The sequence below is a fragment of the Triturus cristatus genome, chromosome 6 (genome assembly GCF_964204655.1).
Source record: "Triturus cristatus chromosome 6, aTriCri1.1, whole genome shotgun sequence".
Taxonomy (NCBI): domain Eukaryota; kingdom Metazoa; phylum Chordata; class Amphibia; order Caudata; family Salamandridae; genus Triturus; species Triturus cristatus.
The window spans coordinates 1,441,415,953-1,441,560,131 of NC_140589.1; positions in this window are offsets into that span (position 1 = coordinate 1,441,415,953).

The window sequence follows — 144,179 nt, forward strand, 5'->3', positions numbered from 1 at the left end:
AGCCACGATCTCCTCCTCAACCTGCAAAACCTCGCCATCTCTCCGCCGCTTGGCCGCCACTACAAGGGAGAGGGCTTCCCCTCGCAGCACGGTCTTAAATGCTTCCCACAGCGACACTGCCGAGTCCACGGATCCCTGATTGTCCTTGAAAAAATTATCAACTGTCTTCACCAGTGCGCTGCGCATCTTGGGGTCTCGAAAGTACCAAGGGTTAATAGGGGCCACCCTTCCCCCTCCCTCCCGGCCGACATCCAGCCTGGCCCACACTGGCGAATGGTCCGATATACCACGCGCCATGTGCCTGGCCTCGGACACCAATGAGGCATGCGCAGCCAGAGTGAGTAGGTAATCAATCCTAGAGAGGCTACCATTTGCCCCGGAGTGGAAGGTGTATTGGCTCTGTGTGGGGTGCCGGAGCCTCCAGCAGTCTATCAGGCCAAGTGTGTCTAGAAAGTCTGGAAGCCACTTCTGAGCCCCCCCTGTGTCTCTGGGCGGGTATCTATCCAGCAGCCCGGAGCCGACAGCATTGAAATCACCTCCCACCACAAGCATACCCCCCGGGAGATCCAGCAAGGCCCTACCCAGATCTGTGAACGTGGAGGCCTGCAGGGCCGGCAGGACATAAACCGAAACTAAAACCAAAGTTCTTCCTTCCCACCGCCCCGCCACCGCCACGAACCTCCCCCTATCGTCAACAATGGTGGAGTCCACCTCAAATGGTAGCGAGGCTCTGACTAGGATGCCCACACCCCTGGACCCAGAGGAGAATCCCGAATGAGCTATGAATTTATAACCCTTCCTATTAAGAGCATAGCACGTGTTACCTATAAGGTGCGTCTCCTGCAGCAGGGCGACATCCGGCAATGACCGTTTCAAGAATTGCAAAACAATCCCGCGCTTAATGCAATCCCCCAAACCATTAACATTCCAGCTAATAACACTTAAACCCCTACCCCCCATCCCCAAACGTAAAGAGGCCCACCCCACACCCGAAGAGCCACCATGGAACAGTCCTGGAAATACTCACTATGCCTTGCAGAAACGAACCCCCCAACAACAAACCCAAAATCCCAAATATCCCCCCCACCCTGCACCCCTGCTGCAGCTTACAAAGCCCCCCCAACTTGCAGTGTGCCTGTCGCCCTACCAAACCCAAAGTCTACAAAAAGTACCCTAAGGGAGGAAAGAGCTCCCCTCGTCCTCCCACAACCTCCGTATTTACTGCATTCAGTGCAAGTCATTAGCTAGAGTCAAATAGAGTCAGTCCGGTTCCGAAGACATCAACCTTGTTCATCCCGGCCACTGTCCCCGTCTGCGGCAGTGTCATCTCCCGTCCGTCGTCGGGGCAGAGCGTCCAGCCATTCATCGGCCATGGCAGGCGACTCAAAGAAGAATATTCGGTCTTCGTACACCACACGTAGTCTGGCAGGGAAGAGCATGGCGTATTTCAGTTCCCTCTCCCGAAGCCGCCTCTTCACCCCCAGGAAGCCCTGCCTCTGCCTCTGCACCTGCTGGGTGAAGTCAGGATAGAAATTCACCGACGCGTTCTGGAAGGGGACCGGGCCCGTCACCCTCGAGGCTTGCAGGATAGCGTCCCGATCTCGAAAATTAAAGAGCCGGGCGACAATCGGCCTCGGTGGGGCTCCCACCTTGGGCCTCCCACCCGGCACTCTATGGGCCCTCTCAACTGCGAAAAACTTCCCAAGACCCCTAGGCTGCAGATGGTTGAGCACCAAGTCCTCCACGAGCAGGTCCACAGAAGTCTCGTCCGAGGACTCCGGGACCCCGATAACGCGCACGTTGTTGCGCCTGGCCCGGCTCTCAAAGTCCTCCAGCCGACGGGCGGCAAGATCACTCTCGGTCCGCAACTTACGGACCTCGGTCTGTAGTTCCGAGACATCATCAGCGAGGCCCGTGGTCTTGAGGTCCAGGGTTTTAACCCGTTCATTTGTTTTGCCCAAATCCGCGTGGATCAGATTAACGTCCACCAAGATGGTATCCACTTTGTGCGCCAGGGCATCAAACTGTCTCCCAATTGAAGTCTGCAGCCCTTCGAGCGCGCCCATGACATCCTGCAGCGAGAGCTCCGGGGCCAAGGGTGAGGCAGTCTTCTGTGTATCCGGCGACTGGCTCGGTCCACCCGGTGACCCCTTCTGCTGGGCATAGCGGTCCATGTTATTGGCTTGAGTATAGGCTCCCCGCCTGGTGGCCTTAGGCTTCAACCGATCCACCTCTGCTTTGCCCGACATGGTTGGCTCAAGCAAGTCGGTTCAAACAGGACGGCCCTCTCTCAGCGAGAGGAATCAGGAGTGCTCAGTCCTGCGATGGGCCGCCAGAGTAGCGTGCAGAGCGTCCAAATGATAATAAAGCAGCCGAGAGCACTCCCTGGGCTGGGCAAACAAAGGGCGAGAAAGTGAAAGTGAAAGGATGGGGACCTCCGTCCGGCAGTTCACAACTCGCCTGGCCGCTGTTGTTCAATTAGAGGTCGGGCATCCTGCCAACTCTAGCCCCTGGCATCCCTCGGAGATAGGCCTCAATCTTCCGCCATGCTTAACTCCGATTCCCGGTGGGCGATCCGATCTCGGGTAGCATCAATCGCCTCCCTGACAAGTCATCTACACGATGCCATGCATACAAACAGGATTAGAGACAGGATAGTCGACGGAGGGCACGAGGGTCTCGGGAGCTCAAAGCTCACGCGGCCATCTTGGTCAAGCGCTAGGCTCCTCCTCTCGGTCAATGGTTTCTTGATCAGAATATTGTCCACGTCGAATCTAGGGGCCTACAGCCAAGTAAGCCCTTTTGTACCCACGGATAGGGTTGGACAAATTCAGGGGACTCTCCCAGGTGAGGGTCAGGACAGTGGGGAGGATACTCCCATGTCCTTTGTCCAGTTTCGCACCAGAGCAGGAGCCAACGGCTCCCAGGACTGGTTTGAACTGGACTATGCACAGGGACACCAAGTGTGCCCCAGATGCAGACTTTCAGGCAATTTGGAAGTGCACCCATCCAATACACTAAATCCTGTCTGGGAGGTGGTCACACCTCCCTGTGACAGGATGCCTATTTTCCGGCCTTCCCCTGCTCGAGCTTGGCTAAGCAGCAGGAGGGCAGAAATGTGTCTCTGGTTGGCAGCAACCAGTTTGTGCTGCCCGGATCGAGAAGGCTGGTGCCGGGAAGACCAGTGACCCCTCGAAGCTTGCTACAGAAGGGTGGAATCATACCTACCACACCAGTTACCGGTGTGGAGGTATGATTCCAAGTTGTTTGATACCAAACATGACATGTTTTGTTGCAGCCGTTTTTTAGATACATTTTACGCGAGCATATAATGTACCTCTATCTATATGTCTGGCTGCTTCACCGACAACCTGGGAGAATGGTCTCCGAAGACTGCAGAGGGGCTCTGCTCATGCAGGGGCACCCTCTCACGTAAAACCCAGCACCCTGCCTTCAGGATTGTTAAGGCCTGCTAGAGGGGTGACTGATAGGTTTTAAGTGTAGTGACCTATAGATATAGTAAACCTATATCTAAAGTAAGTGGTGCATGCAACCTCTTACACAGGCTACGATTGCAGGCCTGTAGTTCCATATTGCATGGCCTCTCATGGGTGGCATAATACATGCTTTAGCCCATGGGAGGCCTCTGGTGGACCTATGTCCTGGGTACATGTGTACCATATACTAGGGACTGACAAGGGTACCCCAGTACCCAATCTGGAGTGTACCTAAGTACATACATAACATTTTAAGGAGAAAGCAGATATACTGAGGTCTTGATTAGCAGGATCCCAGTCAGACTAGTCAAAAACAATGTAACATCAAGCAAAAAGTGGGGGTAACCATAAGAAGCAGATCCTACTTTCCTACAACTACTCATCCCTAAACCCTAAATTTAAACATACCTCCCTTTACAACTACCAAACCCTAAAACCTAAATTTACGCTTACATCCCTTTACCACTTCCCACCCCAAACGCAGCAATTACCCTTACCTCTCTTTACCACTATCTGCATTTAAACCCTTTTTTATAAAACAAAAACATAACTGTGTCATAAAGGCACAAACACTTATCTGCCTAGTAGTTACCTGTGTGGTAAAGTCTGCCTTTGTACAGGCATTGCATGGTGAAGATTTTGTTTCCCCCTATCCCCTATATCCCCCAACCCTCGTCTTACCCTTTCTGTTCAGGATGATTTTATAACCCAGAGGGAGAAGATCACAGATAGAGGCAACAGAGGTACCTCGGAGGCCCACAATTTGGTATTTCAGATAGAGATGGCTGGTGAACAGCTTTTGCTTCAATGCTGAGCAGAAGTTAATAGCACGAAGGTTTATGGATTGGCTCTGTGCAGCTGGTGGGCATTCTGAACTCTGGATGAATTGAAGTTGCTGATTTTGTGGGTAGCTGTGTTGTGAAAGAGTTGTCGCTAGGGCTCAGGTATGGGCAGGGGTAGAAGGTGTGCCAGTGATGTACTGGGAGGTATGGTTTCGAAGAGGTGTAGGGGTTAAAGAGATTGCTGGTTTCTTTTGATGCGTGGCAGAGGCATGGAAGAGAGTGAGAGGCAGATAATGTTGTTGAGGGCGTTGCACTGAATTGTGACTTTGAGTGTATCGGTTTTGGAACTTCACTAATATACTGTTTAAGTTTTGAGGTGCTGATAAATATCCCAACAGGCCGCAAGCTTCTTTCATTGGCCCCTGTTGGACCTGGCCCTTTTTGCAGGTTTACCCCCTAACTATTTGCCTTTTGCCTTCTATTTTTTCTGACCTGCTTTTGTTGGCTTTAAGACTCTGGTCACTGTACCACTGCTGATCAGTGCTAAAGTGCATATGCTCTTTGTTTAAATTGCATTGGTGGTTGGTTATCTATTATTGGCATATTTTATTTACTGGCGAGTCCCTAATAAAGTGCACTATATGTGCTCAGGGTCTGTAAATCAAATGCTACTGGTGGGCCTGCAGCACTGGTTGGGCCACCCACATGAGTAGCCCTGTAAACGTGTCTCAAGCCTGCCATTGCAGTGTCTGTGAGTGCAGTTTTTAAACTGACCTGGCAAGTGCACCCACTTGCCAGGCCCAAACCTTCCCTTTCATTATATTTAAGGCACCCCTAAAGTAGGCCCATGGTAGACCCCTTGGCAGGGTGCAGTGTAGGTGAAAGGTAGGACTTGTACTGGTGTGTTTTATAAGTCATGATAGTGAAATACTCCCAATTTAGTTTTTTCATTATTGCAAGACTAGCCTTCCCATAGTTTATCACTTGAGCAGCCTTGTAACATCTTACAAATATAACTTTAAATTGGGAAGAGCTAGAGATTTGGAGTTTGGGCTTCCTGATTCCAAATTTAATTACACATCTTTTAGTAAAGGTGGTATTAAAATTATGTGGTTGAAAATGCCACTTTTAGAAAGAAGCTGGGTTGTTTGTGCATTCACTCTAGATAGTCACACAAAGGTCAGTTGAGGTGTGCCCTGCATATCTGGATAGCCCATCACCAGCCTGATGGGCCTTCCTGACGGGACCGGCTTTAGTGTTGATGGTGCCCTGTGCGACAATGTCTGTTAGTGCCCCCCAAATGACCACCTCTGCCACGGATTCCCTCACTAACACCCTTTAACAGTGCCTCTCAAGTCTCCATAACCAGGCTCTCAGATTTATTTAGTTTTATAGCACCACTCATACCAGAGTAATGTGTCAGAGCACTTTACATCACACACACATTGCACAGAGACAATCATATGTGTGAAAATCAGTGTATAGGAAATGTTACATCAGACTGGACTACAAGGTATAGTGTAGGAGTGACGTTGTCGATACTGGTAGGCAATATAGTTTAAGTACTTATTCTGGGAAAGCACAAATTCAGAATTTAAAACGTAACATAATTGTTAAGGGTTCTCTTTCATAATAAGAATTGTTTTCTACCCAAACGAAACCCTTTTCACAAGATTAGAATGATGAAAGACTCGGCAAAAAAACATATAGCGCTAACATATACCTTGCAGTTTGCATGCAGCTCTAGGATGACAGTTAATAGCTCAATGTTCTATATTAGGATTTTGACTTATAAACGACAAGTAACAAAAGGAGCTCTCTTACAGAAGCAGTAACCCACTGACCTATTTACATTATGTGCACTTCCTCATCAGCATGGTACACGTTCTTAGCAGCAGGCATTTTAACCTTCTGCGCTACCTTAGGATGAGTCAAAACGTCCACTAGACAAACCTCCAGTCTCTTTCCAGTAAGCCGATTAATCACCGGACTTCTCTTGACATTTAGTTGATGTCTGAAAGTTTCTGGAGGCCAGGAACACGGCAGCAGGTGCTTTTAAAATGATAATATACATTTTCAAAAATGACGCCTCCATTCCAAGTCAATGCCTGGTGCGGTCGCACCGATCGCACCTCCCTATTGTCAAATAATCAACTTTTTTCTCTGCTGACCGAATGTAGCAACTAAACTCATCAGTGAACCTGTACTTCGATTCAGAAATCCATTTACATATGATAATCAATAACCCACACAAGGCAATAACATGCTTCCTGAGTTACTGTGGTGGGAGGAGCTGTCACTTGCACCTGAATAGGGCTGTGCCTGGCCTTTCACAATGCTGTCTCCACACCCCTGGAGTGTGTCTGGAGACAAGACCAGGCAGGACAAGAGCTTTTGCACTACAAAGACAATCCTTTGAAGAATGCCTACTTCAAAGGCCACAAGGGGCATAAGTATTCGACATGAAACCCCAGACTTTTGGGACACTTCTGGATCAAGAGGAACCTTTGCCAAGGAGAAGAGCTGAAGAGCTGTGAGGAGGAGTACTGCCTCTTTGCTGTGTGTTGCTTGCTGAGTTGACCTGCAGTTGCTGCTTTTGCTTTGGAGAGGAAAAAGGCTGGACTTTGCTTTGTATCCTGCTTGTGTATTTTCTCCAAGGGATTGTGTGTGCTTGCCTCCTGTTGGAAGTCTCAGGGCCATCAAAGTCTTCATCTGTATGATCCCTGACCTCCACTGCTGGGAGTTCTGACCTGCCTTGTGGTGCCAAATCCAGTTCTGGGCAATTGGAGGTGGTTCTGCTGCTTCTGGACTTGAAAATCCATGCATCGCCCTTCCAGCGAATGTTTTCCTGATGCAGCACTGCAGTGCGGGAGAAATTTCCATGCACTGCAGCCATGCGGCCAAAGAAATCGAAGCAGCACCTACCCACGGCAGAAGACACTGCCGCAGTCCAAGATCAGCGCACTGTGTCTCTGAAGTCCAAGACTACCGCACTGAGTCTGTCGCAGGACCTGCTGTGCAGCTAAGAAGATCGGCGCATCATTGGACCATGACTGATGAAATCGACGCAGTGCCTGTTTGCCGTTGCTGCATCGACCTCCAGCGCATCCAGATTTCAATGCTTCGTACCTGTGCGCGAAGTCTACATTGACACTGGACTTCTGTCAGGAACCGAGGCCTCATGCATAGAAATTCAACGCATCACCTCCCCATGCAGTTAGAAACCAATGGATCAGCTCCCCTCTCAGTAAGGAACCAACACATCACCAGCCCTGCGTAGCAATAAGGAACTGATGCATCACATCCCCTGGGAGCAAGGAACCGACTCATCACCTTCCCTGCATGCAAGGAACTGATGCATCGCTTTGCTTTCCGTGCCTCACCTCCCCTGCACCTATTTTTGTCTTGTGATTTACGCATCTCACGCACTTTGCACAAAATTGACGCAACCATAGGTTTATATGGACTGAACTGTTTTGAAGCTTTTTAAAGTGATATATTGATATATGTATGGTGTATTTTTGTTGTTTTGGCCTTTGGTTTAGCTAAAGATACTGATTTTTTCTAAACTGGTGTGGTGTCCATTTGTAGTGTCTTCACTGTGTTACAGTGTGTTATTTACAAATAATTTACACATTGCCTCTGAGATAAGCCTGACTGCTCATGCCTAGCTAACAAGGGAGTGAGCAGGGCTTATCTTGGGTGTCTAACTCCCTTCCCTGACTAGAAGGAAGGATCCCTACTTGAACAGGGTGCAAGCCACTGCCAACTAGAGACCCCCATTTCTAACAGCCCCAATCTTGATGGTAATTTTAACTTCAGGAGATAGCAACATCTAAGTGGTCCATCTTGGGATTCGAAGATCTTCCTTATGGCAAGTGTTCTCTGGAATGTATTCTGCCATGCTTAAAGAAAGGTAGGTCAGTCTTTGTGTTTTCCATTTTCAGGCCAGCATAGACATGTGATAGTAGGGTGTCGGGGTCTGATTTTAAGATTGTGTTTTTAGTCGTTTCTTGCATTTTTAATTTTGTAATTGAAGGGTGCAGTGCAGAAAAGCTCTGAGGACATGCGTTTTTGATGTGGGGTCTTGGACCGCAGATACTTCTGCTAAGAGCTATCATGGTGGTAGAACATCTCTGCACTGTGGAGGAGACGGGTACTTGCTAAATACTAATAGGCCACTGGTTGTATAGAGATATTATTCTGTGCGGGATTGCTGGTGAGTAGTGGAGAAAACTGTATTTGGTGAAAAAAGAGGCATGAATATTCTCAGGTACATCTGACAAACACTACACTCGTTCAGGAGAATACTTAACAGTCATGAATTTTGAGATTTCGTCCTCCATGCATGAATGAACCCAACTATGATTTTATTTAGTTACCATGGTGCATAACTGATACAGTCAGGCTATGATGTTAAAGTGCTCTGCAGCTACATGTAAGTGGGTCTGCGCTGCATCAAGCACCCATAAATATCATGTTTAAAATTGTTCAGTAAAAAATGACAAATTTAGAAAATATGAAAAAAAAACTCAAACAAAAGTAAATCACTTTTAGATGATGTGAAGTGAAAATAGAAGGAGCTAGGATTTAAAAGCAATAAGGTTGGCAGTGATACTGCTATATGAGTTTTGTAGTGTTTTAGGTTTACTATTTGACATTCGCTTGCTTTTAGGGTCCCATTATGAGTTATTCTTTAATTCTGATGGGACTGGTAACCAGAGTTACCGGCACTGTTAGTATTACACTGTCTGCGGTCACTCTGTGGGCCTGCGGTTTTTCACTTGGAGATTATGGTTGTGAAACCCCATGACAATGAGGAATAACGAGTGGAATCTGATCCTGGGTTTCTGAATCTTATTGTTATTTCTCATTTCTGAGGGAATCCCCAGTGTCTTCCTTGTAATCCCTCATAAATCTACCCCTCCGCCAGCAGTTTCTTGTACCCCATCTTTGGGAGAGAAGTGGTAGAGGGAAGTTCCTACATCACAATTCAGGGATTTTCAAAGGTAAGCCCTTAAAATGATCTACCAGGAATGGATAAATGGTAGGTATGGGTGCCAGGGCCCACCAATCCCTGCTAAACGAGATGCTGTAGTAGCACCAAATACTGTCTGACAATGTTATTATTTTTAAATACCTACTCAGTCTTGTTTAAAACCAACCAAAAGGCAACGTGGTTTGCAATACACATTTATCAACTGGTAACACCGTTTTATACTTTTTTTCTACATCTCTCAGCCCAAACATTATTTTCAGGTTTTTTTTCGTCTCTCTGTTTCATAATGCAGATTAAATCTAGTACTTTGCAAGAGTTTGTACCCTGGGTTGTGTACAGAGTACGCGGTGTTCCGCAGGAACCTTTAACTATTGCAGGCTGGCATGTTCCTGCCGCGTCCCTTTTGTCCTCTATAAAATACAGGCATTTAGATATTCAAGCACCAGGTAATGCTATAAAAGAAGCATTTAAACATGATGTGTGTAATTAACATGCCCAATCAACTTCACGTCGAAGCACTCTTTTGTTCCATCTCTCCGCGATCTTAATCTTTAAACAAATTAAAAGTCTTGTTCTTAGGCTGGTAATGCTGAACATAAATGAAAATGTGTCCAAACATTCCTGGCTTTTAGCTCCGGGTCATTAGGGGAAGGTGGCTCATGCTAAGATCATCTCTCATTCCTTTCTTGGATATGATTGTCGACCTGGGGCTTTCCATGACCCAACATGGCCGCGATCCACCTGCGATGAAAAGGAGCGCTTGTCACTGTGAAAGGCAATAGCTGTCTGCCTCGGCCGCTGAAGTCTTGCTGAGGCATGGTTGCTTGTTTTGAGTATGTGAAATCTTGCTGAGACATGGCCTTGGTTGCTTGCTTTGAGTTTGTGAAATCTTGCTGAGACACGGCCTTGGTTGCTTGCTTTGAGTTTGTGAAATTTTGCGGAGACATGGCCTTGGTCGCTTGCTTTTAGTTTGTGAAGTCTTGCTGAGACATGACCTTGGTTGCTTGCTTTGAGTTTCTGATGTCATGCCGAAGCATGGCCATGGTTGCTTGCTTTGAGTTTGTGAAATCTTGCTGAGACATGGCCTTGGTCGCTTGCTTTTAGTTTGTGAAGTCTTGCTGAGACATGGCCTTGGTTGCTTGCTTTGAGTTTCTGATGTCATGCCGAAGCATGGCCATGGTTGCTTGCTTTGAGTTTGTGAAATTTTGCTGAGACATGGCCTTGGTCGCTTGCTTTTAGTTTGTGAAGTCTTGCTGAGACATGGCCTTGGTTGCTTGCTTTGAGTTTCTGATGTCATGCCGAAGCATGGCCATGGTTGCTTGCTTTGAGTTTGTGAAATCTTGCTGAGACATGGCCTTGGTCGCTTGCTTTGAGTTTGTGAAGTCTTGCTGAGACATGGCCTTGGTTGCTTGCTTTGAGTTTGTGAAGTCTTGCTGAGAAATAGCCTTGGTTGCTTGCTATGAGTTTCTAATGTCATGCAGAGGCATGGCCATGGTTGCTTGCTTTGAGTTTCTGATGTCATGCCGAAGCATGGCCATGGTTGCTTGCTTTGAGTTTGTGAAATCTTGCTGAGACATGGCCTTGGTCGCTTGCTTTGAGTTTGTGAAGTCTTGCTGAGACATGGCCTTGGTTGGTTGCTTTGAGTTTCTGAAGTCTTGCTGAGAAATAGCCTTGGTTGCTTCCTATGAGTTTCTAATGTCATGCAGAGGCATGGCCATGGTTGTTTGGTTTGAGTTTCTGATGTCTTGCCGAAGCATGGCCTTGGTTGCTTGCTGTGAGTTTGTAAAGTATTGCAAGGCATGACCTTGGTTGCATGCTTTGAGTTTGTGATGTCTTACTGAGGCATGACCTTGGTTGCTTGCTTTGAGTTTGTAAAGTCTTGCCGAAGCATGGCCATGGTTGTTTGCTTTGAGTTTCTGATGTCATGCCGAGGCATGGCCATGGTTGTTTGGTTTGAGTTTCTGATGTCTTGCCGAAGCATGGCCTTGGTTGCTTGCTGTGAGTTTGTAAAGTATTGCAAGGCATGACCTTGGTTGCATGCTTTGAGTTTGTGATGTCTTACTGAGGCATGACCTTGGTTGCTTGCTTTGAGTTTGTAAAGTCTTGCCGAAGCATGGCCATGGTTGTTTGCTTTGAGTTTCTGATGTCATGCCGAGGCATGGCCATGGTTGTTTGCTTTGAGTTTCTGATGTCCTGCCGAGGCATGGCCTTGTTTGCTTGCTTTGAGTTTCTGATATCTTGCCGAGGCATGGCCTTGGTTGCTTGCTTTGAGTATCTGAAGTCTTGCCGAAGCATGGCCTTGGTTGGTTGCTTTGAGTTTGTAAAGTATTGCGAGGCATGACCTTGGTTGCTTGCTTTGAGTTTGTGATGTCTTACTGAGGCATGACCTTGGTTGCTTGCTTTGAGTTTGTAAAGTCCTGCCGAGGCAGGGCCTTGGTTGCTTGCTTTGAGTTTGCGATGTCTTGCCGAGGCATGGCCTCGGTTGCTTGCTTTGAGTTGTGATGTCTTGCCGAGGCATGGCCTCGGCTGCTTGCTTTGAGTTTGTGATTTCTTGTTGAGGCATGGCCTTGGTTGCTTGCTAAGGGTTTGTACCTAGATTGTGCAAAAGAGTGGCAAAACGTTGGAATGTGAAGAAAGAAAGGTGGAACTTGTGCAATATATTTAGGATTTAAAAAAAACACAAATGCAACAAGTCAGTTCATAATAGTATATGTATCAAACTAGACTCCTAACCTACTAAGAGTTAGTGGCAGAAGAAGGAAAAACACAAGTTATTCTGAGGCTACTATCGAAACCAGCAACACGAAAATAAAGTTTGTGAATCGCAAAATTACACTGTGTTACATCAAAATCTTAATGCATGCAATCAGGGTGACACTGAGCGTGTAGAACATAAAGCACCATTTGCAATACCATAAACTGGAATTTGCCAATTCCATGCAACATAGTGCATGCACAAATAGCACGAACACGTATCTAAGCAAGCAAGTGCCAACAGTGGTAAAAAACCATAGACATAGAAAAGGAACTTAGCTCTCCCTGTCCCCCATGAACTACACAGAAGGTCATAATACACCAACACAGACTGCTGGAATATGCATGATATGAACCTAGTAGACAACCACGTAGGGAACACATATTTAGAGTGAGGATGACACACTTTGGGTTGTCAGAGGTCATGCTAACTTAAAGCTACAGGCTGAGCAGTTGAATTACACTAGACCTCCTTGAACAAATCACACAGTACCTTGAGCAAACAACAGGTAGGTCCTGTGCGATACCGGCACAGGCGGAATTACTTGCAGTACTACAGCATCTATCCTCAGTGTTCTGCACATACGTGGCAGTATCTGAGGTCTCACAAATTGCTTGTACCTGCATCTGCCACACGTTTTGGAGACAACCTTAGCCATTTCACCACAGCACCAGAGTTTCCCAAACTGCGCTACAAAAATAAAAATACAGCCTAGCTACATGAATAGCAAACCTGCATTTTTATTCAATGTTCATGCAAACTACAGCTCCACAAATGTAGTAGGGAGGATCCCAGAGAAAGACACAGTGCTATATTAATCAACATTTGGAAGTGGTATCTAGAGACAAATCATACTAGTGGGTATGTACTACACACACAGGCACAGGTGGCCGTTGACCTGAAACATGTGTATCATATTCCAAATTCCACCACGCTTGGGGCCAGGGCTGATAGTCCTAAAATAAAGATTCAGATGCTTATACTACTTCAAAGGTGGACTGTTGCACTGACCTAAAATCGAATGGAACATGCTAATGTAGGTACTTTACAAAAGGTAGGGCTCTCATGGTTTGTGCATAGAAATTTCATTTGCAATGCAATCTACACACCATTAGGTCACATTGCAAACTGTCTACTTGCAGGGCAGTGCAAAATAACCTGTCTAATGAATATTAATTAGGCGGCTCACAAACTTGAAACCCCCTGCGACTGGTTGGAATGCAGGTACAGGGGCCTGTAAGAAACAGCAGACCACCATCCTTGCATGCTTCCTTTACCTAACTCTGGGCCAGATGTACGATCATTAAGTTTAGCGAGTCGCAAATTGCGCAAAATTGCGACTCACAATTTGCGACTTGCTAAACTTATTGTACAACAGTGTCTCAGACACTGTTTCCGATTCCCAATGGGGTTGCAAATTGCATGCCTCATGAATATTAATGAGGCTGTCGCAATTTGCGACCCCATTGGGAATGTCTAACACTTCCAGGGATGGTGGCCTGCTGGGGTCAGCAGACCACCATGTCCGGGACTACTTTTAAATAAAGCAGTCTTTTTTAGGTCTCGCCTGACCCAGCCATGCGCTGGTCTGGTGAGACTTATTGAGAGGGCTCCAAAAAGTGCTACCAGGCCAGCCTAGAGCTACAGTGCATGTGCGCGGGCACGCGCGCCGCGCTTTACCGCGATTACTTTCACTTTCCGCTTTGATGTTTGATCGCGATTGCTATCACTTTTGCGGCCGCACGGCCGCTTGGCATAGCCAATAGTTTTCGCTTTTGGGACCTTATAAGTATTTAGTTATGCAACTGGTGCATGGCTAAATACTTATAAGGTCCCAAAGGCGAGACCTATTGGCTATGCCAATGCTTGTTTAAAATGCAGCCTGTTTTCCTTAAAGGAAAAAGGGATGCATTCAAAAAAGAAAAATGAAACTTCCAGTTTCATTTTTTAAGGGCAGGCAGTGGTCCCTGGGACCACTGCCTGCTCTTAAAAAATATTTACGCACTCATTCACAAAGGGGGGAAGAGGTCCCCTGGGGACCCCTTCCCGCTTGCGAGTGGTTTACCACCTACTTAAGTAGGAGGTAAACTGCGAGTGTTTTGCGGCCGCAAATGCAGTTGCAAAATAACAGTATATGGTGGCTCGCTATTAGGAAGGGAAGCCCCTTCCTAATAGTGAGAGTCGCAAATGCTATTTTGCGAGTCAGTGTCTTGTAAAATAGCATTTGTACATGCCTGGAACCTTTTTTGTGGTCGTAAATTGGCCGATCTCCTGTTTGCAGCCGCAAAAAAGGTTTGTACATCTGGCACTCTGTCCATTAGTCAGTAAAATCTTGTAGGAAGCCCGTGGCATTATCTGGAGACTGTACTCTAGCATGCAGTAGAAAGTGAGGAAGCAATGCTGTGAGATTCTAAGCGCTAGGACCTTAGTTCCCTTGTGGAATGAAGGAGAGATAACTGAGGTGACTAGGTTATTTTTTACAACTGTGGAAAAACCATCCCTTTATTTGTGTCCCATGGTCAGCCGGAAAAAGTGATTAATGAGCTTGCTTGCTTTAAATCAGCTTCAGACCAATCTTTTAGCTAAGTTTCTGTGACAAAGAAAATATCCATATCTTTCTCTAGGATAACTTCTTGCATTCCCAGTGCATTATTGGCAATAAGCTAAGCCGCTTTTAAAAGATGGTGGTTGTTGTGCCTTGTGGACGAGTGTTCTGAGTTAAGGCTCTTTCTCAAACTATCCTTCATTAGTCACCTCATGTGGCAGTGTTTTATAGCTCATTTTGAACCAAGACATCCTTCTATTCCATCCTCTGCCTTTATCTCACTGCCTTTCCTGCTATTTGTATTGATTGTCTCCTATCTTTAGGAATTCATTTCCTGCAAATCTCCTCTTTGTCTCTTCCACCAGCTTCTTCTCTCTTTTTGGAGTCCCAACAGGCCATTCCTTTTTACTATCTTGGCCCGTTGGATGAAGCTGAGTCTGTCTGTCACAGACATCAATATTTCTACCTTCACAGCCCATTTCAGTGTGGCTTCAAAGGTGACCTTTGCTGGCTCAAGACTGCAAGACATTGCAAGAGCTGATGATTGGTCTCAGCTGGCAGTGTTTAATTTGTAAAAACAATAAGTGCCAGAGCCCTCGGCAGGAGGACACTGCAGCTTGCACCTTCAATTGCCCCTACCAGCATTGTAAATGACAGTACCAACACAACTACTAACCATAACATTCTTAAAAGCGTGACAATGTATACTATTCCAGGCCCCCAAGTTATAAGAATGTCTTGGGTGGCACACATTAGTCATTGTTAATATATATTGTATTAATAAACTGCTGTTGTTGTGCTCTTATCCAAATTAGTACAAAAGGGGGTGGTGATGGACGGAGCATCAGAACCAATCAAACACTCACACCCAGTCAACAGATCTGGGTTTGATCCATCACCGTTCTTTAGCTCACTCTGCCACCCCAGTTCAGACATGGCCATATGAAAATCAGTTTGACCCTGTGCCTCATGGGAACAGTCCAGCCCGAACTACCACTGGATTCAAGCAAGCCTGGCTGAAGACGGCTGAAATGCCAGAAACCGGTCCTAGGAAGCTTGTTTCCGGTCCAGGGAAGACATGGCTTGGCAGTTCGGGCTGGACTGTTCCCATGAGGCACAGGGTCAGACTGATTTGCATATGGCCATGTCTGAACTGGGGTGGCAGAGTGGGCTAAAGAAAGGTGATGGATTAAACCCAGATCAGTTGACTGGGGGTGAGTGCTTGCAATGTTCAACACTCCGTCCATCATTTCCTTTGGTTTTTGCCTTATCCAAATTAGGCAGACAGCACCACCATGTGGCTGACTATCAAAAGCGCCAGTGCTGACAATTAGGTGCTGGTGCCATGCACCGGAAACCCCTTTCTTAAATTAAGCTCTAGCAGCCCTTAGAACCCTCTACCTTGAGCCAGCTGAACATATATACAGCCAAGTCCTCTACAGGGTTTGAACTTGCATATTGAACTGCCTCATTGCTTTGTGATAAAATAAAATTGAGATTTTCCTGGTTTCAGTGAATACGAAATCTAACATTTAATAAAGACAATGAGGCATGTATAAAATTCCTCCTACCCTTCCTGGAGGTGTATCTCCTGTCTTTGGTTATTGTTAATTGTTTTATATGTCACCCACTTTGTCTCATGTGTATTCATTTAGCATATTCCTCAGAATTTCTACTGTGTCACAAGCATCATTGTGCTTCTTATATTGTTTCCAACGTCTCCCTTTGTAGAGTTTGCTGTTTGAACCAAGCCTATTCTTCTTCTCTATTTAAGACTTGGGGAGAGGATATGGCATAACGGTTAGAGTGTTTGATCCCAAATCTGGGGAACTGATTCGAGTCTCGGAAATGAGGCTCAACATCCTGTGATTCTGGGCAAATCACTTAATATACCTGTGCCTAACAAAAATGAATGTGTTCTTGTGTAACACAACTGGTGCTCATGTAAAGCGCTCTGATACCTTCAGGTCAAGTTCGCGCTATATAAAACTCAGGAAAAAAAGACTTCCTGGCTACTTTATGCTTCTCCCCAATTTGGCAATAAAAGAGGGTGTTTGCTGCTGGGTCTACTGTTTATACTGTCAGTGACATCATATTACCTTTGTTTGTCATCCCATATTGCTGCCGCCAGGATCACTTTAGAGATATTGCAAATTGGATTGTCTTTTTGCCTTGTGATTAAATGGTAGGCCTTGTGAAATGGCACATTGAGATCTATTTTAACTGCACACATCTCTGTAGCCTCTTCTGGCAATTTATGCTCCAAAACTCACTGTTTTACATGCATTTTTGAAAGTTTTCTTTGTGGGGAGGGTTGACACCTAATGCTTCTGGGGAGAGTGTGGCAAGACTGCCAAGCAATGATGGCACTGGAGTATTTTATTAGTGCCTCTAAAGCACCTTTAGATTTTAGATGATGTGCAATGTGTGCCCAGTATCCCTGTTTTATTTTCAAAATTTGAATGATTGGGAGAATCCACCAACCACCAAAACCTGCTGGAGCAGCGGTCCTCAACCTTTTTGACTTCTGTGGACTGGAGTCCAGGGACCCCCCACTGAGTGATTATTGGAAGCCGGGGACCTCCAGCCTAAGCAATTTATATAATTTGAACCTAAAAACAAAACACAAAAATACAAACACAAGTATGCATTAATCATATATAGAAAAAGTTTTCACATTTTCAATTTTGATTCTTTATTTGTATGTACTTTATTAATTTTTATATTATTTAAATTTGTAAAACTGTTGCGGACCCTCTGAGTAGGCATTGTTGGACCTCCAGGGGACCTCGGACCACAGGTTAAGAACCACTGACAAAGAAGAAGAAGCCAGGGTCGCACTCTTCTCGTGCTTGCTTATGCTTTTCAAGGCATTTACCTAGATACTATATTTTTCAAAGCTTGTCAGCCATCATTGCCTTTTTAAGATGAGAGCAATGCTAGTAAAATTCTTTCAAAAACTAGAAAGTTTTACTAAGCAAACTGTAGGCAAACACTGGGTTGTGCACAGCAGGGGCTATTAATATGGAAGGATTTGGGGGCATATCAGCAAGGGCCGGCGATATTAATCGCTCAGCGCGCTTAGCGCGAGGATAATTATCGCTGGCTAACGCTGAATTTTATCGCTGAGATAGCGTGCTATCAGCAACGCTTATCTCAACAGCGATAAAATTCCAGGCGCAAGCTGCCAAATGTGCGATTATGGCTGGAAATCCAGCAATAATTGCACAACGTTTGGCGATAGCTTGCTGATAGGGCAGGGCAGACTCAACCATGATATCCACCTTCTATTGGATATCATGGCTAAGTCAGACTGAGAGCAGGCGTAAGGAAAGTAGCGATAACCGCGGTTAGCGCTACTTTTCTTATCGCTCTGCATGTTAGCGTGCAGCTTGTTAATTGGAGAAATGTCGGTTAGTGACATTTCTCCAATTATTTTGGGAAGGAACGCCCACTTTGCATCTCATTAGAGATGCAAAGCTGGGCGTTAAGGGAAAGGGCGTTGAGGCATGGAAACACGCGTTAGCGTGTCCATGCTGATAGGGCGATAAAATTATCACCGCTTTTCGTCTGAAAACGGACGCTAAAGCGGCGATAATTTTATCGCCGGCCCTTGCTGATATGCCCCTTGGAATTATAAACACAAATACCACAGAGACATGAAAAATAGGGGAATGTGGATCTGTTAATCCTTGAATTAAAAGATTTTGTAACCACCAGTGGTTTTTGAATTTAAACAATGATTCAGATTTTGAAGTCAATTATTTCAATGAAAGCAAGTTTACATGTTTAATATGGCTATGCTCGAATTCCAGTGAGTTACACGCATTTGTGTTTTCCTATAATGACCTCCATTTGCAGTTTAAATGAGCTCTTTATGCCCTTTATGAACCACGTCTAAATTGTAAATCATTTTTAAATCTGATAAATTGCAGAACTAACCAATGTAAATGCATGTATTGTAAATGAGTGAGTCAGAACAGATTATATATAAAAAAAACTTAAATACACATGAAAAGCATTGAAGAAGCTAAAACAGTGCTTTGCAAAACAAAAGAAGATGCCGATGATAACACAAGTAGTGAACTGTAAAGAGCACATAGAACACGCGTATTCTCTCATGTAAAGATATTGACAAAATACAGAACACAGCTCGAGACAGTATGTAGTCTGCAGTGTTCAGGAGAATGGAACGCACACTTTAAAACAAAGTGTTTTCCTAAGATATGAATTGATAGTAGACGTAAAGACGAGAACTTTCCACAGAAAATCAATGTCTAATCTTTGGAATAACTAAAATGAGAGAACAATCCATATTTGTCTCCTGATTGTGGGTAAAAGTTACTTTCAAAATAAGTAAAACACAAAATCCATTTCTGTACAGAAAAAAAAAGTATGGATTATGCAAGTCGATGACTAAAGTAAATTTCTGTTCCAATTCTGACTAAACAGGAAGAAGTCAGCAGAATGCAAAGTAATACCTGTCCACCCGGAGGCGTGTCATCTCTTAAGGTACTTCTTGAATGTCTTTTGTTCGGTGTAGCATGCAATGAATCAATCTGCTTAAAAAGAACTTTGAGTACAGGGTGGTAATCTATTAAGAATTGTCAAGCTGGAGGGCCGCACCTCAGTAGATCTCCCCACAAACAGTCCACTTTCACAGAGAAACAAAATATGTATTTCCTTGCTATCAAAGTTATTTTTAACTAAGCCTGGTTTTTTTTATGACCCAACTTCTACATGTAAAACAGGAAATGGCACCAGAGCAGAACAAGAAATGCAGGCACATATTTATGCTAGCGTTGCATCGCCCTTGCACCATGCAAGGGGGAGAAAGGGTGACACAATACTAAAATCAAATTTATGAAGCCACCACCTTGTGCGGCCCTGCATGGCTTGATAAATCTGGAGTAGCGCAAGGCAGCGCAAATAGCTGCCTTGCGTAACTCTGCCTTACGGAGGCGTTCCATGGGTGGTACCTGGGTGTTCCCACGTATCTACCCATGGATTTTGGCACATTCCCAGATTTACCATTATTGGTAGGCACTCGGAACGGATCAAAATGGTACGCCTCCCAGCGGAGGCATAACGAGGAGGAATATCTTTATTTCTCCTAATTTTTCCTCTTTATATGTACATTTTGCAGCACAAATAGAAAGAGAAAAATGCCTCTCAGGATTGTTTTTGTGCAGAAAGGTGCTCCTTCCTGCATGAAAACAATCCAGCATACAGGATTGCAAGGACGCCTGCATTGGTGTTAGGCAGCCAAAAGTGACCCAGCACAAGCAAAGGACAGGAGTGCGCCATATGCTGTTAAACATGGCGCATTCCTGCCGTTTCGCGCAGTGCAGCTCGGTGGCTTGTGCCGTGTGAAAGTATGATAAATATGCCCCGCAAAGTGCAAATGCAATTCAGAAATAAATCCGGCAACGCAACACGATATATTTTGTTTTACTTGCCTCCACCAAGTACCTACCTGGAGATCCCGCTTAATCCACACCCGTAGACATATGAATGCTAATCTTCCCTTCATCCCTATTGGCATATGCATCTTGCAAACCCGCCCCCATACTGGTACTACTACTCCAATACTATAACTGATGTGACCATCGTTATCACTGGTAATACTGCTTCTGGTCCTCATATTTCTTGTATAATTGGTGGTGATAGTAGTACACGCTAGCACTGTTACTATTTGTCCTACTATTACATTAAGCATGACTAACCTAATAATTACTAACATTTAGGTATTGCAACTGCCATACTCTTATTATTACCACTACCACTGACATCAGTGGCTTCCCTCAATGGCTTCCCTCAATGCAACTAGTCCAACCAAGCTGCTATGTCTACTGCCAAAGGGTCATTACTACCAACAATATTACAGCTACCACTCCATTTGACTGCTGTCAATAGTATTGGTGCCACCATGAGCGATCCTCTCCTTAGTAGCAGCTCTTTATCGGTACTACTGCTGCAAATAGTATTTCCTCAACTTCTAATACTACTGTCACTACTAGTGCTTCATCTATGCTGCTACTTCTAGTATTACCATTACTACTACTACTACTACTACTACTGTCACCGCGAGTACTACTATTGCAGGCAGGAGTAAAAACTAATGCTGTTTGTAGTGGGAGAAGCACAATTAGCGGGCAGAGTAGTGATAGTCAGTAGCATTATTATTGGTAATAACAGTGTGAGTGGTACTAGAAGTCTTACAGACGGTGACAATACTTGTAGAAAGAGCAGTAATACTAATATTACAAATAGTAATAAGTATAGTAAAACGACCTCTGCCCATTACATTCACACGTCTTCTCTCAACGTATTTTGTTCTGAGGTAGATCCCTTTTGTTCGTGTTCCAGGGAGAATTGTCTCGCCCTTTATTGTACTTGTGTGGTAAATTATTTTCAATGTCTCTAGTTTCTCAACGAAAAGCCCCAGAATCCAGTCAGTATATGGCCCTGGCATTTCTTCTGCATGTTGTACTCTTCCTTCTGTGCTGTGGGACTCAGGATCATCGTCATGTGTTTTTGATGTGGCTCGAAGATGGTAGCTTCATGCATGCACAGTCATTTTACACTGAAGGCCAACTGGTCCCAATTCAGCAGCTGTTTTATTCAGCCTTTCAATAAGTTTTGATGTAGAGTGGCACTTGCATTGGAAACCAGCTGACTATCTTCATGGGGAGTGGAATTAATCCATTTAGTTTTAGCTCCTACCAAATTCAATATCAAACAACATGTTTTGCACTGCTTTTTAAAATGTTCTGAAATCTAGTGTTTTGAATCATGTTTTTTTATGAGTTTGTATTGCTCAATTAAGAAGGTTACCATCTTGCCCAACAGCAAAACAATTTCATGCAATGAAGTATATATTAATACTTTAAAAAAACCTAGCAATATAAAAACATCTAAAGGCAGTATACTATTAACATTTTTCATGTTCAACCCCCACTGACCCCACCACTGCAGAAATGCAGACAGGAAGCACCATGCTAGCCCACGTGTATTAAGTGTGCTAAAGAAGGCAATTTAATTAAATTTCAATTCAATTTAAGCTTTATTCGGTATGTACAAACGACCATAAAAGCAATTGCAACATGAAAATACAATTATAAAAACAGTTGCTTAAAAATGTTTTAGCAGCAAATTACATAAAATAAATCCTTGTTTAGTACATGCAGATTTTTTCAGCAAACAATGCTTTTGCTTACATTAATAGCTTTTAAAATAAAAGATGCAACATTAAAACAGACCTCAAGATCATTAAGGTTAGCTAGTAATTTCATTGCAGCTTTGTACGTTCTCACATTTTTGCTTTAAAAATAGTGGTTTTAGATAATGACGACTTAAATACAAGTAAAAATCACACAAAAGCATAAAGTGAACTGTGCTTTACTTAGACTGCCCGTCACATGGGCCGGGGGTAGAATCTGGGGGACAGGATTTCATTGCAGGGTAAGCGACTAGATGGTGTACTATTCCTAGTCGAAGTCTAGTCAGTACAAAGCGATGTGTTGGCTTTTTCACCTGAATCAAATAATTTTGAATTCCCATCTTAGACTCAATTGATAGATAGAATATAAATTGTTTCCCTGTCAATCTCATACCAGTTTCTATTTTATAGTTCAGAAAGAAATCCTTAATTACAGGTAGTCACCTGCACAGGGTTCGACTGTATGTATCACTGATATATCTTAACCAAGGGATACACATTTTGTTTATGCAGAAGTAGACAGTCCATGATGATAGATTTGGTAAAATTAGTTTCATCTTTGGCCAAAATGGACCTCCATAACAGCAGCGGTCGCAAAGAAACCAAGTCTGCTAGGTACTCTAATCCTACTTTGTGGTATATTATTTCAGTGGACACTGAGGAAGGTAAACTTAAAAGACGCTTTAAAAAAAAAATTTCTTCATGCTGCAATACCTGACTAAAATGGTAGCCCCACACCCCAGCATCATATACGGAAATGGCAACGGATCTAGCCTTGTAACTTGCTAGCATATCCTTAATTGGGAGGTTACCTCATTTTGTCGCAAATCTAAAAACCCCATGTGCACTCCTGTTCATCATAGATCGGACATTGGTTATTTCATGTAACCAGTTTCCCCTACCTGAAAAAGTTACTCCCAGATAACAAAAAGTGTTAACAGTATCTATCGGGGTATTATCAATAAAGAAAGTTTAGCATTTCTTTAATTTAGGCCCACACACCATGGTAAATGTCTTTGTTTTATTATTTATCAGTTTCCTTGTGTTGATAAAATCCCTAAAACTGTCAATTAATTGCTGTAAGCCTACCGGGGTCCTAGATAGCAATACAATATTGTCTGCATATAGAAGGACTGGGATCTGGCTCCCAGAGATTGGTGAGGCATTGGCTGGTACCCGCTGTAGAACCTTGTCCACCTCATTAAAAAAGAATGAGAACAGGAGTGGGGCGAGGACACAGCCCTGATGAAGGCCTCTTTTCACGTCAAAATTTGGCATGCATTCGCCCTGCTGCCCATATCCTACCTCACTCGATAGCAGCTCATAGATCCTCGCAAGAAAACAAATAATTGGTTCGGGTGCACCAAGGCTAGGCAAGGTTGGCCAAAGGATTGAATGGTCAATGAGGTCAAATGCGCTGCTAAGGTCTGCGAAGCATAAGTACGATCTCCCTTCTTTGGCACATGTGTATTTGCCTATTAATAACTCTAGATTTATACACTGCTCTATGGTCTCCACCCCTTTTCTAAACCATATTGTGCTGGAGAAAGTATGCCCACTCCTCTAATCTCATTAAAGGACTTTGCTCATCACCTTAACTCAGGAGTCTAGGAGCGATATGGGGAGGTAATTTTTTGCTTCTGACATTGCCTTTCTTGAAAATGGGGATGATAACAGATTTACGCCATAAAGGGGGGATATGCTCTGTCACAGCTGTATTGAATACCCTGGCGAGAATAGGCCCCCATAAATCTATTGCAGCTTTATATACTGTAACCCCATATGGACCCGGGGCTTTTCTCACCTTACTTTCCTTCAATCCCATCTGTACCTCTTCAATTGTAATGTTTAATGGTAGGATGGGCCAGTTACTCTCTGTTAGACTCAGTGTCCTTCTTACTTCATGATCTGCGGGATTAAAAATACTTGATAATCTGGTGGATTACAAATACTTGAAAAATGAGATACCCATGCCTCAATGCTAACGTGGGATAGCAACTCAGGGAACAAATCACACTTTAAGAACGGTGACTTCACTATTTCCCAGAATAGTTTACTATTAGCAGTGTCTGCAGCCATGGATAGCTTATCCCATGCTGACTGCTGTTATTCCTTTTTCCTAACCGAAAGGACAGTTTTGTAGTTAGACCGCAGAATTTTAATTAGATCATTGTCTCTGGATTAGCAGTGTAGAGCCTGTTTCAATTGATTTAAGGCTTGTTTGCATGTATAATTAAACCACCCTCTATATTGTCTGTTTTTTACCAGGTGGGGGAGGGTCAATATCCCATTAATTATAGTGTTAATTTTAATAAAATTAGTTATCAACTGGATGGGACTGACAACATCACTGAGACAACAATAAATCTCTTCACCACATTTGATGACGATTTCATGTAAAATATTTGTGAGCTCCACTCCCTCCCATTTGATACAAACCCCATTTGGTCTAAAAGGGGCAATATTTGTTATAGCACTTGGGTGGTCTATAACCTTTCTTCCCCCCCAAAAAAACTGTCATTATGATACAGTTGTGATCACTCAGTGCCAGCTGGACTAGTTTCAAGTTTTAATTTACTTGATTTAGTTCTCTACTGAGAACAACAAATGTCAAGCAAAACATTTGTTATAATAATGTACGTAAAAACATTCAATACAGATTTAAAAAGTTTTTAAAAATGTAAACAAGATCTGACATACAAGTTCGTCTGGGGGAGATTTAAAAAGCGAGATCAGACTCTGCACAGATGCGCTGCTATAACTAAATTGGATTGTTTTCAAGTGGCGTCTTCTGGCCTCAACCAGTATCGAGTTCGGGCATGCCGACATTACATGCTTCAGATCTTGCACTCCACCATGGCAGTGATCGCATATACTGGTAGAATTTTCTTTATTAGTCCATTTGAAAGCTAATAAATTAAAAGAGAGTATCCCATGCTGCAATAAAATTATACAACGCCGGATTCCATGCCTTAAGGAAAGACGAATATATTGTTGAACCTGTTTGTATTCAATTGATTCTGCATAAAGTTCATAATGATGCAATTTAGAACCGTGCAAAATGTCCAGTTCGAAGCTGATCCTCGGCATCAGATGTTTCAGGAAAAGCTTCAGTTGGGCGGGAGTCCATGATTTCAAGAGTACAGTTGTGCATTTTGATCATTTAAAAGCAATACTCAGATTTTGGCTAAAAATATATTTCGTGGATTCGGGCTCGAATGTCTCCACTTTTAGTAAAAATCTGCATGTAACAGATTGTAAGCCCATCTTAAAATATTGGTGATGACTCTGGCAAAGGAGCTGACTAGAGAAAATTCCAAATGCAGTGCTTGTACAGGGACAGCTTGTTGGACCCTAGCCAATTTGCGTAGGATTTTTCCTTATTTAGTTTGTATTTGATGCCACTTGGTAATTGGGATGTATTCCAGAGTGTACTATAAGCTAGGGGGAATCTTAGAACTGTAAACCTGTAGTAAGTAAAAGAAGTGCCTTTGCCCGGAAGAAGAATATAATCATTGAAGCGCCCCCACATGAATGTCTGCTTTACGACTCAAGTGCTGCAGGTGAGGGGAGCTTTGTAATGATTTTGCTTGGTTTACATTTTTTTATTGAATTTTAACACCTTAGATACAGTGAATCATGGAAAATGGTTCCGATCTCAAGGTACATGCATAGGCAGATAGAGATATTTTTTGGCATTCAGTTGTACATACGTAAATGTTTTCTCTCATAGCTGTCATAATATATCATATACAATCCCAGCATTATACATAGGTTGAAGTTATCAGTGTGAGACTTTTGGGTCCTGGGATATGGTTGCTAATCGAAATCTTGGTGACGGAGCTACGTCTTGAGAGCTTTGTAATGATTGAGTGAATATTCGCCCCAAATAGGCATATTATTTTACCACTTCTATTGTTTCTCCTCCCAATGTCCAATTGAATTTTGTGTAATGGTTTTTCCCTCTGAATGGTACTACTTTTGTTTTTATTATATTTGGAACCAGGAAGTTTTCTTTTGTATATCTTGTTAGCACATCTAAATTCCTTTGGAATCCGAATGGGGTAAGATCGAGAATTACCACGTCATCGACATACATCATTATGTGTATGTTACATGATGCAATCTTCGGAGGGAAATTGACAACCTGCATAAAACTGACCGGGAGGTCACTGAGGTATAATGAGAAAAGAAGGGGAGCCAGTAGGCAACCTTGCCTAAGACCATTTGGTGTGGCTATTGGGCAAGTAAGTCCCTATTCTTTTCCCATTTGTACTTGGCAGCAAGTTTCTGAATGTAATTTAATAATTTTAACGAAGAAGAGTTTCCGAAATTCCCTGATTTCTGAGTTTCGTCCAGAGTGTCGGTCTGTCCACTCTATCGAACGCTGTTGAAAAATCGACAAAGACGGCATAAACGACCTGCCATTTTAAGACCACGTATTTGTCGATGATTGTCTGTAATACTGCTATATTATCCATTACCGAATGTTGCTGTCTGAACCCGGCCTGATTAAAAGGGATCACTCCGGCAGAAAAGGCCCAATCTTTAAGATGGTCCAAGACACTTGCTGTGAAGATCTTCCTTTTGCATCCAGCAATGCGATCTGTCGATAGTTACCTGGTTGCAGCCGAGATTCCTTCTTGTGGATTGGGATCACAATGCTCCCCTTGCATGATTTTGGGATTTTCCCGGTAGAGTAGCAATGAGAATATAGTGGTGCTAACAACATACTCCATTCCTCAGGTTCACTTTATAGTACCTTCATCAGAATTTGGTTCGGGCCCATTGCAGCAGATGATCTTGCTCTCTTTATATGATACTCTATATGGCGAGCCACAGGGGAGAAGTATTTTGAATATTTTCCCACTGAATACTTGGTGATTGACTCTGTTTTTCTTGATTCAAATTTGGTTTATATAGTTTACACAGATATATTTCCCATTCAATCAGGGTAACTGGTGAAGCTTGCAAGGATTTCTTAGTTCCTGTTTGTTTGGCTATTAAGCTCCAGTACGCCCGAGTATTGTTTTGTTTTGCTTTGCTGCAATTTGGATTTCGACCCAATATTTATCCTTTTGCGATTCTTACATTTTTTCTTTTTCTCTCATCCGGCATTTTTTTTAGATGTTTAATTTCTTGATCTCTTGTCTCTGAAAACTGTAGAAATTGCAGGCAAATTAGTTTGTTTAACGCTGTAGCTCATATATCTGGGTTCTTTCTTGTGTGAGTTTTTGCTCAAGAGTCCCGCTGTTTTAGAGACGCCTGTAGAGCTTGCATTGTTTTATTAAGCACTAATTCAAAATGTGCTATTGGGTCCAAGGAACACGTGAATTGTAATACTTTTGCATTGTCGATTTCGTAGTTGATTTTGTTAAAGGCGGTGGATGCCCATATTAATCGCCCTTGGGCCTGATTCACGAGTACAGTACTTTGTAGATGCATAATGGGCCCCGGAGAGGTGCGTTGCAGTGTTATTTCAGTTTTGAGTCTTAGTACTGCATGATCACTTCCCTGTTGGAATTTGATACTTAATTTTGCGACTCTGCCAAACAGATCTTGACTGCCGATCATGTAGTCTAAAATAGAAGAGCTGAAGTTGCCTTTTCTTGTGAAGGTTGCCGGTATGTCTCCTTGCGTGCGTCCATTTAGGATGACACCGTTTAATATGGGGAGAGAAGAAAATAAGATTTTCCTTCATTTATCTGCCTTGATTCCTGGGGGGAATAATGGAGTAGGGATTGATAGAGCTTCTACTTGTTCTCCATATTCCCATTTTTCTAGGAGATCATTGGATATTATACCGTTGAAGTCTCCTAAAAGGAAAACGGAAGGGAATCCTCTTTCTTCCACTACCTTTTCCATTTCTTCAAATGCTTTTGCCATAAGAACATCGTTCAAGGGACCTGGTGGAACATAAGCGTTAAAAATTATTAGGTCAGTTGAAGTGTCCATGGCGACATCCCAGCTTTTAACCTTTAAGCATTGGATATTTGTTTGATACATGGGGATTACTTCCTGATCCCAAAAGTAGTCCTCATGCAGCAAAATAACCAGTCCTCCTTTGGCATGACGCCGAGTCACCGGTTCTGCTGCTTTATCGCAAACAAAATAATCATTTAGATCGAAGGGCTTTGTTACCCAGGTTTCTTGAAGTGTGACCATCCCCTGGGAATCCTCCAGGATTAGCGCCAGTTTCTCTTTATTTTTTCCTGCTATGTTCCAGGATGCGATGGACAGCCTACTGTTAAAAAGGGAGTTTGAATTCCCTTCCCTGTTTGTGGCTATTTATGGTCTCCGGTATACAGGACCAATGATGTTCCTTTGGGGAACTCTCTTGCTTAACTTTGTTTTTGTTTCAGATCACTCTCTCTCCATATTCTATCGAGATGATAAGATTTTCATTAGGAATACTGACGGGGTTTTTGATGCTACTAATTTTATCATCAAAAGACTATATTTTTATACTGTTCTTTCCTCGAATTTCCCCTTTATTTGAATTCCTTTATTGTTTGCGACTGCAACATCATATCCGTTTTTATAAAGGATCTCACTTTCATTTAGAATTATTGTTGGGATGACACACGACCTGAATTCCACAATAGCCACTGTGCTTTTAGACATTGTTGGGAACGCCACTAATTTTATTTCGGAACTTGTTACAGACTGTAACTGAGGGATCTTGCGGATTAGATTCACTATTCTCCCTCGATTTAGTGGATCATTTCCTGAGGAAAATAAGTCAGAAAATTCCAAAAAGCATGATTTACTCTGCTGTTCCTAGAAACGTATTGCTCCCGAAGTCTGTTCTTTGTTTTGGGCATACGATAACCCAGGTTGCTCTGTTTTGTACCCAGACATTGAAACATTTGTAGCAGAAGGATTTAGTTGTTTTTGATTCGCTTTCTCCTTGAGATCTTGGTTACAATGTCCGATCTCATGTACTCTTATTACTGATCTCGGAGATTGCTCCTTTTCTGAGGTTTTACATTCTTGGGTTAAATGCATCGGAAATTTTGACTTCTGTGCTTACTTTTTCGAGAATCTTCTTCTAGCTCTTTTCTTGGTCTCTTGCCGCTGATCTTTTTTTGTCCTTTTTTACTTTTTACTTGAAACTGGGTCCGGAGGATCTGATGTCGAGGGTTCGCTTTTTGTTGTGACTATTTTACTTGTCTCTGCTTTAGGAGATGGAAGTGGGTTCTTGGGTCCGCATTGATAGAAGATTGGATAGTAAGGAATTACTTTGTTTCGGACTTTGTCCTTATTCAGATCTTTAAATAGCTTTCTAAGGGAGAATATTTTTCCATTGTCCGTTTTTTTGATCATTCCTTTTTTAGAATTCCAATTGGTTTGGGTCGCCTTTTCTTTCTTTAGTAGAGATGGAGTTTCTATTAAAGGGTTATCTTTTGGAATGTCTGATTTTCCTAACGCCTCTCCTTTGCCTTTCAGTGGTGAGACTTGCTGGTCCATTTGCTGATGGTTTTTTTTCTTGTTGACTAGATATTGGAGCATTCCTATTTGTGTGTCCAGCATCTGATTGGAATTTTCCATTATATTCCCTAGGAGATGTAGTACTGACTCCAAGATTTTTGAAGGGTCAATAATGAGTCAGACACTGGGGTTTGGCCATTAGATGATAGCATATTATTTAAAAATGGAAGCTCCGAGAGATGAGAATAATTCCCTTCTAGGGCAGATGTTTTCTGAGGAGTGCTATTTAAAGGTGCCGGGGTCTCCGCTGTTACTTTATCAACCCTTTGGAATAGTGTTTCGTTGATTTTTATATCCGGCAAAGTAAAGTCTGTTTCGGAAATTTGACGGATCTTATGATCGTTTAGACTAGAAGATGGATCAGCGCATCCTTGATGATCATCGTCTTTCACAGATGTTAAGGTTGTAATGTCATTTATCAGCATTCCGTTGCAGGCTTTAATATTTTGTATAGAAGAATTGCCTTTCTCCGCTTTGTCTGTTCCTTTGTCCTGGGCTTTGCCCTGATCAATTTGTTCAATTTGCGGGGACCCTTGGTCAGGTTTAACAGGTTTTGTGAAGAATTTTGAGATTTCAGCATTCCCAGACAGGAATCCGATGTGGGCCGCCTTGCCTGGGCATTTTTGTGATGTTTGCTGTGTGCCCAGTCTTTTCATATGGATCGTATGTGAACACAATTTTTGGCCATTAGGAGGGAAATGACAGATGACAGGTAGTAGAAGTTACTGGTTAGACTGTACTATTGCTTAACTAGGGATATTTAGTAGGCGTCAAACCACAGGCACTTGAAAGAGGCTACCGGTCTCAGTCTCTTGTTGGCGTCTCCCTTCCTTTGAGATTTACCCGAAAATATTATGACTCCCCCCCTTACCTCCAACAGACTCTCCCTGCCCCTGAATGCACTGGTAGGGCAGGAACAAGGGTCAGGTTTTAGGAAGAGGAGGGGGGAAAAAGGCGGGAAAGAAGCTGGGTGGCTGGAAAGCCAAACCGGTTTACCTCCACATACACTATAGATCGCTGTGGTTCGCTGTGAGTCCTCCGTAGTTGGCTCCTGCTACTGGCCCCTGCTGCTGCTGTTGCACAACTGCAGGTAACTCTCTTTATCTGCTCCTGCTTCTGCCTTAGCAGTTTGATGAAGTTTGATGACGTGTGACCAAATAGCGAGTAGGGCTCAACAGGCAGGCGCAGGCTGCACCCGGAACTAGCCGGACCGCCTCCATGCCTACCTGGGGCGCACAGCCGCCGTCTAATGGCGTCAGCACTTGCTCTGGTCATCGGCCTCCCAGCTAGTGTTTTTCATTCGTGGGGGCTGCTGTAGTTACGGGAGTTGCAGGGGCTGCGGGAGCCGGATGTGATCGTGGGGCCGATATTCTGCGGCCCTGCACCGCTCCCAGGTTGACTCTCTGCTCCCTTCATGTACCGCCGCGGTACGCTCGGCGCCAGAGCTGCTTAAAGCTGGAGCGACTGGAGCAGCGGCGCTGACACAACTGGCGCTAACATGATGAAGAAGAATGGGGACTGCGGGTGCCTCTCAGGGGCTCAGGGGGCCTTTGTAGTACTAGCTCTCCCGCCCCGTCTCCCATCTCCCACTCTCCCAAGCTCGCCTCGCTCCACTCTATGGCAGCAACTCCTCCGGCGTCCGACCCCTCAGGCTCTCTGACTTGGAGTCCGTCCTCTCTTTTCCTAAAGACCTGCAGAAGTCCAAAGTGTGGACTACCCTCGGAGTAGAACATAAATTGCTAGCACTAGGAAATTAAGACATGATCAATGGTAGATGCAGCGTTCCTACCAATTAAGGTTGGTATCTGATTGCCATTAATATCACATGCACACTGAAACAGTTCTAGGTCATACTTAGCAATCATGAAGTTCAGAGCTTCACCAGAGTCATTGTGTGGGAAATGTATGTAATCATCCCCTCTTCATTTTTTCCCCGCATACATGGGTAACAGACAAAGGGCATGTTTGAATGTTAAAATCCCCAACAGTGCAATGTTTTTATTAATGGAACTTAATAGGGTATCTTGCCCCTTATCCAGCTCCACTGGCGTAACGAAAATTGAGGGGGCCTCCCTGCAAGGAATGTGAAGGTGCCCCCTCCGGGCTCAATCAAGAGCTCCCGGGCAAGAGTGCTGTGCTGAGGGGGCCCCCTTGAGCTTGGGGCCCCCCAGCACCGTGGAGGCTGCGGGGGCCTGTTTTACACCCCTGTCCAGCTCTTGAACAAATTTACTATAGCCTTATAGCCTGCCGTAGCGGCTCGCTCCAGCGTTAAGGGCCCGAGCCGAAGGAGCGGGACTTTAATAGCCGGTATAGCCCAGCTACGAAGGGTTATAAGGCTGTTAGAACATTAAAACCCCTCGCGCTCCGAGAGGCCTTTGTGAAAACATTGAAATATTGCTTTGCGGCCTTTACTGGCCCGTAGAAGCATGGAGCACTCCATTGTCTTCAATGGAGTGCAACACATGCCAATGTTCTAATAAGAGTTGAATCAAACACATTATTGTAATAATTGACCACAATCATATCCCTTCCTCCTTTAAAAGTCAACCACATTAATTGTGTATGCACTCCAATCGTGACAACTCTCTTGACATTAACTGGTAACTTATTTGAAGCAAAAATCAGAAGCCTCCTTTCGCCCTTCCAGCAGGAGATAGTACTGCCTGCAACCAATGTGAAGAGAATCCTTCAAAATATATGTGGTCTGTACACAAGGTTTCTTCTAAACAAATAACATCAAGTTCATTGATAAAGTCCTACCATCTAGGGAGTCCTGTTTACTTATTAAACCAGCAATATTCCAAGTTGCAATTTAATATCCATTATTCATTTCAAGCCCTAGGTTACCAGTAGAAAACTAAATCTCACGATCCTCGCATTGACTAATAGAAGCTAAGATGGTACTCTCAAAATGTGGTGGATCAACACCCAGAACTTTGTAGGGTAAGGCAGTAACATCTATATTCACCCCAACATAATCACCCTTCTAATCCTTAAGGGTTATGATCTTATCCCTAGAGGAATGGTCAACTTCATTTCAATCATTTTACTGCAGGATGCTCAGGGCTTGGTACTTATTTGCAATAGACAATGCCTAGCAGGGTTGGGTTTCCATGTCTCGGATCATGCGTAGGCTACCAGTCCCACCCTCAGCATATTGAGTTGGCCTTAGATGCCTATAAAAGAAGCCAAGGGGCTGTAATAACACATTCTGGTCCAGCTGAATCGGTGGAGTTGCTTAACTAGGGTATTTCTTGCCCAGCTAGGATTTCTGAAATTAATAATTATACAATCTCCTTTGTAGTGTTGTTGTGTTTCCTTTTGACCCGGTCGCAAGGGGGGGCATTGACTAAAACTGCCACATAAGGGCAGCATTCCAGTGGCAGATTTATTGAACCACCAGCTTCTCCCTCTTGAGCAACATTATCTCTCATCAAAGCATGCTTTGGGGGATATTGCTCCAAACCAATCCTATCCCTTCGTTCTGAGTGGTGTTGGTTTCTCGGGGTCTGCAATGTGAATGTACCAGTGGTACCCAAGGTGGTATATATAGTCTCCAGTCCCCTGTGGTTATGCCCTACAGTTACAGGGTCATTAGTAATTTCACTGTTCTCTACTTGTCCCATTATTTATTGCCTCATCTGGGGGTACTCTTACCTGTGGCGATATCTTGAGGGTCCCTCCTTATTGCATACCCCCTTCCTGTTACTGCTACTGGTGTTCCTATGAAAACTACTAACCTTTTTTGCGGATCGGGTTTAGCAAGTCATCTATTTTAGATCCTATAGAGGCTACTATTTGGGCAAACTGCATGTTCAGAGGGGTGACTGAATCGGTTGTACTGTTAAATGCTGTTTCTATGGGCTTCTGGTTGGATATTTTCTGGCCTTTTGATCCTCAGAAATATCAGATGTAATATGAAATATTATACTATCATGCAAATCAATGATAGTTTAGATACACAATTTACTAAAAACCAGGCCAGCTGAATCTAACTCTGCAGTCTAAAAACAGTATGCAAGATTCTTGGGGCAGTAAATATGGAGTAAGTTAAAATTGAAATAAATGTCTGCTGGGAATGGAGTGTTATACACAGTTACTTTTAAGGGTCCTTTCCTAGGATGAGAATACAGGAAATTATCTGGGACCACCTATTTCCTCTGCAAACACAAGCTGCGGAAACTGAGTGTGCTTATGGAAGTTTCAGGAAGGCTCGTCTCTCTTCCTAAAGGTGTCCCATCCCAGCGCAATCCAACAAATATCAAGTGATAAATAGGCAGGTAGGCAAAAGCAACAATATAATCTCCAAAGCCCAGTGATCCAGAAGTAAGAGCGGTGGCCCAGCCCAGCCTCATCTGGGCTATGACGGGCTAAGAGGGAAGGGCTAAGCAACTGAAGTACACGCCTCTAGGCGCACAGGTGCTGACGTGGTGCTGCACAAGTAGCACTGGGGCTTGTGGTTCTGCCCCTTTTCTCTCCTCTGTGACAGGCTTCCGCACAGCGGGGGCCCGAAGCAGCTAAACTACGTGCCTCCGGGCACTCAGGTGCTGGCGTGGCGCGCTGCTGCACAAGTAGCGCTGGGGCTTGTGCTTCTGCCCCTCTCCTCTGTGACGGGCTACCGCACAGAGTGGGCCCAAAGAGGCTGAAGTACGCACCTTCGGGCGCTCACGTGCTGGCGTGGTGCTGCGCAAGTAGCGCTGGTGCTTGTGGTTCTGCCCCTCTCCTCTCCTTTGTGACGATAAAGAAGGCACTTTTGAATAGTCCAATTGCTCTGAACAGTGACGCAAGCATTCAGTGCAAGTGCATGAGTGCTCTTTATGGGGACGCAGGTGCATAGTGTAGGTGTGCACTTCATTCGAGTAGCAAGAGGCTTCTGAACAGGGACACCAGTGCTATGTGCTGGTACCCTGTATTCTGAGTACTCTGAGTGGTTGAGAAGAGTGTCAAATTAGGCATGTGATTGTGCAAAGCTTCGCTGCTGCCACCAGAATGTCCATAGTAATCACAGGCTCGAGTCCACTCCAGGACTTAACCCAGTTTGTGTCATTTGAATCCTCCAGTCATCTCGGTTACCACTACATATGGACTTCATGGCAAAACATGAAAAAATGGCTGAACAAGGCAGAGAAAGGGGGTGGCTCTCAAGATTGATCACTAAAAGGATATACTTTACATGGGCAACAAAAAACAAAGACAACCTTGATAAAACTGAGACTTACAACTCTCTTTAATATTAATCTTTGGGTTTACTTCCACAACATCTGGAGATAGGGGTTCAGACTCATGTCAAGAAAAGGTACAACAATCATTTGACTTAACTTGAGAAACGTTTTATCAAAAAGAAGGAGGATGTAACCAAATGCTATTGGATCCTTCAAACGTTTGACAATAAAAAGGGCTATATATAAAAGGTCCAAGGTTGGTATGTAAAGATCATGAAGGCATACAACATAAAGAAAGCCAAACCTATCAGCATAAGCAAGAAAAACACTTTGATGATGATAAGAAAGATAATTTACAGTGTCCTTGGAATTTTATAAATTATTGCCATCTACAGCAGCAAGATCACACAATAGCTGGAAAATAAATATAGTAATAGGAACTTTGGGAAAGATGTACTAAGCATTTTAACAGTTGCAAACACTCCAATTTAGTGTGTGCAACAGTTAAAATGCTTCTTTGAATGTACTAAAGCCATTATAGTAGCTGATAAAAATTTACTGCCACCTAAAACAACTTTGCGAATGGATAGCAATTTGCAATCTGGAAGGGGCATATTGTAGTCATCCCTTCCAAAATTGCGAATTGATATGATAAGTATCAATCTTTTGTATCTGAAATCTGACTATAAACATTGAAAACGTACCATATCCTGAAATGGAGTGATAATACATTCACAAAAGAGAAGAGGTTCCAAGATACCTCTTTGCCTTTGTGAATCTTTAAAAAAGTGTGTTTGTGAAACGGTAGTGGTCTAGGGAACCACTGCCAATTCTTATCCCTTTTGGCGCTGTTGTTGGTAATGGTCGGCACTCTCACTCCCTCCCCAGTGCATCTGTCGGCCATTGGGTGACTCCGGGGAGGGTTAGAAAGACTTTTTCCTGCAGCTCAGGCTGCTCGGAAAGAGCTTCCCAAGCAGCCTGACTAGTTTGTTTTCTTTGTAATGACGATCATCTCATTACTTCTAAAAGTGAAAGTAAAATAAGCCAATGAACTTGTTTTACTTTCATTGAATCAGTTCTCGGAGCAAGACTCAGCCCCCTGAGCACTGATTCTCTTGGAAGAGGTATTGTTGGAAAGGAGAGAATCCCCCCTTTCTAGTGGTACTTCTGCCCAGTGGATCCCTGCTTGAGGATCGCCACAGAAGAACAATCCCCAAGCAGTGATCCACCCACTAGCACCCGGGATCGGAGAAGTGACCCGTTAGGCATGGGCCCCTCAAACATTTCAGTCTTTCTGTGGTAATTACCCGTGATTTGACCCCTGGGGTGCAGAAAGACAACTAGACACCAGAGATTATTTTAATATAAATATAATGATACTGCCCACCAAGGCATGGCCATGGCCCCAACCTTAATGGGTAAGGCAACAATCTTTCGCCCCCCACCCTCAGAGAGGCAGATGAGGTGATTACCCACAATCTACACCCGAGAGGGGGTAGAAAGCCCAATAGACACCAGGTTATTATTTTTTAATTTATGCCCACAATGGCCATGTACCCTCCCAAAAAAAAAAGACGGACAGTCTATTTGACACCTGCAGAGCATATGGGCAGAAAGCCCATTAGGCACCAGGGAACAAACACAGGGATGGGGGATGGGGGCTGGCCACCTTGGGCATGATCATTCCCCTACCCCAAATAAACATGTCAACAGTCTTTCTGCCTCCCCGCCCCGGAGGGCAGATAGTGGTTACACCCAATCTGCCGTTCCCCTGGGGGAGAAAAAAGACCACTAGACACCAGGGAAATGTTTATTAAAAAACCATAGGGATGGGGGCTGTCTAGCACGAGCATGTGCATGCCCCAACTCCAACAACAAGGCTGCCTTTCTGCCTCCCCTGAGGGGCGGATAGGGGTGATTACCCCTAATCTACCCTCCTGAGGGGGTAGAAAGTCCGCCCACTAGACACCAGGGATTATTATAAAATGAAAATATAGCAGCAGGGTCTGCCCACCATGGGCATGCCCTTGCCCACCCACCCCCAAAACATGTGATTGGCTTTCTGCTTCCCATGGGGAGCAAATTGGGGTGGTTACCCCCAATATGGCCCCCGGGAGGGCAGAAAGCCCAGTGGACACCAGGAAAGTTTTTCAAAAATATATAGGGTTGGTGGGCTGCCCATCATGGGCATGTCCATACCCCACCAAACAACAAAGCAAACAAACTTTACCCCCCCCCCCCCCGGGGGGCAGATAGAAAGGTTGTCCCAAATGAGAAGGTTTCCTCAAATTTGCCTCCAGGGAGATGAAAGCCCACTAGACACCAGGACTTTTGCATTTGGGGCAAAAGAAAGGGGTGCAGACGTGGCTCTCTGACTTTACCCACACAAACCAGTCTTCCTAGCCCATTCCATGGGCAGACAAGGGGTTTGCCCCTAATTTGCCCCTGTCGGGGGCTGAAAGCCCACTAAACACCACGGAATACAAAATGGTGGTAAAACAAACCAAAGGAGTGGTGGCCTACCCTGAATCAAACCATATTCCCACCTCAGAAGGGCAATAGTGTCTCTCTTCCCCTTTATGGGTCAGATAGGAAGTTTGGCCCAATTGGGGAGTGAGCCCCAAATGTAACTCCGGGAGTAAAAAGCCCTCTGAACATCAGGCATTTTGCATTTGGGAAAAAGAAAGGGCCGCACTATACCCCTCGAATGGCCTGTATATTTGTTGCACCAATTCAGGAGGACTCCCGCCGAAAAGGTACCGTCCCGGTTCCTTGATCTAGGAATAGTGGTTGCAAAGCGTCTCCTAACAAAGCAATGGAAAGCCCAAGACCCACCACACGCACGGGCATGGCTACGGCGGAGGGAATCGCCATCCTGAGGGAAGAAACACTGGGGCTGCGGAAAGAATCCATAGCAACCCGGTGGGGAAACATACTCCGGGCGTTGCAGCGGACGGAGGAGGAGGGATCAGGGGGGCGCCCTGAGAGAATGGATAGCGAACACGCAAGGGGGGACGAGGCACCCATCAATGCAATGCCGTGATATTCCAGAATGGTTCTACCAATTGGTTGATATTCAGTACTGACGCTGTTGTTGTTGGTGCACAGAAACCATTACTAGCAGCACAGAGTATATTGGGTGTGGGGGGCGAGGAGTGGGTGAGGGTGAGAGAGTTAACTGTATATATACCGGTCAAGGCTTCTGTTGTTATGGTTTTCTTCTGTTCTTAACTATATCATCTGTCCTCAAGCTCAAGATGAATGACATGGACGTGACTTTGCATAATGTTAAGATGTTAATATATTGGTGTTGAACTGTGACCTCTGCAACCTGTAGCATGAATCACCTACCAAAGTCAAATTAGCTCCTGCGTGAGCGATGCACTGAATGCTAAAGGGCTGTCAAGCTTGCAGGCTTACACAAAAGAAATTATATATCCCATTGTTGGCGGATGATCTTAAGCATACCTGTATAAATGAGTATACGCAGTGTATTCTTATTATGCCAAACAAAAATGTTTAAAATTCAATAAAAACAGATTTGAACAAAAAAGAAAGGGGTGTGGGTGTCACACTCCGACATTTTGCCATAGTCCCACCCCAAAAGGGACAAACCAGTATTTTGGCCTCCCTGGAGGACAGAGTGGGAGTTTTCCCCCAATTTGCCCCGGTGGCAGAAAAACCACTGGATGGCAGGATTATTTTTTTTTTTTTAAACTTTGTTTATTGAAAGTTTTATGTCATGACAAAACATACAAACAAAATCAAAAGGACAACCATAAGCAGAGGCAGTTGGCAGTGCAGGTCTCATATCGCATTAGCATCAGCTCCATTGTAGTCGCAGGGAGCAATTGAGCAATCATGTACCATAGAATGAGTTTTGATCACCTGTATGGAGGGCAGAAGCCTCCGGCAAAAAGGCTAGTACACATTATAAACACCTGGCAGGGGCGTGAGGGACCCTTCAAACAGAGTTAAACCATGCGCTACACACCTCCCATAGTGTGCTCTCGGTCAAACGAGCTCGTATAACGTGCACTCACAGACAGTACTCGCACCCTGGAACATCGTGGCGGAGAGGCCCAGAGGGACCACCATAGCCGTAACCCACCCCCACATGTCCACAGTGATACACAGCCTCCCCTATGCAGGATTTCCATCAGTGAGGGCAGGGTCCGGACCGGCATCGGTCAGGGGAGGGGGGTCAGTTGTCAGAGCCTCCGGATACTGCAATAAGTAACTTTGTAATGGTCCCCAGATATCGGCTGGGCGGGACTGGGCAGGGAGCAGTTCGGAGTATGTCAGTACTTGCTCCTGGCAGTATACCAGGTCCTTGAGCCATTCCTTAAATTTCGGAGCCCGTCCCCGTCCCCACCGACAAGCTACGCGCCGCTTCGCCAGCAGTAGCGCCGTCGTAACGAATTTGCGACTCGCCCGTGGGATAGGTTTTGTGTATCCCAGTAGCGCCTGTATGGGGTCCGGTGCAAAGGGCAGCTCTATCATTTGTGCAATGGCAGAGCACACCTGTGTCCAGTAGTTCTGAATAGAGGGGCATAACCAGGACAAATGTAGGAAGTCCGCCTGGGGGGCATGGCATCTCTCACAGTTGTCTGAGTCCTGTAGCTGAAATCTGTATTTGGTGGCCGGGGTGCAGTAGAGACGGTTCAAGAATTTAAAGTGTATGATGCGGTGTCTACTGCTCGCTGAAATCTGTGCCGTCTGCAAACAGCAGTATGTCCACCTGTCATCCCCGAGTTCTAGCCCCAGCTCCCGCTCCCACTCCCCGCGTGCCCGGGATACGTCAGGTGCAGCATCAGAGCGGACTGCGTGATACAGTATCGAAACTAAATGGGAGGGCGAGGTGGCCTGAAGGACCCCGTGTAAGGGAGCCATGGTGTCAGGTTCAGACGGGAAATCTGGCAAGATGGCTTTCATGCCGTGCCGCAGTCTAAGGTAGGTGAAAAGCTCCAGGGGGGTAGGCGTGTGTCCTTCAAAGAAGCTTCCTCGGTCACGAAAGATCCCGTCCGAGAACAGATCTCCCCATCTATGGAAGCCCAGCTTGCGAAGCAAATCTTGAAACAATTTCTCTTGGAGAAGAGGAAGCTGTGAATGATAAGAAAGCGGGAGAAGAGGGGAGTACAGGAGCGGACTTCCCACTCGCTTCGACAGCTCCAGCCAAGCCCTCACCGTGCCCTGCAGAGCGTTATAACTGGCAGTGGAATGCGGGAGCACACTGTGTAGTAGGCCAGACAGGGGCAGGGGCGCCGCTAGCCAGTCCTCCGCTGCGAGCTGGGGCATGAAAGCGATCGGGTGGAACCAGTAGTAAGCATAGTGCGCTTGGGCGCAGAGCTAGTACAGTTCCAAGTCCGGTATATCGAATCCTCCGCACGAGTATGGAGAAGTCATCACAGCCCACTTCAAGCGGGGTCTCTTCCCACCCTATACCAAACGTATCAATTCAGATCTCAGACGAGTGAAGAAGTGCCTGCTCGGGGGAAAAGGAATATTCATAAACAAGTATAGGAGCCGAGGAAGCACCACCATCTTAATCAGGGCTGCTCGCCCAGCCATCGACAGGGGGAGCGCAATCCAGCGGTCGACACAAGAGGAGACGTGCAGCAATGTCGTGCCGTAGTTCATCCGCATAAGCTCCTCCCTGTCTCGGGAGATCTTAATGCCTAGGTACTTGACTTCGGACTCACTCCATTCTATGGGATAGTCGAGCGGGAAGGTCTGGGAGCCATCAGTAAGATGGAAGATCTGAGACTTCGACCAATTGATTTGCACTCCCGACATTTCCCCATATGTCAAGAATTCCCGGAGGAGAGGGTTCAGGTTATTTTGTGGGTCCCGCACGTACAGAGTAATATCGTCTGCATACATCGACAGCAGTATCTGTCTCTGCTCACAGAGCAGCGCGCGGTCTTGATGGCGCTGTCGGAGTCGCGAGGCTAGAGGCTCAAGCGCCAGTGCGAATAAGAGTGGGGAAAGTGGACACCCCTGTCTGGTCCCCCGGGCAATTCCGAAGGGTGCGGACGTTCTGCCATTGACCAACACCCTGGCGCACGGACTGCCATAAAGAATAGCTATCCAGCCCAGGAACACCAGAGGGAAACCCATGTGAGTCAGTACAGCCACCAGATAATCCCACTCCAAGGAGTCGAACGCTTTCGTAGCATCCAAGAATACCGCCACCATCTGTAGGCTGGGATCTACATTCTGCAAGGTCGCAAACAGTGTACGCAAGTTATGCGACGTTGCCCTCCCGGGTATAAAACCCGATTGATCCGGGAGTACCAGTCCCTCCATGAGGAGCGTCAAGCGATTAGCCAGGGTCTTAGCAAGGATCTTTGCATCGCAGTTAAGAAGGGACAAGGGCCGATATGAGTCCGGGGACGTTGCCGGCTTGCCTGGCTTCAAGAGGGAGGTAATCAGTGCCTCTCTCATGGAAGGGGGGAGTTTCCCCAGCGTGTGAGCCTCGTCATACACCTCTTTTAAAATCGGGGCAAGGATATCGATGTAGGACTTATAGAACTCTATCGGGAGGCCATCAAGGCCCGGGGCCTTCCCCGAGGCCATCTGCATTATGGCCTCCCGAATTTCGTCAACCCCCAGAGGAGCCATGAGGAACCGGCGCTGTCTATCAGAAAGCCATCCTAGTGTGATGTCCTCAAAATATCTGTCCAGCTCCGGCTTGTGCGCATGGGTAGAGGAGTACAATGCAGTGTAGTGGGCAACAAACGTTTGCAGTATAGACTGGGTATCCCTGTGGAGTGCTCCCGAAGATCCATGGATCTCTAGGACATGGTTGTTGAAACGGGGCGGCCGTATCGCCCATGCCAAGAATTTACCCGGCCGTTCTCCCTCACCGTACCTACGCGCTTGAAAGTGTTTCCCCCTAAACCGAACCTCTCTATCCGCGGTGGCTTTATAGTCAGACAGGAGGTCACGGAACCTGGCCTGCGCCTCCGCATCAGTGGGAAACTCAGGGGCGGTCTCCAAGGCCCGGAGGGCGATCTCCAGTTTACTAAGGTTCTTACGTAGGTCCCTGAGGACTCCCACCCCTTTGGAAATGCACAGCCCCCTGATGGTAGCCTTAAAGGCCTCCCAGACAACAGCGACACTATCCACCATCCCACCATTGCGTTGAAAGAAGCTCTCGGTCTCCTGTGCAATCTCCGAGCGAAAGACCTCATCCAACAGGGCAGTAGGTTGCAATCTCCAGGACATCGGAGAGCCAGCAAGATCGACCAGCTCCACACCCATCAGGACCGGGGCATGGTCGGAATACGTGCGCGCTAGGTGTTTCACCCGACATACCGTGGGAGCAAGGCCTGGGGAGACCAAGAAATAATCCAACCTTGCCCATGTGGCGTGCGCGGCCGACCAGTGCGTGCCCTCCAAGGTCGCCGGGTGCCTAGAGCGCCATGCGTCCAACAGATGGCGCTCAGTAAGAAGGTCGTGAATATATGCCTGCGAGCGAGAGTAGTGTTGAGGGCTGGGGTTTGCCCTGTCTTTCATGGGATCAATAGCTACATTAAAGTCTCCTCCCCATACCAAGTAAGTGGAGCCTATGCCCAAGATCTCCCCCCAGAGCACCCGAAGGCATTGCGGATCATCCGAGTTGGGGCCATAATAACACGCCAGTGTGAGCGTGTCCCCACCAATGCGACCCCAGATAATACAATACCTGCCCTCCCTATCAGTCAGTTCACCCAGGCACACAAAGGGGGTGTGTTTCTTAATCAGGATTGCGACCCCCCGTGAGTAAGTGGAGTAGGAGGAAAAGGAACTGTGCATGGCCCACCTTGATGCGAACAGTGACGGCCTGGACGGGTCCAGGTGCGTCTCCTGTAGGAAGGCCACGTTGATGTGATGTCTATCTAGGTACGCCAGGATCTGCCTACGATTTCTAGGGTCTCCCAAACCCCTCACATTCCAGGTCAGAAAATTAAGTTGCCCAGTAAAGTCCTTGCGTGTCTGTGGATCACCCATAAGGATCAGCAGTTCTCAGAAATAGCAAGCCAATGTCACCGCCGCCCCTAAAAGGATGCAAAAGAAATGATGCAAACACTACAACCCACCAATTAACACTAACAAACCGCAAAGAAAATTCCCCACCCCCCCTCCTCCCTCCACCCACAGCAGCATCCCAATCATGCCATCTGGACAGTTCCCATCCTCCCCACCCCAAAACCAAACCCTTCTATGACTAACGTCACTAGGGATTAACATTCAAACAGAGAAACAATGGGGTAATACCCTTCGGAGGTCAGTCTAGGTGGATACACCGTGTCTCCGCGATCCACGGGAATGCGCCCGGTCAGATACCGAGCCCACTCCAGGGACAGGGAGCGCCCAGCGAGGTGAAATGTCCTGAGAGTCAGGTGCGTGGTAAAAGGAGGTAGGGCCCTGGTTACATCCCCCCACCCACAGCGCAGCCAGGCCCTCAAGTCCCCATATCATAGTTTGTGGCAGCATTCATCTGCATCAGCTTACCCACTGTCAATCATCTGCCACAGAAGCACCAGGTCAACGTCCCTGCGTTGTCACACCGCGGCCGGCGAGGATGGGCCGTCCATATCTCGCCTCTTGACCCGCTTCAGAAATTCCTCAGCTTGTTGGGGTTTAGTACAGAAAATTTGTTTCCCCTGGTGGGTGATGCGTAGACGAGCAGGGTAGAGCAACGCATAATCAATTTGAGCAGCCCGCAATTTTTGTTTAACCTGGATGAATTTTTTCCGCTCCTCCTGGACCACTGGAGTGAAGTCTGGAAATATAGTAAAGGCAACGCCGTCGTACGAGAGGGACTTCTTCTCCCTCGCCACTCGGAGCGCCGCATCCCGGTCCCGGAAGTTTAGCAACCGGGCGATGATAGGGCGGGGGAGGGCCCCCGGCGGCGGCCTCGGAGCCAGCGATCTGTGCGCCCTCTCAACAATGAACTGCGGGGAGAGGGAGTCAGCCCCCACCACCGCGCGCAGTAGGCTTTCCACATAGTCCTCCATCTTGCCTGTGTGGGTCGACTCTGGTATGCCAAGTAGGCGAACATTATTCCTCCTACTGCGCGCCTCTAATTCCTCATTCTTGGCCGCTATCACGAGAAGGACTTTGTCCATGCGCGCCACAGTGTCTGATAGTTGCGTCGTGCGGTCTTCGGTATCAGAAACACGCCGCTCCGTTTCTGAGATGCGTTCTCCATAACTGTCCACCTTGTGCACAATCGAGTCCATACGTGACTGCATGGAGTCCATTTTGTCCACTATGGTCGCCAGACTCTGCCGCATATCCAACAGGATGGATTTGACGTCGTCGCCCGCCTGGGCGTCCACCGGTGCCGGACCCCCCGCGCCGGCCTCCGGCTGGGATCGGGTGGTCTTTTTCGACTCGAAGGTGAGGCGAGGTTGGCGGCTGTCCGGTTTCCCCATGCCGACACCGACGGGCAGACCCCAGTAAAGGCAAGGGTATAGTCAGGAAGGTCGGATCACGAGGTGGAAAAGGAACCAAGGGGGGAACGCAGCTCCGCAGGGGCAGAAGCGACCCAGCAATCCAGGCTCAGGCACACCGCGACCTCCTCAAGAGCACCAGTCGACTCCCTCCACCGGGGGTGAGCCCGCGTGCCAGGGACGGGTCCAGTGCCCGGAGCTGCACTCGATCACCTGGGGCCGCCACTCCCCCCGACAGTAGGTCCCTCGCTATCAGGGCAGCAGGATCGCCTTCACCCCGGGCCACCAATCGCCTTGAGCTAGTCAGGGGGGGGCAGAAGGGCCCGAACCGGGACCCTCGAGTACTCACTCGTAGCAGCCTTAGCTCTCCAGAGGGATCCAGGCCGATGAGGGAAGCAGGCCCCAGCGCCTCCAGGCCAATGGCGAGCTCCGCAGGTTCGCTGCAGCCTCAGCGTGATCTCAGACGCAGGCCTCTCCGAGCAGATTGTTACGCCGATCCGGGCATAGGCTCCCGCCGCCAGCGAAGCAGGTCTCACCGGGTCTCAAACTCCCGCTGTCCCCGCCGCTCGTCTCGTCCCACCCAGCGGAGGAGGAGACGGGCCACAGCGGGGGTGGATGGGTCCCCACAGCGCAAAGGCAGGTGATGCAGCGCCGCGCTTCCGCAGCGTCCAGGAATGGCCGGGGGAGGTGATCGCCGCGGTCGCCGCGGTCGCCGCGGTCGTCTACAGCACACCCCGTTAATGCGCGTGCCCTCCACCAGTTCTCGGCACAGCCGCCGCCGCGGCAGACGAATCAGTCCAGGGTGAGGGCAGCAGTCGGGGCGCTCGAGGTCCGCCGCAGCCGTAATGCAGGGAGGCCCTCTGACCACGTGTGCAGCGCCGCCCTCGCGTGGCGGCTGCTCCCCGGTCACGGCACCAGACGATAGCACACGCCAGCCGGCGCGGTCGGCAGCAGCCCCTTAGTCCGGTCTCACCGCGGTACTCAGGGCAAGGCAAAGCCCCGGCAGCAGCAGCGGAGTACGGGAATCCACCAGGGCTCGTTCTGGCAGTGAGTCGCCACTCTCAGGAAGGATTTTTATTAGGATTTTGCCGCTGGGCTGCGGGAGCTTCACCCACAGGCAGCCATTCCGCTGTGCGCCACCTAGCGCCTCTGGATGGCAGGATTTGTTTTTATAAAATAAAGGAGTGATATCAGGCCCCACATTCACCCCTATAGCCTCAACAGTCTTTCTGCTCTCATGCGGACTACAACATCCCATCCTACAGGCAAGAGAGAGGACATTTGATTCTTTTGGGTGTTGGTTTTACATGTAGGTGGGGAAAGTGGGGCTAAATCCCAATATTGTCACACTTGCCTGGTGATTGGCTGCATTTGTTGGGCTTGGGTAGGCAGCTACCAGACCCAGACATTTGGGAAAAATCGATATCGAGGGGAGTCCAGGATGGTATTCCTTGTGTGGAATCTTTGACATTTAGTTAACCACAGAGCTCTGCATATCTCAAAATCTGCCTAAAATCACACTTTTTCCTTAAATTTCTGTGATATAAAATTCCAGAATACATAGGGATCCACAAAATTCCTACTGCCCAACATTCCCCACTTGTTCCGATAAAAATACTATCCTGGGGCATGACCAAGATGGCGGTGGAGTAAGATATGCTGTCCGCTCTTCCCCCACCCAGACCATCCACAGCTGCAGCTTGTGGTGTCCCGGAGCAAACAATAGCCGAGCAGCCTTTTTCCTAAGATGCGGTGATTACCAGGACCCGATCGGAAAGCTGCTCCTCGACCCAAAGTCATTTGGATTGTGCAGCGACAGCCAGGGCAGCTGACCGCAAAATGAACAAGATGGCAGTCGCCTGAGTCCCAGGGCCGCCAGCCGTACCGCATCGCCTCCTCCTGTACTGACAACGTCTCATGGCCAGGCCTGTATGATAAAGCCCTACTATGGCCTGCCGGGAGCCCGCAGCACTGAGTTGGAGCCTCCAGCCGGCATCTGTTTAACACAGGTGGCAGGCCGTGTATAACATCTGAAAACCTTGCTGCACGCCCTACTAGGACAGCAGCACCAAGCCTCCTGAGAGAGGGAAGCTGGTGACATTGAACGGGGACCCTGGAGGAGACGTGACTACACCGGCATCCATGACATCAGACATGCTGAGACTTGGAAGAGGCCCTCCCGCCATGTGGGGGCTGTGTGGGCACCGGCATGCTCCCTGGGGTGGCTGACACCTGAAACCAGATGCGGAGTCTGGAGATTGAGCTAGATGTCTGGGGAAACAATGGAATTTGAGCTCTTCTATGGGGGAACAGGCACCTTATTCCACCCTCTTCGGCACTGTATGAAGCTGGTCCATTACTGAGAGCACATCTTGGATGATATAGATGGGTCCTTCAATATCACGATCCCGAAGTTACTGACGTACACTATCCTGGGGTTTCCTAACTCTCTAACCTACCCCTTGCGTTCATTGAGTGGGAGACAGATGGCCTTGGCCCTGGGGGCAGTCCATAAAGTCATTCTCACCACATGGGGTTCCGATAGGGTCTCTGACTACACAGCATGGCTCCATTAACTATGGTTCATTTTGGGGGTGGAAAATTTTTCCTTAGCTGTGGACCAGGAAGGTGACTCATATCTTAATTTGTGGGCACCATTCATGAGTATTCTGTCCTCCAAATTCATGACTTATCTAAAACTACTGCTCCTGCTCCCCACGACAGAGACACCTAAAGGCCCAACCCCGCCCTAAGCATTAAATGCCGATATGCACTCGCTCAGGCCCAAAACATGAGCCATTGTACCGAAATCGCAGGTCACTGATACTACCTCTTCCGAAGGAGTTAGCGGGAGTTGGGGGTTGTTCCATTGGATGTTTTTAGTATTTTGATTCTAACTGTGTCCTAATGTTGCTGCTGGCCCCAGGCTTGTTGGCAGACAGCTGCGTAGAGTGTTGATTCTATTCTAACTGCGCCTTAATGGGTCTGCCGGGCCCAGGGTTGTCGGCTGGCAGTTGTGTTTACAAATGTGTTGCTCTTGACATAACATAAACAGAATCGATCCATAAAAAAACACTACCCTTCTTCTATGAGTGGGCCTAGTGTCAACAAAAAGAAAAGCTCCTCAATGTAATATGGAAACATCAACATTTCCTGTCATAAACTAATCTGATTAGGCAATGGGGGTGACTGCGTTAACTGAGCATGGGCACGGCTGCTACTTAGGTAAACCCACTCATTTCTGAAACCTAGTCACCCTGGGGAGTCCAGGGTGGTGTGCTTTGCATGGATCCCATATGGTTTTCCTACCCACACTGCCCTGCAAACCTCAAATTTTGCTTAAAACCACAAAGTTTCCTTGTATTTCTGTGAAGGCAACTTCCGAAATAAGGGAAATCCACATAATTCCTGCCACCCAGCATTCTCCCACTTTTCCTGATAAAACTGCTAACCCACTTGTGTGGCTGGGCCTAGTGACCGTGACAGAAAAGCATCAAAGCTGGGTCAATGAAAGTACCACAGCGTAACACCCATTGACCTTGGTTTGATCCGTTCCCGTCGCAGGCACTAGGCCAGCCACACAAGTGGTGCAGTGTTTTTATCTGCTGGGGTACCGCTGGGCGTTAGCAATTTTGTGGACTTCTGTCGGTTCTGGAAGAATCCATCACAGAAATGTAAGGGAAATGAGTGATTTCAGGAAAGGTTTGAAGTTTGCAGGGCATTGTGGGTAAGAAATCCTCATGGGATCCATGCAAAGCACATCAACCTGGCATTCTGTGGTTGTCTAGTTTTCAGAAATGTCTGTGGTGTGTAGGTTTGCATGGGTAACACCACAGAATGCCCCCAAATACTGCAACTACCCCTATTGCTTATCTTTCAATGTAGCGCTCTATTGCTTATCTACCAATGTAACGCTTTAGCACCTTTTGTCTCGTGGTCTCTTGGCCCACCCACACAAGTGGGGGGTACCATTTTTGTTGAGTGACATGTGGAAACTCAGGCTGGTAGGACATTTTGTGGCTTCCTGCAGGTTTCAGATCTTTTTCACAAAAATGTATGTTTTTTTTAATCAAAGTTTGACATTTGTAAGGGTTTCTGGGTAAAATTACTGAGTGAGAGCCACCAATGTCATGCTCATCTGGGCTCCCCTAGTTGTTTAGTTTTAAAAAATGTGCAGATTTGGTAGGTTTCTCTAGATGCTGACTGAGCTGGGGTCCACAATTCACAGCACCCCACTCTGCAGAAAAATGCTCAGTTTTGCGTGTAAAAATGTGATGCATCCATATTGCTTTTTGGGCCCTTTCCTGTCTCGGGCACTAGACCTACCCACACAAGTCAAGTACTATTTTTTATAAGGAGACTTGTGGGAATGTTGGGTTGAAGGAAGTTTGTGGAACCCGGCAGATTCCGAGCTTTGAAAGCTTAAAGTTTGCAAGGGATTCAGGGTAAACAATCTGGTGAAAGCCACACAAATTACCCCATCCTGGATTCCCCCAGATGTCTAGTTTTCAAAATTGTGCAGGTTTGCTAGATTTCCCTAGGTGTCGGGCTGAGCTAGGGCCCAAAATCCACATCTACCCTTTCTGCAAAAATGGGTCACTTATGAGAGGAAAAATGTGATATATCCATGTTGCAATTTGGGCCCTTTCCTCCTGTGGGCACTAGGTCTACACACACAAGTGTGGTACCATTATTTTTGGGAGACGTAGGGGAATGTTAGGTGAAGGACATTTTTGGCTCGATGCAGATTTCAGAACTTTGCATCATAAAAATGTGAGAGAAATTAGTTTTTTAGTCAAAGTTTGAGATTTGCAAGGGATTCTGTGTAAAAAGAACCTGGTGAGAGCCACACAAGATCTCCCCATAGGTATTTAGTTTAAAAAAATGTGCAGGTATGTTAGGTTTCCCCTGGTGCCGGCTGAGCTATGTTCTCAAATCCACAGCTACCCACTTTGCAAAAAAAGGGTCAGTTTTGAGTGGAAAAATGTGATGTATCCATGTTGCGTTTGGGCCTTTTCCTGTCGCGGGCACTAGGCCCATCAACACAAGTAGGTACCATTTTCATCGAATGGTCCTGTGGCGAGATTTAATAGACATTATAAGCGGAGCATACCCATGACTATTCAAGGTGCTATTTCTTTAATTAAAGCTATCAGAGAAAAATTATATGGGATTTATCCCAACTCTGCCACGGGGGTTTCACTTTTCTTTTTAGTACGGCAGTAAGGGAGACTCCCTACTTCTGATGTGTGTCCTTAGTGGCTTAAAATAAAAAATCAAGTATCCTCATTCAAAGCAAATAAAATCTAAGCACCGTTATGATTCTGTACGTAAAGTTGCTCATCCTAATTTTCTGTTGGGGAATGGGTTAGGATTCACTTGCGCACAGCAGAGGCTTGTTTATTAGGCCTGTTACCGCTCCCCCTTAAAGCGAAACTGTTGCGTCGTTTTGCCAATCTGACTTTAATGCTAGCAAAGCGCCTGATAACACAGCGTTGGAAGTCTCGTGCCCCACCGCGTGTAGAGGCCTGGGAAGAGGAGGTATTGAGCTGGTCGGTGGCGGAGCGAGAGGCCCTGCACCGTGAGGAGAGTCGGGGGCTGCGCAAGCGTCCTATCTCTCTTGAATGGGCACACTTGACTGAGCTGTTTAAAAGTGAAATGGGGGAGGAGGCTGCAGAGACCCATCCCCAGAGTTCCCCTGAACGTGCCGTGGTACCTATCAGCGGATAAGATTGTGTGTCTGTTGGAACCTATCCCCTGGCAATGTGTGGTGAAGTATCCCAAATGATTGCAGCCACTGCCCGGTGGGTGGTGGTTTACTCCTCCCCTCCTTATTCCACTTATTCTCATTCATCTAGTTCTCCACTCTTGATGCACTGTTCTGCCTCCTCCCTTCCCCTACCGCATGCTTGGGGTGTGGTCTCCTTCCCCGCCCTTTCCCCTCCCCCAGGGAACGCACTGCGGCCCTCAGACCGAATTTATGTGGCATGGGTTGGTTTTGGTGGGTGGGTTCTGGGTGGGAGGGGGAGTTGGGGAGATATTGAGTGGGCACCGCTCCCCGTGGGTACAGTGTCTTGTAGGAGGGTTACTTAATGCATAGTACTGGGAGTGTTCGGTGGCCTTTCAGGCTGACCTGTTACATGTTAAAAATGTATGGACAACTGTGCTGCTCTACTTCCAGGTTGGCGCAAGACGTTAGAGATATATCCGCTGCCACATATGTACCTAATGCAATATGTAATTCATTGCTCCTTCTACTGGGAAAACTCAATAAAGTTTGTTAAAAAAAAAAAAAAGGATTCACTTGCCCAAATTTGCTGTTAAAGGTGAATCCAAATTCTCTAAACCTATATGTGTGGTCAAAGTGAACAAGAGTAATGTGATCACTCAAGACGGTAAATGTTGGAAGGTACAGAGGGTGTCTAAATGTATGAGAAAATCCATTTCCGATGTCCACAGTAACGTTTATGATTCACCAAGAAGCAGAAGTAAAGAGGATATCTCTGCTGACTTAGATGTTTACTAATGGTCTTGTGGATGATGATGCATATTTTAACAATTGTCATAATGAGTTGTCTCTTGTACATGTTTTCTTCTGTGTTCTGTGCCTGTTGATAATAATGTTGACAACAGTTTTGTTGCTGGACGTGTAATAAATTGTCCTAAAGGCAGAACTCCTGCTTGGAAAGTCCTGCAAGAATAGTGCCTTGCCTTGCCTTTCCTTTCCTTTCCATTCCTTTTCACCTTTTTCCATGTGTTATTCCTCCTTTTTTAATTCTGCTTTTCTTCACTCTCTTTTTAGGGGAAGGATGTGCGGTATATAATACCTTTTACTGAGTGTTTCTCAACCTCCTTTTTACCTCCCTTTGGCGCTGCCTAGAACGTTATACTGTCACTGTCCAAGATGTCAGACCAGCATTCGAGCACTTGCCAGAATTCCGGTCACATGCATTTATCTGCTCTAATAAATTTCTTGAAGTTTACTCGTCTGCGTCCTCGCCTTTGTAACAGCATGGTTGCTATAAATTGCTATAGATCAATTCCCGTCTAGTACCCTTACTTGAGAGAGGGAGGAAAAAGAGGGCTCTGAGTGATATACCCTTACTCGAAAACATTAGATAAATATTATAGTAGATAGAAAGGATGATAATTTCAAGATTGTGCTGGAGCCTGCGATGGTGCCTTTGCAAGAGGTAGACCTTTATCCAATTCAAACGATGATGGATGAGATCCAGTAAAATGAAAGTTATTTATTTTAGGCTGAAGCATGGGGGATAGGGTTAATAAGCGAGGAAGGCACAGGTTGTGTGGGCAGTGCAGTATGATCCGACCAAGAGATTAAATTTGCGTTTCCAGACTTGAAGACATGTGGAAAGTGTCAGACATACATAAACAACCAGCATCAACCCACACGCATCCTGTGTGGGAAGCGTTCATACTCCACCATACTTGCCAATGATAAAGGCACATGGGAGCCTCTAGGAAATCAAGCAACCTACACCCCGTCCCACCACTTATCCCTTTGGGAGATAACATGCAATGTCTCTGCTTTTGTCCCCTCACTCACAATCGCCACCATCACCACACTCAGATTCAGACATGTGGCAGTTGCAAATTTATCTTGTATCTCATTCGACTCGCCCATTCATCATATCAATTGCCAACTCAGGTGCGAGCCTGAAGCTGCTCTCCTTGCTCTTTGGCTGATGAAAGATTCATTTGATGGTATTTGGGGGCAGATTTAGAGTTTGGAGGACGGGTAACTCCATCACAAAAGTGACGGATAACCCATTCGCTGTATTACAAGTTAATTAGATCCAATGGCACTTATAATGGATCACTGTCACATTTGGGACTGAGTAACCTGTCCTCCAAAATCAGGCCCTTAATCATGAGTTGAAGAGTGTGGCTGTAGTTTTACAGTGTGCAAATGTTGTAGCACATCACGTCACATGTTGCTTTTGATTTGACCTGTGGTTGTACCTCTTTGGTCATCTCCACCATGTTAGCATTGATGAAGTCAGGTTTTACCCTACTGTGCATCTTTGTTTTTCACCTGGAGTGGTGTGGCACTGCTGCTGCATGTATACTGCTGCCATGTGGTCAGCTGTACTTGGAGCAGCTGACATTATGAGCCAATGGCATGTTATTTATTTTTTAGTACCAATGTGTTAGCCAACTTTAAAAAAAAAAAGTTTTTATTGTATTCTTATAAACACAAACATCAAACAGTTCAGGAACAATAATGCGAATCACAACCATGCGATTGTCATATACATCGGACTTGAATGGTACAATACAGTTTACATTTCCTTTTCCACCAAGTAGAGCACAGTCAATTATACAACGTTATTTGATAGCAGTTCTGGGTTAGATCTAAGAAAGTTTGTTACTGATTTCCAGTACTCTTTAGGCTTTGACGTTGTTGGGAGTTCCTCTTCATATGTTTTTAGAGTGTCTCTGCAATACACCAAGTCCGTTATCCATTGTTTACGGCTAGGGGATTGTTTACTGTCCCAATGCATGGATATCCTTCTCTTTGCCAAGAGTAGCGCCACAACACATAGTTTACGCTTCACAGAGCACAGGTGTTGTACAAGCCCCAATAAACATGTTCTTATTGTACATTCTATTGTAGTTTCCAGTATACAGCCTAATGTTATGGTTATGTCCTCCCAGTATTCCCTAATCTTAGTGCTGTGCCATGCTAGGTGTATAAAGTCGGCATTTTCCTCCCCGCATCGTCGGCAGCTGGCATCTGCCCGGAGACCGCATTTTTGTAATTTCAGTCGGGTATGATACATTTGGTGTATGTATTTATAGTGGATAATGCGCAGGTTAACTTTGGGGTAAGTGTTTCTGCCAGTGCACAACCGGTATGCCAGTCTTCGCCAGTTAGTGGTGTCTCAAGCTGAGCATTTCACCGCTCTCGGGCTTTATAAGTGCCCCCCGCTATATCTACTTGCAATAGTTCGTATAGTTTAGTTACCATATGGGCATTGTTTGGATTGGTGATGATCATTTGTAATGCCGCCAAAATTGGTGGCTTGGCTGGAAAGGAGGGATAGTGATTTTTAATTGCTCCCCTCAGCCTATGATGTGCAAATTTAAACAGCAGTGTTTGATTGCGTATGTAGCTTAGGTCATTATGGTCAATAAATGTTCCTTCGCTAGATAGGTCGCCCATTGTGTCTCTACCAATTTGTTGCAGCATTGACATTCCATCTCCGTCTTGTGTCACAGATATTGCAGGGTGTTGCTGTAGAGGCATCGCTGGTGCGTTCAATGGCAGCCTGTGTGCTAGTTTTTCAACGCGGTGCCATGCCAAGTTAGTGGTGGTGAGAGTGTTAATTTCATCCTTGGTTATGTGCGGATGCTTATGTGGTAGGATGCATCGCAGCAATATGGTATGGGCCTCTCCATCCTCTACCGCTATGTATGGTAAATACCGAATTGGGTGGTACCAATAATGTGCATATTGCGCTTGTGCACAGAGGTAGTATAGTAAGAAATCTGGCACTGCGAAACCTCCTTTCGCGTATGGCAATGTTAGTGTTTGCAATTCTATGCATGCTTGTTTCCCTGCCCATATGAATTTTATAACATCCACGTTCAGTCTCTTAAAAGACTGGTGTTGGTGGTGTTATGGGAATGTTATTAAATAAATAAAAGGAATTTGGGAAGGACAACCATTTTAACAATGGCCATTCTGTCTGCCAAAGACAGTGGCAATTGTATCCAGCGCTCAATCTGTTCTTCTATTTTGACGAACGCTCTCCCATAGTTCTCTGTGATTACCTCCTTGGGGTTCCTGTGATACCATGTTACGATATATTTGATAGGCTCTGTATGCCATTCTTGTGGGAATTCCACTGTGTGTGGATTAGTTACATCTGTTAGTAGGATTATCATGGATTTACTCCAATTGATTTGGAGGCCCGATTGTCTACCAAATTTTATATATTCCCTTAGCAAGGGAGATAAGTTAACCCGGGGTTCACGTACATACAGCACCATATCGTCCGCGTATAACGATATATTTATGGGGCATTGAATAAATTTCAGCGCTCTAGCCGCGTGTTGTTGTCTGACCTTGCACATCAGTGGTTCCAACGTGATGGTGAACAGTAAGGGAGACAGTGGGCACCCTTGTCTTGTTCCGCGTTGTATATGTATTGTACCCGAGACATGTTTATTTACTTTTACCCGCGCTGCAGGCTGAGTGTATAGAATCTTACTCCAATTCAGGAGGCTAGGAGGCATACCGATTTTTCCCAGCACTGTGAACAAGTATACCCATTCAACCGAGTCGGACGCTTTGGCAGCGTCCAATAGTACTGCCGCCGCTTCCAACTCTGGGTTGAGTTAATGAGAAAGTGCAAATAGTGTGCGTATGTTGTGTGCTATAGATCTATTTGGTATGAATCCCGATTGGTCTGGCAAGACAATATTCTGCATGAGTGGCTGGAGTCTTGTGGCTATTATCTTGGCCAATATTTTGGTATCCGTATTAATTAGGGACAGGGATCGATAGGATTCACAGAGCTCTGGATCTTTGTCCGGTTTTAACAGGGCTATTATAAATGCTTCCCGTAGTGTGGGCGGAAGTGTTTGTTTATCATGGGCATCTTCATACATTTCAACTAAATAGGGGCTCAGTATTTCTCCATACTCTTTATAAAATTCCCCGGTGAAGCCATCTGGTCCAGGGGCGTTTTCCATTGGGCAGTGCTTTAATGGCTTCTTTGACATCATCCATTGTCGTGGGCTGTGCCAGATATTTCCTTTGGTTATCGGACAGCCATGCTAATGCTATATCTTCCAGGTAGGTTAGGACTTCTTGTACTGTGGCTGTGTTACGTGACGCTTATAGATCTCCGTATGTTTCCATGAAGGCTTCTAATATATCTGGAGTGTTATAATGTGACGTACCTTGTGTATCCTTTATTTTAATCACTGTATGTGTTGTGCGCGTATTGTATATTTTTTGTGCCAGTATTCTTCCTGATCTGCCTCCCTCCCCATACGTCCTAGCTGTCTGCCTCTGCAGTGTATATTTCAACTCACTGTCAGCATATTCCTGATATTCAGTTGACACTTCCTTAATGTCACCTAGTGTAGCAATGTTGTGTGTGCGCTCATATTCCTCTTCTAATTGTCGGGGCTTATTCTCATATCTAGTTAGCGGAGCACATATATCGTGTAGTATCCCTGCTTTTGTACTGATGCATGTGCTGCGTATAGTGGCTTTAAATGCTTCCCACAGCAAGCCTGCGTCATCTACAGAGTTTTTGTTTAGGTGAAAGTATTCTTCTATTGCATTTCTGATTGTGTTATTGTAGATTGGGTAATGACATGTTATTTTCTGTCAACTACATCGCTCCCTCTGCCATGTTGGATGGCCTTCTGACACTCTCTGAGCCTGGTGTTGGACACATTCCTGCCTCAATTCTCCAGGACTTTTGTCAGTGGGAGTTGATGTTCATGCTTAGTTCACACCCCTCTTACATTTGCTGCTAGTCTGTTGATTGCATATTACTATAGTTGTTAGTGGGTGGGGTCTGATTCAAGGTTGGTGCGCGCATTTAACAATGACGGAAGGAACCACTCTGATTTGCAGGTATTGGCACTGTACTCCTCATATTACCTTTGTAAGTCATGTATTAACTTAGACATTTATGTTGCTTGGGGGCAGATAAAAATAGGGTCTCACATACACTTGATTGTTTGTGCTGTACGTGCGTATGGCATGCAGGGTAGAGACCTAGTGCAATGCTGTGTTGGTGGATAAAACAATAGGATTCATGTTAAACATGTATTTTTTAGTTGTTTTATTGAGTTTTATTTTTCAAACATTACAAATAAAAAATCTCAATTTCAGTCAGATCATTTACAATACAACATTGTAATCTTGTGCACTTTCTTGCAGTTCTTATGTGCGTGTTGACAACTTTAAGTATCATGAGTTTTTCCAGGCCTGATTTCGATGTCAGTCATAAAGCTTCCGACCACAGGTCAGATTTTCCAACCGTCATCGTAGGTTTGAACTCCAACCGCCGTATTTCAATGACGGCGGTCGGAGTCCAAACCGGCTGGGGAATCCGACTAGGTTCTGATGGCCTCAAGGAGCCCGTCGGCCAGTCGGAAGGGCCTCATAATCCCTAACAGATGGTGTTTTCGCAGTCCGGATAATGATGGTACTTTCCGACAGCAGTTCCATGTCAGCCTTTACTGCTGTTGGAAAGTGTCTTTGGGAGCCCCTAGCAGGGCCCCCATCCCACTGCGGCCTCCGGTTGTGGCCCTAGGGGGCACCTATGGTGCCCCCCTGAAAATCCCTGCACCGTATGGCAGGCCTGTCACATGGTATGGGGTTTTATACAAACTCCCATTTCCCAATGGGAGCTTGTGCTGCAGGCGGTTTCCGCCCGCCGCACAAGCTTCCATAGAGAAATGGGAGTTTGTGACTGCACCATGTACGGCCGCATCGTAATGAGGTGTGTGATACCGCTGACCTATGGTCAGTCAGTTCTCACACAGAAAAGGTGTCGGTCAGAGGCAACTCCGACTGGCATCGAAATCTGCCCCTCCATGTTTAATGGCAATGACCACACTTGGCATTACCAAACTAGTCGATTACTACTTGGTGAACTTTGGACACATACAAATAGACATCACTTTTCAATGTCCACATAATTTATGAAAGGCTACTACTCCACTTGCTTGAACCTGTCTAAAAACCCCTTCCAACAAAGGATTCCCCTTATCCTCTTACCTGAGTGTTCAGACACCATTCACCACCCCCACCTCACTGGGTTCAGATTTAGAGTGGTCTCAAACTAGTGGTTTCCAACTGTTTCTCTAAAACTGTCTTCGTCCCTCACTGAGTAGTGTCCCTGCCCCAGGATGCCTACTTGTCCTCATACTAATGTCTCTTTGCAGTTGGCGAGCACTGAAGGTCAGTCTATGAGCCACAGAGATGAGCTTGCCTACATACGAATAGCAATGCTATAGTTAACTAACGCTAAACGCATTGCAAGTTACTTCAGCCACAGAGAGGATGGAGGGAGAACCAGAAGATACAGCTCGGCTGTTGCTGACATAGCCCGCATCAAGTCAAGGATAGCCTCTCCACATATAAAAAAGTGGTCCAATGCCATCTCCAATCTTGAGCACTGCAGAACTCTGTGAGGGTCAATTCAGGGACTGTGTTCAAAGAGACATATTCTCTCATGAGATACTTGTCACTCTACAATTCTTGCTTTTTTGTATGCAGGCCCTACCCTATTCCTGATTTTTCAGTGGTCGCCCAAATCAATATTCAGATGTGCTCTGGCACAGTTGAGTGCCAAACTAGGAGCGGACTTCCCCGCCTCATGTAAGCCTCTCACTGAGTACAGAGCTCCAGCACCTCTTTTACTGTGCCTTAATGTTTCCTGCCAAACCAGAATATCAAGCTGCTCTGCCAATTTCCTTCCAACAGGGCGTTTGAATCTGCCTGCCTGAGGCCGATGTGTGCCTCCTGTCACTGTTCAATCAGTCAGAAGCTTCTGGAATGAGAAACATTCTTCCTCAGCTTTGCTGAACAGAAAAAATAATAAACACGCCGATGGTCATGTGCTGTTTGGTGCCTCCTGGCACCGGCTCATTTTGGTTGGTGGCAGAGGTGTTGTTGGTATGAGCCATAAGCATAGTCCTGGCTAGTATTTTTGCCCTTATAATCTCATCACAACTTTTTTGTGGAGTGGATAGGGATTCACCAGCAAGCTCTCTTTACTTTCTATTCCTTAACTGCCTACATCACCCTTGAGACAGGTCACCAAAGGCAGCGCCAGCGAGAGCACCAAAGGGCAAGCCAGGGTTAGCAGTTGCTAAAATTGGCTTCTCTGAATTGACGTCCAGGTGTTGTGGGCTCGAAGATATCAGCGTAAGTTTGCTGGACGGAGCAAACAAGTGACCCATCTGTGTTGACAGTTATATGAGAACAGCACTCTGGGGGATATTCACAAGGATCTATCGCTGAGTTAACAGCACTTTATCGAAGCCAAAGTTGCGATAAACGACTCGCCCCAATCACAAGCTGGTGTTAACAGCCCACAGCACCAATATACCTGTGATAGCAGCCGCAAAAAACATCGCCACAGATGACCCCCACAACTATGGCTAATGGGATGCAGAGTAGGCATTCCTGTACGAAAAGACGCGACAACACCACACCTCAACATTTTCAACGACCAGCCAGATCGACGATAAGAACACAAAAAAGGCGATAAGGCATGTTAGCACCCGGAAACTAACACCTGCTCAGACCTGGTGCAAAGTTGGACGACAGCCTGCACCACAAAAGGGAGCCCAGCCCACAGCCACATCGGAAGGGCAACAGATGCCATGGAGCCACTGGTCTTGCAGCCCGGACACCCAAGAGGGACACAATCCACCGCCACCACCCCAGGACACCAATCCCCCCCCAGAACCCCCCCCCCAGACCACCACAGAGGCAGCGCAGACAAAGACAGCGGACCCCCAGGAAATGCACCAGCCCCACAGACCCAACACCTGACAATATCATTGCCCACTACAGGATCAAAAGGACAACCATCCTACGCATCCTGACCAACAACCTCTACCAATGTCACCTCCAAATATCCAGCCAGTGTGCATGATACCTCCATCCCACGACAGTCCATCAGCAACCAGCATTCCCAGGATGGCACCAAGGGAAATGCACAGCCCCTTGGCAAGTTCCAAATGAACACCCCACTCACCTCAACTCCACAACCATGCAACTCACATCTCCGGCAATGCACACATCACAAAATCACAACCAACATGCAAAACAACATGCCCACACACCAGACACGACAGATCAACTCACAATGGTAACCTGGGCAAGCCGTGAACATGAGCCATCAACGGCATGGCACCCCTGCCACACAATAGCCGAATGTGGGGAGAGGTGACAACCAGGCATGTGTGAAGGATGCAGGAGAACCATGATTGGGAAAGTACACAATGCCAAGAGTGGCGGAGATGTGCTGGACAGACTGCAGTATGCAGAACATACCCATATCCATGGCGACATACACCTCTGGTGTATGGAGTGTAGTGGACAGTGGACGCAACCATCTCACCCCAGCCAGTAGGGGAGTTTGCGGAAATATTGCCAGTTACGTCCCCCCCCGTAAGCGTGAGCGGAGTGGGATGGCCCGGCGTACACCAGGCCAGCGTAGGGGTGTGAATAAAAAGCACGTAGCCCTGGGCGTGGTGCTCTTCTGGAAAGCCCAACGTCTCTGCCAGTGCGACGCCTCTCACCACACCACGAGGTCGACGCCGTCCTCGTGACCGGAGATGCCTGCGATCCTACGTGCCTGCCGTACCCTGGCCCGCTGGACCTCGAACCCATCAGGCCCGCCCCTGCGCAGCCAGGCCACTCTGATCACCTTCTGACACCGGCGTGTGTCAAGGAGGGCCCACCACATGCCTGTGCAAGCTCCAAGCCCGAGGCCCGCGACCTTGGCAGCCTCCTCAGACCATCACGGCCTCCACGACACAGGCCCGCTTTAGTCCTTTCTCGTTGATGTACTCTACTGCTGCCTCTGGCCTACACCACGGTCAAGTAGGTCACACATTTGGAACTGAGTCTTGATTACACAATGGCAGAGTACATATTTTCATTGCAGATTTTATATCAGTGTACTCCCTTCTATGTGGTGCCACCAACTCTGTGCATGGGATTCTTACAACACGTCTGTTGTCCCCTGCTGACTACTGCCTTCGGCCTACACTACGGGCAAGTAGGTCACACATTTGTAACTGAGTCTTGATCATACATTGTCCGTGTACGCACAAGAAGGAAGATTCTACTTCACTGTACTCCCTTCGGTCAGGTGGCAGCCACTATGTGCATAGCATCCCAACGACACGTGGCTGTGGGCCCTTCCTGACCTCTGCCCCCGGACTACACTGCGGTCGAATAGGTCACACACACTTTTGAATTCAGCCTTGATTTATTTATTGCAGACTTGATGTCATTGTACAGGCCTCATCGCAGACTGCATCCCCTTTCAGCCCCAGTGCCACTATGTCTATTCCCCGAGATCAATGGACACTTTCTGGTTGGACTTTGGTGGCGACTGAGTCCATGGACTTGGGGTTGTCGTCCCCATCATGGCGGTGATACTGACTTTGTGGAAAAAATGAGGCCGTAGCATTCCACCCCTCCATTTGCTGCTTCCGAACAGCTTCCACCCTCTGCATCATGCCCTGGAGGACACCTTCCACTGTCCCCCGGAACCCTCCGCAACATACACCTCGGACATTGATGAGGACCCGCTCAGGTCACATGGCCCATCTGACTGCACCACAAGTCACCGTGTCGTGGCTGGGTGCCTGTGCCGGCCGCAGTGCATCCGGGGCCACTAACTCTGTGCTGGTCATGTCCAGGACCCCTTCTTCTGAGATATTGGATGGCCTCTGAAGCGATTGACTTGGGGTCATCAACGCCATGTGTCTGTGGCCCTGTGCTGTCCGCAGCCTCCGGCCTCAACTGCAGCCCACCAGGGCTCACACATCAAATCGAGTCCTGGACATCACATCCCCGCAGGAGGCACACGCCACCACCGCCAGGACCGACTTCAACCGCAAAATGCCTGTGTCTAAATGGCCGTACTGGCAGACTGACGGAGTTGCCTCCACATGTCGTGGATGCCATCTTCTGCCTGATCCCCTGCTCAGCACTCCAGGTGCCACTGACTCAGTGCACCACGAATCATCGTCCAACACTGTCTTGGTTATGTACTGTGGTGGGTTCACGCAGCAATGTCACCTCAGGCGGTCTGGAAGACCTGGGAAGTCGATGAGGAAGATGATGCAGGTAAGGCCCCCCCCCCCCCCACTGCAGCTGCATCATGTAGGTCCCGAAGGGACAGAATCCTAGACATTCTCTTCACATGAGCGCGCTCAGCTCTGGTGCCCCAGACTCAGCACACTGCAACTCACGGACACGTCTGTTTGCTCATTGTGTGCCCTCTGGACTTGCTCAGGCTACCTCCATGATGCTCCGCAGGTGTCCCTGTAATGCTGGTGTTGTCTGTTTCCATATTCATTGTGTTAACTGTTGTATTTGTTGCCAGCACCAACAACTCCCTGAGGGTGGCTTGCACCCACCCAACACACTTCCAGCACTGGTGTCACTGTACTTGTGGCCCTGCCAATAAAGGGGCCGGGCGCAAGTGCCCGTAGCCAGTTCGTCATAATATCTGCATGTGTCCCTGTGGTCTTATTGTATACATGAGGGCCCTGGGCCCTACGACATTACATTGTGCTGTGTACAGCGGACGCAAACATGTCACTGCAGTCAGTGGGTTGGAGCTTGGACATGTAGCTTTGTCGTCACCCACTCAATTCGTAAGGGAAGTGGACTGTGCCATCGTATGCAGAGCCAACGTGGGTGTGTGACTGATATGTGCTTGCCCCTGGGCGTGGTTCTGTACTGGGAATGTGCATCTGCGTGTGTCTCTATGGCAGTGTTGGTCTCCTTTGTGGGGTGTAGGTGGTCTCTGAAGGGTAGTGGACACCCACGTATGTGCTCTGTTATGCCTTCCATGGTTTCAGACCACACCCGCACCTGTTGGGCCCCCTCCTGTTGGCATTCTGACACCTGGCATTGGTGTGTTATGTGTGGGTCAGTGAAGTGTTGTGTGCCAGCCATGCTTGTGGGTGCATCATTCTGTGTGGTCTGTTGCAGGGGCTGGATTCTCCTCTAAGTGGCTTGTCTGCTCTGGTCCTGTTGGTGGGTTGCGTGGAATGTCCATGGGCTGTTGTAGGGCGTCGGCGTCGAAGGTGTGGTGGTCGTCTCCGGCATCACTGATGGGTTGTCTGGTGTGACCTGCTGGAGGGGTTGTTTGTCCCTCCGCAATGTGAAGGGGAGATGCAGGTTGACATTGTGTTGACATTTATGTTGGCACATTGTTCTTGTGGACATGCAGACTGTGTGACAATGTACAATGACTGTTTGGGCGGTGCTGGCAATTTTAGTTGGGACAGTGGACATTTTGACTATATGACTGATTTTAGGTTGTACCCGTACATATGCATCTCACAGTTCCCTGCTCTGTCCAATGTGATTGGCCTGTTTCTACGCATGGGTGGACCCAGTTGTGTCCCATGTTCTGCAGTGTCGGTGTTGCACTTTGTGCCACATTGTAATGGGATGTGCTACGATTACGATGTGTGTGTGCTGCAGTGTGCCACAGGGATGGGGGACAGGTCCCTGGGTATTTGTGGTTGTGAAGTGTGCTACACATCGTTGCGCATGTGTGCCACTGTGCCCATCTCCCCCGTCCCCCCAGTCCTTTTTAAATCCTCACCCTGTTGTTGTTGTGTCAGGTCCTATCCAGCTGTGTCCAGACTCCCAACTCCTTGCACCGTCTCCACACTGATGACTAGCCTTCATTTCCTCCAGCTCCTCCTGTGGCGCAGAACTACCACCTCAACTTGCCATTGCTGCCCTCTTGTTGGCAGCGGGTTTGTGCCTGGTTTAGGTTTCCACATCCTGCCTGCGCCTTTTGGCCTCCTCCATTGGCCTTCTTGATACTCCGTCTGCATTCAAGATAGTCTGCTTGTGGGTCAGTTGCTGGTAGTGTTCTGTCACCACTGTGACGCTGGTCTTGTTTACCTGCGGTCTGCACCCCGTCTTTCTCTCCCTCTTCTCCTTGGCCTTCCCCGACCCCGTTGTTCCTTGCTGGAGGTCTGTGGGGGTTGTGGGGTTCGTGTTGGCCTCTGCGCTGGGTCAGGGTGCATCCATGTTGCTACGTGCGTTGGCTTGTTTCTGGTGTGTTGTTTCTGTGGTTTTTATGGTGCATTTTCCCGCCAGACGCGTGGGATTTGCAGGCCTGTGGCAGGTTTTCGCAACTTTTTGTACCGCAATTGGCCTCATCGCATGATTTTTTGTGTTCGCGTTTCGCATTTTTGCAGCATGGCGTTGATTTTTGCGCGGCCATTTTACGCGTTATCTGGTGAATATCGCATGCTACCGCCGCGTTGGGAATACTTGGTTGGCACGGCGTAATTTTCCCGCAATAGGCTGCGATGTTGAGAGTTGCGTAAAGCTACTCTTGCGGTAGTTATCACACGTTCTTGTGAATATACCCCTCTGTTTACTGAGAGAAAGCAAGAGAAAATATATATAGGCACCAAAAAGCCTTACCGCAAGGACTACCTGGAGAACTCATCCAGTGAGGTTTTATATTTTAGGCAACGCTTGAAAAAGAGTCAATTGAAATTAACATTATTTGTTCCTGTCTCGTGTCTTGTGACCAAGCACTCCTCTCATGCAATCGGCTTTGAAGACATGTAATAAAGAAATCATAATGTGTGTTTGTCAGTTAATAAATAACATAATTTTGTCTCTCTTCTGTACCTTGGTGTTTTTATTTTTAGATTCGAAAAAAATGTTTATTGCCACTCAATATAATCTAAATCATGCACATTTTCCTCATTTAAAATATACCTCCCAAATTATAGCCATTAATGTTAAATGTCCATCATTCCAACAGTAATTCCTTAAACTACACATAACGAGAATGATACCTTACAGAATATTACAGAATTGTGTTTTCCACTTATTAAGAAAAATCATCTAGGATGACCCTAAGCCAGTCACATGCTAAGAGAGAATGGACAGTATCTCTAATAACCTTTTCCCATTCAACACTTAAATGAGGGAAGATGTACCTTTTAGGCGTATGTTTTGACAGTGCAGTTGTCAAACAGACCTATTACAAGCAAAATACATAGACTGTGCTTTGGGTCCACCCTTTTAAACCATTGTCTTTCTTCAATTAGACTCTTTCAGGCATTGGCTTGATACTGTGTCAATCACGTCTTGGCTAAGCTCAATGCTGTGTTCATCTCTCACCTAATGCTATTGACTTTGAGTTGTGCCTTAATGTATCCATTCTTGCATTATAACTCTATTCTGGTACATTTGTAATGTTGATTCTTAGGCATGGAATCTAATAACCCCACACAGTCAGCAATGAGCCAATAGATCCTCGTCATTTTGCTATATCTCATTTTCTTTTTGAAATCAGAGTCAATAGGTTATAAACCATGCTTCCTCCAACCAAAAGGAAAACAACATCTACACTGCTGCTGCATTTAAGGCAGGGGTCTCCAACCTTAATCCTGTATTAAGAGCTACTTACGTTCAATGAAAATCCTCCTGAGCAACTAGATATTATTAGAGATGTAATAGAAACCACATAAGACAAGGTTCCATTAGTGGCCAGCATATGCAGGATTATAAGCACTGATTATCTCAGTACATCAGGCATGGTTGCCAGCAGTAATGTAAAAAAAAAAGGTTTGCCAAGGTGGATGCTCGTATATGGCTAACACGTAACAGCAATCGGCTGCAATGCAACTAGCATTTTTATCACTCCGATATCAGCTTGAAATATATATAGGAAATACAGCCATTTTTTGAGTTCTATAAAAAAAAAATATATGTATCTTTATTGGCATTTTATTATCGTACATTTCAATGCATAGTGGAAAAAAAGTACTTTTCCTGTTGATTCTCTTTTGGACACTTAAGGTACAGTGTATACCAATGGTATACCACAGTAATAAGGTTTGTAGGCTTTTTGCCAGTATGAGGATGTGAGGGATCCATTTAGTGACCAGTAATTCCCGCCCACTTATCCCAGTGGGAATCTAGATTGTTGCAATTTACGTATTCCTCGCAACCTGTATGAGCCAGAAATGATGTGTCTCTTTCACCCTGGGGTATTGCGATCAGTCAGAAAATGTTGTATTGCCATCCAACAGTTCTGGTTGAAAAGCATACCAGGTATACAACTAGAGAAGGATAAACTACAAAAAACTCAACAGCGAAGGCGGGGGGACCCATAACCACAACAAGAGGTGAAGTAAGGGTGGTGACACTTTGAACTGTTTTCAGGACGGGGCAAGCCCAACCGGTTTCTGTATCGGATGTAGCCATATATTTTGTACCCTATCACATGGGTGTGTGGGGGGAGAGAAGGTGGTGAGGTAGACAGACACGTCTACCCTAATCTTTCCTGTCCTTTTGAGTTATATAAACACACACATTTTCATCTTGAATACATGTTTTTCAGTTTTAGTATAAATATATTAATTCAACCAAGTAAAAGCTTCTAATTTAGTTCACTGGGCTGCACACAGGAGAGCTACTTACAGGTAGCTGAGGAGTTAACAGTAGTTCTGAGTAACTCATTGGAGAAGACTGATCTAAGGGCTCCACTATTACATACTGCTTGAATCCCTTCTTGAGGTGTTGAATTCTTCAAATCTAAGCAGGAGGGCTGTTTTAAATCTCCTTCTATAGAGAAAACAAAATATGTCTTCTAAACATGGTAGCAGATTTGTTGCACACTGGAGCATTTCAAACATTTTCAGTAAGAACCCAAAGCTGCCAAGTCAAAAACAGTATGGCCCTGATTACTAGCTACGGCGTTATTTATCGCCAATGAGAAATAATGATACCACAGGGTACGTTATTTATTGGGTGTGATAAATAACACCTATTATGAGTTCATGGGGAATAACATGCAGATTTTGGTGTTAAACACATCAAACTCCACATAATACGGTAAATGCGTGTATTTTAACCTGTTACATTTTGGCAGGTTTGTCCTGCTGAAATTTAATGAAAGGTTGAGGTATTTAATGCATCTGATAATTTTCGGGTGCGTTAAATACCTTCACACTCATAATGAGGACCCATGCATAAACAGGAGTTTAAGCATTTGTTGGAAAATTACAAGGACCTTGTAATTATGCCCTGAGTGTTTTTGTGATAAAGTACACCTCACAGTAATTATCGTAAATGTCTCTGGCAGCTTTCTGCTGCCAGACGAGACTTTTGGTATCAACTATTGGAAACATTGCTTCCAGCCATTATTCCCATAAACTCTGAAAATATGCCAACTATTCATGCAAGAGTTTACAGACAAATCCTATACTAGGGGCTACATTTGCCATAATCTCATTCTCATCTTCCTCAAGTCAATACCCATTTCTAAGGTCCAGACTTGTACACTACACAGAAGACCACTTACTATTTTCACATGATAGGCCTCCATTGAATGACTAGGCGGTTTACCTCCATGTTCCAAACTATACCTCTTAAGTGTATTCATGGCTGAGGCAGCTTTGATGAATTTTAGTTTTAGATGAAAACATAATTTTATTTATGGGTTAGCCTCATAACTAGGCGTTCACACTCTTCATCTACTTCCAGGATATTAATTTGAATGTTACACGTGGACTCAAAGTCCAAGGTTCTAATGACCATCACCCTCTTTTCCTTATTAATGCATACATTCAGCTCTTTACAATATTATTCCAGGTTGCCTAGTGGTTGTTGCAGATATATCTGACCAATTCAGCATGTCACTGAGTAGAGTCTAGGCTTAGAGAAAATATAATTACTCTATGCCAAACTTTGGAAACGTCTGCACTAGTATAGGGTGTAAGCAGAAGAGGCCAATCATATATCCTTGCTTGCTATCCGTTTTACTTAAAATCATCCTTGTCTAACCAGTTCCCTTTCCATTGCAGATGTGAACCCAGGAATTTAGTGTGTTAACTTCTATATTAAAATGTATAGAATATGCCCCTGGTACTCTCCCACTTTACCATTTTACCCCATAAAGGGCACTGATGACTTTATGACTTTATCCCTGGCAAAGGGGACATTGTTGAATCCACTGAATAATTTTACTCTACTGCCTTTTAAGCTATAGATGGTGGAGGTTTTCACTCTAATGCCTGTTAGTGAGAAAGATATTATACCCAGGACTTTAAGTGGGATAAAAACAACTGAGGGGGAGGGGTCTCTCATAGTGGCGTGACCGATGTAATTAAGGGTGTGGCTTAAAAAACACTTATGCTAAAATGTGTGCGTAGCATAGTGTGCCGCCCGACTGGTATTTTGCTGCTTCTGTCAGTGCATCCAGATATATAATACAGCAAGTAACGTTCCACCTACAACAAGCCAGGACTGTTGACTTTGTCAATGGTTGTTGGTTGAGTAAGATAAATAAGCAACAACTATGGCTTCGATGTATGTAATATTGAAAATGCTTCAGTTCTGAAATGATGAGACTGCGAAAGACAGTGAAAGAACTATAACGAGTCTCTTTGACATTACATCAAAGGCAGTGAAAGTTGGTACTGCTGCAGAGTTAAGATTAATTTTTCACCCTGATTTTTCTGCATTCAATAGAAAATAACGTATCTAAATCTGCATTAATTTACGACTTGCCTTGAGCAGGTGGTAAGTGCCTAGGGGATTTGTTTTAGCCCATAATGTGGGGGAGCATGTGCAGCTTAAATCATTGTGCAGGAGCATGGAGGGTGATGGTGAGTCCCAGCCATGTAACTGTGGGAGCCTAAGGACTCACCAAGATGGATCACTCTTAATATACACCCACTTGCAAATCTCACTGCGGAGAATCCTTGTGGCGACAGACCTTTTCCACCGTGGGCGAATTAGAGCTCTTTTCAAATAATCAAAACATCAATTACATTTAGATTTGGAGATTGGTCAATGAGGAGAGGTTGGTGAAGGTTTCAAAAACCTTTATTTATCATGAAGTTAGAATCTCTCATTATCTTAATTCAGTTTAGTAAGGTTACAGAAATATAAAATAGATTTGGTTAGAAGTCAGCATTAGAAAAATACACAGTGTTCCATAAAGAAACTCTGTAAACTAATGAAAGAACCTATTCTAAATGGAACCCATAAAGAGTTCCTCTGGAGAAGAGCGAGTAAGAGATGAACTTCTCACAAAGAGTAGTTCTGGAAACCCAGCCGAGTTCCCTACAGCTGCAGTACCAACTGCAAATAAAAATGTAATCCTTGCAGTAGCATTGATCACTAATAATCCAAAATCATCACCTTCAGGAAATAGCCAAGGAAATCAACTCTCCATAAAGAAGAATCTCAGGACAAGGAGAGATCCATCAGCAGGACCACTGGAAAAGTCAAGAGAATGAAATGATGAGTAAAGGTAAGTCTCAGAGAATGAGGATGAGGTAAAGTGTGCTAACTACCTAGGAGCATTCATTAATATAGGTTCATACTTCTGTTACAAGTCTGTAGGCTTCCTCTGTCGATATGCAATGAAAATAATTCACAAGGTGGTGTCATCAGTCATACGATGCTTCTTCTTCCGATTCCCACAGTCTGTAATCTCATCGCCATGATCAATACAATTGTTACTGCATTTGTTACATGAGGGAAGGTTCTCATGAGAACCTTCTTACCAAACTAAAGGATGCACTATGAGCTCGATGTGTGAATAATGGCTAGTCAGTAATATGAAAGCAACTATCAATGTTATTAAGAAACAGTATTCATAAAAGTCTCTAGGTCATCATTTAACATAAGCAGTTTTAATAACCTCTTTATATTTTAACATATGATCCAACATGATGTGAGGAGCTGAATGAACACAATGTTATAGTCAGCACATTTCTAAAGGATGTCAACAGTGCTAAGCAGTTTTACTAAATGTCTTATTCATGTAACTGTGAGCAAGTGTTGAGTGAAAAGACTTTAGGGCCTCGTTAATACACATGTTAAGAAATAGTTGACTGGTGCAAAAGATTTTGAAATACGCATTAATTTAAAAACATTCTGAGGATATACTCAATCCTACTTGTGATTAAAGTATTTTCACAGTTTATTTACTAGGATTCTAAACATTATACTTTTTACACTTTTTCCTATGTCATTTTTAACGTAAACATTTCTACACAATTCAAACCATTTTTAAAGTGCACTTCTAACACAATGAGTAAGTCGATTTTATAAATTTTCGGCTAAATTCTCCAAGACCCTCATTAAGAGCTCACCCTATTTAGATGCAGGATTTCTGAGTTGTAAATTATTAGTTACAAGGCACATGTGTCTGAGTCCACTGTCCCAAAATCTGGTAAAACTGGGCCCGGAGATACCCATCAAGTTGGAACAGCTCACAGTGGTGGCTCCACCCACACTATATTCGAGGTATCACCCCAATCCATTCCTAACAAGGGCCTAGGAGTTTATTTGGACATAAAAAATAGCTATGAATAGTCATGTCAATATATCATGTTAGCGGTAAATTGTTGTCCCAGGAAGAGAACATATAATTCTAACTGGAGAAAATGCGCTGGCTTCCAGTGAAGTTCAGAGCTGAATTTAAACAAGCATTAGCAAAGCTAATAGGTTTTGCGTATGCGAGAGCTATTGACTTTGCCTAAGTTTGGGGCTGGGGCTTTGACTTGGGGTTGGAGGGGTAGTTTTTCAAGGTAGGGGTAGGTTTTAGGACTCAAGAGGGGGTCAGGGTCGTTTTTAGGGTGGGGCAGTTTTTAGGGCTAAGGGTGGGGGAAAGGGACAGGTTACAGGGCAGGGAGCAGGGTCGGGGTAGTTAAGGGATGTAGGGGATAGTTTTCAGGGCTCAGGGCAGAGGGCTGGGGTTCGAGTAGTTTTTGGGGCGTGGGCTTAATTTTTTAGGGCTCAGGGTAGGTGGAGAAGGGACAGTTTACAGGGCCAGGGGTAGGGACGGGGTAGTTTAGGGATGTAGGGGATCGTTTTTAGGGCTCAGTACAGGGGACCGTTTTAGGCCTCAGAGCTGGTGGGCGGCTGGCTCGGGGTACTTCACGGAGGTAGGGAACAATGTTTTAGGCCTCAGTGTAGGGGGATGGGGTCTAGGTAATTTTTGGGGTGTGGGGTTAATTTTTAGGGCTCAAGGCAGGTAGAAAAGGGACAGTTTACAGGGTTGTGGCAGTTTAGGGATGCAGGGGATAATTTTTAGGACTCAGGGCATGGGAGCGGGGGTCAGGGTAGTTTTTGGGGCTTGGGTCTAATTTTTACTAGGGCTCAGGGCTGGGCGAGAAGGGACAGTTTACAGGGCAGGAATGTTTAGGGATGTAGGGGATAGTTTAGGGCTGAGGGCAAGGGTGACTGGGGTTGGAGTAGTTTTCAGGGTGTGGGTTTAATTTTTAGGGGCCAGGGCAGGGGGAAAAGGGACAGTTTACAGGGCAGGGGGTAGGGGTATGATCTTTAGCCTACATGCCTGTTCACCTATCATGACTATATCACGAAATTGCATGGTAAAAGGTAGGGGTGCTAAAGACACAGTTGTGATAGAGACCATGTGGTACAGGCATGTGTTGTTCAAGCATGTGTTGTACCAAAATAGAACCAGCTTGGTGTGATGTAGAATAGAGTGGCATAGAGTAGAGTGGCATTGAGTGGGGGGACGTAGAGTGGCATAATGTGGCACCGAGTGGAGTGGCATGGTGTAGAGTGGCATAGAGTGATGTTGAGTGGGGTGGTATAGAGTGGAGTGACATGGAGTGCACTGGCATATAGTGAAGTGGCATAGAGCAGAGTGGTGCAAAGTAATGTGCTGTGTTATTGAGTAGAGTAGTGCAAAGTAGAGTAGAGTGGTGCAGAGTGCAGTGGCATTGAGTAGAATGCAATGGTATAGAGTGCAGTGGCATAGAGTAGAGTGGTTCAGAGTAGAGTGGCATACAGTGCAGTGGCATAGAATACAGTGCCATAGAGTAGAGTGGGGCAGAGTAGAGTAGAGCAGCACATAGTGAATAGCATAGAGGAGAGTGGTGCAGAGTAGAGTAGAGTGGCATACAGTGCAGTGGCGCAGAGTGAAGTGGTGTAGAGTAGAGTAGAGTGCAGTGGCGTACAGTGGTGCAAAGTAGAGTGCAGTGGCACAGAGTGCAGTGACATAGAGTGAAGTGGTGCAGAGTAGAGTAGAGTGCAGTGGTGCAGATTAGAATGGTGTAGTGTAGTGGCGCAAAGTAGAGTACAGTGGCATACACTGCAGTGTCATAAAGTGGTACAGATCAGAGTGCAGTGGTGTAGAGTAGAATACAGTGGTGTAGAGTGCAGTGGCATATACTGTAGTCTGTGCTACTGCACTCTACACCCCTGCACTCTGTGGTGAGGGGTGGGAGGATAAAGAATAAACATGGAAGAGGGACAGGCAGAATGGAATTAAAGCTACATGGACCAGGATATTGAATACAGACTGTAACACAAACATTCATATGGAGTGCTTAAACACAAAGAAAAAAGTAACTACAAAAATGGGAGCAGTGGATGGACACAACTACTTGTTCCGTGCTTCAGGGGAGGGCCAAACCCAAGACGAGGAAATGATGCCTGCATGCTGTGACACAGAGGGATGAAGGAAATGAGAGTACCACTGAAGCTAACAAATGGCAAGCTATGGGGGCAGCAAGCCCAGTGTATGTAAACTACATGTGTAGCAGAAACAGGTCATGTGCTGTCTGGGCAAAAAATAAAAATTAACCCAGATGCATAAAGCAGTATACAGAAGAGCCACATAAGTTTTTAAACCAAAGACAGCATGTCTACGAACCAATCAGATAGCTTTGGTCGGGTGGAAAAAATGCGATTGTCTTTTGAAGGATAAAGAAAGCCAGAATAGGACAAAGATCTTTCTTCACCTAGGCCAACAGGTGGTGAAACTCGGTGCTCTGACACCAAGAGATGTTACAATTCGATAGAAGAGAAGCAAGGTACAGTGATGTGCAGAATGTTTAGGTTGGTGGAAGAAGGAAGAGAAGCAGTTTAAACATTTTCATGAATGATGGGCGATTCAGAAGATTCAGAGGTATAGTTACTAGCACTGACTCCAGGGTTTGCATCTCAAAGTAATAAAAATTGGCACAAAATGTTTATTTGAAATTTACTTTCCAGCACAAAACTCAATTTGCACTGCAAAGTCACTTGAAATTAACTTAAAGTTGCACCTAACATTGCTTTGCATTATGTAGCATTAAGGAGGCATCCTATAGGTAGTATATGGGCGTACCCATTCACCCACCCATGGTTTTTGATGCAACAATCTATCTACTAAAAAAAGGTCGGACAGGAATTTGCATCAATGAATAACACTATTGGCGTTATCAAGGAGAAATGTTTTTATTTGTGCAATATTTTCTGGATTTGCACGTGTACTGTACTGTACAGTGCACAAAAAAAGTAAGAAAAGTTAGTTAAATTATAGTAGTTTGTACTGGAAGATAATCTTTCCAGTACAACTCTATGATAGACATCAAATACGCAGCCTTACACCAAGTTGCAAAGGTGTGTGAGTGGCACTGGCAGCCTGATTGTGTGCCAGGTGGTATTGCTGAATAGCGACACCAACAATATCGTGATACAAGAATATTGAGGGTTGAATATCAAGGGACAAAATATCAAAAGGCGAGTACATATAAGGATGTATAAATGTACTATCTCTTACTCCACATACCTTGAAGATATCTGTGCAGCATTGGTACATATATGTGGAGTTAGGTATAAAAAAAATCTAGATTTACTTACCTGTTGATACTTTATTTTTGATATTTTGCCCTTTATATTGCCTCCCTTCGATATTGTGGTTTCAATATTCTGGGGGCACACCTGTGCGCCAGCGCTGTGGAGAGAGCAGGTCAAGGATAGCACTTTATCTCTGTAGTTATGGAAATCCCCTGCTCACTCCCTCTCATGGAACGCAACACAGCAAGTTTGGTTGATGCGTTGCACTGAAAGACATTTTAGTAAATTTACCATAGTTGGCCTGTTAGAAGTTGAAGAGGAAGGATGATATTGGAAGGAGGAAGATACTGGCAACAATGGTAGTGGCTGCCACAGGTGCATTAATGCCAATGAGCTTGAGGGTTTTATAAAAAACAAAAATGCAGAAATGAAAGATAACCTCCCAGATGTATTTCCAAGAAAAAAACATAGGTGAATGCACCAACTCTCTTGTTGCTGTCATCAGTTTTCAGATCTTTAGAATAATCACTCATATGCATGTAGATTCCTTTCCTGTCGCCAAAATCTTAGGCCGTAAAATTTCAATCTCCCCTTCCTGTTCACTTCTGGGATTTTAATCTAGCAGCCACTTGGCCCAGCCTCCAGCTTTACAAGCTCTTTTGCTGACTTCCTTTCCCCTATTTCATGAGGGTGTTCTCACTGTATTATTTGCTGGGTTTGTAATATATGGTTTGACCAAGAGCAACTTAAGGGCATATCAGCAACGAGGCGATAGAAAATTATCGCCGCTTTTGCGGCCGTTTTCGGGCGAAAAGCGGCGATAATTTTATCACCTAATTAGCAAGGTCACGCTAACGCGTGAAACCTTGCTTTAGCGCGCGAAATGTTAATGCCCAGCTTTGCATCTATAATGAGATGCAAAGTGGGCGTTCCTGACCTAACATGGCAGGAGAAATGTCGCTAAGCGACATTTCTCCTATCATCAAGCCCCACGCTATGAAGCATAGCGGCAAGAAAAGTAGCGATAACCCCTGTTATCGCTCCTTTCCTTATGCCTGCTTCGGGACTGACTTAGCCATGATATCCTATGGAGGGTGGATATCATGGCTACGTTTATGAGGCCCTATCAACAAGCTAACGCCACATTTCGTGAGATTATGGCTGGAAACCCAGCCATAATCTCACGTTAGGCAGTTAGCGCTAGGATTTTTATCGCTTTTGAGATAAGTGTTGCTAATAGCACGCTATCTCAGCGATAAAAATCCACGCTAGCCGGCGATAATTATCCTAGCGCTAAGTATGCTTAGCGATAATTATCGCCGATTGTTGTTGAAATGTCCCTTAGTGGGTCGCGGAATTTGTTTGATTCTTGCTCAGCTCCTGGTCTTTACCGCCACGTGCAGGAGCCCACTCAAGTTACTTTATCTGGCTTCTTCTATTACATATCACAGAATCTGCTCTGATTTTAATCCTAGATTACAAGAAGATCTTAGACCATATCTTTTGGGAGCCTTTCATACAGTGGCACAAGATATACTTTTTCTGTGCCTCAATCAAGCAGGTGTCAGAGGCAAAGTTCTGGCCTGAATCATCTCCTATTTAGACAACCATACACATGTCATTCACATTCATCCCTTCTTCTCAGCCTTCGAGAATGTTCCACAGAGATTCCACAGGGCTCATCACTTATCCTATTCCTCTTCAACATCTATGTTGCACCTTTGTGACATCTTATTTGTTCTTTCAGTTTCTCATTAATGACAGATGCATACTGCATTGGGTTGTATTTTAACATTTATATAGTGCTTACTACTCCTATGTAGTGTGCTGGAGAGCTTGCCTACACGGGTACCATGATACACCAGGTAGCATTTGGTTGGAAGGGTAATGTCTGTGTTTTGACCCTATGTGGGTAGTGTTTCCATGTTGTGTGTGATGGCCACCAAAGTACGGTCTTCATATTATGGGACACGGCTCTTACCAGTGTGATGGATGAAGAAATGTGAAAGGTAGGCACAGAGTTTATTTCAGGTAGCTGGCTGTTTTGAACAACTTTGCAGATCCTTTTATAATATTTCTCATGGGCATAGTCAACTAAACTGGTTACAACGCTGTCCATTCTGATATTTTTGGTTTAAGTTTTATGGTCCTGATCAGGCTGGACTGTTCCCATGAGGCACAGGGTCAAGACTGATTTGCATATGGCCATGTCTAAACTGGGGTGGTGTAGTGGGCAAAAGAACGATGGATTTAACCCAGATCTCTTGACTGGGGGAGAATGTCTGCATTGTCAGCATTCCGTCCATCAATTGTTTGTTGTAACGCTTTTCGCCCTAAGTGGGATGGGTATTCCCAGACGTGGGACCCGTGCTCACTACGCCACTGGAGTCAAGCTATCCTGGCTGATGACGGCTGATAGCCAGAAACCGGTCCTAGGATGCTTGATTCCGGTCCAGGGAAGACATGGCTTGGCAGTTCGGGCTGGACTGTTCCCATGAGGCACAGGGTCAAGACTGATTTGCATATGGCCATGTCTAAACTGGGGTGGTGTAGTGGGCAAAAGAACGATGGATTTAACCCAGATCTCTTGACTGGGGGAGAATGTCTGCATTGTCAGCATTCCGTCCATCAATTGTTTGTTGTAACGCTTTTCGCCCTAAGTGGGATGGGTATTCCCAGACGTGGGACCCGTGCTCACTACGCCACTGGAGTCAAGCTATCCTGGCTGATGACGGCTGATAGCCAGAAACCGGTCCTAGGATGCTTGATTCCGGTCCAGGGAAGACATGGCTTGGCAGTTCGGGCTGGACTGTTCCCATGAGGCACAGGGTCAAGACTGATTTGCATATGGCCATGTCTAAACTGGGGTGGTGTAGTGGGCAAAAGAACGATGGATTTAACCCAGATCTCTTGACTGGGGGAGAATGTCTGCATTGTCAGCATTCCGTCCATCAATTGTTTGTTGTAACGCTTTTTGCCCTAAGTGGGATGGGTATTCCCAGACGTGGGACCCGTGCTCACTACGCCACTGGAGTCAAGCTATCCTGGCTGATGACGGCTGATAGCCAGAAACCGGTCCTAGGATGCTTGATTCCGGTCCAGGGAAGACATGGCTTGGCAGTTCGGGCTGGACTGTTCCCATGAGGCACAGGGTCAAGACTGATTTGCATATGGCCATGTCTAAACTGGGGTGGTGTAGTGGGCAAAAGAACGATGGATTTAACCCAGATCTCTTGACTGGGGGAGAATGTCTGCATTGTCAGCATTCCGTCCATCAATTGTTTGTTGTAACGCTTTTCGCCCTAAGTGGGATGGGTATTCCCAGACGTGGGACCCGTGCTCACTACGCCACAGGAGTCAAGCTATCCTGGCTGATGACGGCTGATAGCCAGAAACCGGTCCTAGGATGCTTGATTCCGGTCCAGGGAAGACATGGCTTGGCAGTTCGGGCTGGACTGTTCCCATGAGGCACAGGGTCAAGACTGATTTGCATATGGCCATGTCTAAACTGGGGTGGTGTAGTGGGCAAAAGAACGATGGATTTAACCCAGATCTCTTGACTGGGGGAGAATGTCTGCATTGTCAGCATTCCGTCCATCAATTGTTTGTTGTAACGCTTTTCGCCCTAAGTGGGATGGGTATTCCCAGACGTGGGACCCGTGCTCACTACGCCACTGGAGTCAAGCTATCCTGGCTGATGACGGCTGATAGCCAGAAACCGGTCCTAGGATGCTTGATTCCGGTCCAGGGAAGACATGGCTTGGCAGTTCGGGCTGGACTGTTCCCATGAGGCACAGGGTCAAGACTGATTTGCATATGGCCATGTCTAAACTGGGGTGGTGTAGTGGGCAAAAGAACGATGGATTTAACCCAGATCTCTTGACTGGGGGAGAATGTCTGCATTGTCAGCATTCCGTCCATCAATTGTTTGTTGTAACGCTTTTCGCCCTAAGTGGGATGGGTATTCCCAGACGTGGGACCCGTGCTCACTACGCCACTGGAGTCAAGCTATCCTGGGTGATGACGGCTGATAGCCAGAAACCGGTCCTAGGATGCTTGATTCCGGTCCAGGGAAGACATGGCTTGGCAGTTCGGGCTGGACTGTTCCCATGAGGCACAGGGTCAAGACTGATTTGCATATGGCCATGTCTAAACTGGGGTGGTGTAGTGGACAAAAGAACGATGGATTTAACCCAGATCTCTTGACTGGGGGAGAATGTCTGCATTGTCAGCATTCCGTCCATCAATTGTTTGTTGTAACGCTTTTCGCCCTAAGTGGGATGGGTATTCCCAGACGTGGGACCCGTGCTCACTACGCCACTGGAGTCAAGCTATCCTGGCTGATGACGGCTGATAGCCAGAAACCGGTCCTAGGATGCTTGATTCCGGTCCAGGGAAGACATGGCTTGGCAGTTCGGGCTGGACTGTTCCCATGAGGCACAGGGTCAAGACTGATTTGCATATGGCCATGTCTAAACTGGGGTGGTGTAGTGGGCAAAAGAACGATGGATTTAACCCAGATCTCTTGACTGGGGGAGAATGTCTGCATTGTCAGCATTCCGTCCATCAATTGTTTGTTGTAACGCTTTTCGCCCTAAGTGGGATGGGTATTCCCAGACGTGGGACCCGTGCTCACTACACCACTGGAGTCAAGCTATCCTGGCTGATGACGGCTGATAGCCAGAAACCGGTCCTAGGATGCTTGATTCCGGTCCAGGGAAGACATGGCTTGGCAGTTCGGGCTGGACTGTTCCCATGAGGCACAGGGTCAAGACTGATTTGCATATGGCCATGTCTAAACTGGGGTGGTGTAGTGGGCAAAAGAACGATGGATTTAACCCAGATCTCTTGACTGGGGGAGAATGTCTGCATTGTCAGCATTCCGTCCATCAATTGTTTGTTGTAACCCTGATCAGAGAGAAACTGTTACAAGATCTGTTGGGATGGACTTTGCTACTATCATCCCATACATGATTGCCATAGTGAGATGTCAAGAAGTGGTCATACTGTATACTAACTTTGCAACTGCAGTAGTAGACTAAATTAGAGTCCCCCATTGGCTAGCGGTATGTGGTAGATCTCTTCAGTTATTCCATGCAATTTCGTTGGTTGTGGGTGGTTTATTTCTGTGGACTGGTACAGTACTGGGTGATTGACATGACCCATACTGGTTTTGTCTTATGTGAGTGTAAGATGGTCAAGTTGTATGAGAAAGTTATTATGCCGCCTGTTTGAGCAACAATCTGCTGCCTGACTGCTGAATGTTATGGCATTTGTATTATTATTTTTTTAAACAGAGTTTTATATAGCGCAAACTTGACCCGAATCTGGTATCAGAGTGCTTTATATAGCACCAGTTGCATTACATGAGGACACATTCCTTTTTGTTAGGCACAAGGAGTTTAAGTGATTTGCCCAGAATCACAGGATGTTCAGCGTCATTGCCGAGACTCAAACCCAGTTCCCCAGATTCGAGGTCGGACGCCCTAGCCGTTCGGCCAACTCCTCTCTCCATTTGTATTAGTGAGGGCCAGGAGTGTTACATATAAATTAACATTATTGTATAATACCCAGTCTAGACATAAGTGAGCCCTTCATAACTTATCTAAATGTAGAAAGGTGTGTACTGGTTGGCCTGTTCCACATCTGTGAATGGGTGGCTGTACTTGAGGGAATTATTATTATTCCGGGATTCATCCTAGATTTATGGGATGTTGTAGTTATCTTAGAAATAGCCATGTTTTCACCGCTATTCGTAAGTGTAAGTGCTCCTTAATGCTTCAAATCTTGGCTATTGGTGAGTTTCAGAGCTTAGCACCATGTACTGACAAAGCAGTGCCTCCTATGGATTTCTTACAGTTTATTCTGTGATAGTATAGCTTTGAAACATGAGGAACTTATACTTGATTAATCAAAGAAAGCTGTTATTATTGCACACTTTGTGAGAGTTTCATAGAGCTCTGGGACATGTAGTTTGTTTTGATTCCACTTGTGTTTTCTGCATAGTGCAAGCGTCAGAGACATGGCGCTTCACACTAAGCAGCGGTCACACTTTGCACGCAGTGCTGACCACCCCTGTTTCTTTTTTTTTTTTTTTTTTTATAAAAACCTTTATTTCTTCAAGAATCTGGACACAGCTATTCAGCCGACAACCCGGAGGTTCGGCAGCTTCGGTAGAGAAGGACAGAGAAGCGTCCACATTGCAGTAAAGGAGCAGTGAAAAGGTTCCATTTTTAAATAAACACAAACACACAACAAACCCCAGCAAGGCAAAAACACTGAATGCCCATGGTGATAGCCCCTCAGGGGAGGCCGGACCCCAATCATCTAACAGTCACAGTACTGTGATAAGAGGAAGAAGGGGGACAGCAGAGGCCCAAGAAGTCAATTAACCATCACATCTTGTATACTGAGCTGGAAAGAATGTCAAGAAGAAAGCTGTTCCTCGGGGGGGATCCAAATCAGGGGCAAGACATATTCCCCCCCTGTATTGATTCCACCGCCCCCAGATGGCGTGCCACTTCCGAGGGCGGCCTCTAGCGCAATATACTGTCTTTTCCCTGAGCATACTCCAGTCCATATTTTCTTTCCACGCGGTCAATGTGGGGGGCCCCACGGAGCCCCACAATCGCGCGATATCTCTCTTAGCGACCATGTTACCCAGAGTCACCCACTGGGTCTGTGCCTCATCGTGATCAGTGGGCCCCCAGACATTCAGGAGACAACACCGCGCTTCCGGCTGCATAGCAATGCCCGTCACCTCCCCCATCACTGCATGGACTCTCCTCCAGAATTCCATGATGACACCACATTCCCAAATGATATGCAGGAAAGTACCCACCATACCACATCCCCTCCTACATAGGCCTTCCTCAGAGAATCCCATATGAACCAGCCTTGGCCCCGTCACATACACTCGATGCAGTATTTTGAGCTGCACCAGCCTCAGACGCGACGGGATCGCAACCTCCTTAGGAGAGGAAACAGCAGACTGCCAATCCTCGTCATCCAACTCGAGTCCGTCCCTAGTCCACTGGTCCCGCAGCCCCAGAAGCATATCCGCCCGAACATTTATCAATTTCTTGTAGATGAGCGAGATCGTGCTCTCTGGCATATGGCCATCAAGGATCCGGTCCTCCAAAGGAGAGGACTCAGGCACCTTCTCACCCTCCACGAGGTCTGACCGGAGGGCATGACGCACCTGAACATAGCGGAAAAACTCGGATGTCCCCAACTCATACTCCTTCTGCAACTCTTCAAAGGACTTCACCCTCCCCTTAAGCAGCACATCTCCAACCCTGGAGATGCCGATCAAGTCCCATTTATCAAAACCTTTTGTTTGCCAAAGCCTACCCAATTTTTCAGATTCAAACAGTGGGGTAGCAAGGGTGAGCCTATCCTTCCAGCCCAGCGAGTCAGTCGCCATCCTCCACACACGCACTGCCACCCCAGTGGGCCCCGTGAGGGACGAGTCCAGGGACCGCGAGTACAACGCCCTATGATAGTTACCACCGCGCAGCAACCATCTGTCCATGGCATAACCAGGGCTGAGGGCAGGGCCATAGAAACCATGATTAATCGCGCTCAACTGGGTGGCCCAATAGTAGCGTCGGATGTCTGGAAGCGCAATACCCCCATCATACCATGGAAGCGTCAACTTAGCAATCGCTATTCGCGGCCGCCCATCCCACAACAACGTTCGTTGGAGGCTTTCAACCTCCCGAAAGTAATTGGCCGGTACCCAATCTAGAGTATTCTGCAATGCGTAGAGGAACTGGGGAAGAGACATCATTTTGAACAAGGCAGCGCGCCCAACGAGGGAGAGCGGCAGCCTCCGCCAGCCCTCTACATCCCGCCGCAGGCGCGCCAGGGGGGGAGCAGGTTCCTCTCATACCGCAAAGCGGAGTCCGTGGAGATAAAGATCCCCAGATACACGAAGCCCTGCTGAGCGATCTGGATCGAACAAGTTCGCGGGACCGGTGGGACCTCGCCACTCAGAACATATAAATACGATTTACTCCAGTTGATGACGAGACCCGAATTCCTACCGAAAGATGTAAGAACGTCACAGACCACTATAAGTGAGTTCTTGGGCGAGGCAAGATACAACAGGATGTCATCAGCATATAGCGAAATGCGGTCCTCGTGTTCGGGCGACCATCTAAGTCCACCTATATCCGGGTGCCAGCGTATCCACGCCGCCAGCGGCTCAAGGGCGAGGGCGAACAACAGTGGCGACAGGGGGCAACCCTGCCGAGTGCCCCTCCCAAGCTGAAACGGGGTCGATGCCCGGCCATTTACCACCACACTCGCAAGGGGTCCCTCTTACAGCAACCTCACCCAGCTCACAAAACCATGGCCAAAGCCGAACTTGGCTAGCACAGCCCACAAATATGCCCATTCCACCGTATCAAAGGCCATCGTGGCATCGAGAGACGCCACAATAGCTGGTTCACGCAGCGTGCCCGCCCTTGCGATCACACCATGAAGGCGCCGAAGGTTTAACGCAGTGTTACGATGCGGAATAAAACCGGATTGATCCGGGTGGATCAGGTCTCCAAGTACCCTGACCAATCGGGCCGCCAGGATTTTGGCTAGAATCTTCGGCTCAGCGTTAAGGAGTGAGATAGGCCTATATGAGGCACACTTATCTCGGGGTTTACCATCTTTGTGTATAACAACAATTGTCGCCAGTCGCTGATCCAACGGGAGGGTCCCACTCCCCCGCGCCTCCACGAACATGGCGCGCAGGTGAGGGGCAACCCTATCCGGAAACAGCTTATACAGGTCAATCGGCAAGCCATTCGGGCCCGAGGCCTTGCCCGAGTTCAGCGCGCGGATAGCTCCCGCCACCTCATCGACCGTTATGTCTCCATCAAGATCATCCCTATCTACGTCCAAAAGACAGGGCAAAGCGATATCACGCAAGAGGTCACGCGAGTCCTCGGGCGGCCTATCCGACACTGAGGCATAAACCATACGGAAATAGTCCGAGAAACACTGTACAATCCTCTCAGGTTCCACAATCACCTCTCCCCCCTCTCCCGTCAACTCCGGCACCACTCTATTAACCCATTCTTTTTTGTCCAGCCAAGCTAGGAGTTTCCCGGCCTTGTCACCAACATCATACAGGCGGCCCTGCTGTTCCCTACTGAGGGTCTTAGCGGCATTCGTCACCAGGTCCTTATACTCGGCTTGCTTCAAGCTCAGCTCATGCAGTGAGGCCTCTGTAACCTCCTCCTCTAGCGCTCCCTCCAAAGCCACGATCTCCTCCACCTGCATAACCTCGCCATCTCTCCGCCGCTTGGCCGCCACTACAAGGGAGAGGGCCTCCCCTCGCAGCACGGTCTTAAATGCTTCCCACAACGACACTGCCGAGTCCACGGACCCCTGATTGTCCTTGAAAAAATTATCAACTGTCTTCACCAGTGCGCTGCGCATCTTGGGGTCTCGAAAGTACCAGGGGTTAATGGGAGCCACCCTTCCCCCTCCCTCACGGCCGACATCCAGCCTGACCCACACTGGCGAATGGTCCGATATGCCACGCGCCATGTGCCTGGCCTCGGACACCAATGAGGCGTGCGCAGCCAGAGTGAGCAGGTAATCAATCCTAGAGAGGCTACCATGCGCCCCGGAGTGGAAGGTGTATTGGCTCTGTGTGGGGTGCCGGAGCCTCCAGCAGTCTATCAGGCCGAGTGTGTCTAGAAAGTCTGGAAGCCACTTCTGAGCCCCCCCAGTGTCTCTGGGCGGGTATCTATCCAGCAGCCCAGAGCCGACAGCATTGAAATCACCCCCCACCACTAGCATACCCCCCGGGAGATCCAGCAAGGCCCTACCCAGATCTGTGAACGTGGAGGCCTGCAGGGCTGGAGGGACATAAACCGAAACTAAAACCAAAGTTCTTCCTTCCCACCTCCACGCCACCGCCACAAACCTCCCCCTATCGTCAACAATGGTGGAGTCCACCTCAAATGGTAGCGAGGCTCTGACTAGGATGCCCACACCCCTGGACCCAGAGGAGAATCCCGAATGAGCTATGAATTTATAACCCTTCCTATTAAGAGCATAGCACGTGTTACCTATAAGGTGTGTCTACTGCAGTAGGGCGACATCCGGCAATGACCGTTTCAAGAATTGCAAAACAATCCCGCGCTTAATGCGATCCCCCAAACCATTAACATTCCAGCTAATAACACTTAAACCCCTACCCCCCATCCCCAAACGCAAAGAGGCCCACCCCACACCCGAAGAGCCACCATGGAACAGTCCTGAAAATGATCACTACGCCTTGCAGAAACGAACCCCCCAACAACAAACCCAAAATCCCAACTATCCCCCCCACCCTGCACCCCTGCTGCAGCTTACAAAGCCCCCCCAACTTGCAGTGTGCCTGTCGCCCTACCAAACCCAAAATCTACAAAAAGCACTCTCAGGGAGGAAAGAGCTCCCCTCGTCCTCCCGCAACCCTCCGCATCTACTGCACGCTGTTCAAGTCATTAGCTGGAGTCAAATCGAGTCAGTCCGGCTCCGAAGACATCAACCTTGCCCATCCCGGCCACTGTCCCCGTCTGCGGCAGTGTCCTCTCCCGTCCGTTGTCGGGGCAAAGCGTCCAGCCATTCATCGGCCATGGCAGGCGACTCAAAGAAGAATGTTCGGTCTTCGTACACCACACGTAATCTGGCAGGGAAGAGCATGGCATACTTCAGATCCCTCTCCCGAAGCCGCCTCTTCACCCCCAGGAAGCCCTGCCTCTGCCTCTGCACCTGCTGGGTGAAGTCAGGATAGAAATTCACCGACGCGTTCTGGAAGGGGACCGGGCCCGTCACCCTCGATGCTTGCAGGATAGCGTCCCGATCTCGAAAATGAAAGAGCCGGGCGACAATCGGCCTCGGTGGGGCTCCCACCTTGGGCCTCCCACCCGGCACTCTATGGGCCCTCTCAACTGCGAAAAACTTCCCAAGACCCTTAGGCTGCAGATGGTTAAGCACCAAGTCCTCCACGAGCAGGTCTACAGAAGTCTCGTCCGAGGACTCCGGGACCCCGATAACGCGCACGTTGTTGCGCCTGGCCCGGCTCTCAAAATCCTCCAGCCGACGGGCGGCGAGATCACTCTCGGTCCGCAACTTACGGACCTCGGTCTGTAGGTCCGAGACATCATCAGCGAGGCCCGTGGTCTTGAGGTCCAGGGTTTTAACTCGTTCATTTGTTTTGCCCAAATCCGCGCTGATCAGGTTAACGTCCACCAAGATGGTATCCACTTTGTGCGCCAGGGCATCAAACTGTCTCCCAATCGAAGTCTGCAGCCCTTCGAGCGCGCCCATGACATCCTGCAGCGAGAGCTCCGGGGCCAAGGGTGAGGCAGTCTTCTGTGTATCCGGCGACTGGCTCGGTCCACCCGGTGACCCCTTCTGCTGGGCATAGCGGTCCATATTATTGGCTTGAGTATAGGCTCCCCGCCTGGTGGCCTTAGGCTTCAGCCGATCCACCTCTGCTTTGCCCGACATGGTTGGCACCAAGCAGGTCGGTTCAAAAAAGACGGCCCTCTCTCAGCGAAAGGAATCAGGAGTGATTAGTCCTGCAATGGGCCGCCAGAGTAGCGTGCAGAGCGTCCAAAGGATAATAAAGCAGGCGAGAGCACTCCCTGGTCAGGGCAAACAAAGGGCGAGAAAGTGAAAGTGAAAGGACGGGGACCTCCGTCCGGTAGTTCACACCTCGCCTGGCCGCTGTTGTTCAATTAGAGGTCGGGCATCCTGCCAACTCTAGCCCCTGGCATCCCTCGGAAATAGGCCTCAATCTTCCGCCATGCATAACTCCGGTTCCCGGTGGGTGATCCGACCACGGGTAGCATCAATCGCCTCCCTGACAAGTCATCTGCACGATGCCATGCATACAGACTGGATTAGAGACAGGATAGTCGACGGAGGGCACGAGGGTCTCGGGAGCTCAAAGCTCACGCGGCCATCTTGGTCAAGCGCTAGGCTCCTCCCCTGTTTCTTTTTTTTTTTAGTTTGAATTTATTAGGAAATAACAGGAAAAAGAACAGCAATGTAATGAAAATTGCGAATCCTATTTGATAAAAAAAAGTTATATGGATAACAAAAATATAAGAGTATTATAGCTATCAAGCTATACACAAAAAAAGAGTATACAGTGTAATAAAACAATAGGGGGAGGGCAGGGGGAGAAAAGCAATATATAATTAATTAATTTATAATATTAAGAACAAATAATAGAATAATAAATGATTTAACACTGTAAGCATAACAATACTTAAAACTGCAAAGCATGGAATAAATATAAAATTACAAATATCTTTTAATCATAAGAAGAAAAGAGAGCCAAGGAGTGAAATTAAGTTGGCTTCTGTAACTTCATCTGCTACATTAGTGACGTAAGTAATAGAAGAGGCCGATAAAGATAAATATGTGTTTAATGGAAGCCATAAGAGATCTCTTTTAATTGCTAAAAATAGGGGACACATAATTAGTGTCTAATCTATGATAAAAACACACAGTATTCCACCAGGATCTAAAAGTACCTTTATCCGCTTGTTTACAATTTAAGGTTATTGAATGAAAAGCAACAGCTAACAATAATCTAATAGTTAAAAACTCAATGGTGACTGAGGCCACTGGGGTGACAGCATACCTAGTGTAGGATGGGTTGGCCACTCCCTATTTACAACACTAAGTTAGCATAACCGAGCCAACTGTTAGAAAGCCAGCTTGCCGTTTCTGCTGCTTTGCACACGACACTGTTGTTAAATGTTATTCATTTTAGAAATGCTTACTCGACTTTGCCTTACAGGATAACAGTTTGTTGTTTAACATTCTTAACAGTGTGCTGCGACCTTCGTCTGTACATCATGTAAAGAACAAGTCTAGGACACTAGACTTGTTGTGTTCAGATTGATCGTACCACTTTTTAGACATATCATACATGCAGCTGCCAATATCTGAAGGAAAAGTGCTTTTAATATTGCAGGACAGAATGTTTTAGATTCATTCGAACAGAAGAGCTGATGCATGATAGAGCCTAGCTGATCCTGTGATGTGATTCCACTAAGCTGATCTATACGGTATGGGGTCCCCCCTATTAGCCTAAGAGACCTTCTATTATTATAATAGTATAATAACCTATTAGTTTCTAGAGAAAGGAGTGTGGCTGTTTACCACTGTCATTATTATTATGATTGCTCCTTTTATTGTGTATGGTATTGTAACAATGCTGATGGTTTTGGTTTGATCTTAACCATTTGTCTACTAGTGTTAGCCAAAGTACGGCATCTTAGGACGCGAGGTTTATAAAATAATCTCTGTAAACTTTACCGTGTCTGTATTATTTTGTTGTGGACTGCTAAATAAGTACAAACAGGTATTTTGGATTCCCACCACTCCTGCGAAATATCTAAGTCGCATGTTCTGGGTTGTCTATACATTGGGACCACATAGCTAGATCTAGGCTAACGAATGGGACACTAAGCTAGTCGGATATGGGGTTCTTGGTTCTGAGGGGAGTTTCTGGTACACCACAATTCTCTGAGGTCCTGGTTTCCTGCGCATAGTTCTGTGCATAAGCAGAATCCCTGCAACACTAGAAACATGTTTATTAACGAAAAGTGGATCTTAACTTTAAAAATGTTCCTACTTTGGGACCAAATCAACTGCCAAAATTGGTGGATAGGGGGGAACTCAAATAACAAATGTTTTAAATCAGCAGTCGGTCAAGGACAGGACCAACCAGTAGAAGACATTTCCGATGAGAAAGATGCAAGGGTCACTAGGGAGAATAACACCCACTGATAAACAAAGTAAAGGGTCTGTGTGGTCATAGCAGCTCGTGAGGTTTTTCGAAGCTTAGACCATAACTTATCCCATGTACTCATTGGCCAACATGTAATAAGTGTTTTTCCCAAGCCAATTCAATCTTTGATTTGATTCTGTCCGGGGAATTGTAAGGATTTGCAAATAGTGGATGCAGAGGGGGAGGTATCTAATATTGGGTAAAGGTTTATGTAATTTGCTGGGAGGTTGGAAGTGCTTGGTAATGTAAGAAGATATTGGTTGAGTGAGGGGCATAGAAGATCATATTGCAATCTAAAAGAAACTGGTAAAGAGAATTTTGTTTGGAGATCAGTAAATGAAAGGGGTTGAATGTCAAGCAAGAGTTGAGAAATCCAACCTAAGCCCTTAGAACGGCAATTTTTCCAGCATATAGAACTATTTTTGATTCTTAATGATTTATTGTGCCAAATGGATTGCTGCTCATAAGAGTTCATTGAGGGATATGATGATGGTAAAAGAGAAACTAAGAGCCTGCGAGAATTAGAACTAATAGGGGAGTGTAAAAATGAAACATTAGTAGAGAAAGCAAGGATTTCCTAAAAATCCAAGGGAGTCATGAAAGATTTCTCTATCGGTATCCATAATGGAGGAAATACGGGGAGCTCTGAAGAGAGCCAACGGGCAGCTTGTTTTAAGGAAAAAGCAGAGTGAGACGTTTTGAAGTCGGGGAACCTAAGACCGCCGCTAGATTTATCCTTTTTTAACGAAGACAATGCTATGTGAGGAGGTTTGCCCTTCCAGAGAAATTTTGGGGAATATTATCAAGACAGGCGTTAAAATTATTGCCGCTTTAGCGGCAGAAAACTGCAGGTAAAACGGCGATAATGGGCTTGATAATATGCTCTATGGAATTCCAATTGAAGCTCAGGTTGGATGTCTTTCACATCTAACATGGGCTTCAATTGGAATTCCATAGAGCATATTATCAAGACCATTATCGCTGTTTTAGCGGCAGTTTTCTGGTCTGGTTGTGTTTCAGGCGAGTATAGATTTTTATAGAATGAAACAAATTAATTTAAAATATCATTATCTTTAAAAAGAGGAGTTCCTGTGGGGCCCTGCAAAGGTTCTATTCTAGTTCTGTCTTTTCTTACTTTTAAATAATTTACCAGCAATGTCCCCATTTTATTTTGACCCCCATAATAGCGAGTACTGCTTTTCAATAAATAAGAAAAGGCAGCATCTGTAGTTAATCTATTAAAAATAAGTTTAGCATCAATAAGATTTTTCATGGAAGGCTTATCATTGGAATGATAGTAAATATGTTCTAATTGCTTAATTGTATGAAGTAATTGAGTAGAATGGGCCTCTAAGGATTTTTTGTTTTGTGATACGCAGTTTATTACAAAACCCCTGGCGGCTGCTTTAAAGGAATCCCAAATCATTACGTAAGAGGATTCCGGGGTTGAATTGAAAGCAAAAAAATTGGGAGGCAAAGGAACTGAATTGCTGATTAAATTTAGGATCTGAGAGTAAGGATTTGTTGAAGTGCCATCTACCTGGACACGGGGAAAAGGGATAAGGTCTATAGCGACATAAACTGCAGCGTGATCTGAGATTAAAATTGATCCAATTTCAGATTGAATAGCATGTTGAGCCAAAGACTAACTCAGGAAAAGATACTCAATACGGGAATGTGAGTGGTGTGGGGCTGAATAAAAACTGAACTCCCGAAGGTCTGGATGGCAGAGTTGCCAAATATCAACTAAAGATTTACGGTGTATTATGGAAGTGAATTGTGAGTGCATTTTAGAATGAACCAATTTCACTGTCGAGTGTCTGTCTGTCTGATATGGGGTCGTGAACTTGGTTACAGTCACCGCCAAAAATAATATAGTCATCGTCACATAAAAGCAGTTTAACAGAAGTGTTTGTCCAAAAAACCTTATCAACAGAGGTAGGACCATATACATTGAAAATGACTAAAGTTACCTTATCTATAAGTAACTTAACCATAACTCAACGACCTTCAATATCAACTTCCTGATGAACAACTAAAGCCTGCAAGTTTTTATGGCATAAAATCAAAACCCCATTTTTCTTACCTAAAGCAGAAGAATTAAATACATTACACACCAAACATTTCTTCAACTTGGAAGCTTCAGACTCAGAGAGATGGGATTCCTGAAGCAATGCAATATCAGTTTTTAGTTTAGCTAAATGAGATAACACCCGTTGCCTTTTAATAGGGTTACCTAGTCCTTTTACAAGTGATAACCCGGAAGGTAACGAAAAAATGAGAGCATGAACAATCAATATGCTTGCAAGAGTGAAATCAGGAAAAAACAAAAATGAGAGGGAAAAATGAATGAGATAAGGCATTTGCTGATAAGAGGAAGTATGAAAGAAAGTGTAATAAAATAAATAAAAAGAACAAGAAAAAGAAAAAGGTACAAAGGAGCCAAAGACAAAACCATCAGAAAAGAGAGGATGAAACAGGGAACAAGAAGACAGTACAAGTCATGCAAATGACAACTGAAGAACATACCAACAAAACACAAGACGAAATGGGGGGGTGGCAACAACAGAAGACGACGACGACAGCACTCGAACTCCACCGGATGACAGGGAAACCTTGGATGGGTAAGGCTATCAACAACAGAAAAAGGAGACCGTATGTAAGACGTGGAACAAAAAATACACCTCTATAATGAAGAAACTTTTCCACAGATATGAATCACCATGAAAGAGAATGGACATAACTTCTTTGCAATGAAAATGCCAGAAGCATAAAAAGAGAAGAAAAAAACCACTGTCAATGTCAAATATTTTTGTAAAGCGCACAAATCACCAAGAGGTCTGTGATACGAAGAAGGTCTGATGTTAGTCCAATTGAGGTTATTTTAGGCAACAGGAGAGTGATATTAGATGAAAAGGGCTGCCTCCTGTGAAAAATAAATGCATTCGTCTTCCAAAATGTCGGGTGCAGCTTCACTCTGAGAGGAAATCCCCCTGGGCCATAATGGCCCTAAAATGACTAAAGCTCCAGCGACTCACCACAGCATGAGGGAGAGACACCGCAAGTGTCGTCTCTCGGCGAGTGCTGGAACGGTCTCCGGCCGTAAAAAGGTTTCCCCGGTCCGCCGGAGCTCCACACAGTCACGCCATCTTAGGTCGGCGTTGAAACCACGCTTCGACCAACTCTGTTTCTAAAGATTCGAGTACCCCAAAATTTGAGAAGAATGCATCTCTGCACCTGCCCAGTATTCACAGTTGTGGCTGGGCTGCAGATCATGACAAAGGGGCACAGCGGCATTGGGCTAGCAGAGAGCGAGAAACGTATTGAAGGCATCTATGTGCACAATGGGTACTTTGTACAAAGCAATCTTAGACTAAATATACAAAATTATGGATTATTTGGTTCAAACTGATCAGTTACTGCATCTTGTTGCATTTTTTAAGGCTTGTCAACAATTTTATTGCCCCTTCTATCTTGGAAGAATTACTTCTCAAATGTTGTGCTAAGAGTAGTAATATACAATCCAGTGAGAGAAAGAATACTGTTATTATAATCTATGGTACTCTTTTTTATTTTTTTTTATCAATGTATTCATTTATTTCACATCTGTAGCTTGTCATACTGATGTATTGTACAAAGCATCATGAACGATAATGGCACATTAGCAATATCGGTGGTTACATAGAGGTAAAAAAATGATGATTTCAGAAGTGGGTTATGGACATAGACTGTATAAGTGGTGAAATATCATTACTATACATGATTTACGGCTGTTTTTGCTATGAGCCCCGGATGTCAAGTTCAATAAGATCGTTTTTCAGGTAAAGTATAAACTCAGAAAGTGACAAAATGGATCTAACTTTGCTTGGGAGGGAATTGCAGGGGAAACAGCCAAGAGAGGGCACACAGAAGTTGTGGTATTGTTAAAATATGGAGGTGGACTGCACCTAAAAATTGTGTGTGTGTGTGTGTGTGTGTGTGTGTTTGCGAAGCCACTCATGCTGCAACGAATGACGCGAGTGAGGTGTAGGCGTGTGGCTCTATGATGAAACATTCCACTGTGGGGTGTGTGAGGGCCCAGCACCGTTTAAGTGAGTAAGCTGACAATATTTTTAGCCTTTGCCCTCTAAATTCGGTGATATCAGGTTACACATCTAGATTAGTTTCCTGTTCTCTTCAAGGTACCTTTGGTTTTGACAAGCTAGTATTCTGATACTATAGATTACTAATGACAAGTGTATTTGGGAACAATTCTGTTGATTAGTAGAAAGGTTTTGATGGATTTTTATGATGGCAGAGGCTAGAAGGTAGAACCGTGGTTTCCAATCTGTAGTCTGGTGCCCCTGGGGGTCTGTGAAACCTCCTCTTAATAAAGTATAAATAATTGAAGAAGCTAAATGTACAATTGAACATTTTAAAACGTACCGTAAATGTGAAGGAATTTGAAATTGGAGGCTAAAATGTAAAGTAGTATCCTCAGATTGATTTGTGGGAGCAGTGCAGATGCATCAAACAGAATATAGCATAGATGATGAGTGGCCTTAATTAAATTTAGAAAAGTTCCAACATTTCTATTATTTATTTATTTTTTTATGGAATGATGTGTTTGCGAATTAAATAAAATGTGTCATCATTTGTGCATTTATTTGATGATTTCTGTTTTCTGCATTATTTGTGTATTGTTTTGAGGTTTAAATCATCGACAATGCTTAGGCCGGGGTCCCAGGCTTCCAGTAATAACTCAGCTGAGGGTACCCGGGTTTTATTAATAATTCAGTGAGGGACTCGGGGTTCCAGTAATGATGAAGTGTGGGTCCCCAGGTTCCAATAATGATTTAGTGGGGGTCCCCAGAAGTTAAAAGGTTCAGAACCGCTGAAGTAGAACCTACGGAGGTAGCAGTAATGAAGGACTCCAATCACATCAATTTAGGTTATTTCACCATAAAACATGTATATAGATATACAAAACGTTTCATTAAGATAAAAATGAAAACAATGATAGTAAATATCAGCAAAATACGTTCAGCTTAAAATATATCCTTCAAGTCATAAAACTTTCAGAAAAACATAAAATTCATCATAGTTTGCATCGAGGGGTTGTCACACTGGACACAAATTGACATCAGCAGTAGAAGCCCACCCTCGAGTGAAAGATAACTGATGAACAAACTCAGTCCTATACAGTGGTGGCGCTTTCTTTATAAGTAGATGCTTTTCTTTAGTATCAAATGCAAAAACAACAGTTGATGGACAGAATGCAGAACAATGTCATACATTCACCCCAGTACATAGATCTGGGCCTAAATCCATCATTTTTTTGCTCACATGCCTGTTCCAGTTTGAACCCAGCCATATGCAAATCAGTCTTGACCCTGTGCCTCATGGGAACAGGTCCTCCCTGGACTGGAAACAAGCATCCTAGGACCGGTTTCAGGGTTTCACCCCTCTTCAGCCAGGATAGCTTGATTCCAGTGGCATGGAGAGCATGTGACCCACGTCTGGGCATATCCTTCCCACTCGGGTGACAAATGCAAAAACAACAGTTGAGGGACAGAATGCAGAACAATGTCATACATTCACCCCAGTACAGAGATCTGGGCCTAAATCCGTCGTTTTTTTGCTCACCATGCTGTTCCAGTTCGGGCTGGACTGTTCCCATGAGGCACAGGGTCAGACTGATTTGCACAAGGCCATGTCTGAACTGGGGTGGTGGAGTGAGCTAAAGAATGATGATGGATTAAACCCAGATCAGTTGACTGGGGGTGAGTGTTTGATTTGCTCAAACGCTCCGTCTATCATCCCCTTTGGTATCTCTTTGTTTGCCCTAAGTTGGCAGGGTATGCCCAGACGTGGGTCCCTGCTCACTTTGCCACTGGATTCAAGATAGCCTGGCTGATGAGGGTTATGAACCCAAAACCGGTCCCAGGATGCTTGTTTCCGGTCCAGGGAAGACATGGCTTGGCAGTTCGGGCTGGACTGTTCCCATGAGGCACAGGGTCAGACTGATTTGCATATGGCCATGTCTGAACCGGGGTGGTGGAGTGAGCTAAAGAATGATGATGGATTAAACCCAGATCAGTTGACTGGGAGTGAGTGTTTGATTTGCTCAAACGCTCCCTCCATCATCCCCTCTGGTATCGCTTTCTTTAGTATCGACATTAACATCAGAAGACCTGATGTGATCGAATCTCTTATATCTAGTGTACCGATGACAACAGGCAACACATCTACAGATAACCATAGTTTCTGTGATTGGATAACTACGGCAAGCCATCGATTAGATCCCATCAAATTTCAGTCTTCGAGTTCCAGGACAACTAAAAGGAGGGCCCCCTGGTTCTCACCTGCATTGAGATTAGAATTGACAGAGTTAAGAGTACTGGAACGGAGATGGCGCAGGCAATATGAAGTTTCTGCTCGCGACACTTATAAACGGGCTAGAAGAAAATACCATGCAGGTATAAAGTTAGCTAAGAAAGCCCATTACCTACAGGCCATTTTTATGGCAGCTCAAGGAAAAAATGAAAAAGAAATCTTTAAAATAGTCAAGGATTTTATGAATCCCTCAGTTCTTTTACAGGACATTCCGCCATTCCAAAAACTCTGTAATGAAATATCAGATTATTTTGAGAACAAAATATTGGATATTGTGAGGACCTTTCCTCCAATATCCCCTTCCTCAGGAACTGCTGAAGAAATAGAAAGGGAGAAGTGTCCAACCTGCCTGGAAACATTCTCTCATGTTTCCTTGGAATATTCCCTTAAAGTTATTCTGGCATGCAAATCTGGATCTCCTTTTGATCCATGCCCTTCTTCGGTCTTACAGACCTTAGCAATAGCAATTAACCCCATTATTAATGGGATTATCAATTCATCTTTAGCCACGGCTGACGTTCCAAATGATTGGAAACTTGCTGCTGTCAAGCCTCTTCATAAAAAGGCATTAGCTGACCCGACCACCCTTTCCAACTTACGGCCGATTTCCCTGCTCCCGGCATTATCCAAAATGACTGAGAAGTTCGTGAACTACCAACTTACGAGCTTCCTGGAAGAAAACAATATCTTGCATCCAAATCAGTCTGGGTTCCGGTCAACTCACTCTACCGAGTCTGCCCTGCTGTTTACAGTAGAGACCCTTCGCATGGCCATGGACCAGGGAAAGAAGGCTGTTTTAATCCTACTCGACCTGTCGGCAGCTTTTGATACGGTTTCACATAACATCCTCGTGAACCGGCTGGCTGCCGCAGGAGTAGGCGGGATGGTTCTGGCTTGGCTTAGAAATTTCCTTACAGACAGACGCCAAACTACAGTGCTAGGTGGTTTCCAATCTGAGGCCAAGGCCCTCAGCTCTGGAGTTCCCCAGGGATCAAGTTTAAATCCGTTACTTTTTAATCTGTACATGGTTCCCCTGGTAAAACTGATCTCAAGCTTTCAGATCAGTACAATTTCATATGCTGACGATACTCAGCTTATCCTAGTTCTAGATAGTGAGGGGTCGGGTACCGAGAAAAATCTTAAAGAGTGCCTGGCAGCAACATTTAATTGGATGACTGAGAATCATCTTAAATGCAATGCTGGCAAAACTGAAATCATCCCATTCGGAAAGCAAAATTTGTTTTCTCCGATTACTTGTTGGCCTGATGATGCAGAAGCCCCTCCTAAGACCATTACCTCTGCCCGAAATCTGGGCATTAAGTTTGACTGCCAATTATCCTTCAAACAACAAGCGCTTACTGTAGCTGGTTCATGCTTCCACATAATAAAAGCTTTAAGGAAGTTTTTTGATCTTCTTCCTTTGCCAGCTAGGAAAACGGTCGCAGTTGCTTTAATTACCTCCAAGTTGGACTACTGTAATAGTTTATATGCTGGAGCTAATAAATCAGTTCTCCACAGACTGCAAATGGTCCAACATGCTGCGGCCCGTTTAGTACTACGCTGGCCCCGTAAGTCATCAGCTTCAGCAGCATTGAATGCGCTTCATTGGCTTCCAATTGGTAAAAGGATTCTTTTTAAGATCCTCTTACTCACTTTTAGGGCTTTCCATCACCAAGGTCCTAAATATCTGTGCAATGGTTTTAAACGTTACCATCCGGCACGGTGCTTAAGATCTGCGGGTCTTAACTTGCTCACAACCTCCAGATTCAAGCTAGCCACAAAAGGTGGTAAATCTCTTTTTGTATTGGGGGCTAAGGCCTGGAATAAGCTTCCTCTTTCTATACGATCCTTGTCTCAGGAAACTCAGTTTAGGAGGGTGCTAAAAACATGGGTTTTTTCTCTTACTGATGCAGCTTGCTCAGCAATGGTGTAGATATTTAGCGTTTAGCGTGAATGTGTCCGCCTCTGCCAACTACTTCATCTGGTTGGATTAGCGCCAAGATACTCCTTGGAGTGGTAGCCGCGCTATATAAGTTCACATCACATTACATTACATTACATGTGGACATATTTATGGTGTGTTATTCACTTGTGAGTTAACCATAGCTAATGTAGGGCTCATATTAAGACTGCCACTGATGGCTGCCATGTTGCTTTTTGTCATGCTTCTCTTCATATGTGGAGAAGCTAAATCTGCAACTTCGAATATTGCATCCATTGTTTTCTGTTCTCATGTGAAAATGTTTTCTTAATGCAATCTCTGTAGATAGAGTGTATTAAGGAGATGTTGCAAAACACCTGAAAAGCTCAGCCTTGAAAATTATTATTTCACAGATAAATGAAAGTCTGAACGACTTATGAAGAGATTTCATTGTGCCTTGGCTTGAGAAATTAATTAATTTGGCTATCGATTCTTGCATTTGCTGCCCTTGTGCCCGCAGGGCAGGAAAGAGCGGCGGGTGGGGGGTGAGTGGAGGCCGCAGCCCCCAAACCTCATGCCGCCCGAGGCGGACCGTCCCTCCCGCCCCTCCACGTCACTTGATGCACCTTCCCACTGGCTTGCAGAAGCTTTAGCCCGACTTCATCCAGAGAAATCCCTTTCCCATTGTCTAGGAGCAGATGCTCACAATTGCCTTTCGGTGGATTTCTGGTAGATCCCCTTTATCCTCACCTTTCCCTAAACTCCCCTGAATGTTCCCCTGGTTTAGCACTGTAAGATTATCTTTTTTTACGGGAGAACGGATTTTGCTCTATTCTATGTAACATAACTTTATAACAATATGTCTTTGCTTTTATGACTTTGGATTGTACAAAATATTGATTAATGCATTTATCTATTGGCTGTTGAATTACTATTAATTTTGATGAATTCAGTTTGTATCTTTGCAGGTTATGGTTTGAAAGGTAATCCCTCTGTATTCATTGTGGAAGCTTAATGTGCTCCACAATATGGAAACGTATTGAAATTTGCTGTCAGCCTCAGTCGGGACTTAAGATTCATCGGAGGGCCCTCATTGAATCATAAATTAATTTACCCCAGAATTTGCACAAAGCAAACTGCCCTATTGCTACTAAGCAGATTCTGCTTATAAACATCATGCAGCAGTTTTAAAAAGTACTCCATACCCAGCTCAGATTTGACAGCAATGGACAATCTGACTGCAGATTTCTCCAGCTCAGGATATCCCCCTAGCACATTGTCTCTCAAGGAGTCTTCCTTTTTGAGCCAGGACTTCCCAGATTTAAGAATGTTCCTAGGCGCATTATACAATTCCGATTATTCCATCACAGAGTGGACCTTTCTCATATACCTTAACCAGGGGGCTAGTTCATTTTAAATGGAATATATTTATGGCTGTACATGTTTTGTGGGTGTTTTAAAATAAACTAATATTGATCTCCTCAGTCGCGTGCAACAGTGAAATAAGACTACTAAGATCCTGGCTGTAGGACAAAGTGACAAAATGACCACAGGAAAGGCTAGCCGAGAGGTTAGGGAAGTAGAGGCAGCTGAGCGTAGAGGGTAGACTAGAGAGTAGACTATGTCTGTCTCGGTGAGTTTGCCCTCAAGAAGCAGAGGACCATCCAGGATATTTTAGCAATAATGTAGTCAAGGAGTCTTGTGTGGAGGAGGGGTAAATGGTGGGAAGGAGAAAAATATATTTTAGTGCCTCTGGCATGCAAGTCACAAGAGGGACCACTGATGATTTTGCCAAGTGATGCTGTGTAGGAAGAAAAGAGGCGCAGTCCTTGTCTCGAACCCTGGGGCAAACCAGGTGGTCAACTAGTGAAGACGTCAAGAGTGAATGTAATGAGCACCAGGATACAGTGGCTAAAGGGCGGCCTAGCCTGGAAAAACCCAAAATTTAGACATTTGGAGACATGAGGGTTATTTTTGTGGTGTGGAGTCAGAAACACCAGATTGCAGAGTTTTAAGTAGGTGGAAAAGAAGTAGTGAGTGAACTCAAGGGTTTTTCAGGAAAAAGGAAGTTGTGACCATGAACGATGATTAGAGGGAGAAGAGGGTTTGACTGTTTTTGGAGTTTTTTTTAGAAATGCGTGGTGAATCACTGGTGTAAAATATTCAGGGAAGGAATAGTTCAAAGGGAAGGAGATGGAGGTGAAGACTCCAGCTGACAGGTAGGATGGTTTCTGGTATAATGGTTTCATTATTTATGAGTTTTGTTGTTAAATGGAGTGATTGACTGTGCATCGTGTATTCTGGTTGGTACTACTGTACCCCGAAATTGCCTGAAGCAACAATGTACCCTAACACTCATCCTGAAAACGTGTGAATGCTCTTCTGTGGGGATTGGATATAAGCTTGGAATAAATGCAGCATTTCCAGTACTGAGCAGTATTTATTTCACTGTAAAATATATCTGGGAAGTACTAGAGGTTTCACAGTGGCTGTGTGTTTACATACGCAACTCCCTCTCCCTATTTTAACGGTATTAGACTGAGAAAATTGAACACCACAAGTAGCAGGATTCTCGGCAAAGCTAATAATCCTGCTAAAAGATAAACACTATTATGCTGAGGGGGAATTCTGCCAGTTCCTGCAATACTTAAATGCAAGTAATGTAGAGATGGATTGGAAGAAATGTGTTGTAATTTAGTATTAAATGGACAAATATTTGTTTTAGTTAATACAGCATGTAAAACACTGACGATTTTCAACAAAACCTCTAGGTAATGGCTAAACTTTCGAATATTTTTTAATGTACAATTTATTTTTTTAATGAGTTAGCCATATTGATTACCCCAAAAAAGATTCAAGAGGGTCAGCACCGGGGGAGGAGCCTAGCGCGCAACCAAGATGGCCGCGTAGGTGCGAGGCTCCCGAGGACCTCCGCGACCTCCTGCATAAATCCTGACCGAATCCTGTCCTGAATGAGGGGACTGTGCTTGTGAACCCGAGCTGAGGTGACGCCCGTTTTCCGTTTTTAAATCGGACTTCGGACACCGGCGGGAGCACCGATAGAGGTTTGCGGCCTTCTCCACACCGGCCCCCCGTACTGGAGTTGTGGGGCGATCCGGCGACAAAGCGAACAACAGCGGCGGGCGAGGCTGGGCGACTCGCGTGCCCCGCACTTTCACTTTCGCGCCCTCCTTGCTGCCACGCGAGGTAGGGTTGCGGAGCGGTGTGCGGTGGTGTGGCCTCGTTGGGGTGCCCTGCCGGCCCGCTGGCTGCGATCCGTCCTGAGTAGCGGTGGTCGCCCCCCCCCGGAGCCCTTGAACGGGATTGTCTACCCCCCTTTTTGAGGATATTGGCTCGATTTGGGGATTGCGAACATGGCCACAAAACAAGATGGCGACCGGGCCAAGGTGAAGTCGACCCGTCGTGGCACGGCCCATCAATCCAATATCATGGACCGCTACACCCTCCAGAAGGGATCTCCAGAGGCGCTGCGTAGATCCCCCACGGGCCCGACTGATGCTCGTTCTCTGCCCACGGACCTGACCCTCCGGGACGTCATGGGCGCCATCGCCGAGATGAAGGCCTCGGTGGACCAGCGCTTTGACACTCTGGCGCAGAAGATCGACTCGGTCCTCGTGGACGTGGGCCTCGTGAGAGCCGATCTGTCGAAAACAAATGACCGGGTCGATTCTTTGGCCCACTCTACCTCGGGCCTCACAACTGACGTGGCGGCCCTCCAACAGGAGGTGCGCAGGCTTGGCCAGGCGAGCGCCCTGATGAATCGTCGACTGGAGGATTCCGAGGGTCGGGCCCGGAGAAACAACGTCCGCATTATCGGGGTGCCGGAGGGACGCGAGGCAGAGGCAGCGGATCTGTTTGTGGAGGACCTGGTCCTCACCCATCTCCAGCCTCGGGGGCTGAGTAAATTCTTTGCAGTGGAACGTGCCCACAGGGTCCCCGGGGGTAGGCCTAAGATCGGCGCCCCTCCGCGGCCTCTCATCGCCCGGATCTTCAATTTTCGGGACAGAGACGCTATCCTGCAGACTTCTAGGCTCCAAGGGCCGGTCAAACTTGACAACATGGATATCAATTTCTATCCTGACTTTACTCCGGCGGTCCAAAAGCAGAGACTGAGCTTTCTGGGTGTCAAACGTCGCCTACGGGACCTGAATCTCAAATATGCGATGCTTTTTCCAGCTAAGCTGAGGGTGGAGGTAGATGGCCGCATGCACTTTTTTGATCGTCCCGAGGCGGCCGGGGACTGGCTGGACTCTTTGCCCGGAGATCGGGGCCGGGGGGGTGGGGGGGGAGCGGTTGGTGGGGAGGGCCCGCCGGATCAGGACTGAGGGACTAATGGTATGCCTTGCTCTGGACTGTGTTATTGTCACCATTGACTGTTAGGGTAAGTTCCCCTCCTGTGGAGGTCGTGTGGGGTCTCTTGGGGGATCTCCCTCCTCCTCTGGGGGACTAGTTAGTTTTCTTATCTATGGGGCGACAGGCACACTGCACTTTGGGGGGGCTGTTTGGGCTCATGCAGGGGTGCAGGGTGGGGGGAGTTCTGTTGGGATGGGTGGGTTGGGGTGGGGTGTGGTTCGTTTCTACCGCAAGGCAAACCCTTAATTGTATTGGTGTTTTTGAGATGCTCTCGGGGGGACGAATGATGGCTTCTGTATGTGATGGGGGGTAGGGACCTGACTTTGTTGTCCTGGAACGTTAACGGACTGGGTGATAGGATTAAGCGGGGTGTGGTCCTGCAGTATCTGAAACGGATTTCGCCTGATGTGGTCTTTCTGCAGGAGACACACCTTATTGGTAACTCCTTTTGTGCCATGAATCGACGTGGCTATCGTTTGGTGGCCCACTCGGGCTTCACATCAGGCTCACGAGGGGTGGGCATTATGGTCAAGACCTCGCTCCCGCTAGAAATAGACGAGGTGCGCCATGATGAGAGGGGACGCTACACTGTCTTGGTGGGGAGAATGGAGGGCAGGGTAGTCGTTTTTGTCTCAGTGTACGTCCCACCGGGGTTACAGTCCACCACCTTTGCGGACCTGGGACGCCTCCTTCTCGACCTTCCGGGGGGGCTTCTGGTGGTTGGGGGGGACTTCAACGCGGTGGTTTCTGGGACTATGGATCGGTATCCCCCTAGGGACCTCCCCCGGGCACAGGCGTGGCTGTCTGGCCTTTTGGACACATTGGGATTGGTGGACTGCTGGCGTTTAAAGCACCCCACTCAGCTGCAGTACACCTTCCATTCGGGTGCCCATGGTAGCCTTTCGCGGCTTGATCATATCCTTGTCCCTGCGGCCTATGCCGGGAGAGTGGGGGAGGTGCGCCATCTGGCGCGGGGCATTTCAGATCACTCCCCACTCCTGTTGCACTTTGATATCTTCCCGAGGGGGGAGGGCAGGGTAGCTCCAATCAATGCTTGGTACCTGCGTGACCCCACTATTCGTGCTGACTTGATCAAATCCTTGCAACGGTACTTTGAAGAGAATGTGGGGTCAGTCCGGTCGGCTATCTCCCTGTGGGAGGCTTTCAAGACGGTACTTAGAGGGGAGGCCCTCTCCTTTATTTCCCATGCCCGGAGGCGCGCACAGGAGGAGGTGACCCGGGTGGAGGCCGAAATTACTGAATTGGAGGGTGACCTGGGGAGTGGGGTGACTGACGCTGCGCTGCACGTTCTACACCTTAAGCAGGCGGCCTATAGGGCCCTCGTCACGGAGGCGGCCAGGGGCCTCAGCAGAGAGCAACAGGGGCGATTGTATGATGTGGGTGATAAGGCTGGCAAGTTGATTGCGTGGTTGGATAAGAAGGAGAGAGCTAGTCGTGTGGTCCCGTTGATTGAGAGGGTGGATGGTGTGCGTGTTACCGAGCCGGAAGGCATTGTTTCTTGCTTCGCGGATTATTTCCGCGAGGTATATTCCCCGGTTTCTCCCTGCTCGGAGGAGGATTCCCATGCCCTGCTGCGTGACATCGCGCTCCCCTCCCTCTCTGTGGAGGACAGGGAGTTGATGGATGCCGCCCCCACCTCGGACGAAATTGCCCTCGCCATCCGCTCGGTCGCTTCTGGCAAGGCCATGGGCCCGAACGGCATTCCTATCGAGTTATACAAGCTGCGACCGGATGTACTGGCACCCCACCTCCGCGCAATGTTCCTTGCGGCCCACTCGCGGGGCTCCCTCCCGCCGGACCAGCGTCTGGCTACCATCGTGGTCATCCACAAGGAGGGGAGACCGCGAGAGCGGGTCACATCCTATCGGCCTATCTCGCTCTTGAATGCGGACCCTAAAATCCTCGCCAAGGTGCTCGCCAACCGGCTGGTCGGTGTGGTGGGCGACCTGGTCCACCAAGACCAGTCCGGCTTTATTCCCCATCGCAACACGGCTCTTAATCTGCGACACCTGCACGGCGTGCTAGCGCGTGTTCCGTTCGTGCGGGAGCCGGCCATCTTGGCGTCCCTGGACGCCACTATGGCGTTCGACACGCTCGAGTGGCCGTACATCTGGGCGATGCTGGCGAAATTTGGATTTGGGCCGGGATTCATCAGCTGGGTCAAATTGTTGTACTCGGACCCACTTGCGCAGGTGGTGGTGAACGGTCGAGTCTCGGCCCCATTCGTGCTGGGACGGGGCACGCGACAGGGTTGCCCCCTGTCGCCGCTCCTGTTTGCACTGGCCTTGGAACCCCTGGCGGAGTGGCTGCGGTGGCACCCTTCTATCCTTGGTCTCCGTTGGACCCCCGAGTATGAGGACCGCGTGTCCCTCTATGCTGACGATATCCTTTTGTACTTAGCCTCCCCGCGCAAATCACTGATTGTCCTGGTCGATGTTCTGCGCTCTTTTGGCCGCAATTCAGGCCTTGTCATCAACTGGGCTAAATCCTGTGTCTATGTGCTTTCCGGGGAGGCTCCTGTCCTCCCGCGGGGCTGTCCGATCCAGATTGCCTCGCAGGGATTTCGATACTTGGGTGTCTACATTACGCTGGACCCGGTGGCCCGCTATGAGCGAAATTTGCTTCCCCCCCTCCAGCGCTTGAAGGAGGATGTCGCGCGCTGGCGGCGCTTGCCGCTTTCACCGCTCGGCCGGGCGGCGTTGTTCAAGATGATGTCACTGCCGCGTTTCCTGTACGCCCTCCAGAACACTATGGACCTGGTCCCAGCACGCTACTTCCGTGAGGTGGAGGGTTTACAGCGCCGCCTGTTCTGGGACGGGAGGCCGCGTATAGCCCTGGCAAAGTTGACGCTCCCGTGGTACGACGGAGGGATTGCCCTTCCGGATATTAAACGGTATTACTGGGCCTCCCAGTTAGCTGCAATTAATCATGGCCTCTATGGGCCCGCCCTAAACCCGGCATTTGAAATGGACAAGATGCTCCTGCCCGGTGGTGACTACAATCGGGCGCTCTACGCTAGCGTGCCCGATTCCCGCTTGACGGGACCCACGCGTGTCATGGTGCGAGTATGGCACGCGGCCAATGCAGCTATGGGCTGGAAGGACCGTTTGACCCGGGCGTCACCGTTGTATGCGTCTGAGAGGTTGGGCTCTCTGTGGACCTCGAAGGGCTTTGAGCAGTGGGACACGATAGGCATCAGTACAGTGGGGGATCTCTGGACGAGGGGAGGATTCAAAACATTCGAGATGCTGCAGGCGGAGTTTCAGCTGCGGGGCAGTGAATACTTTCGGTACCTGCAGGTCCGTCACGCACTGGGTTCCGTCTTCCCAGACGCGGCCTCCATCCCGGAGTCCTCCCCCCTGGAGGATCGAGTGCTAGATGGCCACGTTCCGGACAGCACGATCTCCCTCATTTACAAGAAATTGATAAATGATCGCTCGGGCTTACTGACTGGCCTCCGCGAGGCCTGGGTTGCCGATGGGCTGGAGTTGGACGACGAGGACTGGATTTCCGCGGTGGCCTCTCCGAAGGAGGTGGCCATCCCGGCTCGCCTTCGTTTCGTCCAGCTTAAGATACTCCACCGGGTGTACATGACGGGGCCAAGGCTTCTGCGAATGGGCTATGCCGAGGATGGATTGTGTAAGCGTGGGTGCGGTGCTTTGGCGACTTTTTTGCACATTCTGTGGGAATGTCCGAGGGTGGAGCGATTCTGGCGTGGGGTGCATGCGGTCCTGCGAGCGGTTACGCATGTCGCGCTGTTGCCTGAAGCGAGGAGATGTTTGCTGAATGTGTGGGAACCGACCGATTACTCGGTCCCGCAGACGCGATGGGTGACTCTGGGATATATGGTGGCTAAACGTGACATTGCTCAACTGTGGGGATCCCAGAGGCCCCCGGCGGTGTCGGCCTGGAAAGAGCACATGGATTGGAGCATGTTCCGAGAAAAGGTGGTGTATGTGGCGCGGGGTAAGCCTGGGGCATGGGTGAAGATATGGGGCCCCTGGAACGCCTACCGCGGGGGTATCTGCGAGCCGCCGTTGTTACCTCCCGCTTCACCAGTTCCATCCCCCTAGTTGACCCCCTCCCTCAGTCCCGGACCTGTTCCCCTTCCCCTCTCTGGATTTTTGTGGATGGCTTGGGGTCCCCCATTTGAGGAGCATGTGCTGTCATTTCTGATCGTGGGTTGCCTTGCGGGTGTGGGTTTTTTTTTTTATGTTGTTGTGATGTATAAAATGGAACCGTATTGTGGGCTTAGAGTCATATGGCCCACGCGTTTGATACCTCCTGCCTTAGTGTCTATGCAAAGCTAAGTGCCTCATTGTATGTATGTCATTTGCCATCGTCACTTTAGCGGCCGGCCGGAAGGTTGTAGGCCCATACCTGTATATATTTGAGATTGCAATAAACGGTTTCAAAAAAAAAAAAAAAAAGAGGGTCAGCACCCAAACTGATTTGAGGATTCCCAATGACACACAATACAACTGTGATGTTATTCTGAAAATTGTGGGGGTGCATCATAATCACTGTTAGTCCGCACCCATATATTTAGTGGGATTGTATTAACGTGTGGTTTAAAAATGTAATACTAAAGCAGCATATAATAGAGTGAATAGAAATGTAATCATGTCATTTACGAAGCTCAATGTAGTGTTTAATCGAAAATGTATTAGGACAACGCATGATGAATTGGTTCCTGTATAATGTGATGCATTAGGTTTAAATGTGCACCATATTAAAGTCTGCACGCGTAGTTTGCTTATTCATATATGAAGTATAATGAATATCAATGCTTAAAGTGTGATTCTAGAAGTGTGTGTTTAAATTGTGTAAAGGCCTGATCGCATATACGTCTAAAAGCAAGGTCTGTTTGTTTCTTATGTTAGCTAAATATTTTAGGCCGAAAATGGTTTCCATTGGTAAGGCATTGGGTTTCAGAGATGTTAGAAAACCTCAGAGAAGTGGAAAGTTTCTAGTTCCCATGTTTCTGATGCAGGTGCAAGGACACCTAGCTCGTTAGAGAAACTAACCCTTTGTTTCAGGAGTTAGGATGGCATGAGAAGCCAACATGGGAGTATACTGGAATGCAGGGATGATACTTTCGACGGAGAAGGTGCCTGGGACCCAAGGCCAAGCTAACTGCCTCTGGATGGGATACAAGTTTCGGTGGAAAAGTACTGGAAGAAGACCTGGTTGAAGAGGTGTGACGGAGGGCGTGTTCTACGTTTTTGGGATTTTGAATTAGGGGCAGTGCCCCGTGGGTTGAAAAGTTGAGGTTTAGATGGGAAGCTAGAAGGAGCATCTTAGAACGAGCTCCCGACAAAGTGAGTGTACTTCTAAGGAAGTCTTCACTTCTGACACCTTTTTTTCGGTTAATGACTTCTAATATAGAGATTGGAGCGGTTATTGGCAGTCTAATGCTTCTAGAAATGACTATTCTTCTTATTCTGAGTCGGATGAGACTCCTGCGTAGAATCTTCTTTGTATTGGTGCCCATTTATTTTTTTAACCTCATGCTGAGGTGCTGGTATGTGCAATTATTTTTGGCTTTGTAAGAAATCCCTAAAATTTGAGATTCGGAGTCATTGGTCCTTTAGAGTTCAATTTGATTTGTTTGATTATGTGTTAAAAATTGGATATCCTCACCTCTACACTATTTAGAAGATAAAAAGATCCTGCCGACCTGAGAGGATTCTTGGTGATGGTAAGACAGATAAGAATCCGGCTTGATCAACTGTATGTGCTAATTATTTGAATTTTAAGAAATTAAAACATAAAGGGTCATATGTAGGTAACATACTATTTACCGATTCATAAATACCGAATTTTACCGATTCGGTATTTATGAATCGGTAAATAGTATGTAGGTAAATAATCGGTAATTATTACCGATTCGGTAAATATCGGTATTTATGAATCGGTATTTACCGAATCGGTAATAATGCATCCCTTCCCATTCATTCCTATGGGCCTGGCGGCCCATAGGAATGAATGGGAAGCCAGTTACTATTACCGATTCGGTAAATACCGAATCGGTAATAGGGGAGGCATTATCATGGGTGGCAGGGTGTCACATTGACACCCTGTTGCACCCCTGATTCGTGCATGTGTGCACATGTGGCGCACATACATGCCCTAAGGGCATGTATGTCTGCCACATGGCACTTTTCAAATAGCACAAAAATGCATTTTGAAAGGAATTCGTCATTTACCATCAACTTGTAGTTGGTGGTAAATAACGAATCCAGACACCAATAATGCACTCACTTGAGTGCCCCCTACATAGCATTTCTGGATTCGGTAATTTACCGAATCGGTATTTTACCGATTTCTTAAAATTTCGATTTGGTAAATACCGAATCCAGAAAAGCAGCCACCTACATCTCAAGTGCCTCAATACCGGTCAGTAACGGGATATTTACCGATTTTCGGCCGTTACCGACCGGTATTGAGGTACCTACATATGGCTCAAAGTGCTTTTTAAAGCATTGCTCAAAATGTGTAAAAAACAAAAAAAACAAATGGAGGTGCGGGTACATGGGTATTACATTAGTCTTTCTTTCATGTTACCTAAAGGTGCTTTCTGGTTTGGGAAGTTTCTGGGCTTTGGTACTAAATGCAGATGTGCCTTTTGTAGTTTACCATAGGAACTGGATTTTAGCTTGTTTTCTCTGTTCAAAGCCAATGTTTTGTCCCCTTTCTTACAGTGGGTGAACGACTAGATACACCGAGTAACACACATTTATCAATGAGAGAAGCTGTTAAGGAATAAAAGTGAGGAGGTGGCAGGTGAGATGTGGCTGGGTGTTGAGAGGGTGATTTAGAGTGTTTCCTGACCCAAATAGCGGAATTCTAAAGATTATGAGCAAAGGTGAGAGAAAGAGGGGGAAATAGTTCATGTTTGGCGGTCTGGTAGAGAATTCTTGGAGTGAGTGGGATGTTACCATGCAGTTTTTGTTTAAATTGATAATAGGAGTGGATTTCCTAGCCGAGAGTGTACGTTTGTAAGTTGGGGCGTGGTCTAATATTTACAACAGTGGAATTAAAATTGACAGTTGAAAAACGGAATTCTCTTCAGTAGCTTAGAATTCATTTTCGTTATGATGCTAATCATTTATTTGGGCTCATCATTATGTATAGCCAAATTAAAATTGAATCAGTGAGGTTAGGTATTCTTCATTCTGGGAACATTAAAATAGAACATTTTACTGTTTCTTATTTCATTTTCACAGACATGCAATATGCTCGTGCCACTGCCGCTCTGCGCTCGCACCCACGCATTTAGCGTGAGTATGGATAAGCAAAAATCTATACGGGGACCCTATTAGAGGGAAGAAATGTGAGACACCATAATTAATAGAATAATACTCGTTCCCTTGAATGGCCCACACAGGGAACCCGCCATTAAGGTAGTAAGAACAGAAGGGACCTCTACACAAGCCACTGTAGTGCGCCGGTTAGTGTCTGGAGGAATGTATGCACGGTATGTGGTGTGAAGGCTGAGGTGAAGCCTTAACCATCCAGACAACGAGTGACATGACTGCGTGGAAGTGTTCACTGCTCTTGAAGACACATGCTCTGTAATATGAGCTTCATGGCCACATTCTTACTCGGCCATTCTCGCACACTGTATTTTCGGAAAGCCTTGAAGGGCTGTGTGCCTGCACTATACGCCCGTGCTGCAGAATCGACGCTGTTTGCAGTATATAAATTAGAATTGGTAAGGCGCTACACATCGCAAAAGCGTCAAGGCGCCTATTTTTGTGCATCTTGCCCAGGTTTATGGAAAAAATGCAAGGGATACAAATGTCACGTTAATGAGTCTTAATATTACATGCATTGTAATTGATAATCGTAAGAAAACTTTTCTTTTACAGCAAGTCTATTTTCATTTCGATTCCTTTCAAGAGAGCACTTTCGCAGTCATTGGTGAGAAAGCTCGGCAGCTGGAATGCTGTTGCACAGATTTGTGTGTTATCTGGAAAACATGATTCGAGTTCATGCGCCATGGATTTAAGGCAGAGGTTCTCAACCTTTTGACTTCTGTGGATCCCCCATTGAATCATCACTGGAATCCGGGGACCCACATTAAGTGATTATTGGAAGCTGGGACCTCCGGACTTAGCAATTTTAATGATTTGAGCCTCAAAACAATACACAAAAAGATTTATGCATCACAGAAATGCTCTACTATTGAAATATTTTGTTTAATACACAATCAAATATAGCTAAAGTTTTCACATTTTCAATTTTAATTCAATATTTGTATGTACTTTAATAATTTTAATTGATTGATTTTAATATTATTTAATTTTGTAAAACAGTGGGGAACCCCTCGCGGACACTCGAGGTTTCTCGGACAACAGGTTAAGAACCACTGATGTAGGCTGTTTTTGTCTTCCAGGGCTGATAAATCGAGTACCATTCAGTTGACAATGACTTATAATAGTTAGCACTCAGGTGCCAACAGACAACTTACACGTGTGCTGGGAGTAATGTCTGTGGAGAGTGTTAGTGGTGTCACCTAATATGAACGCTTCCATTTTTGAACATATTGTGTTACTGATTGAATTGTAGGCGTGCTGGACTTCTCCAGAGAGCCGTCATTTAAAAATAGGGTGGGAAACTAGAAGATGTGGCCGAGGGGAGCAAAGGCACGAGAGGGCGAGGCCTGGCAGACACGTGCTGCAATACAAGCTCGGGAATTTGACAATGAAGTGACACTGGGTCGGCGGCCCTGCAACAGCTGAGGGCCTCTGTGATGTGAGAAGCTTGCTCAAGGAAGATGATGCGGGAACGTGCTTCTGAGATAAACTGTAGATTGCATGCTGTATAACATGACAGGCAGAGGAGTTTTCATTTATTTCGTGTGTGCCTACTGAGTCACAACATAGTATATAACATAGCCCTAAATGCCAGCCTATAAATGAGATTTAACAGAGAAATGAGATGACGTCAGCATATACAGTGTGGCTCATTAGCACTATTGTTTGCTCTATTTGCCCCATGACTGCTTGTTCTCTTGATATTTTTGTGTGCACGTGTATGTGTGAAAAGTCCCTGTATAAATTGTCTCCAATTTCTTTATTACAGACGACTTTTGACGTCTCTAATCAAGAAATGACATTACTGCTCAAATTAATAATTATTACAGTTGAGTTCTGACATCATAATGCCTGCTGCCAGAGCCTGTAACCTTGGGGAGAGGCAGGACATGGTTCATAATAAAAAAAAAAAATGCAGTCTAACCTGTGAAAAGAAGACCTGGCTTTTTCTTCTTTTCCTCTCTTTGTAGACGAACACTGTGCAACAGAAAAGAGATCTTTATTGCTGCATGTTTACTTTTTGGTCACTTTAGTTAATTATAGGAGAAGGAGTCTTGGTCCGTCTGTTCAGTTTCAATCCACTGTCAGACTTCTGATGGTGCTTTTTAGCAGCAAAAATGTGTAGAGAGAAGAAAAGGTCAGTCGCATGAAATACAGTGTAACACAAATGGCTACACAAGAAGCCAAATTGACAACCAATTAAAGGTTAGTCAAATTTTATTACAAATTCAAAAAAAAGTTGGACATACACAAATCTTAGCATGAGAGTATAAAAATACAGAGGAAACATAAGGAAACTGAACCTCCTAGAAAGGTTTACTTGGAGGAGCATGAAAAGAACAATAAGTTGTATGATGAGTATGCATGAGATGAGAAAATAAAAGTTCAAGTCCCCCTACATCGGCACTTCTTCTGAATACAGCATTGAGTTCTAGCAAACCCTACTATAATTCTAAAAGTGGCATCCATACAAAGGACGTTCAAGAGAAAAGGTATCAGCAGAGCCTTCCTAAGAAGTCACTCTGCCATGGGATTTGACAGGCATGAAGCCACTAGCAAGGGAAATAAGCTTGTTAGCACTCAAGTGTTCTCCGTCAGGGTGGCATGCTGGAATGGGGCGACTGTCACTCTCTACAAAGCATCATATACTCAAAGTCGTATTCAACAAATGTCCCACAATGCTTTTCTTCTCATGGGCTCTACAATGGGCTCAGCCGCAAACTTTCACATGACGTCGACTCCCTTCACTGCCTTTTCCATACACGCCCCTCATTGGCAGCTAGTCCTTAGTCTTCTCGCCTTCTCCAGTGTGAAAACACCTCCCTCCACCTTATCTCCTGCAGGTCAAGCTAACTGCAACTCCTTCATTCTGCAACCTTGTCTAATGGAACATATACTCCTACTCTTCACTAGCAAATGTGGTCCACCTGTGATGCAAACGTGAGACAGAAATCATTCTACGAAACTGACTTAAGAATTTGAGCATTCGTTTCAGAAACGAGGACATTTCAAATGTACTATAGATTCAGGCCTACAACAGGCTAAATTAATGAATTCACCATATTGCATAGGTTAGAAATTACATAAACCATTAACATTCAATAGGAACAGTTCTCTTGGCTGCATTAATACAAGTCTTGCATCTACATTATTACTAGCATTGGAAAACATCTAACACAATTATTACATTACTGAGCCACATTTACTAGTAAGGTCTAAGAAAACTAGTCACCTTGATTACAATGGCCAGTACACATTCTGGACATTAACTAATAAGCCTTACATTGGATAGCAATAACTTTCACAGGAGCATGTTACTTAATCCACGTTTCTCCTAACATCTAATTCTCTCATAACACTGCATAATATATGAGTGAGTTCTACAAACGATTACACTGTACTCTTAATGGGTACCCTATGTAGGATACGAATCTTCCACTCTATCATAGGAAAGTTTAATCTCTTTCCCTATTTCTACACATCCTGACCTTCAGCCTTTTTTAACAACTGGCTTGTATAAAATTGATTCTAGTATCATTTTGCAACAAATATCTAACTGCTTTTTGGTGTGTTTCATTTTGTACTACAGACTCTACTTTTATCTTTCATGCAAACATCCGATCTCTTTTACATGGGAGACCAAAGAATTAAGCGGTTTGTGTGAAGGATGATGGTGTTACCATTTATTATAAGCAATAAAGTAACCGTTGACATACATTATAATGATATTGTAGGTCATCTCTGCATTGCATGGCCTTATAAAGGAACTCGGCCTTCGGTCTCATTTGTCTTGTAAAATAAAACACAACACTTCAGGAAGCCTAAAAGTCTATCACTGTTTAATGTAAAAATAGCCAGTAAATTAGACCAGAGCTTCTGCCCAGAACGTGGTTGGAACATATAATACTAAATTCCATATATATTACACACTTGTTTATACATTCTGTCTTAATGCAGGTAATGGAGACCTGATCATGTGATTGAAACTGTTACTAATAAACAGAAGGGAGGATTTTCCCTTAAGAAAGGATGTGAGAAGTCCTTGAAGACCAAATACTAAAATATAAACCCACGCTGACTCCGCTACTCGCTATAATTCATGCCCCATGATGCCAAGCCTCAAAATGAGGCAACATTTACCACATAGTGCAGAAAATTTGCAATTGTACAGCACTGAATAAAATGATTCTAGGCCACAGAAATACATGTATCTTTACAGATATACTGAGATGAATATGTACTTTAGGTTAATATAAAAAAGATTTTTCAATTCAGTCATTAAACATTTCAGTACATGCTAGGGAATATGTGACGTTACAACGCGATCAGTTACATCGCGGTACGTTACATCGCAGTTATTACAACGCAAGTCGTTACAACGACTTGCGCTAGAGGCGCTGGATTTAGGAATAGTATGATTTACTATTCCAATTCCAGCCTACGTAACAGTAGGGAAGGTGTTGGAATAGTAAATCATACTATTCCTTAGTGTATAGCGCCATCCAGCGCAAATTGTTGTAACGACTTGCGTTGTAATGACCGCAATGTAAATGTATCGCGGTGCTACGACCGCGTTGTAAAGGTCGTTCACCCATGCTAGGGCATACATAACCAATGGCATGTTCATAAATTAGTGGCACTAAGGCACAGATATGAATGACTCTGCTTTTTCAGTCCTCCCATTTTTGCCAAGAGGCAAAACATCATACGATAATTCAATGTCATACAGTCGTATAATCTTGGCTTCTACACCTTCAGTATCACTACCCTCATCATCCTGAAATGAGGCAAGTAGACAACTGTTGACAGAGCTTTTATTAGCACAAATGCGTAGGGTGATGCACATTAATTTTATTAAAACGGAAGCAGGATGACACCCGTGTAAGTGGCCTCTCCATCTCCAAACTAATGCCATGAAACAGTGAGCATAAGATCTTTACGGCAGGTGCTACAATTGGTGATCACAGATGAGCCTGCAGACATGCCGCTTCATTGATGCTCGTGCGGTGATTGTGGCAGCAGTCACCCATGACAAAGGGTGGTGGGGCTTAGGGTCGCACAGGAGGGGTAGCGTGAGGGGGTGAGGGGGTGGGGGTGTTAGAAATACATTATTTAAAAACAAAAAAAAGTACCTTTTGCCGCCGGCCAACTCCAGTATCATGTTGCATTCACCGCCTTGCCTCTTCCTGGGTCCCAGCAGCCCCTGGGACCCAGACTCCCATTCAATCCCTGTGCTGTGGAGCAGCGCGGGGATTGGTTTGAGCAGGCAGGAAAGACGCCCTGCTACAACATGGGAATCTGTGGGGTTTCTCCAGCCCGGCTGCTCAATGCAGCTGGGCTGGAGAAAACCTAAGTGTGCATGTGTGTTTTGGTCAGCCTGAGACAGCCGGCCAAAACACATATGCCCACTTCTGGATTGGAGTGCACGTAGCACTCCTCCTCCCCCCTCCCATGCCTAGGCCCACCCCTTCCCTACACCGCTGGCTAAGAGCTGGCACATGCAAAATTAAACGATGCAAGAACATCATTTTATTTTACATTTGCTGGCTCTGAGCCAGGCAGTGGGGCGACGCTCTCCTCCCATTGAGGAGGAGCTGCGACTGATCTGGGGTGCTGCAAGAACGCTAAGGAACGGTGAGCAGAGCGTGCACTGCAGTCTGCCGAGATCTAGGTGGCTAGCAGAGCGAGCGTCCCTAGTGCCGTCACAAAGCTCACGGCTGCCGTCAAAAAGCTCACGGCTGGAGGAGGAGCCTAGCGCGCAACCAAGATGGCCGCGTAGGTGCGAGGCTCCCGAGGACCTCCGCAACCTCCTACATTTATCCTGTATTCATCCTGCCTCGGTTGAGGGGACTGTGTTGGTGAGCCTGAGCTGAGGTGGTACCCGTTTCCCGTTCTCAAATCGGACCTCGGGTGCCGGAGTGAGCACCGATTGAAGTTTGCGGCCTTCTCCTCGCCGGACCCCGGATTTGCGCTGGGGGGTGACCCGGTGGCAAAGTGAACAACAACGGCGGGCTGGGCCTGGCGAGTCGCGTACCCCGCACTTTCGCTTTCACTTTCGCACCCCCTTGCCTTCTCTGGGAGCGAGATCGCGGAGCTCTTTGTGTTGGTGTGGCCTCGCTGGGGGACCCTGCCTGCCTGCCGGCTGTGACCCACCCCGCTGATCTGGGGTGGCCCCCCCCGGAGCTCGTGGCCCCGATTGCCTGCCCTCTACGGCGTCGCTGGTGCGAGTGTGAGACCTGTGGCGATGGCCACGAAACAAGATGGGGATCGGTCAAAGACCAAGTCGACCCGGCGTGGCGCCGTACATCAGGTCAACATCATGGACCGCTATACCCTCCAGAAGGGGTCTCCCGGCGGACCGCACAAGTCCTCTGAGGGCCCTTCTGATGTCCCGGACTTGCCCACGGATCTGACTCTGCAAGACGTCATGGGCGCCATTGCCGAGATGAAGGCCTCGGTGGGCCAGCGGTTCGACACCCTGGCACAGAAAATCGACGCGGTCCTCGTGGATGTTGGCCTGGTGAGGGCTGATCTCTCCAAGACCAACGACCGGGTTGATTCTTTGGCCCAAACCGCATCGGGCCTCACGACTGAGGTGGCGGCCCTACAAACGGAGGTGCGCCGACTTCGTCAGGCGAGTGCACTTATGGATCGGCGCCTTGAGGATTCCGAGAGTCGGGCCCGGAGGAACAACATCCGCATCATCGGGGTACCCGAGGGACGGGAGGAAGCGGCGGCGGATCTATTTGTAGAGGACCTGATCGCTACCCATCTCCAGCCTCGGGGACTGAGTAAATTTTTTGCCGTGGAGAGGGCCCACAGAGTTCCCGGGGGCAGGCCGAAGGTCGGAGCCCCTCCGCGACCTCTCATCGCTCGGATTTTTAACTTTCAAGACAGGGACGCGATCTTGCAAGCCTCCAGACTGCAAGGGCCGATTAAGCTGGAAAATATGGAGGTGAATTTTTACCCTGATTTTACCCAAGCGGTCCAAAAGCAGAGACTGAGCTTCCTGGGCGTCAAGCGCCGACTTCGGGACATGAACTTCAAGTATGCCATGCTCTTCCCGGCCAAGCTGCGAGTGGAGGTGGATGGTCGCACGCACTTTTTTGATCGTCCCGAAGCGGCCGGGGACTGGCTGGACACACTGTCTGGGGGTCGTGATCGAGATGGCGGGGGGGGGCGGCGGGAGGAGACGCCCCACTGGATCGGGACTGATATTGGTCCTCACCCTGGACGACTATGATGCCACTTACGACCAAGCTTCTGTCTTTGTTCTTTCCTCTCCCATGGAGGTTGTGTGGGGTCTAGAAGGGGTACTCTTTCCTCCTCTAGGGGGTTTAGCTAGTTTCATTGTATAGGGGCGACAGGCACACTGCAAGTTGGGGGGGCTGTCCGGGCTCATGCAGGGGTGCAGGGAGGGGGGAGTTTTGTTGGGGCGGGTGGGTTGGGGTGGGGTGTTGTTCGTTTACACCACAAGGCAAATGTATCATTGTGTTATCTCTAAAGTGCTCTCTGGGGGACGAGTGATGGCTTCTGTTTATGATGGGGGGTAGGGGACTGAGTTTGTTGTCCTGGAATGTTAATGGACTGGTGTGGTCCTGCAGTTCTTGAAGCGAATTTCGCCCGATATAGCTTTTCTGCAGGAGACACACCTCATTGGCAACTCCTTTCGTGCTATGAATCGACGGGGCTACCGCCTTGTGGCCCATTCGGGCTTCACGTCTGGTTCAAGGGGTGTGGGCATTATGGTTGAGAACTTGCTCCCGTTGGAGATTGATGAGGTGCTCCATGACGACAGGGGACGTTACACGGTTTTAGTGGGCAGAATGGAGGGCAGAGTGGTCGTTTTTGTGTCAGTATATGTCCCGCCGGGGCTGCAGACGACCACCTTTGCGGACTTGGGGCGTCTCCTCCTTGGTCTTCCGGAGGGGATTCTAGTGGTGGGGGGGGATTTTAATGCTGTGGTTTCCGGAACTGTGGATCGTCACCCCCCCTAGGGATCTCCCCCGGGCCCAGGCATGGTTGTCTGGCCTCTTGGATACCTTGGGGCTGGTGGATTGTTGGCGTTTGAAACATCCCACGCAGTTACAGTACACCTTCCATTCCGGGGCTCATGGTAGTCTCTCACGGCTAGATTATGTCCTGGCTCCGGTGGCTCATGTGGGGAGGGTGGGGGAGGTGAGCCATTTGGCACGGGGTATCTCGGACCACTCCCCGCTCTTGTTGCGCTTTGATATTCTTCCGAGGGGAGAGGGTAGGGTGGCCCCGATTAATCCCTGGTACCTGCGTGACCCCACCATTCGTGCGGAGCTGGTTAAATCCCTTAAGCGCTACTTCGACGAGAATGTGGGGTCTGTGTCATCGGCGGTCTCACTGTGGGAGACGTTAAAGACGGTACTCCGGGGAGAGGCCCTGTCCCTTATTTCCTACTCCCGGAGGCGCGAGCAGGAGGAGGTGACCCGTGTTGAAGCTGAGATAACCGAGTTGGAGGGTGCTCTAGAATGTGGGGTGACGGATGATAAATTACATGTTCTCCGACTCAAGCAAGCGGCCTATAAGGCCCTCGTCACGGAGGCTGCCAGGGGCCTCAGTAGAGAGCAACAGGGGAGACTGTATGATGTGGGTGATAAGGCTGGTAAATTGATTGCGTGGCTGGACAAAAAGGAGAGAGCGAGTCGAGTTGTCCCTTCGATTGAGAAACAGAATGGTGTGTGTGTCACTGAACCGGAAGAAATTGTTTCCTGCTTCGCAGACTATTTCCGTGGGGTGTATTCCCCGGTGTCCTCCCGCTCTGAAGAGGATTCCCATGCCCTGCTCAGCGATATCGCTCTGCCTTCCCTTTCGGAGGAGGACAGAGTGTCGTTGGACGCCGCTCCAACTTCTGAAGAAATTGCCCTCGCCATACGCTCGGTCGCTTCCGGCAAGGCCATGGGTCCTAATGGTCTTCCCATCGAGTTGTATAAACTGCGACCGGATACGCTGGCGCCACATCTCCGTGCTATGTTCCTTGCGGCCCACTCGACGGGTTCCCTCCCGCTAGACCAGCGTTTGGCTACAATTGTGGTTATCCACAAGGAGGGGAGGCCGCGGGACCGGGTCACATCCTACCGGCCCATTTCGCTATTGAATGCGGAGCCCAAAATTCTTGCCAAAGTGTTAGCCAATCGACTGGTCGGCGTAGTGTGTGACTTGATTCACCAGGATCAGTCCGGCTTCATTCCCCATCGCAACACAGCGCTTAACCTGCGGCGTTTGCATTGGGTGCTCGCACGTGTCCCGTTCATACGGGAGCCGGCCATCTTGGCGTCCTTGGACGCCACTATGGCGTTTGACACACTTGAATGGCCATATATTTGGGCGACGCTCGCGAAATTTGGGTTTGGCCCAGGGTTCATCAGTTGGGTTAAATTGTTGTACTCCGGCCCGCTGGCACAGGTGGTTGTGAACAGTAGAGTGTCGGCTCCGTTCGAGCTGGGCAGAGGCAGGCGGCATGGCTGCCCATTATCGCCGCTCCTTTTCGCACTCGCCTTGGAGCCCCTGGCGGAGTGGCTGCGGTGGCATCCTTCTATCCGTGGTCTCCGCTGGACCCCCGAGTATGAAGATCGTGTATCCCTATACGCCGATGACATTCTCCTGTACCTGGCTTCCCCACGTAAATCACTGATAGTACTGGTTGATGTGCTGCATTCATTTGGCCATAACTCCGGCCTTGTCATCAACTGGGCTAAATCGTGCGTGTATGTTCTCTCCGGGGAGGCTCCTATCCTTCCGCGGGGCTGTCCTATCCAGATCGCCCCGCGGGGATTTAGGTACCTGGGTGTCTTCATTACCCTGGACGCGGAGGCCCGATATAGTTAGAACTTGCTTCCCCCCCTCCGGCGCCTCAAGGAGGATGTCGCGCGTTGGAGGCGCTTGCCGCTCTCGCCGCTCGGCCGGGCGGCATTGTTTAAGATGATGTCGTTGCCGCGTTTCCTGTACGCTCTGCAGAACACAATGGATGTCGTCCCGGCGCGCTACTTCCGCGAAGTGGAGAGTTTGCAACGCCGCCTGTTCTGGGAAGGAAGACCGCGTATCGCCCTGGCGAAGCTGACGCTCCCGTGGTATGACGGGGGGATTGCCCTCCCGGATATCAAACGGTATTATTGGGCCTCCCAGCTGGCTGCGATTAATCACGGCCTGTACGGGCCCGCTCTAAACCCGGCCTTTGAGATGGATAAGATGTTACTGCCGGGTGGTGATTATAACCGAGCGCTTTACTCCAGCTCGCTCGACGCACGTCTGACGGGCCCCACGCGTGTCATGGTACAAGTGTGGCACGCGGCTAATGTAGCGATGGGGTGGAAAGATCGTTTGACCCGGGCGTCGCCACTATACGCATCTGAGCAGTTGGGCGCCCTGTGGACCTCGAAGGGCTTCGAGAAGTGGGACATGATAGGCATCAGCAGGGTGGGTGATCTCTGGACTAGGGGGGGATTTAAAACGTTCGAGATGCTGCAGACGGAATTCCAGCTGCAGGACAGGGAGTACTTTCGGTATATGCAGATCCGTCATGCGCTATACTCCGTCTTCCTGGACGTTGCCTCCGTCCCGGAGTATTCCCCTCTGGAGGACAGAGTGCTAGATGGACATGTACCGGAAAGCACGATTTCACTAATCTATAAAAAACTTATCAATGACCGCGCGGGGTTGCTGGCTAGCCTTCGTGAGGCATGGGTTGCCGATGGATTGGAGCTGGACGACGAGGACTGGGTCTCTGCGGTGGCCTCCCCGAAAGAGGTGGCCATACCGGCCCGCCTTCGCTTCGTCCAGCTCAAGATACTCCATAGGGTTTACGTCACGGGGCCAAGGCTATTGCGTATGGGCTATGCTGTGGACGGGCTGTGTAAGCATGGGTGTGGTTCTTTGGGGACCTTTCTTCATATTTTGTGGGAATGCCCGGAGGTGGAGCGATTCTGGCGTGGTGTGCATGAGGTCCTGCGGGTGGGTACGCGTGTGTCGCTGCTGCCCGAAGCGAGGAGATGCCTTCTGAATGTGTGGGAACCAACCGACTACTCGGCGCCACAGACGTGGTGGGTGACTCTGGGATATATGGTGGCCAAACGCGACATTGCCCAACTGTGGGGTTCCCAGAGGTCGCCGACTGTTTCGGCCTGGAAGGACAACATGGACTGGTGCATGTTTCGGGAAAAGGTGGTGTATGTTGCGAGAGGTAAGCCTGGGACATGGGTGAAAGTATGGGGCCCCTGGAACGCCTACCGCGGGGGAATCTGTACCCCGCCGTTATTGCCCGATCCGTCTCCGGCCCCGTCCCCTTAGCAGGTCTATCGCCCCGGTACCGAGCTCCGAGTCCACCTAGTCCCTGTCCTGACCTTCTCCCCCCCTTGATACTCCTATGGATTGGTAGGGTCCCCCCTCTAGGGGAGCACATGCCGCTGTTTCCGATTGTGGGTTGCCTTGTGGATTTGTTTCCTGTTGTTATTTATATTAAAAAGAAACCGTTATGTGGGGTCCGGATGGTGTGGTTATCAACGCTGCTAACTCCTGTGCATTTCCCTGTGCCGCAGCACGCGCGCTATTGTCTGTATCATATGCTCCTTTTGTTTGCTAGCGGCCGGCCTGAAGGTTGTAGGCCCATCTTTGTATATTTTTTGAATTTTGGAATAAATGGTTTCAAAAAAAAAAGAAAAAAAAAAAGCTCACGGCTGCCGTCAAAAAGCTCACAGCTGACGTAGGCTCGAATGGCAGAGACTCTGCAGGCAATATCGTGTACCTCTGGTCTGCCCTGTGCAAAACTGGATCAGAGTGGTGGCGGCATCAGAGGAAAGAAACTGGGATCTAAAATCTCCAAAGTCTCCAAAGATGCTGATACTCAACCTCTGACGGGGAAGAATGACACAGTTAATGGTGAATTCACCCATCGGCCAGGACCACAACCCTCCATAACAGAGTTTTTCTCATTGGTGTCAATATCAGCACCGGCGGAACAGTTCTTAGAGGGGACAGCTGGGCTGGCAGGTCACAGCATATTAGGAGAGGACACCGAGATAGACTGTACTGGGGAGGTCACTGAAGAGGTGGATACAAGGCAGGATCTTTTTGGTGAGCCTAGAACTATCGCCCTGGGAGGAGAGGCAAGACCTGCTAAAAAAACAATGCTTCACAGCAATCCGGTGGCATGACAACGAAGCACAACCCCCAGGTAGTGGAGGGGTTGGTCATGCTTTGAGTGGGAGTGGGGAGGGCTCTTTGGTTGGAAAAGATTGTAGTAAGGGGATAGCTCACAATCTACTTTCTGTACAGCCTACCCAAATGAGAGAGGTGTTAAGGGTGGTGATGCCCTCTGGCACCCCAATGTCACTGGTTCCCCCATCCTGGGGAGGAACGCCCACTTTGCATCTCATTAGAGATGCAAAGATGGGCGTTAAGGGAAATGGAGATAAGGCAAGGTTTCATGCGATAGCGTGACCTTGCAGATAAGGCGATAAAATTATCACCGCTTTTCGTCCGAAAACGGACGCAAAAGCGGCGATAATTATTTAACGCCTGCTTGCTGATATGCCCCTAAAAGAGGTAAGAGAGGGACTCTTATCAGCCAAGACCTGCAGTGAGGATATAAAGGCTTTGGTATATGGGGCTGGGGATCCAGAAGAGGAAGCCTGTTCGCCAACCTCTGGTAGTAGCTCAAGCTGCTCATCAGAAGGACTGAGCTCCACAGTAAGGCAAGCAGGCGAGATCTAAAGACCAAAGCTGAACCCAAAAGCCAACTAGGGAAGTAAGCAAGAATCAGTCGGCCCCTGCAATAAATGGGATGTACATGGAGCCACATCACCAATAATTTCAGGCTTCCCCAATGAACAGAAATCTTCCAGCCTCCATGTCAACAGCAGAGGAACCAACTCGGAGGCTAATATGTGACTCCATTAAACAGCACCAGAAAGAGACCAGCTTTGATGGCCGCAAGGCGAGGTTGGCCACAAACAAAATGCAGGGAGCTATAAGAGGGGTCACCAAAGCTTGTGTTGAGATCAGAGAGAGGATAACTTCGGTGGAAAACCATGCTGCAGCACTGGAGGCAGATCTGGCATTGGTGAAAGATCAGTCAGAAGCTCAAAGGTCTCATATCTTAGAAGTGCAATGGAAAATTGAGGACTTTGTGAGCAGGCAGAGACGAAATAACTTGCGGTTTCTGGGTTTGAAGGAAGGAGTGGAAGGCATGACATAAGAGCATGGTAAATCTCATCAAAGGGGCTTTCCCCAAGGTAACGTCTTGGAGGTGGGAACATGAAATCCAAAGAGTACATCGATTCCCCCTCATGTTGAAGAAGCAATGTGACTCAAATGGAGAGCGCAATAGCAGGTCTAGAGTAATTATTGTGTACTTTGAGAACTTTTTGCTTAGGCAAACCATCTTTTAGAAAGCCAAATGCAGCTTTGATGGTCACTCTTTCTTTGGAAGACCGGACTTCTGCCACTTAACTGTAGAGAGGAGATGGAGGCTGACACAGCTCATTAAGCCTTGTCAGGTGTTGGCGCTGAGGCATATTTGATGAATCCTGCCCACTTCAAGATTGTTTTCAATAATAAGACTTTCCTGTTCACCTCGGAGATCAAAGCCAAAGAATATATGGATGAACTCTCAGGCGGAATTTGAATGGCAATGAGTGGCATTGTATTTTGTTAAATTCTGATTTACACATTACACACGTATAACACTGTCAAATTATGTTTTCCTCTCTTTGGTCTGTCCAAGATCATTTTATTTGGGGTATATCTATATATTCGGGATGTGTAGGGGCCTAGGTAATATTTTATTTGTCTCATGCCTTTATAAAATTAAGAAATGTTCATTTTTATGAGCTGGGGATGATGGCGGGCAGAGGAGCCACCATTCAGGCTAATTCACCATTTGTGCCTAGCAAAAAAAAAAAAAATGAATGTGTGTCCTCATGTAACGTAACTGGTGCTACGTAAAGCGCTCTGATACCTGATTGGATTCGGGTCAAGTTCGCGCTATATAAAACTGCAAAAAAAAAAAAAAAAAAAAGGGAGGTCTGATTACTTCAAAGTACAAGTTAAGTTGAAGATCCTTCATCGAGTACACTTGGACGCAGGGACCTTGGTTAAGATAGGTAGGAGGGCTGACCCCCTGTGCCTTCGGCAATGCCACCAACCGGGAACCTTTTTCCATATCCTTGGGATTGCTCAATAGTGCAATCATACTGGAGCAAGGTCACAAAACAGATGGAGAGAGCAGGTGGCAAGACACTGAAGGCTTCTCCCCAACTATGTCTCCTAAATATTTGGGAGTCCTCTGACCTAACACAAACGGAGCAAACGTGGGCCTCACTGGAGTGGCCATTGCAAAACGCAATATGACCCAGAAATTGGGGTTGGGGTGGTCCCAGCTCTACGCGACTGGGCAGTTGACGTGGACAGGGCAATGATTGCAGAGAAAGATATTTTTAAAAACAGGGGCTGCCCCAAGAAATGGGACTACACATGGGGGAGCTGGAATAGATACAGAGGTAACATCTGCTTGTCCCCTACTGTGGAATTGCAACATGAATGGCATAAACTGCTGGATATCTCTGGTATTGATGATGTGCCCTTACCTGGTACTGAATAAGGTGATCGCTTCCATATCAAGCATTAAATGGCGTATCTATTTGTTTCATAAATTTGAACTACTATATGTGAATTACTTGATGGACGACATACCTGTTAGCATCGATATGGCTAAACGGAAGGGTTTGCACCGTGTTTCTCGTATTCCAAAAAATATACTTATATGCTGCGGACTCAACTACTGTATCATTGCTGCTTTGTTTTTCATTTATCAATAAAAAATGTTTAAAAAACAAATAAAATATATAAGTTAAGGGGGAAGGGGGAGAGACAGGGGAGGGGGATGGGATAGTCAGACTAGGGAGGGGCTTTTGAGAGGTGGTCACAGTGGGAGTGTTGGGGTGGAAGGATGAACAACACAAGAGGAGAAAGGAAACTCAAAAGTTCCTAGATGGTCTTTCAGCTGGATGCTGGCGGATTTTGTTTTGATGGAGGGAAAATGAGTTTGGCATAAGCGGATGTATTACTTAGATTACGTATATGGCTCATATAACTAAGCTGCGTATTACTTCTGTTAATATCTGCCACTTGAAGGACAGGGTTAAAAGGCGAAATATCACTGAAGATCTTAAAGTTAGACGTTCATATATTCTCTGTCTGCAAGAAATGCACATAGAGGGATCAAGGGAAAATTGCTTGAATCTTTTGGTTTCATGTTGGGAGCATGTACTACACAAGTCACAAATATTTACAGGTTTAAACAATGTTCCTCCAATAAGTATGGTAGATGGGTGATCAACAAATGCCAATTCGCTAGGAGTACAATTACACTTTGCTCTGTCTATGGATCAAATTTAGATGACCCTGCACTATTCAATTTTTTAAATACTAAACTGGCTTTATGCCCAACACCGATCATAATGTGTGGTGATCTGAATATCAACCTGGTTGGGGGGTTGTCTGATCTGGCAGATAATGGTTACTTTGGTCGGAAGCCTAGAGTCTTTCAGGCACTTCATCATCTTAAGAGTAACCACGGGCTAATAGATGCCTAGAGTAAAATCAAGGCACCGGATCCCGGATTCACTTTTTTCAGGCCCCCGTAGGAAACTTGTTAGTGTGGATTATCTTCTTAAATCCCTTAGCATGGTCCATGGGATAGAAATCGAGAAATATCCACTAGTTATGTCAGACCATACCTGGTCATTGAAATTCCATCTATGGTGTGGTGAGGTCAGAACAGGCTTGGTCACTCGAAAGAGGCCTACTAATTGCAGATGAATATATTGCCCATATGAACAATTGGATTCCCAAATTTCTAGGGTGTAATAGAGGTATTGCTTCACCTGGCATAATGTGGGATGCCTTTAAGGCAGGCATTAGGGGGGGAGACTCCCAGCTTTAGCATGAACCACCATAAGACGCAAAACCAGAGGCTGAGAAACCTGTATAGTGAACTAGGCATGGCTGATGCTCAATTTATAGTGGCCACCTCGGAAGGAGCCGAACTAGCAGGGGTCCAACAAAGGCTCACATTAGTTAAATCTGCCATCAATTATGTTTCGGAAAATAAAGCTGCAGAGAAGTACATAGCTCACATAAAGAACTGTTTTAAATATAGTTAGCGCGTGGGTCATCTGTTGGCGGTAGAGACCAAGCAAAATGGGGAGATTACTGAAATTAGCAGCAGGTGGGGTCATTCTGTCACTGATCCTGAGGCAATTTGTGAGGATTTAGAGACTTTTATGAAGCATTGTATCAGGCTGCGGAGGCAAAGGATGAAATAACATAGAGAAATATGTAGATCTAATCTCTGGAAGCAAAAGATGGGGATCTTCTAGCTACCCCTCTCAGCAAAGATGAATGTAATGCGTCTCTTAAAGATCTCCCTTCTGGTAAGGTCCACTGGTCGATAATATCTCACTAGAATTTCATAAAGTTTTCTTCTCGACTTTAGACGATGACTTGGTCGAGATATTCTTGAGGGCAACATGTACCTGCATCTTGGGCTATGACTAACGTTGTGGTGTTCCTCAAAAAGAAGAAGCCCCCGCAAGATCTCGGGTCACACAGACTTAACACATTTATTAACAGCGACACCAAGCTATAATCTAAAGTCTTAGCAGCAAGTCTAAGTCACATGATTGACAAGCTGGTCTGTCCTAGGCAACACAACTTTATACTGGGAAAGGGAACCACGGATCACATCCACTGTGTTATAGCGATGTTCGATGCAGCAGCAGTTTCAGAGAATCCTATGGCTCTTACCCTGTTAGACACAGAAAAAGCATTTGACAGGGTAGCCTGGGATTATCTGCGGGTGGCAGTGGCGGCTACATAGGGCGTGCTGTGGGGTGGGGGAGGGGCAGGGTGGGGGTAGCAAACACAGACATACTACGGAACGGAAAAACGTAATAATTACTTTCCTCCGTTCCGTAGTATGTCCGTGTTTGCTACCCCTCACCCTGCCCCTCCCCCGCCTCACCACCCCGCAGCACGCCCTATGCGAGCCGCCACTAGTGGGTGATCATGAAGTGGTATAGAATCAGGTGGGTCTACATTAGGGTTATCCAAACAGTTTATCAAAACCCTACTGTCAGACTTCAAAGTATGGGGGAGCAATCTGATTCCACTCAAATTACCAGAGAAACTAGACAGGGCTGTCCCTGTTCTTCTTTATTGTTCACCCTCTATATAGGAAACTGGAGTCTAATATCTTAATTAACCCTTGCGATTCCACTGCAAGAGCACTAAGATCTTGGCATATGTCAATGACATTGCAATTGTAATGCCTAACCCAGTGGTATCAATGCAAGAAGTAGAAAAAGAGGCCTCAGATTTCAGGAAATTATCTGGCTATTCTCTATATCAGAATAAGACTCAGTGGATGTTAATAAACAGAAACAAGCTACTGATGTTTGTATTGCGGGAAAAGCTGTTTACCTGGGAGTTACTATTATGTCAGATATAGACCAGATAGTAAATCTAACCTGGCTCTGGTAATCCATAAAGCGAAAAGGGATCTACAGTGGATGGATAATCTACATCTGTCAATTATTGGTCGCTGCAACGTAGTCAAGATGTTATTTTTACCCATGGTCCTGTACTTTTGTAGGGCAATTCCACTTGACTTGATTTGAAAGTCAATGGTTCAAAATGATGGAAGATATGGTTAGCAGTTTTATTTGGCTGAATGCTAAAGCTAGAGGGGCTCTCAAATATCTGGTGCTACCCAAGGATAGAGGTGGCTGGGCCATCCCCAATTTCAAATACTCTCAGTGGTTCGCTGCTCTACAATATATGAGATCTTTCATTCGCAGGCAACAAAGAAGATTACTGTGTGGGAGAGAGCATCTTCCCCATATATGAATTGTTAATAGGGGAAAACTCCAAAAGTGGCATCTTAAAAATGGTTGAACCAAGTTATTATCAGAAACTCAAGTTCAAGACTCTTCTAGCAGCCTTTAAGATCTAGGCGATTGTTAGGAAAAAAATTGGGATCGGGAGATTTAGATACTACACCCCAGTACGAGGAGCTCTATTCCACCCCACAATATTTTATCACTCATATTGTCTCAGGTAGGAGGCCAGGGGGCTTAAGAGGTTATTTTGTGGAAGATAAAGTGGCGTCTTTTGAGGAATTACAGCTGAATTATAGGATTGATAAGAGGGATTTCTTTTAATATCTTCAGAATCACAACTTTCTTTTAAAAAAGGAGAAGGTCCAAATGGATTTGCCAAGCTAACTCTGATAGAGATTGTGTGTAATAACCCCAGGTGTACAATTAGACAAGTCTATGATTTCCTGTGCTCCTTTATGTCTGACTTGGAAAAACGTGTGGGTAAATGGCAGAAGAAACTAGGCACCATAGACCAATAGACTGCAGCTTCTATGACTCGTTGGGGTTAGGCCACACTTTATTGCCATCTGCGAGACTACAGGCGCAGCATTTCAAAACACTTTTCGATGTGTACTATACACTGGCTAAAATTGCTAAATGGGGGTGAGTGCAGGTATTTGTTCTCGTCGGTGTCAAAGCCAAAAAGCAGATCTGGTGCCTATGTTTAACACCTGTCGGTCCGTCACTGGAATTGCTGAAGCGAGAGAAAGCTAGTTCATGAAAATTGCGCTGTCCCTGAACATTACTCTGACCTCCCAACTAATTTTACTAGGCATACATAATGACATGGACACTAAGTCAGGACAGTGTTTTGTTTTTATGGCTATCGCTGTATCTGGGCATTGTGTCTAGTCTCGCGAATAGCCTGCCCTTGTCCATAAATAGAGAAGGGTATGGAAAAGAATCTGCTTGCAATAGAGATTTCATGGAATCTTCGCCAAATCCTGGAGAGGGGGGAAAACAAAATGTCTGATGGTGGGTACAACATAACCAGAGTAGCAAAGCCATCCCACTCCTACGGCAGCTAGAGAAAGACTCTAGTTCCACACATGAAGTGGCCATATAAATAAATCCTTCATGCTGATGACATTTGTGGAACACCATACCAGTGGGAAATTGGCATTTATACAGGAGAGATTCAAAGTTAATGATCTCTACTACAGTTTCACATTCACTCTGACCCACAAGACCCTTTGATTACTTGGTTTGGGGTGATCACAAACCATCCCCTGTTAGGAAGAGTTGTGGTGCAGCGGCCAGGGTGCCTGACTCAGAACTACGGGGTTCCCTGTTCGATCCCCGGTGCCGGCGGCAAGTTAGCCCAGCTCGCTTAATCTTCCTGAGGGCACCCAGCGCTGGGAAACCTCTCTGGAGGTAGCTATGCGCTTTACAAATGCTGGTATTTCGTTTCATTTTCAAAAGTTTCAGTTTGTTCAAGAGGCAATCTGATCAAAGGCACATTTCCTCCTACATCACAAGGCATGTGACAGCAGATTCAGCAAGAGGAGAGATTAGTGGCTTGTCTGCATTTCTCAAGCAATGGCATGTAGGAGTTGTTCTCACAGACAGAGTAATGGCTCCACTTAAAGACAGGTTCATTACAGATATGCCTTTTGATAGGTCCCCATTCCACAGTGATGATGCTACCACCAACCAGACACGTAGGACAGTGGCAAAAAAGCAGGCCAAACCCATAATGGGCTGGTTACCTCAGACGAAGGTGGCACCAATGAGCGTTGCTGGACGCAGCTTTGCACTGCTGTGGCAGGGCAGAAGATGAAGGTCGGCACTAGGGACTGCAAGAGTGACAGCAAGTGGCTGGGGTGATATTAATCCCATTCTTTGTATTAAGCTGTTGTAAGTCTGGTTCGCCGGATGACCCCTGCCCTCCCAAATTGTGGAGCATAATGGCGGATTTTGTGGCTCCATCTTTACAGATCATTTGGAACACGTCCATCGCCTCCGGGGTCTTCCCGGATATGTGGAAACATGCGACCCTCCTCCCTCTAAAGAAAAAACCCAATGGGGATCCTGCGGACCTCAGCAACCTTCGTCCTATTTCTTTGCTGGCTGCCCCGGGCAAAATGCTTGAGAAAATTATCCAGCGGCAGCTCAGTAAATATATAGAGGACAACAAGATTCTGCATGAGACACAGTCAGGCTTTAGACCTGGCTTTAGCACCGAGACTGCTCTGATCGAGGTGGCAGAGTCAATAAGATGGTCATTAGATTCGGGAGACTCAGCTTTGCTGGTGCTCCTGGATCTTTCGGCAGCGTTTGATACTGTCGACCATGCAAGGCTGATGATGCGTTTGGCAGAAGTGGGCCTTCAGGATCAAGCGCTGGACTGGATACAGTCGTACCTGTCCCAGAGAACTCAGAAGGTGGCCCTGGGGACTGTGTTTTCAACTCCTAAGCCTTTATGCTGTGGTGTACCGCAGGGCTCGGCGCTTAGCCCATTACTATTTAATGTCTATCTGGCCCCACTCTTCACGCTTATTGCTAACTGGGGGGTCAAGGCAATATCTTATGCCGATGACACCCAGCTTGTGTTTCCATATGCAGAGGCATCAGTGGCAGCCATGTCTAGTTTTAAAGGCTGTCTTCAGGATGTTGCGCGCTGGATGACTACTAATAAGTTAAAACTTAATGCAGACAAAACGGAGGTGCTCTTTTTTGGTAAAGGCACCCCGCCCCCCTCTGAGCTCTGGTGGCCGAGTGCAATGGGGCCGGCCCCCTCCCCTAGCCTATCGGCAAAAAACCTGGGAGTGCGCTGGGACAACAATCTGTCGTTTGTCTCGCACACACAACAGCTGATGGGAAGCTGTTTAGGTAAACTCAGGAATCTTCGCAAAATCCTGCGTCTTCTCCCGGTGAACTGCAGGAAAACGGTAATCCATGCGACAGTGACATCGAGATTGGATTACGCGAATGGCTTGTTCTTGGGTCTGCCTAAATACCTTATTCAACGCTTGCAACTGGTCCAGAATGCGGCTGCGAGGCTGTTAATGCAGATTCCATTCAAGCATTCCATCTCTCCGCATCTTCGATCACTTCATTGGTTACCAGTGGCCAACAGGATCAAATTTAAGGCCCTTACGTTAGCCTTTAGATCCTTGTATGGCAAATGCCCAATATATTTGAAAGATCGGTTGCCAAGATACACACAGTCCCGTTCTCTTCGTTCCAACTGCCGGACCCAGCTAGCAGTGCCTCGTATAAAGAAGGCCCGTCTGGGAGGCAGAACGTTCTCGGCAAATGTAACGATGTTCTGGAATTCACTACCCCCTGAGCTTCAGCAGGCTCCTTCTGAACCCCGTTTTAAGGATTTGTTGAAGACCTGGCTCTTTACTCAACCTTGTTAATGACTTGAATTCCGGTTTGTTTTCTCTGTCTGTGTCTAGCGCCGGGACACCTCCGTGCGAGGTAGCTGTTCGCGCTCAATAAAATTCTGTATTATTATTATTATTATTATTATTATGAGACTGGGAGGTGGCACTGGGGTAACAATAATTTTGGTCCATGAAAGGAAAGAAAGGTGCATACTAGTGAAACTGCTGCGGCACATAACATGCCATCCCCACCAGCATGAGTTGCTCCATGATACAACGGCGTAAGGTTACTGAGTAGAATTTTTGGTGCGACCACACAACAAATGCTGTCTCAACAAATATTTCGGAGAAGGTACAGGGAATAAATCAGTTCTTACTACATACATGACAACATCTGCATTTTCAGAAAATGTAGCATTTCTAGTGGCTGAATAAGTCAGGGAATTTCCTTTGGACACCTCATCATGTTGATATTGTTCAGTCAGACACTTAACCACTGCTCCTGCTTTGGCAGTTGCAATGCATTAAGAAATATTTGGACATATTGCCCATTTTTAATGGGGTTCGGCCAGATTTTGAGAATGCCCCATTGCATCCAAGGTAGCCCTATAGTCATGCGTCAGCCGAATGCATATTAGTCAGTATACACAGTCAATTTTTAGGGCTCGCGCCCTGCGTTGCAGAGCGTAGCACTACTCGCGCAGGTGAGAGCCCTTTTGTAGGGGGTTTTAAAACGGAGCCTGGAATCGCACATGCTCGTGCGTGTGCTTTTCCTTTGGCTTCCACGATTGGCCTTTGAGTGCGTGTTTTTCCCAAAGACGGCACGCAATAGGCCAAAGCCGGAGGCATTGCTCCGCCCATGGCCTATTGGTGTCTATTTCGTGCACCAAAGGCCATGTGGTTTCAATTATCGTGCCCAGACACGGGCGCGATAATTGAAAACACATGTTCGCTGTGGCGCGCCTGCGCGCGAGCACCACACGCGGTCCTGTTTTTTTTTCAATAGTGATCGCTTTCGCGATCGCTTTCAGTCCTGCTTATTGTCTAAATCCCACTGTCCCCTAAGCTGTGAGCGAGAACTTGTTCTTGTTAGTCAGTGCCATCATGGGCTCAGGTACGTCATCATATTATAGCCATTGAAATTACATGCTTTAATTATCCCCAGTAGGTCTGCCCGGCTATGATGTTTCTCTGCCTCCTCATATGCCAACAATGACATGATGATCAACTTCTCCTCTTATGTTCCAGCCAGAGCATGATGGATCCTGTTCCCATTATTCTGGTCGTAATGCAATGTGCCTCTTTTTCTTCGTGTGCCAGCTATGCCGTGATGAGCCCATTTGCTCACATGCCAGTCATGCAGTTATGAGCCCGTTTCCACAATGTATTTATTTATAAAGTTTTATATAGCGTGAAATTGATCCCGAGGGATATCAAAGCGCTTTACAATTTGAGGCAAAGGTAACAAATCAAAACATGAGTTTAACATGGGGAATCTAATAGGTATTGAATCAAAAAGTACACACATAACAGCTCATTTATAAACCTGAGTGAACGAGTAGGAATGGGCTATGCGATGGAGCATAGAGACATAAGGGGGGTACGTACAATAATCATATACAGGAATAATAACTAGTAGCAAAACAATAATCAAAACATGAGTCAAATGGGGAGTCTAATAGGCATTGAATCAAATGTTGCACATCTAACAGATCATTTATACACCTGGGTGAACGAAGAATGGGCTAGACCACGGTCAGCGGGCTCGATAATTCTCGCCTCGGTGCCTACTCCAGTCAGGGTCCACACTCGGCAACTCTGGGCATTAGCTTGCCTCATCTTCACAACGGCCCCCCCAGACCGCCGGGGATGCTTGGTCGCACCTTAGAGATACCCATTAGGGACCATCTCTCAGGGTGAGCCAGGACGGGTTCCCCAGCGGTCGAAGCGCGGAGATACTCCTCCGGGAGCCGATTCTTGCGCTATATAAACCCGCAATTAAATTAAATTAAATTAAATTAAACGATGGAGCATAATGACTTAAGGTGAGTAAATTCAATAATCATGTACAGGAATAATAACCAAAACAAAAATAATGATCATATACAAGAATAATAACCAATACTATAGTATGTCCGATGTGCTTAGAGCTAAAAATTGCCCCTCATGTTAAGGTAAGAACTTGTTCATGAGGAATCTTTTTGCTTCCAGTTTGAAAGCAGCCTTGGAAGAGATTCTCAGAATTTCCGGTGGAAGAGAGTTCCAAATTTGAGGAGCAGCGCCAGAGAAGGCTCGTTGGCATGTTCTCTTTTTGCGGAATATTTATTTATTTATTTTATAACACTTGTAAGGCGCACAGCTACCCACAAAGGGTTTCCCGGCGCCGGATCAGCGTCACGTAAAACATCCACTAGACTAGGAGCAAACTTGAAACACATTATTTATCGAACAACCAGGTCTTTATGCTTTTTCTAAAGCTCATGAGATTTTCCTCTTTACGTATATGGATGGGTAAGGTGTTCCACAGAACCGGGCCCAAATAGGAAAACGATCTTCCGCCCATTCTGGCCCGCTTTAATCTAGGTACCACAAAATTCGCAGCAGTACCTGAACGGAGGCTGCGGTTGGGAAAATAGAGTTTAGCAAGGTCCTGTAAATATTTAGGGGCGATACCAGCTTTAATTTTGAATAGGTAAATCAGGGTTTTGAACCGAATCCGGTTTTCGACCCTGAGCCAGTGCAGGTCCCTAAGATATTTGGTGATCCCAGCGGATCTGGGGATTCTGCAAAGCAGCCTGGCAGCGGCATTTTGCACCAGTTGCAGCCGTCTTATTACCACTTTATTTGAACCCAGGTACAAGATGTTTCCGTAGTCAAGCCGAGATGTCACTAAGGCATTGACTACGATCTTCTGGGTGGAGGGGGGTAACATCCAGACAATTTTACGCAGCCATTTAAGAATGGCAAAACATGTACCAGCCACTTTGTTTGCTTGCTGAGTCATAGATAAACTATCATCTATGATGACTCCAAGGTTTCTAACCTGAGAGGCAGGAGGAGGAAGTTTACCAAACGAAGACGGCCAGTGGGAGTCGCTCCAAAGCTCTTTGCAATTCCCCAAAAGGAGGACCTCCGTTTTTTCCCCGTTTAATTTAAGTTGGTTAACTGACATCCAATTAAATATTTCCTGGAGGCCTATTTTCAGTGCAGATGGAGCAGATGAATCGGATTTAGAGAGAGAAAACAAAATTTGAGAGTCATCTGCATAAGTCATTAAGACAAGGCCAAATTTTTCAACAAGACCTGCTAATGGACGAAGGTACAAATTAAAAAGCAGTGGGCTCAGTATCGATCCCTGTGGCACGCCATGAGGAGAGTGGAATATCTCAGAGCATGCCTCCGAGGAAGAGATCTGAAAAGTGCGGAGGGATAAATATGATCTAATCCATTCAAGTGCCTTGCCCTCGACACCATTCTCCCCCAGCCTGTCAAGCAGTATGGAGTGAGAAATGGTGTCGAAGGCCGCACTTAAATCCAACAGGACCAGTGCTACCGTTTGGCCATCGTCCATGAGCTCCCTAACTTTTTCAGTGACCCCAAGTAGGGCCGTCTCAGTGGAATAACCACTCCTAAAGCCAGATTGGGACGAGTGAAGAAGCTCATTTTTTTCCACATAGAATGAGAGTGCTTTGTGGATGTGCCTCTCAAGAATTTTTGAGAAGGCAGGCAGCAATGAAATTGGGCGATAGTTGGCCAGTGTCGAGGGGTCTGCGCCCGGCTTTTTAAGCAGAGGAGTGACCATAGCATGTTTCCATAGTGCAGGAACTGACGCCTGCTCAATGGAGGCGTTCAGTAATTCCGCTATGGGGACCATAGCCGAGTCCTCTAATTTACTTAAAATACTTATAGGAATAATGTCACGTGGGGAGCCTGATTTAATCGATTTTAGAAGTTCCTTCAATATATTCAGGTTAATAGGAGGCCAGGCCCCGAGATGACTATTTCCTCTGACAGCTTGAGGGATGTTAAAATGTTTATGCGTGGTTATATTGTCCTTTTTGATGTTAGAGACAATATTATCAATTTTGTTAGTAAAAAATGATGCTAAGTCTTGACATTGCTGGGTGTTAAGGGGGGTAGGTTCCGCTCTTGAATTTTCACCAGCCAGCTCTCTTACGGTATTGAAAAGAGTCTGAGATTTATTCACGGCCATATTAATGCTGGTGGTCACATAGTATGCTTTAGCTTTCATGCATGCTGAATGATAGCTATTTCTGGCTTTACGGTAGACTTCTTTTTGATGGAGTTCATAGTTTTTCCGCCACTGCCTCTCAAGATTCTTACATATGGATTTTTCTTTCTTGAGAGCTTCAGTATACCAGGGGGCAGGAGGGCGATGTATTTTCCCTTTACAGCGGGATAAGGGTACACAAGAATCCGCTGCATCATTTAGCCATCTTTGTGTGGCTTCTGCTATGCTTTCCATGTCTCCATCTAGGCATGGATGATCTTTCCTCAGCGCATTATTAAGATCCTCCAAGTTTAAGGATTTCCAATTTCTCCTACGGGATTCTATCTCGGTCGTAACTGGGCGATGTATAGGTTTAGGTGAGATGACAAAACGTAAAAGAAAATGATCAGACCAGAGAATGGGCGTAGTGTCAAGCCAAGATAGCTCCTTCATGTTTGTTATGATAGGATCTAACAAGTGTCCAGCTCTATGCGTAGGACCCTTGTTGCGTACCGTCATATCTAAAGCCGTGAAGTCATCTATAAGGTTCTTACAGGTCTTATCATTATCGTCTTCAAGGTGAAGATTTAAGTCTCCAAGGACCGTGTAGTTTTGAGCAATCAGATATTCGGGTAGAATAGAATTTACCAAATAATCTGACCAGACAGGATTATTTACTGGCGGTCGATAGACCAGTACGCCAGAAAAGGTAAAATTGGGACTGAGAATAATTTTAAAAGATGCCGCTTCGCAGTTAGGAATGTCTACAGGTTCGAAGTTACATACAAAGTCTCTACTGTAAATAATAGCAATGCCCCCTCCTCTTTGTCCTACCCGATCCCTCCTTACAATAGCGTAGTTCGGGGGGAGGGCCATGGCAACGTCCGGACCTGATCCTTCATGAAGCCAGGTCTCGGTTAAAAATAAGGCGGTAGGCTTTTTTTCCATTAACAGATGAAAAATATCAAGTTTATGTTGTACTAGTGAACGGCAGTTAACCGAGTAAAATATACAATTGTTAGAACTCGCTCCCTGCTGGCGAGATTTGATAGTAGTACCCTGTGTGATTTCCCGATAGGGCTGGAAATTAGTTAGAGACAGAGTACATTCTGGACATGTTTGTGAGCCAGCTAGTAACGGGTTCAGGGTTATGCAGTTGTCATGGTTGATAGGGCGAAATGCCCTGAGAGTAGCACTTGTTATCATACCTTATAGCGTTGAGGCAGAGTAGTACGCCCTAAGTCCCGGCCTGGCCCGGACGGGCACAGACGGGCTGACTCTGGCTAGACTCCGGCGAAGACGAGGCGCGTCCGCTCAAAACGCGTCCGCTATCGCGGAGAGAGACTGTTTCCTTTTTCTGTGGTTTCAAGAGGAGGGAATTAGCACTCCTAGACAATCTATCCCCCCCTTATAGTTCTAGTTTTTGTGCAAGGTGGATGGGGGTTTTGAAGTGGAGGGCTTTGTGTGATAGGCAGGCAATCTTCAGTTGAATTCTAGCTTCGTAGGGTAGCCAGTTTAGCTATTTTAAAACCGGGGAGATGTGTGCATTTCGTTAGGTGCCCGGGATCAATCTGGCCGCAGCGTTCAGAGAAGCCTTTAGGGGGGCCAAAGTATACATGGGGAGGCCACATAGCGTAGCACTGCCATAGTCAAGTCTCGGCAAAACAAGCCCTTGGACCACTTGCTTGAAATCTGCTTGAGGTAGGAAAGGTTTGAGATTCCTGAGTGTTCTCAGAAGGTGGTTAGCTCCCTTGCACACGTTGCTAATGTGAGTCTTCATCTTCAGATGCTTGTCCAAGGTAATTACTAGAGATTTAGCTGAGTCGATAATGCGGGGGGAGCAGTTGTAGGCGGTGAGTTGGTTCATCCATAGGTCGATGTTAGGAGTATGTTTCGGGAGAGAAATGAAGAGGAATTTTGTTTTGGAGGTGTTTAGCAGGAGGTGGTTTGCAGTTAACCAGTTTTGGGTAGTCAGAAGGGTGGAGTTGAGTGGAGTGATGTCATCCAGGGAGGAGATTTTCAGATAGAGTTGGGTGTCGTTGGCATACATATGGAAGTGAATGTCCAAGGATTTTAGAACATTAGCTAATGGTTCCAGGAATAAATTGAAGAGAATGGGAGATAAGGAGGACCCTTGGGGAACCTCCATGCTGACTGGTGATGGCTGGGAGAGTGAGTGGTTTGCTTTAACTCTTTGGGTTCTGTGCTGCAGAAAGGACGAGAACCAATGCAGTACCTGACCAGAAAGGCCCATCCTATGCTCCAGAATGAATAGGAGGTTGTCATGATTGACAGTGTCAAACACGGAGGAAAGGTCAAGTAGAATAAGGAGGCAGAATTCATTTAGATCAAGCATTATTAGCATGTCATCCATCACGTGGGTGATAGCCGATTCAGTGCTGTGCCCACTATGAAAGCCAGATTGGTGTTGGTCCAGGAGATGGAAATTTTCGATGTGCGCACATAGTTGTGACTGGATGCATTTTCCAAGGAGTTTGGCTAGAGTGGGGATGCTGGAGATAGGTCGGAAGTTGTTAAGGTCTGTACTGTCGGCTGTGTTTTTTTTTAATATAGGTGTTACCTGAGCTTCTTTTAGGCATTCTGGGATCATGCCTTGTGACAGAGACGCATTGACGATCTTTGTCCAGAAGGGGGAGATTTCATCCTTAATTACTTTGAAGATGGTGGGTGGTAACGGGTCACTGAAGTGATTAGATGAGATGATACTCCGAAGGACCTTTTTGATATCATTTTCATTGAGGGGGTAAAGGTGTCCCAGGAAGCGTTGTTCTTGATACCCCAGCTACCTGGTGCTGTCTTGTCTAGTATGGCCAGTGAGGGTGCAGGTTCATTGGGTAACAATATGCCAGCAATGCTGTGATTTGTTTTTCTCCATATGTTTTTCGTGCCACAATGTTGCCCTTATGGCAGCCAAGATATAATGTGCTAATTTCCTTCATGTACTAGCCATACTATGACGTGCCTTGTTCCCCTTTATACCAGACATGTCACAAATGTGCCTGTTTCTCCCACATGTAAAGCACACTATCACAACTCAGTGTGCCCACAGACATCAACTATCCATGCCAAGATATGCTAATTTTCTCCATCTACCAACATATTTTGCCACGGTTTCCCAATTGCCAGCCACAGCCCCCGATGCATCTATTTCCATGCAATTGTGTGCCCAATTCCTCCACGCGTCAGCAATCTCATGATGTGCACTCTTTTTCGCTTAGACACCCCACTCATACTCACACATACATAAACACACACACATTCATAATCACAATCTGCTAACCTTCCCCTTTCTTGTTCATTGGGCAGGTCCCCTAATAAAGCAGTTGTGCTTTCCTGAGCCTTGTCATGGTGGGTCGAAATTAGTTGACACTTGTGGCAAATTACCAAAAAGAGACCAAAACAATAATATAAAAATTATAGTATTCTTTATTATTTAGATATATAGAATTCTTAAAGACATAGTGGGAGGACGCATTGGCGCCTATTTCCCTTTAACTGCGGGGCTTTGAGATAAAAAGCAGCCACCGCCAATAGAAGAAAAGATAGATTCCCTCACGTATACCAATGCTCCAATCTTTCGGGGAGGACGCATCTGCGCCTATTTCCCTTAGATCCAATCTTTCGGGTAGGACGTATCTGCGCCTATTTCTCTTAGACTGCGGGGCCTTGAGAAACAAGCATTTGCAATGCAATAGGTCTCGCATTTACGCGACTTTAAGCTGGCATTGTAATGACTATGCCTTTTATTTATGTTTTAAAAAATAAAACAAAAATAAAAGGCATTATCATTTGCAATGTCAATAGCTCAAACTCGCATAAATGCGAGACCTATTGCATTGCAAATGCTTGTTTTCTTTGGCTTGGATGCATGTATGGGTAAGGGCAATAAGCAGAGCCACTTGGGCTGACCTCACACTTGGTAAATGACAGTTTTCTACAATTTGGTATACAGTACAAATGGCATAACCCACAATCAGACCTTCCTTTTTTCTCAGGCAGGATCCATCATCAAAGTACATTAACACACAGAAGGAGATGGGAACATCAATGAAATCAACACATGACTTGATGACACGGACATTACCAATTAAACAATCATGGGGGTCTCCCTCTTGGAGGGTACGCATTAGAATAGTAGGGTTCAGAGTGGGGCAAGGGTGATGTGGGAGGCAGACAACAGCAATAATATCTCAGAGTCAAGCCATAGAAAGGTGTTGAGTCTTTGTGATGAGAAGGAGGGCAACAACAGCATGGGCACAACAACAGTTAAATGGAGAACTCAATACAATGTATTCTGTGGCCTCAACCAGATTTGCAGTAACTGCCACAGAGCATAGACATGGATGGAGCCCAGGTGCGACTGGATCAAAGTCCGAAGAATAACAGGCTACATGCTGTTTCTGATTCCCATGGTTCTGGACCAACACTTCAAGGGGAAACCCATTACGTTCATGACAGTAGTAAAAGATGTAGCATAACCATGAAGTCCTATGACTGATGCAGAAGTCAATACTTGTTTAATTTGAATACATTTATTTTTGGCTTGCCTAGACCACTGCAAGGGTTCAGGGGTGTCTTTTCTGACATAGGGCCTGATTTAGGTGTTGGCAGGACTACAACGAAGTGGGCTTTTTTGGTGGTCTTCCTTCCTGCCTACCTGGCGGTCCGCCTTCTCTATCACACTGATGGCAGTTTGACAGAGTGAAGACCATCGCAGTCCCGCCGACTCCGCCAGAGATGTTCGCTTGCATCAACAGTGCAAGAGGCGAAAGCGGCTGTCGGAGGGCGGATCGCCACGTTCACCGCCAGGCAAATCACATTGTGCCTTCCCACCAACATGACTGTGGCGGTCAAGCCACCATACCTGATTTGGCAGTTTGGGACGGATATAAGGAACAAACTCAACTTTACTCACGTTTACTCTTCTTCACAGCCATGAATGAACCTGATCTACCAGTTGGTGCCTCTGATCTGGCTGATGGAGTACGAAGAATATCAACACCGCCGCGGACAGAATCGACGGTAAGTCAGACCTTTACCTGTGACCTTTTCAATTGCTACAGAGCTGAAGCGCTGAAATCTTGTTTCAGAAAATTGTACTTACAAGCAGTAGCATACCAATGTACAATGCATATATCTGAAATGTTGATAGTTAAAAATTTAAAGAAACACACCCAAATCAGCACATTGGATATAAACATTGGGTCAAGCTGCCTTCAAACAACATTACACTTGCACAAAAAAGGATACCAAATGAAAAAAATATATACATATGTGTTTAAAATAAGTAAGAAAACTGTAACTTCCAAAACATATGCATCACACATTTGGTTGCATTGTTACATGATCTACAAATTGCTCTACACAAGCTAGAACCAGTGCTGTATCCATTAGCATTACAATCAACGTCAGTTCCAAATAAATGTCCAACATCAATTAGTTGGAGCAGATAGCCCTTAATAGGATAAATGCCTGCACCAACATCAAATGCCCATCACATACTCTGTTAACCAGTGTAAGCACTAAACCAACTGCACATTAACTAATCTAACAAGAGTACATGACACCATGGTAAAGAAAAATAAGTACTTCACATTTTAGTTAGAGACATTGCTAGGAATCAAACAATTGTGAATTAACATTATTGACACGACAAACTTGGTGATAATAAAACAATATATATTTTTGTCTTATAACAACGTGCCTCCTAAGGGACTGCCATTGCAATCTCCTCAGGAAGGGGAATCTATGAGACAGAGCAGGCACCTCTAGCTCTTACATGGGAGTGGGTGGTGTGGGGTCAGTGGGGGGGGGGGGGGTTGGGCTAGGGAGGCGAAGGGGTGGTTAGGTTTTGGCAGGGGAGCCTTTTTCCTTTTTTGTATCTGAATATTTGGCCTTTGGAGGGGAAGAGGGGGTTGGATTTTGGCTGGGGAGCTTTTTTCAGTTTTTTATCTGAACATTTGTTCTTGGGAGGGCAAGGGGTTGTTGAGTTTTGGCAAGGGAGCTTTTTTCCTTTTTTTATCTGAACATTTGGGTTTGAGAGGGGAAGGGGTGGGTTTGGTTTTCTGAAGGGAGGATTCTGTTTTTTAGGTGTAGTCTTGGGATGATGAGATTTTTTTTGATTTGGGACGGGGGCTTTGGGACATAGAGAGCATTACGGCAAGGGTAAACAGGACATCCTCTCAGGAAAATGGGTGGGATGTTCGGGAGGGGTTGAGGTTTTGTTATGTTCCTGGGTTAGGCCCATATAGCGAAGAAGCTAATTTCTTACATTGTCCTATTTTTCAGCAGTAACCTTTTGCACATATTGCGTGTGCGACAATGTAGGATTGTTTTCTTTGAAACTAAACTTGTTTACACATCTAGCTTTGCATAACATTATCACAATGCCCTGAACATAATGTACAAGGTCTCTTTTTGCACTATGTACAAATGTCGTCTCTATTTTCATCAACAGGGCGACAGGGCTGTCTAAATATTCATAACATCACTAATATATATGCACATCGCAAGGCTGCTTTCTTATATAAAAAGATGAGCATCTCGATAGATTAGCAGAGGAGGCACTTCAGCTTACACCCAGGGTCCCTGCATGCTGAGACTTCACCATGCAGCAGTCTGACATTGCCTGATGGGTGTCCAGTTTGTGACCAAGACGAGGTCCTTCCTTCTCTCCCATCAGATATTGGGGTTGGATTGTCCCTTGGGGGGGGACTCTTGGCTCCACACCAACGCATATTATAGGTATACATAGAGTAGGTTTTGCATAGTAGGAGTAGGCTCAATTACTGCCTTGTTTTAGCACCATGGTAGAACTATATCTACTATTTATACTTTTGGTGCTTGTAATCTTATCTGCTTCTATCTATTAATCATTGCAGCACAAGTATTTTATACAAGAATAACTTTGGTTCAATAAACATATTGAAAACGGCCCACTTTGTATTCTCTGAGAAAAAGTGAGCACTAATGACTGAGCGAAAGGTTCTGCACTGGTTCCACGATCCCTGAAAGGTCAGGGTTGTCATGTTCAGTGGTTGACCAGAAACCATTCGCTCCCTGGTAATGTTAGGCGGACTTACGGTGGCACTGTGAGCTAGCTGGTCTCTCGGCCAACATATCCTGCAGGGGTGTCCGGAATCAGCCTAGACACCAAGCCCTTAGTTTTGTTGTCCAACAAACACGCAGATCCTACTGATTAGTAGAAACTACACAACAGTTTGGAAGGGAGAGGGACTGGATATGACTGCTGTGTGTCTTGAGGGTGCAAGTGCTAGTGGTTCTGGTGTTTGTACCGAGTATTTTGTGGCCTGTCATTTGCTAGGTGTGTGTTGTGAGGGTAAGTATTGGCGTTTGTTTTATGGTGGTGTGCTTACTAATGTGTGTATGTGGATGTGTGTGGTGTGGAGGTGCAGGTACAGGCTGTTGGTGTGGTGCATGTAAAAGGGTGGTGCATGTGCGTTGAGTTTGTTGCTGTGTCTGCCAGCATGCTGGTGATGGGTGTGAGGGATGTGTCTGTGGTTTTGGGTGGTGAGTGTGTCTGTGGTGGTGGGTGCACTGTCAGTGGGTTTGTCAGTGGAGGGGTGGTGAGTGTGTCTGTGTAGGGGTGGTGAGTGTGTCTGTGGTGATGGGGGTGGTGGATGCATTTTTGTCAGTGTACCTCTGTTTATTTTTTTCCTGTGTGTGTGCTGCTTGGGTCTATTGAATTGTCTGCATGCAAATGTTTGTGTTTGCTTTGGTCATGGCCTGACATGAAGATGGGGAAGGGATGGGAGGTGGGGCAGGAGGTAGGGCAGCTTGCACCCGCTGCAGGGCAGTCATTCCACTGTGAATGCCTTCCTTTCCAGGAAAGCAGATATGTGCTGCATCTGGCAGTCTGCCCTACAGCGATCATACATAGGAAGCCAACAGACTCCTCACTGAGCGCAGCCAGGGCAACAGGGGCAGGGGGCGAGATGCCTGGGGCAAAAGAGAATGCACTCTTTTTAGGAACGCAGGCATACCCAAATGGGGGGGAGCAACAGGGAGGGTGGAGATGGTACTCGGGGGCGGACAAGGAAGCAGGTGTAACACTTCCTGGCGGGTCCGCCACCACTAGAGAATGCTCACTGGTGGAGGCCTCCAAATAAGATGTACTAGAGCTGGAGACCTCCACAGCACTCCCCTCAGCCTCCGTGAGACTGGGTCCTTCGCTGGTGCTGGTGTTGGCAAACGCGGAACAGCAGTAGCTAGCTTCTTACCCGCCTTTTGGCCATGCTCTCCTTTGTCTTCTGCCAAAAATGCTGTGAAGACATATACAATAGATCATTGTATCTGTGTCATTTTATCTGTGAAAATGTAACTGATCATGAACTTAGATCATAATACATCTAACAAGATTGCACATTACACCTGCTTAAGGCTCTCCAACTTTGTTTAGACATTATCATAATTGCATGCATTTATGCAACATTTCCTGAAACTATTTGGTCACAGGTTGGTCATTACACATGATAGCTTCTATATCATGGATAATCTTGACTCTCACCTATCCATTACATTTCTACAGGAACCGTCTTACACCTCTGAATGTTTGGCCTTTGTTGGATAAACTAAAGAACTTAGTTCAGCATAAGGATATCAATCTAAAATACATTTGAACAGTGTATTTACAAGCCCCAAAAATATCTTTAACATTCACAAAAATTGTATACGTGTATCAATGTGTGTCAACAAATACTGCAATGTTCTAACAAAATTTGTATGCACTGAAAGCATGTTTGCTTTGTGTGGGCCTTTTTTACTCAAGTATATGTCAAATGTCTAAATGACTATGGGCCTAATTTAGATCTTTGTGAGTGGGTTACTCCGTCACAACGGTGACAGATATCCCGTCCGCCGAAATATAAACCCCATAGGATATAATGGGACTTATATTTTGGTGGACAGGATATTCATTACAGTTGTGACGGAGTAACCCGTCTACCAAGATCTAAATAAGGGCCTATAAGCATCCTGTACTTAAAATATCTTATCAATGTCTCATGCACTTTGTTGATATGCTGTAGAAGATTTATTTGTAACACTCTGTAGGCGGGATTGTCCTTTAACCTTCACAGCATGAGTAAATATATTAGCCTTTATACGCTGCTAATACACTCCAGTACATAACAAACATTTTCACAATTGACTCAGGAATCTCTCTAGTCATGAGTGGTAAAACTTTAACTAGTGTAAAAACTGTTGTCACAAAAAATGCTGGCTTGCACTTTAGGTGGAAATTGCTACAACATCACAGTAAATAGTACATACACTGATACATATATCAAGGTCACTTCCAAGAGACAAATGTAACTCACAATATGAAGCATATTACACCTTGATAGATTTCTACTTTCGACTAATGAGTCATAATTTGGGCCTGAAACTGTGTTTCCAAGATGGGAAATCCTTAAATTCATGTGATTGAACATTCCATCATCAAAGGCCTTGTACGTATTCCTTTTGACTCCATCATAATTTTAGCTTCAGGAACAAGAAAGGACAATGATAAACATCTTTGTACATCTGTTACTGTGTCACCAATGTGTGCACATTGCTGTCTGTGTTGTTCTTAAATGTGTATGCCTCTCACAGATGTTTATGAGAAACCAGGCTGGCTTACATCCACACTTGTGAAGGAGTAAGACATCATGCAAAACTGTCACTTGTAGTAGGAATTAACACGTATTTATGACTCTCAACACATTTTGGATATGTATAGAACCTAAAATGTAGGCATTGAATCTGATGCCATAAGAAAATCTGGCTCACTTGTTCACTCTTGTGTGGGTATGAAACCAACTTACCAAGGTGACGTCTGGAACATCCACTTTATCATGATTACACCGGTATTAGGGTTAAGCCTAGATCATTCACATTAGGAAAGGATCATCAAACTTGACACATTTACGAGCTAGTGGCCTGGTAAGTACAAATGCCCCTCTTACATCCAAACAAACACTCCTGAGTAACTGTTGTTTAGGCAGGCATGTGTCTGCTGAAACCACCCCATTGGTAGTGAACACAAAGAAGGTGGTGTCCTTGTCCATAAATTCATGCTCTAAACACTTCATCATACACCTTGTGCCAAACTTACATCTTTAAAAACTCTCTGCGTTGGACATGTGTCAATCTTCATGTAGCTGTCAAAATAGTTGCTGTAACAAAAAAATAGTTAGGTAAAATGTTCAACTCACTCCACAACTTACCGCGTTGCTGCTGCTGTTGTCAAGATTGTACTATGTATGCGTATGAGTTCCTCGGGATCAGCACAATGCTCAGATTGGGTCTACCCCTCAATATCCCTAATTCCACATACCATAAAGGCACAGAAGCTTGGAGTGATTGAGTGAGGGAAAGGGTAGTTGGAAAACAAACTGCAATGAAGGAGACCTGTAAAAAGAAATAGATAAAGATAATTATGGTCTTCACTCTCACTGCTATATAAGATAACTCAGATATAAGATTTGTTTTGGAAAATACCTATCATACGGAGTGCTGTCTAATGGAACCACTGGCTTCTCCTATGCACCACGTTTAATCTCATATAGCCTTCCTTGCTGATATGCACACAAAATACTGTAAAACAGACAAATCACAAGCAAGCTCATAAATCCTCATCCAAACCTTTTGTGAAACTAATGTAATGCATGCAGTGTGGTCTACGGAAATCATACACACCATGCACAAACTGAAAATCCAAAGTATGTTTGTCAATGATGAATACTCTCATCAACGAACCAATAAATGCCACAAAACAGCAGATTCAGAAACTTCTTTTTCTGTATAGGAAGAACACTATTTAGCTGATGGACCAAAAATCAGAATAATCCAAAATTCTTTGGATAACGTTAGTTACCCACAAATAATAATCACAAGGTGTTCTGTTATATCCAATATTAATATTACAAGGAAAACCAGAAAAACTCCACTTCCCAATAGATAAATAAGTCTTTAAATGTAGGAGATAAGAAGCAAACAAAACGCTCTGTGACTCAGCAGCACAACGCCTTTACAGAATTAAGTTGAATGGGATAGCTACTTATCTGTATACTGTCAGAAGCACAGCACACCTTGCCATCGAATTCCACTTTTTGCTAAACAGCTGCTCCTTGAAAAAAAAGGTGAGTAGAGAGAGAAAGGTCATGTACTCCCACAAAGAAAGAATGAACTATTCAAATCAAGGGCTCCTCACGCTGCAGAAATGAAAACACACCAGCCAGTGTAAACCACAGAACGAAAAGGGTTTCACGTCGCGCGCTTTTAAATAATGCGCCGACAGGAGCGATGTTTATGCACGTCTTTATTATCTCCTTATCACCACTAATCTCCCAGTCCTGCGCGCGCACTCGCCCTGCCTTCCCACCTCCTCTTTCTGCAATGCCTGACCCGGAAGTTCGGGACCTGGTCAGGCATAGCGATACAACATCTCCCCCTTTTGTAAATTATCATTCACCTTGGATTGTTATTCTTTAAAGTTCTTCAATGAGTCGGACCGGCCTTCGAGTAGTCCTCTGTGGCCAGCGAGGAGGGTGCTGTGCTCCGGGTTCATCCATGTCGATTACGCTAAGGCGTTCTTCGAGGCTGTCTGTTCCTGGGTCTGCGGTGTCCGTGTCTCTGTCTGCTTCATCTTCTCGACTGTAGACTGCTGGATTACACTTCTTGAAGTGTGATACGTTTCTCGTGGTCCTGTTTGTTGTGGAGGCCGCTGTTATCATGTTTCCTTTCTTCTTCACTACTTGTAACGGGTAGGCATGATATCGGCTGTCGGCTTTAGCTCTCTGTTCCTGTTTCACTAGTATCCAATCTCCTTCTTGGATGCTGGATAGCTTTGCATGACGCCGACTGTCAGCATAGTCTTTCATCTTTGCTTTCTTGTCTCTATCAATTTTCATTAGTGTGTCATGATCGGAAGTCGGGAGTCTGGAGTGTATGGCGGCATCCGACGTCAGAATCCTGGTGCGCGGGGTTCTTCCGAGCATCAGGGTGGCGGGACATCTGTCGGTGGTGCTGTGTGGTGTTGTTCTGTAAGCTCTCAGGAGTTCATTGAGCGCTGGTTGTATGTCACGCTGGGACAGTTCAGCTTGTTGTATTGTTTTCTTCAGGGTGGCCATGAAGCACTCAACCATCCCATTGGCTTGGGGCCATAAGGGGGTGATTTTCCGGTATCTTAAGTTCAGATGGCCTGCGAATTCTGTGAACTCATGTCCATTGAAAGGTGGTCCATTGTCCGTTTTTACTGTCTGTTGAATCCCCCATGCTGCGAATATTTCATCAAGGACAGGTATAACTTCAGATGCTCTTCTGGACGATAGTTGGTGTGCAATGGGAAAGCGAGTATATTCGTCCATGATGTCGATGACATATTTCCCAGATTTTAGTGGGCCGAAGAAGTCAACGGCTACTTGTTGTCACACGCCGTCCGGGAGTTCAGACATTTGCAGTAGGGCATGTGGTTCTTCTCGCCCCACTAGTTGGCATTGTGGGCAGTCTTGAAGCATGGCTTCCACCATCTGGTCAAGAGACGGGAACCAGACTCTCTCTCTCA